The sequence below is a fragment of the Galleria mellonella genome, unplaced genomic scaffold (assembly GCF_026898425.1).
Source record: "Galleria mellonella isolate WM207_F2 unplaced genomic scaffold, CSIRO_AGI_GalMel_v1 utg266, whole genome shotgun sequence".
NCBI classification, from domain to species: Eukaryota; Metazoa; Arthropoda; class Insecta; order Lepidoptera; family Pyralidae; genus Galleria; species Galleria mellonella.
In genome coordinates, this window is record NW_026442061.1 from 3830914 (window position 1) to 3975092 (window position 144179).

Below are 144179 nucleotides of genomic sequence, written 5' to 3' on the forward strand. Positions count from 1 at the left end.
TTTTGGACTATGTTGATCACTTTGGGTTTTTTGCAAATATCCTCATTTTGAATTTTGTCACGCAAAATCATCAAAAAACCATAGCCTAACTGCGGTTGCTAACCCTTCTGCTAAACATGGCCACTATCAGTACCATCCTTCTTTTATGGGAGGCATATGTCCAGAAATGGACACTTAACGGCTGATATAATAATGGTAATAAATACATACATACATACATACATACATACATATCTGTCACGCCTGTCTCCCATTAGGGTAGGCAGAAACAATGCAACGCCAAATGCTTCGATTCAAACATACCTCTTTCGCTTCTTCCACATTCATCAATCTTTTCATGCACGCTCGCCGGTTACGGGTACTTTAATAAATAGTAAAGTTAATAATGAATTTCAACAATAAACTAAGAAAAATTACAGATATCGAATTAGTTTTCCACTTATTGTGGCATGCCTCGAAGCCTAAAGTTCATACACCTCAAACTCGAATGGCTAGAAGTAGCAAACAATAGCTGGCTCTTATTGCCAGGAATATATAGCACTCGAAAGCTCTGATTAAGGGGATAACAGAAAATTACTCTTAAGAAATAAATTCTATTTATTTATTTATTTAAGGAACACCAACAGCATATTGCATTATAACATATAGGTATAACAACATTAAATACAATACAATATTAATGCACATGCCTATTATAGGTATTCACAGCATTCACTTTAACATAATTATACAGTGTAAGAAATTTAAGTAAATAACAAAAATAAACATGTAATCTAAGTTGTGAGTAAATACAATATGTGTGTATTAACAAGGGCTCTGACTGGCCACTGTAAACTAAACGAGCATATGGCCCAACTAGGCTTAGGTATTCCCAAAAAGGATTTGCAGATTTTGTCACAATGAGGAAGAAACGCCGCAGCACTGGATGTGTGGCTGTAGCCCACTCATACATAAACGATATATCTCCTTTGGAAAACACACTCTATATCCTGAGGAGACAACGAGCACTAAAGATCATGGAAAGGTAGCAGTGTCACAGGTTTTACTACCAAAAAAAAGTCTTTCAATAATAACAGTAATAGTTTTCTACCTACGTAAACAATATAACCAGTTATCCATATTGTAGAGAATAATTCAACCCAAAAATGGCAGCGCTGCAAACCCCACCGTGCCCTATATGGCGATCGCATGACATTGTGCTATTCAGACGACATAACAAAATTTATTTCGACGCAGTTTGCTCTAATATATTTTCTGAATCAATGACATATTCATAGGTATATACTACAAATAAGTAACGTGCGTGCATTGCATTGGTAATACATAACGTGTCTGGAATTGGAATTGAAAATATTCATTTTAGAAAGACATAAAGAGATTTAGAAAGAAAGCCTTAAATATTATATACCTCAATATTTACTCTATAAATAAATAATTACTTATAATTATATTTATAATTATAAAGAAATGTTTTTTTTTTATGCAACTTAGAATGGCAAACATGCTGACGGCCCACCTGATGGAAAGTGGTAACCGTCGCCTATAGACATGAGCAGTATCATGGACATGCCAAAGTATACTGTTTCGCCCATGATACCCCCCATGCGTTGCCATTCCTGAGGACTCAGGTGTTATTCCTCTGTACCTTATAAATTCACGCCATATCCCACCCTCCACACCGAAACACAGCCATGCAAACTGCTTTACGGTTGAAACACGAATAGAATAGAGGTACCCAAGCAAACGACTTTTGCACAAAGTCTCTCTCTGATAACGTAGAAACTTTATCAAAATCGGTGCAGTAGTTTAGCTTTAAAAATTACTGGTTTTGCCGTTTTTTTTGTTTTTTGTCTTTTTGTCGTTTTTTGTTTTGTGGAACCCAATCTTATACTTAATAGTAAATCTTCTCTCGTTACAATTTATCGATTCAATTTAAGCAGACATGTTAAAATTTAAAAGTACCGAGTTAATTGTTTATGCAAATAAAAAGTGAATTATGTAGACGCAACTCGCAATTTCGCCGTCCAACCGCGGACGATGGCGAAACTGAATGCCTTATGCAAAAAATAAGTTTTAAATTAAATTATTAACATGCCGACAGTAATTGACTTAGCTTTCAACTTGGTTGCCTAAAGTTAGGGTAAAAAAAATGTCGACTTTATTACAGATACAAACACGAACACGAACGCGAACAAAAACACGAACGCGAACACGAACGCGAACACGAACACGAACACAAACACAAATGTCTTTATTGTGGATTATATGTCAAATTAAGGTATTACATCAGTTAAATAGTATGTCCTTCTATAAAAGCGTACAATTTATGGAACACTTATAAATCAAGTACATGCATTATTTAACAATACATAAAACATTATTAGGAGTGTATATTAGATTCTATTGGTAGTGTGTTAGTAAAGTAGAAAGGTTCTTGAGTGATGACACCGTACAGGCAAACGCAGTGTAGTACGACCCCTACTAGAGATAGTGACGAGCTCAAATGCAGGGAGTCGGTGGATGCAGGTGGCTCAGGACTGTTCCTTATGGCGGTCTATGGGGGAGGCTTATGTCCAGCAGTGGACGGATAACAGTTGAGATGATGACGATGATGAGTAAGTAGTGTCACCTCTTGATGCTTTAGTGGATTAATCGATCATTTTGTATGACATACATGTACCGATTAATATACATATCCTGATGACACGAACCAAGTCGCGGGTAAAAGCTAGTAAGACATAAGGCGAGCACGGCTGGGGTGAAGGGATTCTTAATAATGGGCTCTAACAACCTTATTACTAGCAATGTACACTATCGGGTCGACCTCTACACTGTTCTCTCTGGAAACCATCGTGATTAATTCCCATGTAATTCTTCACGATGGGCTAACTGGCCTATTTGAGGGGAACAGGGATTGTTAGTAATGAGGTCTAACTGACCCATTGCCAGCACTACACCCTATCAGGTCGACATCCACGTAGTTCCCCCCAGAAACTGTCGTGATTAATTCTAGTGCAATTTGTCACGACGGGCTAACTGACCGGCTTTCATCATCACCTATCATTCCTCACTGGTGCACCGCTAGTGTATACCGTTAGCGTAAGCGGAGTGACCATTTCATTATCACCCATTTAAAAAAAAAACTGGCCTGTTTTCATCCTCTCCTATCATTTCTCACTGATGCCCCGCCAGTTTATAGCGATAACGCAAGCGGGGTTACCATTCTATTATCATCCATTAAAAAAAAAGCGACCTCGGCACATCACTAAAGTGGCTATAGACAAAAGCTCTATCATCTGTGTCGGTTCCATGTAAATCAGGTCTCAGATAATTTATTGTAAAGTGAAATGCGTTCCAAAATCTTATCACGCGTTATTAATTTTATTTATGTAACGACCGCATATTAATATATGATGGATTGCCGTACAACGGGACTAAGTCCGGTCGGGCTATATTTTACCTTGTTATTTAATCACATTTATTATAAGCACTTTTTTTCTAAAAAGTAATGAGATAATGAACGCTATGTACTTATAATCTAGCCATTAGACAAATCAAACAAACCAACTCACTTTTATAAGGGGGTAGGTGTCATAAATATATAACTAAGAACAAGGAATTACATAGGAGTGATATAATTGACAATTCATAGCACGCTATAGTGTATAGAAAATGTTATACAGCCGTATAACCCTACCAAATTCAGATACAATCCGCTTGCATACTTACTACATAAACTGTGTCGAATATATAATCTAGTAATGTAAAATTTGTTATTGTCAAATAATTGACATATCAAACAATTTCTATACACTAGCCTACTATGAATTGAGAAAAATAGCAACTGATGGTGTATCTTTCGTCCTCTTTTTACTAATTAAAGGAGCCAACCATATGATTTACAGTTTTTATTTTATCATTCCTTCTATGTAATTCCTTGTTCTTAGGTATACAATATGTACACGCAACAGTAACTGCATATAATTAAAAAAAAAGGATAGATCAATGTCCAAGATGTCAGTCAGTCAGTCACCGCATACTCGTCCTAAAAATAATTCTCCCGCGTAACTCCTCTTGCTCATTTTCTATAAATAAATTAAATTGTAAGCGTAAAACCTTATGTTAAATAATAAAACACCAAGTCGTAATAATATCTTTTAGTGTGGGATTCACTACGAAATTAAGTGAATACTCTGTCCAACAGAAAGGCTTTTTGACTACCAGTTTCATTACTAGCAATATTCTCCGTCAGATCGGCCTCCACGTGGACCTTCTTAGAAACTATTGTGCTGAATTTCAGGTGTATTCATCACGATGGGCTAACTGACCTTTTCATTCTCACCTATCACCCCTTACTGGTGCCCCGCCAGCGTATACCGTTAGCGCTTTCTCTAAATGCGAATCACGCTGTGTACACATATTTTTGAGTTGTATCCTAGTATAAAAACCATAATTATCTATATATATATATAAACCTAATATGGTTATAATTTGTTGTGTGCTTCATTAAAATAAATAAATAAAATATATAATTTTTCAACCTGCCTTTTTATCCTCACCTAACATCCCTCACTGGAGTCCCGCCAGCGTATACCGTTAGCGCGGACGGGGTAACCATTCCATTATCATCCATTAAAAAAAAAAACTTACTTTTATACTACAAACTTAAGGTAAACACTAAGAACAAGGACGGATCAAATATTATGAGCAAAATATCTTTGAGCAAACAAAATATTAATAACTCATAAATGTCAAATTGATTAATTTATAATCAACAACGATTTCCGTTCGACATTTGTAATGTCGAAAATACCTATGTATGGTAAAATTGTACCCATTTATTTACATGTTATTATGGATATGTGAATCGTAAAATCCATAGTGATATTATAAATCTGTAAGCGAGTTTGTACTTCCTGGCGCTTTTATGGCTTGACTGATCGTATTTTTTTTAATGGATGATAATGGAATGGTAACCCCACCCGCGCTATCGGTATACACCGGCGGGGCACCAGTGAAGGATGATAGATGAGGATGAAGTAGGTCAGTTAGCCCATCGTGACGAATTCAACAAGAATTGTTCACGATGGTTTCCAGAGGGAACCACGTGGAGGTCGACCTAATAGGGCATATTTTAGGCGTGGTTTGTTTATACTCATTTGGCGTGAATTTATAGGGCACAGAGGAATAACACCTGAGTCCTCAGGAAAGGCAACGCATGGGGGGTATCATGAGCGAAACAGTATACTCTGTTATGTCCATAGTACTATTTATGTCTATAGGCGACGGTTATCACTTTCCATCAGGTGAGCCGTCAGCTTGTTTGCCATTCAAAGTTGTATAAAAAAATATATTGCTAGCAATAGGACTATCAGACTCCATTGCTTACAATCCCTTTCCCCCCGAATAGTACCACTATTACATTTCTAACACGGCGGTTCTAGTTATCAAACGGCCAACCGCTAACTTGCATATTACTGTACGTTTTAATTTACTAGCCGACGGCAATCTGGTTTGGTAGATTGAGACACGTAAGACACTTTTCATACTAAACGAAGCACGCATTTTTTGCATCGCAAAGTCGTCAAATAAACATACAGGGGGGAAAGGGATTGTTGGCAATGGAGTTTGACAGCCCCATTGCTAGCAATATGCCCTAATAGGTCGACCTCCACGTGGTTCCCCATTGGAAATCATCGTGAACAATTCTCGTTGAATTCGTCACGATGGGCTAACTGGCCTGCTTCATACTCACCTATCATCCTTCACTGGTGCCCCGCCGGTGTATACCGATAGCGCGGGTGGGGTTACAATTCCATTATCACCCATTAAAAAAAAATAAACATACGACCTATCTGATGGTAAATAATCATTGTAGTCTCAATTATTATTAAATATTATTACTTGCATGCAGTTATTGAAACACGTAACTTCCGCTTCGATTAATTAGTTAGTTTTTCAATTTGTTTTAATTATATACTTATTACTATCTCTTGCATTGAAACTACTCAATGATATTTTGAGCCAGTATCCGCAATTGGATGTATTTGCCTCCAACTTGCTGGAGTTTCGTCGGGTGACCACAGAGTATTTGTGTTCAGACGTTTTTGTTTAAGTCTTTTTATATTATTCTTGTTATATTAGTGTAATATTCCTTTTTTTATATATTGTTGTATTCATGCTTTCCTGGGTGGGCGTATTGGGAGACTGTAAGGCTCACCCAGTGGATGTAATAAATAAATAAATATATTTTAAATTTTATGATCTGATACCGCTTAGTAGTTTTTATTCGCACAAATTTATTAAATAAAAAATATAAGTAGTTAAACTTTTTGAAAAAAAAGCAACAGCTGAAGTTCTTGCTTTTCCTTCTTGGCTAAAATTGCATTCCGAATAGGCGGTAATGAAAAATTACTATACGAAAATGCTTAAATCTAAGTTTACTTAAACAAAAATTATTTTTTTCTTTCTTTCATTAACTAAAATTCACAAATGTAAAGATATTCATATCCCTTTCAGACCCAAGATTTTTTTTTTCTTTCATATTAAATATATTTTCGTGTTTTGGAGCCAAGCCATCTTGCCGGCACGTACGAGACTACTGCACCACCTAACCGCTAAAATAATTTCTTATTGGCTAGTTTAGAATCTCAATATCATGTTATTTCAGCTTCGTGCGTAAACATGAATTGCGCGCGGTTTTAGAATTTTTTAAAGTTACAACTCACGCCCGTGTCGTTCAGGTCTGAAAGGGGTATACGAGTACCTATCTTCTGCAGAAAATACGCTTGCAACAGATTTTAAAGATACTTAACAACAAAATACGGTAAATGGGGACTTTTAAAGAATAAATAACAAGTTTACAAATCTATCGCTGCACAATTTCAAAAGGGACGACCACTATCTGCGAGGGGAAAAGGGATTGTTAGTTATGAGGTCTAACTGCCCCGTTGCGAGCAATACACCCTATCAGGTCGACCTCCACGTGGTTCCCCCTGGAAACCATCGTGGTAAATTTTAGTGCAATTCATCATGATGGGCTAACTGACCTGCTTTCATCGTCACCTATCATCCCCCACTAGTGCCCCGCCAGCGTATACCGTTAGCGCAGGCGGGGTAACTATTTCATTATCATCCATTAAAAAAAAAAAAGACCACTATCTGCGCATACTACAACAAATATATTAATCCTTGACGATATAAATTTTCTATAAACATTTCTGAAACCAAATAATACTTATTTTATCATATAATACAATAATTTGTATATTATGTATGCGCCTATAATTTATAGAATCTCACATCAAGAATTGAGGCTTATAAAATCAAAGGCAGCTCAACGCCATAAAATCGATTTCATTTTCACTCTGTACTCAAATATTTCTCTTAATTAAAAGTTCTATTAATTAAATTAAATAAACTGGTTTAAAATATAGAATATCGTTACATATTCTTGACAAAATGTTAGTTTTTTGTAGAGTCTTGAACATTTGACAGACTTGGATTTATAGCTGTATTTGATTTTATTGAATTTATGAATGAATTGATGTAACATGATATTTCCAGTATACATAATAGTGTTATATTTATCACTACATTGTTCATATATTGTCTAATGCTAGTTACATAAAAATAATGTGTTATATGTGTATTTCTTATGTATTATTATGTATAATTATTTCAGTACGTTGCTATAATTGTGTCACATATTTTTCACCACATCTGCCCTTCATACGCTTTCTGTTTTTCCCTAATGGTTAGCCGGTAGAGAATGCCATATGGCATTAAGCTCACCACTTGTACAAAGTTTTATTGTGCAATAAAGAATAAATAAATAAATATATTCACCGTGTAGGTCCCGGCATAGAATAGACCATCCCCTCCTTTCCCGTGGGTGTCGTAAGAGGCGACTAAGGGAGCTTATGGTGGGGGAATTGGCAGCAGCGTTCCTCTTAAAATATCTGTAAAAAACTAACTGCGATTGTCAATCCGCCTGCCAACCGTGGCAACTACTGGCAAAACTCCCTTTATGAGGAAGGCTTATGTTCAGCAGTGGACAGTTAATGGCTAAAATAGTAATAATAAAAAAATATACAAATATTGATAAATAAAATACACCAAAATCATTCAAATTAATGAAGTCGGTAACCGTCCAATGTAAATGTTTCTTTAGAAAACGTTAACGAAGGCAATGTATATCTTCATCCCTTTTACAAAGTGAAGTGAGCAGTAAACATCAAATGTAAATTAACAAACGAACCGCGCGCCGTTATCGGACCGCAGTTAAATGTAAAACTGCACAGTCGGCCGGCTTACTGGATGATTACACGAATTAAAATAACTATATTATCATTAGGTTTGCACGGGACGTTCCAGATTCCTTAGTTACTTTACATTCTTTTATTTTGAAGTAATTTAGCAGTGTATTTATTGTAATATTTACACACATTATTCATATTTATATATTTATTAATATTTTTAAGTTATACAATGTATTAGAGGCGACATATTTCTTTTCTTACAATTACCAGACAGCAACCAGTTTTTTTTTTATTTATTGTGACTTTGACGAAAACCATCAGCCAATTCCAGACAAATTATCATATTGAAGACTAGGCAGCATGGTCTCCGACCTTAGCCTGTTCCACAACGGAACAGACGTACTAAAAGAAAGCCATCAGCCAAAAAGTAACAATTACAAGGTAACAGCAACCAGAGAGTATCACTATACATACATCAAACATAGACTATTAAAGTTGCCATATTAAGAAATGTGTGGATTGCTTTCTCAGCACATTCTATAGTGTTAAACTTCGAACTGGCCATCTGTAAACTATTATGTAGATGATATAAAATATAGAGGTTGTCATTGGAATGCTCAAAGAATTAGTGTTGTTTTTTTATACAACTTGAAATGGCAAACAAGCTGATGGCCCATCTGATAAAAAGTGGTAACCGTCGCCTAGACATGAGCAGTATCATGGACATAACAGAGTATACTATTTCGCCCATGATACCTCCCATGTGTTGCCATTCCTGAGGACTCAGGTGTTATTTCTCTGTACTCTGTAAATTCACTGCCGTATCCAACCCTTCAAACCGAAATACAGCCATGCAAACACAACCTTAAAAAGGCAGAAACACGAAAACGGCTTCACGGTAGAAACATGAATTGGACAAAGGTGCCCAAACAAACGACTTTTGTACAAAGTCTCAAACACTCCTAACGTTGCAAACGTTAATGCTCTTCTTTCTTTTATCTATAATTCTAAACAACTCCTAATATTTGGTAGTATTAAATAAAATAAACTTTAATATATTTGTACAATTTAATATAAAGATATAATATTAACATAAAAAATCTTACATAGAAACGAATAACGTGATATTTACATAACATAGCTACGGACTATAGTAGTGAGTTTTCTAATCAAACTATTTGTTGCAGTTAGATCAATATGTACAATATGCTTACTAGACAAAACGCTGGCATCATTATGTACTAACGCTTTTGTTAACAATTTCACACTTTCACTATTCTTCGATGACACTGCGCTTTTGTTCACTAAGACCAACATTTGCTTTTTTGTTAACATCTTAATACATCTTTTAGACAATATCGTGTATATATCTAAATATGATATAACATCGTCCAATTCTAAACAATTCGTATATTGCAACAGTGTATATAAATTAATCATTAAATCATATTCCAAGTCTTTATTGATTTTTAACTCCCCAAATGTCTTTACATTTCTAGATGCACTTATATTTTTGTAATACGCATTTAATATAATACTTTCTAACATATTTCTAATTAGAGCCATCAGTCCTTTTAATAAAGATCTATCTTCTCTGTCTATCTGGTTTACAGCAAAATGCAACCACGACATGAAACCGTAACCGCTAACTAATATTTCCATGGCCCTCGGTATAGCTGTTAAAGAACTTAATACGCCCAAAATTTTCTCTTGCGTCTTACGATCGCTCAATACAGAAGAGTAAAAGTCCATGATCATTTTCAAACACATGGTTTTGAAGACAATATTCACATCGGTCATGGTTTTTAAACCGTCTCTGATAACTTCTAGAATCCAAATTCTCCTATCTGCCGATTCGACGTCACTGTCGTGGAAAAGATTTAAGAAGTCCGGGACTACAGTTAAATCGATTAGTTGTTTTGCTATGAAGAAATTGTTGACCGGTTTGTATAGTGGGTCAAAGGGCGCAGTAGATACCATAAGCGCTTTCGCCAAATAAAGAGCATCTACTGCAGGCAGTCTAGGATTCTTTAGATCTCCGACAATATTGTCCGCAACATTTCCATTATTGATGGCAGTAGACAAACTCTGACGCAGTGTGTTGATGAAATCAGTGAGAAATAATTTGTCATTTTTATGTCGCCTGAAAAATTAAATTTACATACATTTAATTTTAGATACACTTTTAAACTGTTAATTTGTTTTATTATTTCACTAACGAAGGTCAGTAAAAAATATTGGCAATAAATTCTGTTGCACTTATTAAACAAATGTGTGAATAATGATACATAGACAAACTAATATTTTAAATTTTAATTATATTAGTTGAAATTGGCTTCATTATTTAAATTTGCGAGAAGTTGAAGACCGTGCAAAATAGAATAACATCATAAGAGAGGCAACAGACACCTTTGAAGGACACGACCTTCAGTAATGAAGTGGACGAAGAGGGAGTGATTTAAATTTGAAAGTAAAAATTGATACTTACGTTTCAGTTTCAAGTAACATGCAGAACCTGTGAAGTACGTGATACGCTGCTGCTCTCATTGACGGACAATGGGAACTCAACGCCATTACTGGTAAAGACAAGAGGCCAGTCCGCAATATCTTGAAACATGAAGCTACAGACCCTGGGGCGAGGAGGTGGCTTAGGAGTGGAAACAAGAAAACTGGATCATATATACTGTCATCATCGTCTACATGGGATACCGATGTTACGTCATCTTTAGTGTCAACCATCACCTTGTCGTGCAAACCTTTTAAAATTAAATCTTTAATTGCTCCTTCATTATCCTTAACCGTTTTAGTTTTAAAAACGCCGTCAACATACATTTCTAACAGAGCATTTTTCAAAGATATACCAAGCGATGATTCATAATTATAATTAATATTTGCAGGTAACTTATATTCGTATTCTAGTTTTTGTGTCACTGGAAAATTCTTCACAGTTGTCTCTATTATTTCTTTATCAAATAAATTCAAAACCCTGTTAGGTGTAGGGTGCCCCCATAATGTAGAAGATCTATTTTTGCGGACCGCATAATAATTTGCTGCTGAATCGCCAAAAACGTAGGGTTTATATTCATTAACAGGTTGACCATTACTTTCATAAAAATGCAATATTGCCAGTATAACTCTATCACAGGGACTTCTGGTGGCATGATATGCACTTAAATACACAGGTATTTGAGGAGCTTTCATTACGCTTTTGTTTAATTGTATCAGCGTATATAGGAATTCAGCTAATCTCGATTTTATCTCGGAACTGTGGTGACTAAGCATCACATTCAAAAACTCCGAGTGTGATGTAACCATGTCAAACAACAACACAATATCTTGATGATCTGGTGGATACAACAACTTTACTAGAGTACTTAGTAAAAACAAGAGGTGAGGTCCGCCTGTGCTTTCTTGGTCTACCGTTTTAATTTTCAAAGAATCTTTCAAAACGGCTTTACAAAAGTTTTGCCAAGTTGAACTCTCCACAATCTTCTGGAATTCTGTCTTTCCTCCTAAATTAAAAACTGTAATGGATTTAGATATCTGAATAACATTGTAAATACTAGATACAATATTGATTAAAATATTGCTTTCTTTATTTTCTTTTAATGCCACTATCATTATTTGCAGCATTGACAAGAGATAGTTAATAAAATAATCCTTGTTATGTCCTTCATTATATAGACACATTTTGAAAAACACAGTCTGAAATAAATTTATGTGACTTAATTCGACGACTTCAAATTTATGACACTTTGCATACATATTTTTACAATCTTCAATATCCATACACTCTATTACTAATTTCGTAATGAACTGCGAACAGTTAATATAGACTTGGCCTGATTTGTGAGGTTTTTCTAAAAACTTATTAATATTAGATTTGTATTCTTTAAAAATTGTTGTCAGAAAATCTTTATTATCAATTAAAAACTGTTTGTGATTCAAAACAGCGTTACCTAAAGGTAATGTCAATTCTCTTTGGCTTAATATTTCTTGTCGAGTGACACTTTCTTTAAAACTATTACAGAATTTCGGATTGTACTGAAGTAACAAAGAAGCAAGTTGCGACGTTGATTTCCTAATAGTACTTGCATGAAAGAATTTTTTAAAGACATCTTCCGGTAAACGAGTAGCTTCGTAAGGTTTGTTTTCCAAATAAGAAATTATTGAATTTTCCAATTTCGTAAGATTTATAACAACTTCTTTGTTTATCAGCAATTCAGTATATAATTTAATACATTTCCGTAAAATATGCTCTTGAAGTTCCAAAGTAACTGATTTTGAATATTTATCGATCAAGGCTTGTAACATTTCTATTACAAAACTAGGTTCTTTGTCATCTCTTATACAATTATTTACATCTGTGCAAAAGATTTTATTAAAAATAAGCACATCTTCTTCATATGACATACCAATTATTTCTAACACTTTTAAAGTATGTTCACTGTTCACGTTTTTTCTTTTGTTAATTTTAATAAATGCTTTAACTAGTTCATTATAATTCTTTTGCTGGTAGGACTTTAATATTTTATGTTTCTTTTCTAAATTCTCCACTATATCACTATGATGTATTATAATTTGAATAAGAAATTGTGTTGCTAGTAAATCCGAAATATTATTCTTCAAATCCAATGGTTTATAAATTTTTAAAACATACGGATTTTTGAATAACGACAGTATAATATTCTGACAAACATCAATCATATGCCGTTTTTTTGCAACATCAATCAAAATTTGAAAGTAATTTGTTATTTTTTTCTGTTGAGTCTCTTTCAACTGTCCCATGTTCGATAATCTCACAGTACAAAATATTAAATACTTTGCCCACATCATAATTTCAGAATTATCTATATTTTTCTCTGTATTAACCATATAACAAACGTTATCTATAATTATTCCATTTTCGCCTGGACTTATTTCTTCAATAAATGTGAATATGTCTGTTAAAGCAACATTTTCATCATCCAATATGGATTTAGATAAATTACTTAATGTATTACCTGATTCAACAATTGAGTTCGGTATAGGCACAGGTTGAGAGACCCAGCTAGTAACATAATTCCTAACATCCAATTTAGAGTCACCAAGCAAAACTTCCGTCAGCTCAGGAGAGTAATTGCAATGAAATAAATTTGCCACATATAAAGATAGAAAATGTTTCAAACATTTCTTTGCTCCTTTATTTGTTTGTATGTACTGTATACATCCTACAATAAATGGCGTTGGAGTTTTATTTTCCAAAAACACACTATCTTCCGTATTTTTATTCTCCATCAAATCATTAAACAATTTGTCTAAAGACAATTCACTGCTTTCATCCAAAATTTCAAAATGGACTACTTGTTTCCTCACATAATCAGTTAAGTCTTTTAGATTTAATAAAATATATTCTACAATATCACCAATTAATGAAATTGGATTAATTTTAGAATTACGCAGTGAGTATAATATTAAATGAATTTCATCTTCGTCTCCTTCAAAAATTGAGGTATTTCTAAAAAAATTATACAGTGTTTGCTTTGCTTCGATCCAAGTATTATCATTATGACATGTATAAACTTCTAACATAATAAGAAATAATTCCTTAAACATTGCATTTTTTATTGATACAACAGAATTGTCTATAATTAACCATAGAGAAACAACTTTAAATTTCAGAAGTGCTACATTTTCAGATTCTAGAGTCATCGTAAACTCTAAAATGTTTTTCATATCAATACTATCTTCTAGTGTTTCAAAGAAGGCAGGTTTAATTTCATTGTAAAGAATCAGTAAATCCAAGAGATATATTAATGATTCAGTTTTATTCAGTTTAGGGAGTCTGTAGTCTTTTAATTGTTCTTCAGTATCCTTTTCATTTATTATGTCATTAATTAAAGTCACTATGATAGCAGGAGCTGGTAAGTGTTTTGGGAAAAAATAATCTAATCTGTTTTTTAAATCCATCAAATGTGATTGTGAATCATCCATTCCCAAAATTTGCAAGTACCTATTCAATGTTTGTAGCATTTTTACTAGAATTTTAATACAATACAAAGATACTGTTAGGTCTTTACCAAGATTTGTTTGGATTATTCTTAACAATGGCACAGGTAATGTCACAAATCTAACAAAATTTGAAACTTGCAAGGCAGTCAATGTTTTAATTTTTGATACCATAGTTTCTGGTTTTAATCTGTCTAGTAATTTTATTACAAACTCGGTGGCTCTTAACCAAATCGGTGAATGTTGTGCCTCAAAACTTTGCTCAATAATATTAATTACAGCTCTGTGTAAATCTGGACATTTATATACAATATCTAAAATAGTTTCACATTCTTTATCATCCTCCCAAGGCCTTTTCAACGTAAGTATTGCTTTATATAAATTCTGGTTTTTATTAGCATCAGCAGTCCCTAAAGAGTTATCAATAAAATATAGACCAAGTTTATGAGAAGTGAATAGAGTCAATATAATATCTGACAAGAGGGTCACTATTTCAGATCGTAATTCATTTCGAACTTCCTGGTTTAATTCTTGAGGCCCTTTCCATGAGAACACTTTAAAAATATTATGCAATACTTGGTGACTGAATGTTTTTAGTTTTAAACTTTTGGATAAAAATGTGTTGTCTATAACATTCTTTTTTAAAATATTCAAAAATATCAACACCGCTTCTCCCTTATCATGGATTAGACCAGGTATAACAAGTGCTAGGAGACCCTGTTTTTCTAACAGAGCTTTAACCAATGGTAAATGTCCATCAACTAGGAATGATGTCATAAAATGTACAAATGCTGTTCTCACATTATCTTTCTCTTTATAGTTTGGCTTTTCAGTGATGTATTGCAGGTGTTTAGGTGTTAAAGGAGCCTGGCTCAGTACTTCGATACCAAGATCTGAATTCAATGTGACCATTGAAGTTAGTAGCTTAAGGACTATTTTTCTATGTCGGGGTCCAGAATTCTCACTAATCATTATTTCTACAGTTGACATGAAATTATTTAGAAAATACCTGCATGCTTCTTCCGTTATTGCTATCATGTGAGGCAAGGCTGATTGAACTTTAAGGATGATGAGGTGGAAAAGGTGAAACGCGGGGGTTGCAAGGGCCAGGTTTTTCTTACTTTCCTGATTCACTTGACGGAGAATCTCATGGGAATTGCCACCAGTCTTCAAATATTCCAACAGATAGTCAACTTCATTGTCGGGGTTTAGACACACTTGTAAAAACTGTGTCAACACTGGAAAATAAAAGTTTTGTTTAAAAATTGGTGTTTCACTTATATGACTTTTATATGTATTTTTTTTGTAATAGCCTTTTTAAATATACTTGAACTTACATACATATGAATACTTCTTATGTTCAGCATAATGTTTAAAACACCTTGCTTTTTTAAATAGTTTCATAATAAGTTTAGAGTTACACACAGTTACTTTATTTTTATCTTTATATACAGTCAAGGAACTTGCACATTGGTACCCAACTTCATCCGAAAAGTAAGTGATGTCTGACATTAAATTTAATATTAGAATTTTTGGAACTAATACATGATACCTACATGCGTGAAATAAAACTGTCCATATTGTAACTCTTGTAACTATCATATGAACTCTTTAACTATCAGTAAATTATATTATGGTTATTTCTATAATAGTAATAATGGTAATTCATCTAATAAAACACCAATGTGCTATTCAATAATAAACTCCGACATAGACAAATTTTAACTATTTGCAAATATTTTTAACACATAACCCTGCATTTAGGAATCCTGAATTATGGGATAGTAGAATAATAGCTGGGAAAACACTCAGCTAAAATAGCAGGAAGATGCAGTTTCAAACGGCTCTGAATAGAACTCTATTTTATATTTTATTGATAACTATCAATAGATACTTTTTAATATATGTATTTACAATTTGATTTTTATCTATTATATCTTATATACAATAAGAAGACTAGTTCATACTAGAAAAATCTATATAGAAATAAAATTTCTTAATTTATAATATGTCAAAAACTCTTAAACCCTTCTGCTCTTGGTCTAATTTTGGTTTGTAGATATTAGTAGACTAAAACAGGATTTTTAGAGGAAAGTTTCCAAATGACTAAAGTGGGGATTAATAAATTTGATTATTTTATCAATTCTTTAAATCTATTATATAAATTTAAATCCACTATATTTGCCTGAAATGGATTGCGAATCTGTATAATAGATGCAAATAGGACCTTATAGTTTAAAGAAAATTAATAGTAGTAATTAGTCATTTTAACACCAAAACTTACCCATAGTCTGTCCAGTCTTCGAAGCAAGCTCTTTCCTAAAGTGTTTTATGTCAAAACCTCCTATTTTTTTAGATTTGGGCATTTTATCATCAACATGTTGCTGTTTTTGAGGTTGGCCTATTTCTACATGGCCATTTACAAGTTCTTCGCTTTGCTCTGGTCTTTTAACCTTTTTTACCGCGCCCTCTTCTTCAGGGCTATACTTTCGTTTACCCATTTTAAGTAAATTAATTTTATAATAACATTAATTAAGAAAATAAAGAAAAAAACACCAACACCGAATTCAAAATCAAACACGTGAGTTTGTTATGACAATTTCAATTTAGGTGACATTGACACTTGATACAGCATAAGAGTAAAAACCATAAAACGGGGTGAATAGGCAGAAAATTGACCTTCACACTTAAATTTCTTCATTTTTTTTAGACCAATTGTCAATTATTTACTTATTCTAAGTATCTCTGGTTCTTTAAACAATACGATAAAATATAAAAAAATCTAAAAGTAGACAGTAGTTAATTATTTATAGCAAAATATTCGTATCCCTATTTATACTGGAACCGAGGTTACCTAAACAGAAGCGGGGTGAATAGGGAAAATGACATAGCATTGTCTAAATATGTTTTAAGTATAAACAATAATTAAATGAAATTTATTTAACAACTAGCTGATGCCCGTGACTTTATCCGCGTAGTATTTGTTATTTCTTGAATGAAATGTTTTAAGAGGGACGTTCCTTTTTTTTTAATGGGTGATAATGGAATGGTACCTAACCCCTGGCGGGGCACCAATAAAGAATGATAGGTGACAATGAAAGCAGGTCAGTTAGTCCATCATGACGAAATCCACTAGAATTAACCACGACAGTTTCCAGAGGGAACCGCGTGGAGGTCGACCTGATTGATTAAAAAAAATTTATGACATTAGTAAGGATTATGTTTTACACAATGCACTCTATAGCGGGCCTCATGGTCAGTGTAGTGATTGCCAATTTATTGCTATAACAACATACAACTATATATTATAGGCGGGAAAGAATTGTTAGTAATGCGGACTACCAGTCCCATTGCTAGCAATATGTCCTGTCTCTGTAGTTATTCCTGAATACCATTGTCCTGAATTTCAGGTGCACTATAATGAACTAACTGACCAGTCTCGGGGGAGGAGGGATTGTTAATAATGAATACTTAGGGTCCCATTGCTAGCAATTTACCCAACTAGGTCGACCTCCACGTGCTCCCCCCTGGAAATCATCGTGCTGAATTCAAAGTGTATTCATTACAATGGGCTAACAGAGCTGTCTTATCATTCTCACCCATCACCTCTCACTAGTGTCCTGTTAGCGTATACCGTTAGTGCAGGCGGGGTTACCATTCCATTATTTTAAAAAAAATATATATTAGAGTCGATTTACATTGAAATTACAGCCACAGGGTAAGTTGGTTACACTCCGAGTTTGTTGTACGCATCCGTGTAGCCTAACTTCAGGCTGCAACTGAAAATCAGTGCTTTGCTTTTAAGCAAAACTAACACTGAGCTGTAGCCTATTTGGGTCATTGCGTCACAACATGGCGAAACCATATTTTCGTATTTTATCTTTTGTATTATATTTAAAAAAGTGTAACTAATCTGATTGTATAAACTCATTTGTAAATTTACGTGCGTCATAAATGGCTCAAATAAAAAGTTTATCTATCTATGAACAGACGTTCTCGATAATAAATCATGATTATAAATCATCATTTCAGCCATTATCTGTCCACTGCTGGGCATAGGCCTCTCCCGATACCCTATGTTATACTTCAAATTATTTTTCATACTACAACACGCTGAAGCTAAACTTCACTACCATCTTGAGATCACTTGATTTTAAGCGTATAATATAAAAAATATATATATATATTTTTTTTTATACAACTTAGAATGGCAAACAAGCTGACGGCCCACCTGATGGAAAGTGGTAACCGTCGCCTATAGACATGAGCAGTACCATGGACATAACAGAGTATACTGTTTCGCCCATGTTACCCCCCATGCGTTGCCATTCCTGAGGATTCAGGTGTTATTCCTCTGTACCCAGTAAATTCACGCCATATCCCACCCTTCAAACCGACAGCCACTGGGGACAAATAAAATAAAAATTAAGAAAAATATCCATTTATTATCAAAATTCTGCTTAATAGTACAATTATTTTTCATATTACAATATTAGATTTAAAAAAAAAATTAATTAACCTTACGTTATTAGTCTTTGACACATTTTTAAAAATTAAAAATTATCATAATAGGATTTATTGCTATTAATGGCGTTGTTTGCCTCGATACTAACAATCCCTTCCCCCCAAATACATAACATTTATAATTGCTACTAAGAACGGATTGTGCTCAGAGGAATTATTCAATATGATGCCTACGGCCACTTTCTATCATCGTACGGCTCGCCATCGACAGCGAGTTCACCCTCATACCCTACAGCCTAAATGGTCGCGTACAACGCGGTTTCAGAGATGCTTTCTCCCACGAACACTCAGGTTATGGAATGAGCTCCCTGCCGAGGTTTTCCCGAGAGACTATAGCATGGGGTTCTTCAAAAGGGGAGTAAAGAGGTTTCTTCAGGGTCGGCAACGCGCGCGTAAAACCTCTGGTATTGCAGGCGTTCATAGACTACGGTAACCGCTTACCATCAGGTGGGCCGTATGCTTGTTTGCCACCTAAGTGGTATAAAAAAAAAACATTAAAAAAACACCTATAAACTAGTATAACAAACACAGGGGAAGATTGTTTGCAACGGAGACTAGCCAGCAATACACCCTGTTCGGACGACCTTCACAAGGTGACCCTTGGAAATCATTGTGGTTTCTTGCATACTTCACGATGGGCCAACTGTCCAAAAAGATCTACCATGAAATGAAATCGAATTTTCGGATTCAATTTAGTATTTTTGTTCGTACTGTAAACGATCCAGTGAATGGAGCTTCACATTTCGTTCGGTACAAATCCTACCACAAAAAACTAAAGAAACGATATTTTAACATTTTAAATACTTTTAATGTTTGTAATTATACCAGAGGGAGACTTTGTACAAAAGTCGATTGCTTAGGTACCTCTGTTCCATTCGTGTTTCAACCGTGAAGCAGTTGTTTGCATGACTGTGTTTCGGTTCGAAGGGTGGGATATGGCGTGAATTTACTGGATACAGGGGAATAACATCTGAGTCCTCAGGAATGGCAACGCGTGGGAGGTATCATGGGCGAAACAATATACTTTGTCATGTCCATGGTACTGCTCATGCCTAAAGGCGACAGTTACCACTTTCCATCAGGTGGGCCGTCAGCTTGTTTGCCATTCTAAGTTGTATAAAAAAAAAAATATAACATGAAATATGTGTTTAGTTCAGGCTCGAAATTTCGAAACAACTTTTCATGGTAGACCTTCTCCTTTTATGCTCACATTAAATCACAGATTAGAGAGACTTTGTCTCTATCATCCCTCACTGGTACCCTGTCAGCGTATACCGTTAGTGCGAGAGGATTACTACGACTCTATTTCCATGCATAAAAAAATATAATACGCACAACCTATGTCTATGACTTATATGAAAGTTTTTATCACCATACCAGCCTTTAACTGTCCACTGCTGAACATAAGCCTACCCTTAGGGGGTTTGCCAGTAGTTGCCACGTTTGGCAACCGCTTTGTAGAGGTTTTAAGAGGGACGCTGCTGTCCATCCCTCGCCATATCTTAGTCGCCTCATACGATACCCACGGGAAAGGAAGGGGTGGCCTATTCTATGCTGGGACCACACGGGTAGTTTTTATACCATGATAAAAATGGAGGAAACTGTGTCTAAACACAAGTGAATATACAGAATGTATGCTTATACTAAGTTGGTGGTATAAAAAAAATGGTAAAAATACTTTGTACAATATTTTGAACTGCAGCGGCCAGCAACTGAGACATTGATGGACAAACGTGCAAATGTGGACCGAGGCGTAGCCAAGGCACACATATGCGAGTCCATCAATGCCTAATTGTGGCCAAGGCTTGTATAGTACTTTTCTCAAACAATGCGCGGAAATCAAAAACACAATTTTACTTTTTAAGTTCAATGACGAATAACGAACAATAATAATTTTTCACGCGCCATAATGTTCCTTTGTTTTTTTTTTCAATAAACAGCTTTCCAGTTGCAAGCCAATTCGAAATTTAAATAAAACCTTTTATCAGTTACTTCCTTGGTAGCCATATTTCGAAGTAAAAGGTCATTCCATTTTTAAATTAAAGGACAGATATGAGTTTACATAGTAATTTATCTAGCACCAAAACACGACAGATATGGATTTTCATACAACTTTTGCCGGTCGCTGCCCGCATGTATCTGGCCAGTACGGCAATTTTGATTTATCTCGAAGAAGATTGTCCAAATAATGCTCACATTTCCAAGCATGTTTGAGAAAAAATATTACACGGATATGTTAGATGCTATTAAATTAAAAAAAAAAAAATATATATATATATATATATATAAAATACGAGTAGTAACCTAATGACTAGGCTAAAATGCCACTGGTCAATATTTACCCACTTCTAATAACCCCACTGGCTGATTACATATAAAACATATTTTAACGTAACAACTATCAGTTTAACTTACGTGTAATTAGGTTGAGAAAGCTCGACTTGTTTCGGAACCATTTGGGATCTTTAATCGTGAGCAGCTGAACTGTAGACGTTCGGTGGTACTTATATAAATTAACAATTCACGAAGTATGACTGTCACTTTTTTGCAACATGAAATGACAAGCTGAGGGGATGTTAAAATATTACGGTAACACATTTTTTAATTTTTGCCCCTCCCTGCCCCCCAGTAAGAATAGTATATATCTAAAAACGTTTAACATTTCTTTAGGTGGGAAAATATGCCGCGCCGCATTCGTTTTAAAATGGCATCCCCGCCCCTGTTTCAAAATGGCGTTCCCGCCCTCATCATGTCATTTTGCTCTCTCATTGTTATTAAATCACATAATCGTTCAGCACCAGAAACAATCGTTACATTATAATTGTTGCGTACGTAACCTAATAACTGTAATTACTGCAGGCGAATATTCTCGAAATTGGGCTCCAATTCCCTTATCTTGTCGAGTAAAACATCTGCCAAGTTGAGATCTGGATTCGTATCTGTAAAGAGAAATATTTGTGTAAATGCGTACAATGTAGTAACATAGTAGTTTGTCAAATAGAAAGTGATATTACTTATTTGTATGTGGGAGGGGAGTTTGATCCATAATTGGGCAGCTCGATAACGACAAAAAGTTTAGTCATCTTGTATTGAACTTGAGAGGAGCGTTTATGACGAACTTCCCATCAGGTGAGCCGTCAGCTTGTTTGCCATTCGAAGTTGCACAAAAAAGGTTTCATAATAAAATTGAATAAAACTAACTGTCAAAGTAGACCAGCTCGCACTTATCGTGGCAGTCGTGACTCTTGCTGATGATGGAGCGCAGCATCGTGCAGAAGTCGTTCACCACTTCCTCCACGTCGATGTTCTTCAGCTCTGTGAACAAAGTATGCAACTGTGTCGTGTGAAAGAGTTTGGAGAGCGCTCAGGTCGCTAAGGATGATTTCCAGCAGCAGACATTAGCGACAGCCGATAACTGCACGACGTTTACTGTCAAACTTCATTTCTTACATTTCGTTGGTGCTGCCTCTACAGAACAATTTAGGAACTAAAATTACTGAAGTTGCGCCTGCGTCACAACCGCTCATGAATAAGGATCACGATTAATCCCGAAACTAGTCGAGCCTTCTCGATCCAATTACACGTAAGTTTAAAGGATAGTTATTAGATTAAAAACTAAAATTACTGTTATGAAATAGTTCTGTCTCTTATGCGACTCGATCGCAAATGTCACTCTTTGTCGCAGATAAGTACATTTAACTCATCTATTGATTGCCAGTCGTGATATATAATACCATTTTTATAAATTTAGCAATCGTTTGCCAAATATCAGCACAGTGTTGGTAGTGTTTGCAATTATAGGGAATAAGAGAGCACACACACACACCCACAGTCGAAACATTTTGCCAAAATTAATAAAAAAATCATGCAATATTTGAAAACGCAACGAGTATGCGATGAAGCGAGTATCTAAGGAACTGCATATATCAAAAAGGGTATATTAAGGTTTCTTCAGGGTCGGCGACGCGCACGTGACACCCATAGTGTTGCAAGCGTCCAAAGGCTACAATGACCGTTTACCATCAAACGGACTGCAGGCATCCAAAGACTACATTAATTATTTACAATCAGACAGACTGAATGTTTGTTTGCCACCATGGTAGTAGCCACATTTATCAGTGATGTGAATGGTGCGATGTCTCGTACCTTCGAAGAGTGCCCGCTTCTGCAGCACGAGGTGCAGCGTGTGCAGCGGGGTGGCGCACTCGGCCGCCAGGTACACGGGGTCGCTGCCCGGCCGGTGGATCTTGTACGCAGAGTTGCGGTATGTGCGGTTCTTCACACCGGCTACGTCCTTCTCCACATCAGATAACGACTGGAATGTTAATAAACGTTCATTAACCGCGAATAGTATTGTAGACTAACAATACACCCTGTCAAGTCGACCTCCACGTGGTTCCCCCTAGAAACCAGTGATTAAATTTTGACAAATTCATCACCATGGGCCAACTGACCTACTTCATCTTCACCTAACACCAGTGGTGCCTCGCCAGCGTATACCGATAGCACAGGCGGAATTACCATTCCATTATCATCCATAAAAAAATACACTCACTTCACAGGCCTCTAGCCGAGCCAGGTCGGTCCTGTTGGGCTTGTTGAACTGCTTGAGGTCCGGCGGGCAGTACATCGACTTGGTGATGATTATGAACAGCTTCTTCACGGGGAACACGACGCCCTGGTTCGCCTCGTATATGGCGATGTTCTCCGCGAAGCCCACGAACCTCGCCCCGTCGCTGGGCAGCACGTGCGTTAGGTAGCCTTCGAAGAAGCTGCACGCCATACCGATGCCGTATCTAATGCTTGTCGGTGAATGCTCCTGGAATATGATTAATTATTGCAAAAAAAAAAAATAGTTATAATATTAATACAGTAAGTATATTAGGCAAATTTACCCGAGGGAGACTTTGTACAAAAGTCGTTTGCTTGGGTACCACTGTCCCATTCGTGTTTCAACCGTAAAGCAGTTGTGTTTGCATGGCTGTGTTTCGGTTTGACGGGTTTTTAAACGCATGGGGGATATCATGGGCGAAACAGTATATTCTGTTATGTCCATGGTACTGCTCATGTCTATAGGCGACTGTTACCACTTTCCATCAGGTGGGCCGTCAGCTTGTTTGCCATTCTAAGTTGTATAAAAAAAAAATTCGGAGATGTTTTAAGAGGGACGCTGCTGGCCATCCCTCTTCCTCCATTAGTCGTCGCTTACGACACCCACGGGAAAGGTAGGGGCGGCCTATTCTATGCCGGGACCATACAGGAATATCAGTATTTACAAGTATAATACAATAATTAAAAAAACAACACAGCACTTCCAAACATTTAAAAACACTTACCATGTTCAAATATTTCTCAATAAATTGAGCCGCGAACAAGAAGAAAAAGTCTTCTCTGAACAAGCTCTCCCTATTATATATTAACACGGCGAGCGATGCGCCAAATATGTACATGGACGTCTTATGTTTTTGTATAATCCTTTGTAAATCTATTGTTACATTCCAATAGTGAATCTTGTAGATCAACACAATAGCTGCTTGAGACCCACGTATGAAGAAAAGGTAGAAGATGTAACGTACTGTAACAAATTAGACATTCTACTAACAATAGGAGGCGAGAGGCAAAGGGATGTTAGTGAGGGGATAGGAGGCCGCTTTGTTAGAGATATAGCTTATGTGATCGACCTCGACGCGGTCTCCTGGTAACAATGGTGGTTATGAATGTATAATAATTAAGTTAACGTGGTAATTATGTGTCAATTTTCAAAAATAATTGATAATTTTCAATATTTCTGATCGATTGTTTAAAAAGTGCACCACGAGCAAATTAAAAGTTGTATAAAAATATATAAAAAAATTGTAATAATAATAGTCTGTTTTTTGTTAAAAAAAAAACTATATTCATAATCATCATCATCTTCCTACCCTTATCCCAATTATTATTTGGGGTCGGCGTAATATGGTTTTATCCATATTACGAAAGGATTTAGCTTATAGTTTTACGATGGGCGCCTGCCTGACGTCAACCCTCTTTGGGAAAAAAACTATATTATTAGACAAAAAATAATAATATAAATTTACTTCATCATTTCATCCATTATACATCCACTGCTGGGCATAGACCTCCCCATATTATATACCTCTTATACAGTACTATATACTGACATAGGAAACGGTCCTGAGCCACTTGCATCCACCCCGCAATGCATTTGAAGTCGTCACTCCTATACGTACGTCATATATATATATATATATTATGATAGATGTGTTCACTAACCGGGAGAAAAAGTAGCTTATAACAGTTTCCAGGTGTCCCTGGATTTTGGACATGTTGCTTGGAATTATAAATGTCAATCTATTCCTACACCATAATCCAAAATACAGCGGTTTACACGTGAAATAGTAACACACAAAAAAACAAACTCACATTCCCATTTATAATAACAAACGACCCATTGTATCGGCTCACAGTCAGCCAAATGGACGGATTTTTATACTCTGCCAGAGTCGCTTAGGTCACGTATGGTATGCAATATGTGTTCAACTATTTATTTGTAACCAGTTACAGACAAAGACAAAATTGATTTAGGAAAGACAGAGATAGCAAATAAGAAATATGTTAGGGGTCTTGACATAACTTTACCCATTCGTGTTTCTATCGTGAAGCAGTTGTGTTTGCATGGCTGTGTTTCGGTTTGAAGGGTGGGATATGGCGTGAATTTACAGGGTACAGAGGAATAACATCTGAGTCCTCAGGAATGGCAACGTATGGGGGTATCATGGGCGAAACAGTATACTCTGTTATGGCCATGGTACTGCTCATGTCTATAGGCGACGGTTACCACTTTCCATCAGGTGGGCCGTCAGCTTGTTTGCCATTGTAAGTTATATAAAAAAAAATACTTCAGGAGAATTTTTAAAGTCAAGTGAATTTACTATTATGTTTTATCCTCTATCTTGTTTCTTTTATTTGTTTTCCCTTTTCTTCCCCATCCAAATCCTTTTCCAGTTATAACGGTTTTTGTACCTCTGGATTTTAGATTATATAGATAGAGCGTCTCCACGCAAATGCTTCGAAAAAAGCGGGTCAACTTTTTCATACAATTTTGCGTGATTCCTTTATAACTTCTATATTTATTTTGTCTCATTAATTTCTGCATCTTTTTAATGCTACAAACAGTACATTATATAATTATATGCAATATACATTACATGTTATGCCAATTCATTAATAATATGAAATAGATGAAAAATTATTTTAAAAAATAATCCCACCATTTAATTAAAAAAAAAAAAAGCAAAGCACGTTTAAATAGAATTTAACGAAAATGTATATAACGAATTTAACAAATTTTTACCCACTATGACTTTTAGGGGATCCCCGAAGAGGTCAATTTGATATTTATATAACAATCCCTTTGCCCCTCTACTGAACACTTGATAACTGTATTGAAAAATAAACACAGTTGCGGTAGATTTTTTTATGCAATAACAATGATAGTAGCAACTCACCTTAGGGGACCAACCAAAAAACAACTCTGTTTAAAAATGATGGCGAATCGCATAAAACCTCGCTTTTCACTTAAAACCTCGCTTTTAAGTGAAAAGCGAGGTTTTATGCGATTCGCCATCTTGCGGCGACGCGTATTGTATTCTTTTTTAATAGATGAATGGAATGGCAACCCCGCCCGCGCTATCGGTATACAGCGGAGGGGCACCAGTGACGGTTGACAGGTGAGGATGAAAGACCAGGTTAGTTAAGGTTACTATTCCATTATAATACCCATTTAAAAAAACCCGTCACCTATAGATATGAGCAGTAACGTGGACGGACATAACAGACAAAACATATCTTAATATATAATAAAAATTTCAAAGAAATATACATATACATATATATATGACTTACCTACAGTTGTCAGCAACTTCTGTGTGTCATGAACGTTGACATTGCCCGAACCTGGCAAAAGATAAAAGGCTAATATCAGAACAAACAAAATATAGTGATATTTGTGAGTGAAATAGTTTTTGTAAAACGACATGGCGGTCAGGAGAGAACCGTCAACTACGGGAGTCGATGTTTGAATGCCCGAGAAAGCCGAGTACAAACTAATGTGAGTAGGGGAGTTGTGTGTACTATGTTTGTTTGATAAGCAAACACGTGAGCAAATGCGAATATGATCCGGCAGTTTTTTTTGACGATCTCAGCGGTGTGGTTGACAGGCTGGGCTTTATCTTTCTGTAGTTGCAAGTTCGATCACCGCTCAATACGTAGATTTGTGTTTTTTTCATTGGTGAAAATGAAATGGTAACCACGCCTAAGCTAACGGTACACCAGTGGCACTGGCGAGACACCAGTGAAGGGTGATCGATGAAAATGAAAACAGGCCAGTTAGCCCATCATGATGAATTCATCAGGAATTAACCATGATAGTTTCCAGGGGGAACCGCGTGGAGGTCGTCCTGGCTGGGTATATTGCTAGTAATGGGATTCTTAGTCTCCATTACTAACAATCCCTTTCCCCCCCGTAGATTTGTATTCGTAAGGCGGTTCGGGGAGCAATGGGCAGCAACGTCCCTCTTAAAACATCTCTAAAGCCTGACTGCGGTTGCCAATCCGCATGCTAAACGTGACAACTACTGGCAAAATCCCCCAAGGGAAGGCTTATGTTCAGCTGTGGAGAGTTAAAGGCTGATATGATGATGATGATGATGATGATGAAGTCGGTTCCACGTTTTCTATGGTATATTTACAAAAAAAAAAGTATTTTAAAGTATGGCTATCAGTTAAATGGTACTTCTCGTAAAAACTTTACTTAGATTGAATCTATATGAGCGTCAAGCTATTTTTTTTATTTGTCTATGATTTTTTTGAAAAATATCTTCCAGTGTTTTTTTTTTATTCAACTTAGAATGGCAAACAAGCTGACGGCCCACCTGACGGAAAGTGGTAACCGTCGCCTATAGACATTAGCAGTACCGTCGACATAACAGAGCATACTGTTTCGCCCATAATACCCCCCATGCGTTGCCATTCCTGAGGACTCATGAAAAAACTGCAATAGCTAGTCATACTATTCACTTTCTATCTATCAGCACAGTTAGTGTATAATAATAAAACAACAAAAAACCAATAGAATTCATTCATTTCTGGTCATAGTGATCAGGACAGTAAAAGATAGAAATAGTACATTACTGCAGCGGCCGGCAAGAGAGGCATTGATGGACGAACGTGTGAATGTGGGCCGAGGGGAACCCGAGGCACACATACGTGAGTCCATCAATGCCTAGTTGCGGCCAAGGCTTGCATAGTACTTTTCTCAAATAATGCGCGGAAATTATTCAAATTCACGTTATGTTTCATTAAAATTGTGCATTTTAGCATTGAATAGATGACCGAATGAGATTCGCCGAAATAAGCTAGAAAAACATTTTCGGATAAGGATTTCGATTTTCTTTCATTCTTCCATTGAAGAAAATTTTCATAGATTTTCAAATATTGTTCTTTAGATTTTGGCGGCAACAAGTTTTCTACTACGGCTCTTGCTGCCTCTTGAATTTCAGGTGGCTTTAAAATAATTTCATTACGCTCATTGTCTTCACTTGAACTCATTTTGTCAAATATAAAAGTATTTAAAACCAATGACGAAGTTGACGAACAACTAATAACAATAGTTTTTAACGCGCCAAAGTATTTTTTTCTTTTTCACTAAACAGCTTTCTAAGGGCAAGCCAGTTCGAAATTTAAATTAAACCTTTGATAAGTTACCTCTTTGATCGCCATGTTGCGGAGTAGAAGATCGTTCCATTTTTAAATTACACGACAAATATGATTTTACATAGTAATTTATTTGGCCGCTAAACACGACAGATATGGATTTTCATACAACTATTGCCGGCCGCTGCTCGACCAGTACCGCAAGTTCGATTTATTTCGAAGAAGGTTGTCAAAATAATGCTCAAATTTCCAAGCATGTTTGAGAAAAAAAATTACTTTTCTTTAAAGTAAAGATAACAAGGTATGATATATTTTGTTTCGTATTTTTTTAGAACGGCCATAAGTTGAACTATAAGACGTTTCAAGGTTATCCATTCATTACTGGACACCCTGTATGAAAAAAAAAACTAAAAGAGTTACCTATTTATTGTCAACATTCGACTCACTGGTCGATTACGACTGACGTCACACGTGCCACAACAGTACGGAGTTGTTATTCAACGAATTCTTCGAAACGTATAAACAATTTTTAAGTGGTCATAATAAATAATCTCGGTCAATAAATAAACGAATATTTATTTATACATCACTAGAATATTTATTTATTTATATATTTTTACACACTTGAGAATATGTCTACAGGGCGGAGTTTATGCTTGATGGCATTCTCAACCAGTCAACCAATGGCGGTGCATTGATTTAAAAAAAATGTAAATTAAATAAATATTTTAATTATTATATATCACCAATAGCATATTGCATTTACAATTTAGCTTTTAGCGATAAGGTCGCCCATTGTTTTCTCACTGTGATAATTTCTTGTAATTATTTATATTTATAATAAGTTTACCATTGTAATCTTTTGGAGGAAACAATGAAGAGTATCTATCTATCTATCTACAATATTAATGCAAATGCCTTTTAAATATATTAACAACATTTACTTTAACATAATTATACATATAATACGAAAAGAAATAAAACAATTTTAAGGAATTAGATAATAATAGATTACAAATATTTTAAGTTTCATTGTTTTAAAAATATACAAATAATATAACCGGAGTTATGAATAATATCAGTAAATACGATTATCAATGATTTAAATATGATGAAATTAAATATATATATATATATATATATATATATATATATATATATATATATATATATATATATATATATATATATATATATATAATTCTCCTCGATTGCATAAACTTATATAGTTAGCTGATATTTATTTAAAAATATGTAAAAATACATAAGATATATACCATATCAGCCGTTAATTGGACACTGCTGAACATATGTTCCCCCATTGAAAGGGTTTGCCAATAGTTGCCACGCTTGGCAGGCAGGTTGGCAACCGCAGTTAGACTTTGGTGATGTTTTAACAGGGACACCGCTGAACATCCCTCTACCATTAAATTCTCTTAGTCGCCTCTTAAAGGGAAAGAAAAGAGTTATCTATATATATATATATATATATATATATATATATATATATATATATATATAAATTAATGCCACTTTTCGTTGTAATTTTATAACTCAAGAACGGGCTCACCTATCCAAACCAAATGTTTAGGCTTTGTGTGGACTATTTAGTAGATGGTTTATGTGAAGTTTGCACAAAATCGGTCGAGCGTATAAAATTGTATAAAAATAAATAATAACTTACATTTGGCTTATGCACAATCACGACTTATGAAAATATGAAACCTTATTCAAAGCTATCGCCTTACTCAGAATTACGAGTTCGTGTGAAATGTAGCTTTATTCGTCACTAGCTATATTCTGCGACTTCGCCCGCATAAATCCGTATACATAAGACTTTTTATTTTGGTACAAATGTATTTTCAATAATTAATCACAATAAACGTACCTGATGTCGGCAAACATTCTATAATATAGCGCTGCCTGAACGGTTTGAAATAAAGAAATAAAATCTTCAGTAGAGATCTTCATTACTTTTAGCTTTACAAAAAAGTTCACGACACCATATCATCGTCGTCATCATCTCAGCCATTATGGCACACTCACAAACGATAGTTGCATTTGGTTTTATGTATTTTTTTGCTATTTATGTTATCTCGCTTTTTTTTTTTGTATATGTATGTTGTAATTTGTGTGCTGTAAGTAATGCAAATAAAATTATCTATCTATCTATCTATCTACCCGTCCATTGCTGGACATAAGCCTCCCCGATAGACCGCCATAAAGAACGGTCCTGAGCCACCTGCATCCACTGACTCCCTGCAACGCATTTCAGGTCGCCACTCCATCTACTGCGTTAACACGACACCATATATCTTAATTTAGTACTGTTATGTAATGACTGTTATGTTATGACTAATATGTTGTGCTATGACTGTTATGTTGTGACTAATAAGTCTTTTGCTAAAATGCTAGTTGATAAGTAATATATTGATAGTTGATAAGTAATGACTAACAAGTCTTTGTTACGATAAGTAATGTTTATCTGTAATGTTTATCTATATTTTGGAATGTCTATTTGTATTTGTAAGTACAATGTAATCGCTAACTAAGAAGCCTTTGCCAAAAGCTCCTCTCTGATAAAATACCACTGTCATGAAATCATACACCATTAGCCTTTGTTACAATACCATTAGCTGATGAGTAATATTTATCTGTATTCGCAATTGTGTACCATGAGCATCATGTTATCATTAGTCGAGAACCCCTCTCCGATAAACTCACCTTATATAAATACTGCCTCAAATCAGTTCGAGGACAGTTCCATTTCCGAATTCATATTGTAAACATCTAATTGTACTATTTCTGTGTAAAGTAATAAAGCTAGTTTTTAAAAAACAAATCTTATCATTCGCCACGTAACAAATTTGGCGCAGTCGGTAGGATCTCGCATAAGACGAAGTGCAACGTGCAGTTGATCATCGGGACAGCATCGCCCAGCAGAGCAACGCGCGGTAGCTACAGGCTTTTGAAACACTTCGCCGAACATGCAGCTCCAAATACTTGTATTGTTATGGTGAGTGGTTTGAATTTGTTCGCTCTCTAAATCCTTTAAATCGCATCTATCCTAATTCTTTTTATATATATATATTTATTTTTCTTTTCTTTCCTATATACCTTTCTAATGCCACTAGAAATAAAAAACGAAAGAATGGCTCTAGATATCTCTACATTATTAAAATTAATTCCGACGTTTGACACCAAAGAAAATAACCAACTATATAGATTTGTTCGATCTTGCAATTCTGCCTTTGCTTTAGCCTCTTTAGAACAAGAATCAATCCTCTTAGTATACGTTTTAAATAACATCACTGGCTCAGGTGCCTCCGATGTCCATTGTAAACAATACAAAACATGGATTGAACTCAGATCGTTCCTTATCGAAAAATTCTCGCATGTAAAAACGATTAGCCATCTAAGCCTAGAACTACAGTCTATGTTCCAAAAACCAAACGAAACAATGACTGAATATTTTCACCGGGTAGACCTCTGTAGGAGTAAAATCGTAGAAAAACTAACAGCGGAAATTTTAGATGAGACGCTCGCAGGTCGGTTAGCGACCACAGAAGAAACCGCCTTATCGGTATTTATCAACGGAATTAATTCAGACGTAGGAGCAATGCTGAGAACTAAAAACTTTAGTAATCTCTCCGACGCAGGTCGTTTCGCGCTACAGGAAGACAAAATTCGAGCAATGAATAATGCTAGGCAGGCACTATTTAGAGTATCAGCCGCTAGTAGGACTGTTAATAGTCCTAGACCGCACGTAAAATTTACGATTGACAATCGATCGATGACGCGACCTCCTAATATATACCAACAGAATACATCAAAAACGCCATCATATCAAAACGTTATTTGCAATTACTGTAAGAAACCAGGCCACCTCATCGCCGATTGTAGGAAACGAGCATATAATAATAATATCAGAAACTCGTTACAAGAACAGAACATATCGCCCCAACAAAATTTCCGTGCATTACCTGCCGCTAAAATAAATAATTTAAACCATTTAGCGGCCAGCGAAGCGAGCAGTTCGGTGGAAACCGCTTTAACGTCTTGCTCACCTCATCAAACACAGACATCGACCCAGGAATTAAACCTGGAGGACCTACAAATAGATTCTTAGAAAATAATCAAATTTCGAGGAAGTTTAACGCTTATACGCCGCATTCAGTCCATCGGGGACCGGCTAGTACTAGCTCCATAGTTAAAAATAATCAGGTACAGAACATGTCCTGTTATCAAAAACGATTTTGTGACGCTAGTACGCAAACGAGTAAACTTCCTAACTTTCATCATATTCATCAAAATTCGAATTCTAAATCTTCCATATCTACTCAAACTCACGAAATCATTATAGCCGAAACTAACGGACAGGGTAACCAGCCCCAAACCCTAGGCTTTACACAAAATCCTAAATCCACTAGTATCGATAATTCTAACTCTACAATATTCACTAAATCCAGTCGCAAATCAAAATCTAGGTCAAAAGACAAATCTAAATCCTTGAAAAGAAAAACTCATATCAAATCGTTCGCTATATCTGCATTAAATGACGTGCCACCTGAAAATCTACTACACTGTACTTTTTTCATTAAAGAAACACCCGTCACTCTCTTAATAGACACGGGAGCAGGAATCTCAGTTATCAGAGACGATAAAATAGGTTCAATTGCTTTGGATAAATCCAACATCGTGTCAATTGTAGGTATCTCTAGCACCCAAACTTCGACAATCACATCAGGAACTGCCAACATATCCCTAGATGATTTACCTGAATTCAAATTCCACGTCGCCAACCTTAATATAAAAGCAGACGGTATTCTGGGAAACGACTTCATGACTAAATTTAATTGTAACATTTTTATTCAATCCAAAACGATGAGAATAGGCAGTAAATCGTATAAACTTCATTATATGGGCGAATATCCTGAAAATAATACTATCACTGATAAACGAATAATTAGTAGTCGAACAGAAACCGTAATTACGTGTAACACAAATAGTATCAACTCTGGGACAGCAATAGTCGAAAAACAAACTATAAGCAACGGCGTTATTATTCCTCACGCTATAGTCAACGTTCGAAACAATACATTTTCAATTACTTGTATAAACACTAATAATTCCGATAAAGTCATTAAAACACCAAATATCGAAGTCCAGCATTAACATTGACGAATTAACAAAAAATAACAATAGTCAACCACTTCATAATTTTAACTCGATATCGCAGACCGACAGACAAAAGAAAGTATTGTCCCTTATCAGACGAGACCATTTAAATAAAGAAGAGTCAACATCATTAGATAAAATTATTTCTGAATACAGTGACATATTTTTCCTAGAAGGTGACTCATTGTCATTCAGTAACCATACAAAGCATCAAATCCCTACTACCACTAACGTACCCATTCATGCCAAAACATATCGCTTACCTCAAGTTCACGAAAATGAAATAAAAACCCAAGTAAAGAACATGCTAGACCAGGATATCATTAGACCTAGCAATTCCCCTTGGAGTAGCCCTATTTGGGTAGTACCTAAGAAACTAGATGCTTCCGGGAAACAAAAATGGCGTTTAGTCATAGATTATCGTAAATTAAACGAAGTCACAGTGGGTGATAGTTATCCCCTTCCTAACATTACGGACATACTAGATAAATTAGGACACTCCCAATACTTCACTACGTTAGACCTCGCATCAGGATTCCACCAACTGGAAGTCGACCCCAATGACATCTCTAAAACAGCTTTCAGTACCCCTTACGGCCATTACGAATACAAACGAATGCCTTTCGGGTTAAAAAACGCCCCAGCTACGTTTCAACGAGTAATGGACTCTGTATTATGTGGATTACAAGGAGAAAGATGTTTTGTCTATCTCGACGATATCGTTATCTTTGCCTCTAGCCTCCAAGAACACGAACAAAAACTTCAAGAAGTATTCTCTCGTCTCCGCAAATATCATCTTAAAGTACAACCTGACAAATGCGAATTTCTTAGACGCGAAGTAGCCTATCTAGGTCACATAATATCCAATGAAGGCGTCAAACCGAATCCAGATAAAGTACGTGTTGTTCGAGATTTTCCTATTCCTAAGTCTTGTAAAGATATTAAAGCGTTCCTAGGCCTCACAGGATACTACCGTCGATTCATATCTAACTTCAGTAAACTAACAAAGCCTCTTACGAGCCTGTTAAAAAAGGACGTGCCTTTCGTATGGGGTACGACCCAACAAAATTCATTTGACGAATGTAAACGTCTCCTTACCAATCCTCCTATATTACAATATCCCGATTTCGCTAAGGAATTTATTCTAACCACAGATGCTTCGATTAACGCAATAGGTGCCGTCTTATCTCAAGGCGAAATAGGTAAAGACTTACCTATCGCATACGCCTCGCGCACTCTTAATAAGGCCGAAAGTAACTATTCGACAATTGAACGCGAGTTACTGGCAATTGTTTGGGCTGTTAAACATTTTAGACCTTATCTATTTGGTCGAAAGTTTAAAATCGTGACTGACCATAAGCCCCTAACATGGTTTTTTTCTATTAAAGACCCGGGCAGTCGTTTAGTTCGCTGGCGCCTTAAACTTGAAGAATACGAGTACGAAGTTATCTATAAAGCGGGTAAAAACAATACTAACGCGGACGCACTCTCACGACCTCCTATTCATAACACCAATGTTATCGATAATACTGAAAACGAACCTCCTAACACATGCGAAAACATTCCTGAAGATTATTTACAAATGAATTACGAATACTTCATGCAAAATTCCTCATATAGTTTCGACACTCCAAACCTTCATATTTCCTCAGATCGCCTCTTAGACGACCGTCACAAAAACATATTTATACCCTCTTCATGCGAACTATCCGATAAAAACGACCTTTTTAACGAAGCTATCTCTATGTGTTCTCAAGTAGATCCATATTTAAATAAAATCAAAGAACTCTATGACGTCGATCTCCTAGTCTCAGACAAGAACCAGAACATCATATTTGGTTGTTTAAGACCTACACACTTTGACTCATGGGACTCCGAAAGTTATTTCAAAATTCTCCTTAACTGCTTACAAAATTACAGTTTAAAATCACTTCACATTCCTGACTTAAAAAATGACCCTACTTGTAAACTCAAGGGCAACGAACAACTCCACATCACAGCTTATCTTGCTGATGTATACGAGTGTAAGATTACTATATGTGAAAATAAGGTTAAAAATCCCACATCAGAGGAAATTCCCGAGATCCTGAAAACTTTCCATGATGACCCCTTAGCAGGTCACAGAGGCATAGTAGAAACTACGCGTAAAATTAGAACCGAATATTTCTGGAAAGGAATGTCCGATACTATTAAGAATTATATAGAAAATTGTCAAGTTTGCCAACGAAGTAAAATCCAAAGAAAAACCTACAAAGCCCCTATGGTTATCACTTCTTCTTTCAACGAACCATTTGAACGCGTAACAATCGATTTAGTGTCATACTCAGAAGTAACCAATGATTCAAATAAATACATACTCACGCTACAAGATGATCTGACTAGATTCGTTCAAGCCTATCCTATAATAGACAAACAAGCAACAACGATAGCTAAAGCCTTATTGACCTTCTGTCAACACTACGGCATACCCAAAAGATTCCATTCAGACCAAGGCACCGAGTTTGTTAACAGCGTCGTTAAACAACTTATGAAATTACTCGGATCCAATCATACTGTCAGTACTGCTTACCATCCGCAGACGAACGGTGCTCTCGAACGTTTCCACGCTACTCTGCGTGACCATATAAGAATGTACCATAAGCGAAATCAATCAAATTGGGATCAAATAATACCCTTTGCTGTTATGTGCCATAATACATCAATTAATCAATCAACCGGTCTCACACCTCACGAACTACTATTCGGTTACAAACCTCGATCATTATATTCGTTTAAAGAAAACAACGATTACACAACGCATGATTATTTGCGCGATCTTAACGAACGACTTAAGGTGTCACGAGATATTGCCCGTCGCAACGTACAAAATATGAAAGAAAAAGCTAAAGAACGTTATGATGGTAATATAAGGAATATAGCCAAGTTCAGTATAGGCGACAAGGTTATGTTGAAAGTACCGAATCCAAACAATTTGGAAAATAAATGGGATGGTCCTTACGTCGTAACCCGACTCGGATTCAATGAGAATTACGTCATACAAAAGTCAGGCAAAAATCAAACGGTGCATGCTAATCGCCTAAGGCCATTGTGTGAACCAACTACCGAAAAACTATAACTTTTAATTTTAGATTAAGGTACTAAAGTAAGTCAGAGTATACATATATATATATAAGTTATTCATTTTATTTCAGGGTGCAAACCATGGCACACCCTACAACCTCTCCCGTAGTATATGACGAGGATAGTCTAAAGAAAAAATTAGAACGTTTAATGAATAATCCATATATTAGTTTCGTAATATGTTCTATCATTAAATTAATCTTTTACGTTATCTTATATAAAATATATAAATTTATTAAAGGAAAACTATACAAATAATAACCTTAAAATATATATATATCTTTACAGGTACTCCTCAACTTTTGTTGAAGGGGATACCCGAATACTACCCATACCTTCAAAATCAGGTCTCTATTTTGAAGAAAACGGAGAAATTCTAATCTCTGAAAATTCGTGGAAATTATTAGTGTATAGAGACTTAGAACCACTATTTTTAACTCATGATTCTATAAAAAGACTCACACAAAATTATCAAAATCTCGTCGCTAGACACACGACACTACCGAGCGTAATTACGACAAGTTCTTTCATCAAAGCCAGTTTAAACAAAATAGACTCCAGATTAAGCGAATTAAACTACTATACCGCAGGTAGCTTAAATAACAAACGTAGTAAACGTGAACTTATAGACGGTGTAAGCTCAATATTAAAATGGCTTATCGGAACACCTGACGCCAAAGATGCGAAACACTACAATGAATGTATCGAACAGTTAGAAAGACAACAGATTTCGACTGACGCAATCCTAAGACAACAACTACAGATAATCTCTTCGACAATTAAAAATTTTAACGAAACCTTACTGAAAATCTCTTACGACGAACATTTAATCAACGAAAACATTGCTAAAGTTAATTCTTATTTTAATACCACGAACAAATTAATTTTCAACCTTACCATTTCTGAAGAAATATCCACGCTAGCGATACAAATACTAGAGTCAGTAACATCATTAGAAAAAGACATTGACGACATAATAATAAGCATTTTGTTCATTAAATCAGGAGCCATTCACCCTTCGATTATATCAATTAACCGTCTATATAAAGAATTATTATCCTCAAGTCCCGCTAGAGTGAATAAAAATCTAGTAGCTCCTATAAAGCTATCAAACATACATCAAATCCTCGAATCTGCTTCGATTACATCTTATATCTATATGAATAAAATTATATATATTTTAGAATTCCCTTTAGTTAGAAACGATAGGTTTACCTTATATCACATATACTCTATTCCTATTCTGCATCCCTCATCAACCTTATATTCCACGATCCTCCCAGAGCAAACATTTCTTGCCATGAACAGTAACAGACAGCAATACGTCACAATGAACGACTTGGGAAAATGTAAGAACTTTGTTACGGAAACAAAAGTCTGCAACGATCTCCCAGTATATAACGTGAACACCAGGCCTACCTGTGAAACTGCCATACTTACGACAACAAGACAAGACGTGCCAGAAATTTGTCAAGTTACTACGTTTTCGGCGAATATTAACACACTGCAACCCATCAGAAACAATAAATGGATCTACATCTTACAACATACAACGCCGTATACCCTAGAATGTAAAGATGAAACAAACCACGGTGAAATCTCCGGAGCCGGCATCATATCATTGGAAAATGGCTGTAAAATGTACACTGCCTTCGTTACACTACTAGCTGAAGAAAATCTATCGACAAATATTAGTCACCCTATTGTCACCGTAGATCTGGAACAAATCTGCATTCCTGAAAACTTAAATATTAGAGAACCAGAACTTCTTCCAATAAAATTGAATAACATAGCGTTGGACTCTCTCAACACCATAAAGGAACAAATAAATCAACACTCTAAACTATTAAAAGATAATCAAGCTACTTTTGTTGAAAAATATTCCACAAAACTCTCAATTTCCAGCATAGCTATTGGGTTAGCCATGCTAACGTGTTTGTGTTATAAGTGTCACAAGAGACGTTTTCAATTCACCACAACACAACGTAGAGATGGCTGCATCCAGATTTTTAATAACTGCTTCGATCGCTCTCAACGCCGTCAACACATCGAAATTCCCATGGCATCATTGGAACCGAGAACGACGTCGTGTATATCCGAAGATGAAAGCGATGACGTCGCCACTCCACACCTTCATCAAAGATCGAGTAACAAAACTCAATCTTTATTCTAAGGGGAGGTGTTATGTAATGACTGTTATGTTATGACTAATATGTTGTGCTATGACTGTTATGTTGTGACTAATAAGTCTTTTGCTAAAATGCTAGTTGATAAGTAATATATTGATAGTTGATAAGTAATGACTAACAAGTCTTTGTTACGATAAGTAATGTTTATCTGTAATGTTTATCTATATTTTGGAATGTCTATTTGTATTTGTAAGTACAATGTAATCGCTAACTAAGAAGCCTTTGCCAAAAGCTCCTCTCTGATAAAATACCACTGTCATGAAATCATACACCATTAGCCTTTGTTACAATACCATTAGCTGATGAGTAATATTTATCTGTATTCGCAATTGTGTACCATGAGCATCATGTTATCATTAGTCGAGAACCCCTCTCCGATAAACTCACCTTATATAAATACTGCCTCAAATCAGTTCGAGGACAGTTCCATTTCCGAATTCATATTGTAAACATCTAATTGTACTATTTCTGTGTAAAGTAATAAAGCTAGTTTTTAAAAAACAAATCTTATCATTCGCCACGTAACAGTACCTCGACCAAAAAGACTGTTTTTATGTTAAAAGTAAAATAAATGTAATAAGCCGTTCATTTTAAAATCTTAAACAATATTAATGCAGTACTTTTTCACACCCCAAAATACCAGTTTTGCTAAAATGTATTGAACAGTTTAAGTTACACAAATAAATATTGCACCCGTGCGAAGCCGGGGCGGGTGGATAGTACTACTATATTATAATGTAGACGTGGGTAATATGGATATTAGGGGGGAAAGGGATTGTTAGTAATGGAGACTGAGAATCCCATTGCTAGCAATATACCCAACCAGGTCGACCTCCTCGCGGTTCCCCCTGGAAACTATCATGGTTAATTCCTGATGAATTCATCATGCTGGGCTAACTGGCCTGTATTCATTCTCACGTAAACATACATATATACATAAAAAAATATGGTAAAGATATAATAACTATTAAGAAACCTGTAACTAGAGCTGGTTTTGTTGACTCAACAAATAATTAAAGTCTTCTTTTAAAAATATTTACCAGAGGGAGACTTTGTACAAAAGTCGATTGCTTGGATACCTCTGTCCCATTCGTGTTTCAACTGTGAAGCAGTTGTGTTTGCATGGCTGTGTTTCGGTTTGAAGGGTGGGATATGGCGTGAATTTACTGGGTACAGAGGAATAACACCCGAGCCCTCAGGAATGGCAACGCATGGGGGGTATCATGGGCGAAACAGTATAATCTGTCATGTCCATGGTACTGCTCATGTCATATAGGCGACGGTTACCACTTTCCATCAGGTGGGCCGTCAGCTTGTTTGCCATTCTACGTTGTATAAAAAAAATGGAAATTGTCTTTTTGTGTTTACTGTACTCTTACATAAAAAAAAACTTACGAACTTTCATACTATTTTTTTTTCAATTCCCCGCATGTTATATTTAACGGCGCTGCGTGAATTTGTTTAGGCCACACCTCGAACAGTGAGTGATAAGAATTCGTAGAATACTATTTAGTATTATTATGCATATTTTACTGATGGGCACGGCCAACAAGCGGACGGCCCATCTGATAGTATACGCCTTCTCTAACCCTCCGCCAACCGTATAGGACATTATCGTCCGCGCCAAGTTTGGACCTGATGCATATCTTTGTAAGAAAAAAAAGGACGGGGCCTCGAACCCCTCTGTAAATTTTGAGGGAAGAAGGGATTGTTAATAATGGGGATCAGTAGCCCCATTGCTAGATCCTATCAGGTCGACTTCCTCGCGGTTCCCCCTGGAAACTATTGTATTCTATTCCAAGTGAATTCATCACGATAGGCTAACTGACCTGCCTTTTCATTCTCACCTATCATCTCTCACTGGTGCCCCGCCAGTGTATACCGTTAACGCAGGCGGGGTTACTATTTCATTATCATTTATTAAAAAAAAACCCTATGTAAAAAAACTTACACATGCGTGCATGGCAAGGTTTTGAAAGGCGCTTATATGAAGAATAAATCTCCAAAATATTTCTTCTTAAAACTAATTTATATCCAAGATATCGATTTTTTTTAGGGAAATTTTAGAAATTACGATTTTTGTAGAGATTATAAAATTTTATTTCAATGGGGATAAAGTATTCAAGTTAAAAACAATGGAAACAGAAAAAAGAAATCTAGGACATATTCCCCGATTTTTTTGGAATTTTTCCCTACCTTTAAGTAGGTAAAATTATCGTCTGGGACGATATCGTCCGTGACGGTTGACGGTGTGCAAAAAACACACGGTTGGCGGAGGGTTAATAAACAACAAGATAAAAAAATACATAATATACTGTGACGCCCATAGAACTCTAATGTGTTACAACTGAGAAGACTAAGGAGATATGCCTCCATTATCAGAAATCGATATTTGGCTATCTGACACTTTAGATTGTAATAAAACAAAACTGCGTCAAGGGTTTTATTTTTATTATTGTAGTACATACTTAATAAACTCCAAAAAAATTTAGGTTATCGTCATCACTACATAGTATAAAACAAAGTTGCTGTCGCTGTCTGTCTGTCCCTATGTATGCTTAAAACTTTAAAATTAATCAACGGATTTTGAAGCGAGTTTTTTAAATATTATTATATATATAGGTTCACCAGAGGGAGACTGTACAAAAGTCGATTGCTTGGGTACCTCTGTCCCATTCGTGTTTCGACCGTGAAGCAGTTGTGTTTGCATGGCTGTGTTTCGGTTTGAAGGATGGGATATGCTTATAGATAAAAGGGTGATATATACCACGTTCCATCAGGTGGACCGTCAGCTTGTTTGCCATTCTAAGTTGTATAAAAAAAAATCTAAGAGGGAGACTTATGTTAAGCAGTGGACAGTTAAACGCTGATATCACCATGATGACGCTTTTATTTCACTACGTATATAAATGATCTAATAAAACCAAATGATGTCAGATCTATTTATAATTAGGCATCTAAACTGATTCTGGGAATACCTGTGTTTGTCCCTCGCAAACACTGTTTCATTCGGAACATCACAATCTCTGTTCTCAGAATTGGCAAACGCTGCAAATGCCAGTAGGTAATGCCATACAAGTACTTACATAGATTTTTTTTTATAATACTGAGAAAACAAAAGGAAGCTGACAGAACAGTGTTTCCCGACCTTTTTTGTGCCATGCCCCACTTGAACATTTGTAAATTTTTTATGCCCCCATACATAATTTTTCCCCATAAAGTTTACTTGACTACTCTAATCGCCCAGTTGATATTTTGGTAACGTCAAACGAAATTATATCTAATTTTAAAATTTACAGCATTGTTTTTAATTTACTTTTTTTTTTGTTAAATTTGACACCAATATATACTGGTAGCATTGCATTTAATTTTTTTTATACAACTTAGAATGGCAAACAAGCTGACGGCCTAACTGATTGAAAGTAGTAACCGTCGCCTATAGACATGAGCAATACCATGGGCATAATAGAATATACTGTTTCGCCCATGATACCCCCCATGCGTTGCTATGTATGTACCCCCCATACAACCAGGTCGACCTCCTCGCGGTTCCCCTTGGAAACTATCATAGTTAATTCCTGATGAATTCGTCATGATGGGCTAACTGGCCTATTTTCATTCTCATCTATCACCCTTCACTGGTGCTCCGCCAGCGTATCCTGTTAGCGCAGGCGGAGTTACCATACCATTTTCACCCATCAAAAAAAAATACGAATTAACAATGATAGTTCCAGGGAAATCATGTGGAGGTGTGATAGGGAATATTGCTAGCAATGAGACTTTTAGACCTAATCACTAACACATTCAATGATAGAGGGTTTTTATGGGATGAAAATGAAATAACCACGCCTGCGCGATCGGTAATACCTTGGCGGAATACCAATGCGGGATGCTAATGCATCAGTTAGGCCATCGTGACGAATTCAACATTTTTTTTATACAACTTAAAATGGCAAACAAGCTGACAGCCCACCTGATGGAAAGTGATAACTGTGATAACATGAAATGACCATGACGAGTTCCAAGAAGACTGCGTAGACTAAGTGGACTCGATCTGATGAAGTATGCTGCTAACAATGGGACTATTAGACCCCATTATTGAGTATCTATTCCCGCCCAATGAGATAAAGGTGCCCATTCTTTTTTTTTTTTATTTTATTGAAGTTAACAAACAGTAATACGATATATAATTATAATAAGATTACATTTAAATGTGATTAATAGTACTACCAACAACGTTAACTACAGATTGCTATATAAAGAAAGAAAGTATATAAACATGCAAATATTGGCGAGAAGTGGAGCCGACCATTATATCTATTAATTAAGTTAAATTTATAAATAACATTGACACAACCACGTCACCGGTACCAATTATACAAAACAAACAAACAAAAAAGATATTTAAATATACACATGTATTTTATAATTTACTAATTATGTGCACGCATTACTAAATTCGTGAGAGAGGGAGGAGGTTACTAATTCCATTTTCATTTAATCCAATTTCAAATTGTAGCTTTTCCTTTAAATAAAGTCTGTATTAAAAATACGAAAGTTTGAAACAAGAGATAGATGGATGTTAGTTTGTTATTTTTTACGCAAAAACTACTAAACGGATTTGATAGAAAGATTCGGTACTCGGATAGTTTATATCCTAACTTATGACATAGAGTAAGTAGGATTTTATATAAGGATTCGAGCAGGCGAAGCTGCGGGACACGACTAGTACAAACCAAAGCTTTGAGGGCAAAGCAATAAACTGAGTTGTAATCATTTTTTTTTATACCACTGAGGTGGCAAACAAGCATACGGCCCACCTGATGGTAAGCGGTTACCGTAGCCTAGAAAATATATCTGTGTTACTATAGCACACGCATGAAAGAAGGAAATCGTTATATATATATATATATATATATATATATATATATATATATATATATATATATATTTTTTTTTTTTGTTGCTTTTCATTCCTTTATCTCTTTTACCGTATATATCTGTATTATGTCTATATCTGTATTATGTGTATGTTTGTATTGTTTTATTATGTGCTGTAAATAATGCAAATAAATTATTTATCTATCTACATAAAAATCTTCACTTACCTATAGCAATGATGCTCACGAGTAGTGCGTGGAGGCCGTAAACGTGCAGTTCATTAATTTTTCCGTCTACCATCCTGTAATAAAAAAAAAAAAGTTAAGTGTGCACTCTGTTTGCACAATCGATGGTGAAATCTTACTTATTTATTGTATTTACTTATTTATTTACACATACACTGAACAAACTTTTCATTCAAATAATATTGTTCATTAGATTTAGACACACTCTCTTTTAAAAAAAAAAATATACGTGTTACATAAGACAAAATAACATAAAAATTAAGAATACACAATTATATAATAACATCATTATTTTATTTTAAAATTACAGTAAAACAAGAAAAATACTTTAATAAAATACAAACTAATATAATAAAACTGTAAACTAGACATGGGAGGTATTTAAAAAAAAAGATCGGTCAAATGCGAGTTCAACTCAAACGCAGTGTTCCCTAAACAGGTGGATAAGTTAAATATTACCTTTATTGCTTGTCTTACAGGAAATAGATACCTAATAGTTATTATTATTGATATTTCAATTTGTAATTTATTATTTGGGATCTAAATTTTAGTTAAAAACTGGCAACATAACTAAATAATGTTTTCTTTTTTAGAGGTTTTTTGGCAATTACTTAAAAACAGTGCTAATTACATCTTTTTTTTTTATCTGTAATATTAAGCTATAATTATTTCATTTAAAAAATAAATATATTCAAATATTACTTTTTTTTAAGACTGTCCCTGTTAAAACAACTTAATTACGGTCTAATGTAGTAGGCGGCGATTTTTAACTTTTACCACATTTTTATGTTTAAATTTCTATATTCTAGATTTAGTAGCTCAGGGTGTAAAAAACACAACTCTGTTATCACTATGTTTTACGTTATATTATGAATTTAAAAACAATCAAAGGCCAATAATTTTGCATTAATATTAATTCCATTTATTATTCAAGAGCTCCACCGACAAGAGCGCAGCTCTTAAATGGATAGATAGATAGATTAATTATAGATTAAATCCGATTTTTCAGAATTACAATATTTTTTTTTGTTTAACAATCATTAATTTTAACTCTTAAACAATTCTGTTACATCTTGAAAATTACCACACCCTAAATATATTGAAATACTTTAAATACCTATATATTTATAGATAACTATAACATTACCACATAAATATGTTTCTAACACTTTAATATACTATGTACAATATTGCTTTACTACATCAAATAGTTTTTTCCTAAATATCTTTAATAGGATTTTTTATGCAACTTAGAATGGCAAATAAGCTGACGGCCCATCTGATCGAAAGTGGTAACCGTCGCCTATAGACATGAGCAGTACCATGGACATAACAGAGTATAGTCTTTCGCCCATGATACCCCTCATATGTCGCCATTTGTGAGGACTCAGGTATTATTCCTCTGTACCCTGTAAATTCACTGCCATATCTCTTTCAAATCGAAACACAGCCATGCAAACAACTGCTTCACGGTACAAACACGAATGGAACAGAGGTGCCCAAGCAAACGAATTTTACACAGTCACCCTATAGTAAATAAAAACCTAAAACACTTAGGTAAGTATTTATCTTTAGGTCTATCGGGAAGGCCTTGAATGATTAGATAGTACCTACACTCAAATAAATTCTTTGCACTGAATATCTAGTACCATGTATGAAATAAAACAATATAGATATATTTATTTATATTTAAATTAACTGTTCAAAGTAGCAGATACAGATGACTTAATTTTTTAAACACTTATATGATAACCTTAACTTTAAACACTTATATATAATAAAATAAATAAAATAAAAAAAAAAACAAAAAGTTTTAGTCTGTTATAGGTAATCACAATAATTATGATTGTTTTACAAATTAATAACATCTATAAAAATTAACATTTTACCTTTTTTGTTTATACAACTTAGAATGGCAAACAAGCTGACGGTCCACCTGATGGAAAGTGGTAACCGTCGCCTATAGACATGAGCAGTACCATGGACATAACAGAGTAGACTATACTGTTTCGCCCATGATACCCCCCATGCGTTGCCATTCCTGAGGACTCAGGTGTTATTCCTCTGTACCCAGTAAATTCATGCCATATTCCACCCTTCAAACCGAAACACAGCCATGCAAACACAATTGCTTTACGGTTGAAACACAAATGGGACAGAGGTACCCAAGCAAACGACTTTTGTACAAAGTCTATTAATTTATTGACATTATTATATTATTCTCTGACTGTAAATGTCAATTAAATTCTTTTAATGTATGTGTAATGCAGTGTATGACTCCCCCCCTACTAGATAGAGTGACGACCTGAAATGCATTACAGGGAGTCAGTAATGTAAATATGTAAATGTAAATATTTATTTCTCTCACAAATGACAACATAATACAATTTACAGCTACATAGGTAACAATTTAAAATAATCTTTGTGAGAGACTGGTGTCGGTACTAGGATAACCCGTGTTACAGATCACCAGGTTCCCAAACTCAAGGACAAGGACCAGAGGGACATTTAATAATGCATACGAATAGAAGTTAATTCTAACTACAGTCACAATATCCATGTAAATGTAAAATTATCAGTTGTTTCTTGCAAATTCTCCTCAGCTGATAACAACATCAAGAAACCCGCAGTACAATCATAAAAAATAGACGATTTAAAAGAGGTTTAATAACCTCTTTTATACAGTAATTTAATTTGAATAAAAGTTATTTCTATTCTAACTGGCAATCACTGAATCACTACAAAATAAAAAAAATATATAATACAATAGTACTTACGTGATTTAATTAAATAATATAACGGTTTAATTCGATTTCAGAACACTTTTTAAGAAGTTTAGATTTTCAAAAATTTTAATATCCACATAAAAATGGAATTGGAATTGTTTATTTTGAAATTCAAAAAAGCAAATAATAACAACGTTATAAGAGTAGGCACTGGCTTTATATCAACGGAATGCAGACAAAAAAAAATGTATGTTACCTTTTCAGAGTAACAATGCAATAAAACTTACTATACCTTAATCCAATATATCGATATTGACAATTAGCATACAAAATCTAGCTATTTCATAATGTAACATTTTCAAACAAGTACTTAGATTCAATTTCATATTTTTTTACTTTTCATTATTTTAATTTTTAACCTATTTTTTTAACAAGTGAGCAATGCTTATTTTCTTTGGTACATAAAACAATAATTAGAAGCATTGTGTCGAGCCAAATCACAAATGACAAACACAAATATTCATTTCTAAAGAATATATGTGTACATATAAAAGAATAATTATGCATATAAGACAAGTAGTTCTATTTGTAGTTATAACATTATTTCAATTAGATATATTAAAATCATTTTTATTAAAAGGTAAAATGTTAACGGGAAACAGCATAGTACTAATATAATTAATTAAATGTTCATATATACTTTTAAGTACTGTTTATATTCGTAATATACCATTACTTTTAATTAAATTTCAGTTCATATGGATAAATAGTAGGAACCATGATAAAAACAACATTCAAGAATTTTAGTTAGATTTTACAAATTCAACAAAATTTTTAATATTATATAGAAATTAGCTCCGGTACTATATGAACGAACATAATAATTACTTAGACATTACATGCAAACTTTAATTATACTTAACAATATTAATTATAATTGCTTTACTGTTTACTCAACGAAAAAAAAAATTGAAAATTGAGCTAAAAACGTTTATTCATTGTATTATATAACATTGAACACAGTTTTTTCATATTTTTATTAATTTCTACGTAATTTATTAAAACTAAAACATCAATTATTTTAGTATTAAAAAAAAATATATAAGTGAAGCGCTATTTTTCAAATCGTGCCAAACTTTAACTGTCATGACGCCTATTCAAAAGAGGCATGATTTGTCATGATGATGTTTTTTAATTTGTGTGGTAATATAAAATGATAGAAAAACGTAATTCCAACAAGAATGTTGGAATGTCACAGGTTGGTTTGACTTTACAGCCTTTTTAAAAAAATATGTCTCACGGCTCTGGATGCACGTCCTTAGAAGCCTCTTCTATTTTTTTATTTTTCTTTAAAAGCCTCTTTTTTAAAGTTCGTGTCCTATGAATGTGAATCTTAACCCTGTATTTACAGATTTATTGACATATTTGACAATTGTTTCTAAGCTGATCCCTAAGAACAAGGCATTACATAGAAGGAATGATACAATAAAAACTGTAAATCATATGATTGCCTCCTTTCTTCTTATATAAATATAATTAGTGAAAAGAGGACGTAAGATACACCATTAATTGCTACTTTTCTCTATTAATAGCAAGTTAGTGTATAGAAAATGTTTGATATGTCAATTATTTGTCAATGACAAATTTTATAGTACTAGATTATATATTCGACACTGTTTATATAGAAAGTATGCAAGCAGGTTGTATCTAAATTTGGTAGATTATAAGGCCGTATAACATTTTCTGTATATACCACCAAATTTTATAGTCATTAGTTAAATCGTTAAGGCATTAAAAGGAAACAAACAAATTAACTTTTACATTTATAATATTAGTAAGGACTTTAATAGCATTTTTTAATAAAGCAAGTTATTATTTTAATCTACCCACCAAAATAATGTATTATAAAATATAATTAAGTAAATACTAATATATACTCACAATTGCACATGTTTACTGTATTTTAGTTTTACACTATTCAAAATAAAATAGCACGGCACTTGCGTGTCTAAAAACGATGAAAAATAGGTCGTCAAATTGAATAAATGTTATAGAATAAATTCAAATTTCTTATTGTAGTCGCATTGTAAGGAACGGTCAAAATACGAAACTACGCAGTTATATTTTTACATTTGGTTCTAAGTAAACATTGCATATAAATGTGGCGCATGGGTATTTCCCCTTGAATAAATTTTCTTTTAGATTAGAAGAGGGATTTACGTATTTATGTATCTTCATATTTTCATTCCGTTGACTTTTGACATTGACATGTGAGCAAATGTCACTTTCTCATGCCTCTGTATCAAAGATTTCAGACGATTATTTCAAATATTAATATATATTAATAATAGTTTGTGATTAATATATACTTATTGAAATAAATTTAAGATTGGAAAAATAAATTAAAAATTTAGAATTGTTTAATATTTATATATTAAATAATGAATTGAGAACATTTAAATGTATTGAGTATTAATTTTACAAAGTACATTATATAAGAACAATATAAATAAACATAATGGTTGTATGTAAATATTTTCAACAAGGTTATTGCCGTTACGGTCAGAATTGTAGATTTGAACATGTTTACGGGTCGAAATATTCATATCACGGTAAGTTTACAATATTAATTATATTTCAGTTAATTATCAATTATTTATACAATGGTAAGCATGCCCAGTAATTATTTTAAAAACATCATAGACTCACATTCTCATTCAAATGTTACATCTAAAAGCGTCCTTTTTATGGTAAATATCGTTCTTAGACTTGAATAATACTGCAGCCAGAGATTGCATCGTCTAAAAAAGCTGTTTTCAAAATATTGGTCTAAAATCAATATTGTTTATTACATATTCAACAAAATTCAAGTCGACAGCATTCTTTACTACATTCCATTATAAAAATGCAGCTGAATGGATTTTTATTCACAACTTGGCCACACATGGAGGTTTTTTTTTGATGGGTGAAAATGGTATGATAACCCCGCTTGCACTAACGGGATACGCTGGCGTAACACCAGTGAAGGGTGATAGATGAGAATGAAAACAGGCCAGTTAGCCCATCATGATGAATGGAGGTACATGGAGGTATTATGTGCATAACAGTACACTCTGTTTTGTCCATGGTACTGCCATTTCTATAAGTTGCATAAAAAAAAAAAAAAACTCGGCCTGTTATGATTTGTATTATATGATGAAATAATTAATTTTGTAATTACCTCATGAAATAGTAAAGATTATGTAACCACTTGATTGTATTACTTTCAGCCAATACTCCCGCTTCACAGTCCACTAGTGGTGTAACTGACGAGCAGCTTGTAAACCAAGTGCAATCAGATGTACAGGCTGCACTCAAAGGATCACAGTGGTTGTTATCCAGTTATGCACCGTTTAAGGAGAAACCTGTGTTCCCCGGCATATTGGATCTTTCACCAGAAGAGGCCCGGCTATTAATTTATGAGGCTAAAGCTAACAACACATTAGGCCAAGCTGTAAGTGTATAAATTTTGCTATAGGGTGTAGTGTAAAAAGACCAGCAATTAGAGTGCCTACCTAAAATATTCTTTATTGAGCTAAAACATACATTTATAATAACATATTATTAATAAAGTAAGCAAAGATGCACTTAACTTTAAAAGATATTTTTGCTTGTCAACTTAGCACAGTGGTATAGGAAACAGCGAGTGGACAGTAATTTTTATGCAATTAATAATGATAAATAAGCTGATGGCCCATCTCATGGAAAGTGGTAACCATCGCCATGACATGAGCAATACAATGGACATAACAGAGTATACTGTTCTGTCCGTGATACCTCCCATGTGCTGCCATTCCTGAGGACTCAGGTGTCATTCCTCTGTATCCTGTAAATTCACTGCCATATCCCACCTTTCAAACCGAAACACAACCATGTAAACACAGCTGCTTCATGATAGAAACGAATGGGACAGAAGTAACATTTGTATTTCATAGAGCTTAGTGTGTATTTATTGTATGCTCGTTTCTTTCGTCGATTTTAGTGCGTGCGCCAGTGCGCCAGTTGACCTCACAGAAAAACCTTCCCATTAAGTGGTTAACCTACTTTTTTTTACCTGTATGTCTTATATAATGTCTGTGCTAATGCAGCAATTGTGATGATTTTTAGAATCTAAAAAACAAAATATTGGGCATTGCAACTTATATATATCCACTACATCTAATGCTTTATTGTGCACTGTATGCTCTTCTGCTTAAAAACCCATTAGTGACTTCATAGGTATACACTGTAGTGGCTAATGTGTTTTATGTATTTGATATTTTTGTGCAATATAGGTTTTTGTATTTTATGCACATGAATATTATTAATTCACTTTTGCACCACCCAACCTCTTCTATCGGGGGGAAGGGATTGTTAGTAATAGGGAAGTTAGTCCCCATTGCTATCAATATACTTTATCAGGTCGACTTCCACGCGCTTCCCCCTGGAAACCATCTTGACTAATTTATCATTGAATTTGTCACGATTGGCTAACTGACCTGCCTTTTCATTTTCACCAATTATCCCTCACTGGTGCCCTGCCAGTGTATAACGATAGAGCAAGCGGGGTTACCATTCTATTAATCATTTATTAAAAAAAAACCCTTTTATCTGTTCTCCCTTTACCAAAGGTTGTCTGTAAGAAATTGCCCTAGTTATAAGATCACTCTTTATGCCTTTATGTATATATATTAAACTGTAATTTATGTTACTGTATTTCACTTCAATTGTTTAACTGTTATTGTATATTTTTATGTTTCTATGTCCTCAGGAATGGCAAAGCATGGGGGTTATCATGGGCGAAACAGTATACTCTGTTATGTCCATGGTACTGCTCATGTCTATAGGCGACGGTTACCACTTTCCATAAGGTGGGCCGTTAGCTTGTTTGCCATTCTAAGTAGTATAAAAAAAATAAAGATGTAAATAAATAAATAATCTATAACTATTTCTTTTTCAGATCTCCTATATGAACAATCTTTACAAAGAAACACGACAAAAATATGAGCAACTTCTCCAGCCAACTTCAGCCATCACCAAAGTATTAAGGAGCATATACAAAGGTGAAGCTGTTACTTCTCCCTTTGCAAACACAACTTCAGGATTGAATGCGAACAATCCAAACGCCGCATCCGTTTTCCGAAGTGCCGTACAAAACAACTCGGCATTTGGTACAAATAGTACTGTAACTAATAACACACCATCTATTTTCGGTCAACAATCAAACAGTATTTTTTCACAGAGCCCCGACAACTCGGCTGCAAAGTCAATATTTGCACAGGCAAATCAAAATGTTTTTGGTTCGAGCCAAACAATTTTTGGCCAAAATCCACCGACCAATAATTTTGGTCAAAGTCCGTCAAACACTTTTGGACAAAATCAAATAGCTAATAATCAAGCGACCAGCAATATTTTTGGATCACCACCTTCAGATAATGCAGCTGCAAAATCGATTTTTGCACAAGCTAACCAAAATATTTTTAGCAGTAACCAAACCGCGCAAACTCCGCACAACGTTTTCGGGAGTGCTTCCCAATCAGTGTTTGGGTCGCAACCGTCTTCGCTTCAACAAAATCAGAATGTGTTTGCGACACAAGCGAATGTTTTCCAAGAAGTAAAACCGAGTGTTGGCAACGTGTTTGAGCAGCCAGCACACGATACTGGCGTGTATAGTATGATGGACGACATTTCACCGGAGGATATGGAGGATTTTAAAAGTGATGAGTTTAAACTGGGCCTTATTCCAGAAGTCCCACCACCGAAAGGTCTTTGCTTCTAGTTTTATATTAATACAGTTTTAGCAGTTATTTATGTGTATTTTAGTTTTAAGTATTAAGTTATTTTTTGTTATGTGTCATAAATGTTTTTATTTAGTCATTTTTAAATATTAGTAAATGTAAATCAATAGGCGCTACATGAAGCTTTTAAAACCTAATTACTTTCTTCTAATTAATAGCATTCATAACTTTATCTTACCAAAATGTGGCCAATATCATGATTGATTACAAATTAGTTAATTTTAAACTTTTGCGTTGTTTACACACAATTTTAAATACACAATCGGAACTTAACGCGATGTAAAAGCTTTTACAGGTAAATAATACCTACATACCGAGCCCTCTAGACAAGTGGCAAGCAAATTCGTCGATGGAATCGGCATCGTTACCGAGTCTGTGAGATAGAATGAGATAGCAACGTCGGATGTCTCATTTCAACTCACGGTCTCGCTAGCGATGTCGATTCCATCGACGATCGCTTGCTATTTGTCTAAAGGGCCTGCTTCTTTATTGGCGACGTTTCGACGTGGATTGCACGTCGTGGTCACGACAGGACTGAAGTGGGCGGCGTCTTCGTCTGGCAGCTCGTGCAGTCTCTTCGGATAGCCCTCACAGTCTCACTATTATTTTTCTGCGATCACAGATACTATTTACTTGTATTATCTTTTTCATCCCGAATGTGTATTTAAAAATAATTATATTATAAATTTTCAAAAACAATTGAACATTTTGAAAAATGTTTTTGTTCGATTATTTAAAAAGTGTTCTTGCTAGCAAATTAAAATGTATACATACCCTTAAAATTGATGAATTGTTTTTAAAAACTGACATATAATTACAATGTTGTCACATTTTCGATAAGCTAAATTTAAGAGGGAGACTTTGTACAAAAGTCGATTGCATGGGTACCTCTGTCCCATTCGTGTTTCAACCGTGAAGCAGTTGTGTTTGCATGGCTGTGTTTCGGTTTGAAGGGTGGGATATGCCGTGAATTTACTGGGTACAGAGGAATAACACCTGAGTCCTCAGGAATGGCAACGCATGGGGGGTATCATGGGTGAAACAGTATACTCTGTTATGTCCATGGTACTGCTCATGTCTATAGGCGACGGTTACCACTTTCCATCAGGTGGGCCGTCAGCTTGTTTGCCATTCTAAGTTGTATAAAAAAAAAGGTAAGGATAAAGATATATTTATTTAACAAAGTATGTTTGAATAAGCACAGAATTTATCATCGATTCCTACACTGGGCTGAGCGTGTCCTGTAGGAAACAGGATTCGTGTTATCATATACATGCACACAGATATAAACATAGGCTTTTTAGCAGTACTGATAATTGTTTATCTACTAATTTATGTAATGTAGTTATTTTTATTTAGATCTCACCACTAATACACATGTATGGATAAGTATTATGTATATGCGTGCGTGCGTGCGTGCGTGCGTGCGCGTGCATGCGTGCGTGTGCGTGTGTTTGTATGTATGTGAACAGTATTTTCATTTATATGATTAACAGATATATCTATATATATGCATAATAGAAATTTATATGAACTTTCTATGTTTGTCGTATTCGACAATTGTTTCAACTTCATCCAGAAGTGTTTGCGCTCAAACATGTTATGATTTTTTATTTTGTATATAATGTAAAAGAAAAATCAGTTATGATACTGTTGCGTTATTTTAATATATAAAATACTATTTGTACTAGTATTATAAAGAGGAAAGATTTGATTGTTCGTATGTAATGGAAAAACTCAGAAACTACTCGACCGATTTCAAAAATTGTTTCACCTATAGAAAGCTACATTATCAGTAATTAACATCAGCTATATAATGTTTTCGAAAAATCTACAGGTTTTGACAGATTTACTGTTGCTAGCACTATTTAAAAAACTTATCAACAATGTCAAAAGTGTCTTATCTTTTTCTTTTGCGCTAATTTTTCGATTTGAATTAAAATCAAACACTATATAATGGTTTGTTGATTTAAGTTTTTATAAATAACTCTGTCATTGTATGTCCTTTGATCTCGATCAAGTTAGAAATGTTACCGTGAACATCGCTAAAAATAACATGTTTTTATGTTTATTATTTTGTTTTATTTATAACCATTTTATTTACGCCATTTGGTAATTATTTGTAACGTAGAAAGAAAATGTCCATGAACACTAATACCACCTTTCCATCAGTTGAGTCTATGGCTTCGTATTTCTATTAGTTGCAAAGACGTCTGCATGGGTACTGTTGTCCCAGTTGCACCAGTGATAGATGATAGATAAAGATGAAGGCAGGTCAGTTGGCTCATCGTGAAGAATTCCACAAAAAATAGGTTTCTAGGGGGAACTGCGTGGAGGTTGTAAAAAAAAAAAAAAAAGGTTGATCTGTTAGGGTATATTGCTAGCAATAGGGCTGTTAGACACCATTGCCACATAATAACGGGATACGCTGGCGGAACACCAGTGAAGGGTGATAGATGAGAATGAAAACAGGCCAGTTAGCCCATCATGATGAATTCATCAGGAATTAACCATGATAGTTTCCAGGGGAAACCGCGGGGAGGTCGACCTGGTTGGGTATATTGCTAGCAATGGGATTCTCAGTCTCCATCACTAACAATCCCTTTCCCCCCGAGTATAACTTAGTTGTATACTTCATAATATAAGGTTCCAATCTTTTTTCTGTCGTGAAAAGCTGTTTCAAGTTAAAGAGTGGGATATGGGAATGAAACTACGGGGTATAATAAATACCATAGTCTCTAGGAATGACATTCTAGTACAGAATATTCTGACATAGTGCTGTTCAGTCTATCATTATTATATCAGCCTTTAAATGTCCACTGCTGAATATAAGCTACCCCCTAGGGGGGTTTGCCAGTAGTTGCCATGCTTGGCAGGTGGATTGGCAACCGCAACAGTTACGCCTTGGAGATGTTTTAAAATGGACGCTGCTACACATCCTCCCTTAATCGCCTCTTACGACACTCATAGGAAAGGAACTGGTGGTTAATTCTATGCTGGAACTACACGGGATTTTAGTTCAGTCTACAGACGCCGGTTACCATTTCCATCAGGTGGGTCAACAGTTTTGTTTGTCAATGTAAGCATCCCAAAAAGGTTATATAGGATTAACTCTTGAGGGATTCTGTTACGGTAAAGAAGAATAATTTTAGTATAAAACCTTATTTATTTACTTATATACTACTAATTTATTTATACGTACATTTTAATAAATATTCTATTTGCAAGATTTAATAACAGTAGTACGGGCTCTTGTCTTTTTTTTTTTATACAACTTAGAATGGCAATTAAGCTGACGGCCCACCTGATGGAAAGTGGTAACCGTCGCGTATAGACATGAGCAGTATCATGGACATAACAGAGTATACTGTTTCGCCCATGATACCCCCCATGCGTTGCCATTCCTGTGGACTCAGGTGTTATTCCTCTGTACCCAGTAAATTCACGCCATATCCCACCCTTCAAACCGAAACACAGCCATGCAAACACAAGTGCTTCACGGTTGAAACACGAATGGGACAGAGGTACCCAAGCAATCGACTTTTGTATAAAATAATATGATGTGAAACACGTGCTTTGTGACTCTGTTCTGGGAGGTTAAAGAGCCATTTATGTGAAGGGTGGGATATGACCGTGAATTTACAGGGTACAGAGACAACACCTGAGTTCTCAGGAATGGCAACGCATGGGGGGGTATCATGGGTAAAACAGTATACTCTGTTATGTCCATGGCACTGCTCACGTCTATAGGTGACGGTTACCGCTTTACATCAGGTGGGCCGTCAGCTTGTTTGCCATTCTAAGTTGCATAAAAAAAGTTTAATATAATTAAACGCGCTGAGTTTAATGGGCTCGTACCGAGGGTCTGAAGTTAATGAATTAGCACAGATTCAAAGACGTTTTATAACTAGAGTAATGCGGGTTTTTGACCATAGACAAAACAGGACAGTTTGTAGTCACGTGACCTATTTTTTTTTATACCACTGAAGTGGCAAACAAGCATTACGTCCCTCGTGATGGTAAGCGGTTACCATAGCCTGTGAACGCCTGCAATGCCAGGGGTACACGCGCGCGTTACCGACCCTGAAGAAACCTTTACCCCCCTTTTGAAGAACCCCATGCTGTAAATCTGACAAGTATTTAAAAAAAATGTAATAAGACCTCGAGGTTGTCACGTGCATGCTGCTTATCTTATTCATGTTTACTTGATACATCAATGTTCTATCTCGCCGAGGTATATCTGCTTGTCGCTGGACGCTGACAGCACGATCGGCTCTGTGGGGTGGAAGTGCACGTCGTTGAGTGATCCGTTATGCCCTGGCAGTCGATACAACACTCGTCGCGTCGTAGTGTCCCAAACGTACAGGAACCGGTCTGCAGATCCTGCTGATACCTGTAATGGGGAGGGAAGGGATTGTTAGTATTGGGGATCTAATAGCCTTATTGCTAGGAATATACTCTATAAGGTCGACCTCCACGCGGTTCCCCTTGGAAATCATCTTGATTAATTCTTTATCAATTTGTCACTATGGGTCAACTGACATGTTTTATCCTCACCTATCATCCCTCATTGGCGCCCCGCCAGTGTATACAGATAACGCAGGCGGGGTCACGTTACATTGTCATCCATTAAAAAAAGAAACTAAAAAAATAATACTCGTATAAATAAGTTATATATATATATATATATATATATATATATATATATATATATATATATATGTATGTATATATATATATATGTATATGTTTGGTTGTATGTGTTAATTTATGTATGTATATGTATATGACTATGCTGTCACAGATATTATTTTTTACAAATCTATCTTTCTTAACGCGCCACCTACCCTTTCTACCCAAATGTTGTCTGGAAGAGATTGCTTAGCAATAAGACCGCCTTTTGTACTACACTATGTTGGTGCAATAAAGTGTCAAATAAATAAATAAAAAAAATATATATATATATATATATATATATATATATATATATATATATATATATATATATATATATATATATATATATATATATATATATATATATATATATATATATATATATATATATATATATATATATATATATATATATATATATATATATATATATATATATATATATATATATATTGAATTGTTTTATGAAGGATCAAATTTTGAATCATGGGCGAAACAGGATACTTTGTTATGTCCATGGTACTGCTCATGTCTATAGGCGACGGTTACCACTTTCCATCAGGTGGGCCGTCAGCTTGTTTGTCCATTCTAAGTTGTATAAAACAAATCCTGATATGATATAAACATACTATGTTTATGTGATGTACAATGCTAATTATATATAGTATGCAAAATCTTTTCTGAACTGTTTTTACCAAAGAAATATAAGTTGTAAAACAATATTTTGCATCTCTTAACACAACACACACATCACAATATATTTAGCTGTGAATTTAGTATTTAGTATGAGAGTGGACATTTCTTTTTGACGTTTTGAATTTTTAGTTTAATGGGATTTCTGTTATAGTATTTTTTTTATTATGGGCAATAGTATAATCAAAAGATTGAAATGGAGATGGGCATGCCATATGGTAAGAGGTAGCACTAAATGGGCCAACACTGTAACAGAATGGAGTCATCATTACAGAACTAAAAGGAAAAAAGGCCAATATAAAAGATGATCGGATGAAATCAAGCGGGTTGGCTCAGGACAGTAAGAGAGAGAAAAAGATAGAAGACGCTGGAGGTGGCCTTTGTGTTGTATCTTTTTCCTCTTCATGTGGCATAGCACAAAGTGCATCCGCCAAAAACAAAGTTTGGGAAAAAGCATTTTAGTAAAGGGAGTTTTGGATGACAGAATTTAGGATAGGGATCAGAAAAGTTGAATTTTGGATAAATATAAGAAAAAAGACAGATACCTAATAGAAATTACAATATAAAGGGTACATTGACCCAGTGACTAGTGTGCAGGGTGACCAGTAATAGTGTAATTATAATTTATGGTAAACTAATAAAGGCTTTAAAAGTGAAATGGAAGGATTTCGATTATAAACTGCAGTAAATTAATATAAGGCCATATGTAACTTTCTCACTTTTGGCCAATATGGCAACACTATAGCTAGAGCCGAGAATCTATAATCCGAACCCAGAAGTAGAATCGTAAAAATGATTATTTAAATAGCTTGAATTAATTCCATTCTATAATGGTGAATTACCTTGGAGCCGTCTGGTGACCAGGCGCAGCGAAGTAGGTTCTTCTCGAAGTTGTGCTGGTGCCCCGACATGAGCTTCACGCAGCGGTCAGACGGCGCGAACGGCCGCACGTCCCAGATGCGAAGCGTGTTATCCATCGAGTTTGATAACAGGTACGAGCCGTCCGACGACAGGGACAACCCTGCATACATAGTAACAAGTTTTTTTTTATGCAACTTAGAAAGGCAAACAAGCTGACGGCCCACCTGATGGAAAGTGGTAACCGTTGCCTATAGACATGAGCAGTACTAAGGACATAACAGAGTATACTGTTTCACCCATGATACCCCCCATGCGTTGCCATTCCTGGGGACTCAGGTGTTATTCCTTTGTACCCTGTAAATTCACTGCCATATCCCACCCTTTATACCAAAACACAGCCATGCAAACACAACTGCTTCACGGTAGAAACACGAATGGGACAGAGGTATTCAAGCAAACGACTTTTGTACAAAGTCTCCCTCTGGTAAAGATGCGATAAAGATATGTCTATGATGCGACTTTTCTCTATTTTTTATAAATACAGGGGACAAACGAGCATTTTTTTTTTTTATACAACTTATAATGGCAAACAAGCTGACGGCCCACCTGATGGAAAGTGGTAACCGTCGCCTATAGACATGAGCAGTACCATGGACATAACAGAGTATACTGTTTCGCCCATGATACCCCCCATGCGTTGCCATTCCTGAAGACTCAGATGTTATTCCTCTGTACCCTGTAAATTCACGCCATATCCCACCCTTCAAACCGAAACACAGCTATGCAAACACAACTGCTTCACGGTTGAAACATGAATGGGACAGAGGTACCCATGCAATGAGCATGAGGCTCACCTGATGGTAAGTAACTAACGCGGTCCATGAGTACATGCAATACCGAAGGAATTGCAGGTGTGTTGCCAGCATTTTAAAAAAGGAAGACTAATATTTCATATTGGTTCTGGATTACTGCTACTGGAAGTCGATTCCGGAGTGTGGTGCATGGAAGAAAATAACTTGAAAAACACATGGTGGAGGACCACCACTCATCCAGATGGTTGGGATGGAATTTTAGTTTGTAGCAGGCAGTTTAGTTTGTATGATCTTATCTTATTTTTCGCATATGATGAAATTAAGCAACAGGTATCAACTGCATCCAATGATCAACACTAGTCTTTGAGTATGGATTGATTAATTGACTGTAGATGCCTGGCTTAGAGGTGTAGATTGAATAATGGTCAGAGATTAGTAGAATCTCAGTTTTTACTAACAGGTAGTCGTAATTAAACTATATGTATAATAATTCTAAGCAAATAACCATTTTAAAAATTTATGTTCACTTTTTAACCATGTCTATATGTATGTATAATGAGAATTTAATTAATAAATTTAATCCTTATGGAAGTGAGTTGTCTAAACAAGACATACATTTTAAAAAAGCCTAACCTGTAACTGTATCTGTGTGTCCTTTGATTTTGTATGCTATCTGATTATTTCTAATGTCCCACACTTTGATCACATTGTCAATGCCCCCTGATATTATTTTCTCGGCAGTGTCGTTGAAGAGTACAGATGTGACAGGGTATGTGCTGTCAAAGGAAGCGATTGGGTTCCTTTTCCTGGCATCCCACAGTTTTATTGTGTTGTCATCTGAAGCTGAAACTAGTAGTTCTGGGCCTCTTCTTGCACCTGGAAATGTAGAAAAACAATTTTTATATAATTTATATTCATTTTATATAGGCTATAGGCTAAACAGAGAGTTCAAAGTGCAGACAGATTTTATGCATTGTTACAATGAAATATTAACTTGGAATTTAAAATAAAACTGAATTAAATTTTCAGTTTTGGTTAGAAATTTTATTATTTTTTAGAAATTAACAATATTTTTTTGCTTAAACTGTTGTGAGATATTATCGTCTATAGCAGGGGTTCCCAAACTTATTTTTTCTAATGCCCACTTTGAGAATAAATTATTTTTTAGCTCTCCTACTTAAAAACCACTATTACTTCAAGATCAACAAATCACCCCCGAGCCTCTACACAAAGCCCCCATTTTTTTTCTGGGTCTCTTACTGCCCTCCTTTAGGCCTGCAGCGCCCACAAGGGGGCGTTATCGCCCACTTTGGGAAAGGCTAGTCTATAGCAGGGGTTCCTAAACTTTTAAGATAACAGAACAACCAGCAAATACCATTTATCTTATGGAATCCCATAACAAATGATTACAAATCAAAAACACTGTAATTGAAATAAGAACAAAAGCTTTTATTAGAAATATTTTAAAAGTATAGAACTTTATTGTTTCCTTTAATTTTTTATGTGAACAATGAAATGAAATGTTATATACACAGATCATAAATTATTATGCTTTTTTTTTTTTATATTAAAAAAAAAGAAACATTTCATTGTTAGTTTAGAGCATGTAATTAATTTGAAATTTAACTTGTGATGTTATATTTATGATGCTTACTTGATCATTTTTATAAATATATCCCAAGATTTTCAACGGTAACTACTAACCTGATACAGAATTTACAAAATTGGAATGCCCTTTAAGTTTCTTAATCCTAGTACCGGTGGGTACGTCCCACACGGCAACTGTGTTGTCCGTGGCGCACGTGTACAGGTGTGAGCCATCTGGGGAGAAGCACAGCTCCATGATGGCGCCCGTGTGACCACTCATCACCATCACATTTTCACATTGGCCGTACACATTCCATAAAACTGTAAATCGAACAAAAAAAAACAATCATTCCCATGTTATAAACATTTCCATGCAGTCATAACATTTAATACAATGTGCATCTCTCTTTTTTCATCCTCAGGATGTACAAGAGAATAGAAATAAGAAATCTTTTTAAATTAATTTATTGGCATGTTTAGACTAAAAGGCCTGGACCCTTAAAAGACATATTGTGACTCTTCCACATGTACTCTGCATAGTTAAGGGCTTTACTCACATTAACAGCAGTGGGACACATTGGGTTTTTTTTAATGGATGATAATATAATGGCAACTCCTCCTGTGCGATCGGTATACACTGGCGGGGCGACAGTAAGGGTTGATTGGTGAGGATGAAAAGGCAGGTTAGTTAGCCCATTATGATGGATTCAATGATAAATTAGTCAAGACAGTTTTTAGGAGGAACCGCATGGAGGTCAACCTGATAGGGTATATTGAGAGCAATTGGGAATAACCTCTCCATTACTAACAATCCTTTCCCCCATTGATACCAAGGGATAATAATAGAATAGTATAAAAATGTAGCTGTGTATTTTATGTTATAAACATTTTTTAATATGACTTTTGTGACTTTACAGGTTTAATGTTGATACTGCACCTCTAATGCTAAAAATATTGTTATAACATGAAAATACAATAAATTATTGAATTGAATTGAATAATAAAATAGTACACTTACATATTTGTCTATCAAAGCCTGCAGATGCCAAATGTTTACCCTCAGGATGGAATTTAGCTGAAAATATTTCTCCCTGGTGGCCCTCCAGTAACATGATGGGAGCATATAGATTTGAAGTACGAGGCACCTGAATTTAAAATAATATAATAATGATTAGCAGATCAGACAATTGCAAATAACATATAGCGTTGTACAAATCTCAATTGAAAATTATTTATTATTTACATGTTTAATTTACTTATCAAGCATATGCATATGTATAATTTACTTATCAAGCATATTAAGGAGTATTCTTTGACTAAATACAAGTTAATTTTTTATATAATGTAACTGATATAAATAATGCAAAATAAACTCACTGCAGAAGTGACCACTGCTTTTTCTCTAGTACCGACAACAGATATTTCATGACGTGTCCGCTTGGCTGGGACGACGGAATAGTCGTCCGCTTTTCTTTTTATTTCCATTTCAGGCATGTTTACTTTCAATGTTCTTTAGAAAACAAAATAATAGGTATAAAATAATATTTATAACCTAAAACTATTCGCTAAGTAATTTGTAGATTGTCAACAAACATGACAATATTTTTTTAGTGTTACCAATTTATTGCAAATTTTCGGGCTAAAATGGAATAAAACCTTAAGTGAAAAAATAATATAAAAAGTATTTTCTTTAAGATTAAAGCCACAAATATGATATTTTTAAATTAAATTAAAATTAATTAAGTGTATTTTGGAATTAAATGAAATAAATAAATAAACCTAGATTGAAGACAAAAATATTATCTAATAATACATTATTAAAATTAAATCATTAAAATATATTTTTCAAGTGGGGTAAAAATTTCCTTTGGGGTCCCCGCTGATTGATAAAATACTTTCTAGGAAAGAGTATTTAACCAGAGGAAAGCGTTGCTTTCTATTATAGTTACAACAGGATTGTATTTACGTAGATTTTCTTTTGTTTAGACTTCTTAAAATATAATAGTTTTTGTTTATGGTAAAAAAAAAACAAAAATGTCAAAAATCATTGTTCTTGCTTCGTTCAAATTTCTTACCATTTCTTGATATAGTATGATAAAAACAACAAAAAATTTAAATATTTTTTACTGAATGGAGTCAAATTTAAAAAAGTATGCAAAAGTTGCAACTTACTTTGGCTATAATAAAACCGCATGCTGTTAAAAATCCAGTAGCATTGTCGTACATTAGACATGTTATGAAAAATAAATTCATCGTTATTAAAACGAAGAGAGTTTCTTTAGATACCGAGAGCGCCAGTAGATTTTACAAAGAGCATGTTGGAAAGTTTTTTTACAAACGCCTTATTACATTTATGGCAAGGTAAGGATTACTTATATAACCTTAATGATTACTTAGAACTTGGCCAGTGGATACCCTGAGAACTTAATAGAGTTACTTAAAATTAAATAAGAATAGAAGATGGCAATGCATCAATCTTAATTCTCTATTTACTTCATAACGAACTTGGATAAAAATCCTACATGATTTGTTTGGAAGACTACCCTAGGAGTCGAAATAACAAAAACCTTAAACTGGAAGAAAGGGATTGTTATTAATATAATGGCTCCATCGAGAGGAAAGGAATTTTTAGTTAGGGGATTATCCGTCAGATTGCTCTCCACAGTCATCCCTGGAAATCATTGTAGATATTTCTTGATGAATTTGTCATGAAGGCCTAATGACCAGATTTTATCTTCATATATTTTCATATATTAGTACTATACTTAGGTGGTTCAGGACCGTTCTTTATGGCAGTCTATGGGGGAGGCTTATGTCCAGCAGGGGACGGATAATGACTGAAATGATGATGATACTAATAAATTAATACTTTTTTTTTTCATCTGCAATTTTAAACATTTCAGTGGTTACATAGACTTGCATGTTATGGGGCATTCAAATGCAATACAGTTATGGAGACAGATGCTGGGTCCTACCAGCGTGTACAAGGCGCAGTTCCAGGATCCAAACAGTTTGAGGAGTTTGTTTGGAATATCTGACACTAGGAATGTTGCACATGGTTCAGGTAACTATATATCATTGTTATGTAACTGGCAAACAAGTTGACAACCCACCTGATGGGAAGTAGTAACCATTGCCTATACACCGGAATAGCACTATGGACATGATAGAATAAATTGTAAAGCCTGTGCTATCTTATATGCATTACCATTCCTGAGGACTGTCTCCTTATTTTCTTACTTCACTGCCATATCTTTATTGCTTAATAGTATAAATAAAGGTGAATATAAAGGGAACAAAAAATGTGTTTATATGTATTCCTGTGTCCTGACCTTTATCTTAAATTAAAAATAATATAACAAGATGGGATAATCTTTAAAGATTATCCCATCTTGTTATATTATTTTAATTAAATTAAATCCTTAAGGATTTATAATTCCTCACAATTAAATAAATAAATAAAGGAGTGAATAAAGAAGAATGAAGTAAATAAAGAAAACTTTTGGGAGTTTACATTAGAAGCAACACATGAGAGGGCATTATTTGTCATTGTTGTCAAACAATACTGTGATATTTATTTAGTAGTAATAAAAGACTATAGAGGAAATTATCTATGTTTCAGATTCACCATCATCAGCTGAGAGAGAAATCAAGTTTTTCTTCCCAGAGTTTTCATTCTATGAGTGGCACAATAATGAGGAACCTCTATACAGAAAGGGCCCTATTGTATTTAATGAACATTTATTCAAACATGTTAGGAAACTATAGCATAATTTTTCAATGAGCACAACCAGCATACTTAACATGTTTGTTACGTTGGCAGTTTATTGTTTTTTGTAAACTTGGTGCAAGCAGCAATCCACACATATACAAATATTTCTGCAATCAAGTTGCTTTTATTGTAGCTTAATAAAATATAATTTTGATACTATTATTAAACAAAATGTAAACAGGTTAGATATGAAAATAAACAATACTGTTAAACACAGGGCAATATTGCTGATACTGAAAATATTCCATTACAACACAGTACAGCAGATGTAATGTTTCTGATACAAATAATATTGTATGTGCTATGGCTCCAGGTATGTGCATAAATTAAAAAAAAAACATAGTGATACTCTATGGATAGGCTTGTTTACTAATATTATAGTTTTTAATTAGTTACTTTACTAACTTTATAAGGGACCTTGCAATATATAAATAAATCTTATCTGTGGGAACAATCATGTCTCCATGTATGTATGTACAACTTAAAAGGAATGAAGCGAGATAAGATAGAGGTGGTCTTGATATTTTTCTCTACTCCACAAGAGGTATTTGGAGTGAAGATAGGTAAATAGCATTGGACTCATAATCTTGTCCTCAAGTAAGCGGAGCTATTATGTGTATTAGATAATTAATAGAAATACTTTAATACATTAATGTAATTATTAGTGTTGTGATTTCGCGTGCAAAAGGTAGTACCTACCTTAATTTTAATGAAACGAATTTATGGGCGTGACTTGGGGAAGTAATACGATCATTAAAGCAAACTAGCTTTTAAACATAAATTGCGTTCCTATTTTTTTTTAAAAAAGGTCGATTTATGAACTCCATACCCTTTTTTTTCTCATTTTCCTTTTAATTTGTTTGGTGACTTTGATTAAGTCATAGAATGTTTCATTTGCTCTTCTAAGAGTCGTTTGTTATAGTAATATTTATGTATGATAATATATTTATTGTTTTAATATATTATATGTTTATATTAGTCTAATTATATGTATATATAAAATTTTATATTCCTTCAATTCAATAATGCCCCACCTACTTATTTCTCGATTTGCCCAATGGTTGATTGGTAGAGAACACCGTCTGGCGTTAAGTCCGTCAAATGTACATACAATTTTAGTTTGTTTTACTGTGCATTTACAAATCAAGTACAAATGTGAAACTGCATATTATGTAGTAATTTTAATGTATTAAATCCTTAAAAATACCGCTTGCAATAAATTAGTTTCGTTATGTACATATAAACTGTAGATTCCATTAGATGTTTATGTAAGTCTGTTTACATACAAATGTTCATTAACTGTTGTATTGTAAATTATGATTTTATTAAAAAATGTGATGTTTTTATGTTATTTATGCATGACAAAATTAGTAAGAATTTATTGTTTTTACCTAATTATTATGTTGTTCATTAAAAACCAAACATTAACAATAACGTAGTCAAGTTATAGAAATATAATTTCTATTTGATAAAAACTGTTTTATTTAACTAAATAATTAAATATCTATAAATCAATATATGTATTTGAATATCCAAAAAAACGTTATAGAAACACTGTAAACCGTACAAACGATATTATTATATTAATTACAACAAAGTTATTTAACATACAACATTAATTAATTATATTCTAAAATACAAGAAAAAGAAACTTACATACAGAGATCACAAGAATTTTTACATATTTAATTTTGTTTACATTTAAATATAATACTGGACGGTAAAGTGGTATACATCACAAATCTGGAACAGCAATCAACTCCAGTCAGGGTTTACAACTCATTCTCCTATCTTGACAAAAACCTTTGGTCTAGAGAACACTTTGATGCCTTCTTCCAGTTTGGCGAGCTGTTTCTCTAACTCCATTTTTCTATTTCTCATTCTCAATGTGTCCGTCTTCACTGGCATTTTGTTAAGTTCGTTTACCAACTCGGCGAAGCCTGTAATATTAAATATTTTTGTTTTTTTTTTACTTTTTATGTGACTTAGAATAGCAAACAAGCTGACAGCCCACCTGATGGAAAGTGGTAACCATCACCTATAGAAATGAACAGTACCATAGATATAACAGTATACTGTGTCGCCCATGATACCTTTTATGCATTGCTATTCTTGAGGATTAAGGGGTTATGTCTCTGTACATTGTAATTTCTATATTACGATGTTGTATGCAGTTTTTTTTTTAATGGGTGATAATGGAATGGTAGCTCCACCCACGCTATCGATATACATCAGCGGGGCACCAGTGTGAGATGATAGGTGAGGATGAAGCAGGTCAGTTGGCCCATCGTGACAAATTCTCTATAGTACTATATCTCTATATATTACACTCCTCTATATTATGTATATTTAAATACATTTTCAATTTTTTTATATGATGCATGACCTTTTTTAATATGCATGTAATGAAAGTAAAATTATGGATGTTGCAATTCTATGGGCATGTTTACAGAATATCATTATGTGAATAAATTTACAGGGGAGAGTGGATTGCATGTATAAAGTCGGCAGGGCAGGAACAGAAGATATCTATGATACTGTTCATGCATTGCCAATATTGTGGATTAATATGTACCTCCAAATCTTGTAATTTTAGTCATGTTAAAGGGTAGTATATATATATTTACATAACTGGAATTAATGTGCATACTAACTATTTCTGAGCATACGTAAAGTTTCCTTCCTCTCAGTATCTGGAAGGGTCACATGGCCAGGGGGGCACATAATGTGATTATCTTCAACTTTCGAGTTCTCCAACTCCTTAGTGATTTGGTCCTTGCGTTCTCGTATGTATTTTGGTACAACACCTTTTTGATAACCTATAAATAAAAGAATAGTAATAATTAATAAAAAATCAATAATTTTAGATAGCCAGACGTGGATCAAAACAACTAATTTACAAAAGTTACCATACCAGAGGGCAAATAAGGATCTTTATTATCTTTTCTCTCTAATATAGAATTGAGCCTGCTACGATTATGTTCTAATTCCAATATGTCATCATTTGTATGTCTCTGTGGTGACATCACTGGGCTTCTATAGTGTCCTCTGTCCCCACTTGCTTTAAGTTTCGCCTCATCTTCACTTTCTTTAGGATATAACATAGTTAACTTTGCACTTTCCAATTTCTGAGCTAGATTTGTTTCCACAGTCTGACAAGCGACATCACGTAAACGATCAGATGAGTCTGAAGACTTCACATCTTCATCCAATAAGTGATCTGCAGGTTTGGTCTGCCTCAACTCTTTCCGTTTCAAAAATTCTGCCATGTCACCTTTTTTTATTCTTAAATCAGGACTCTTCTTTCGAGAATTCATTGAGTTGGTTTTAGAAACATTTAGAGTAGTAATCTTCCCGCTTTTATTTGATGGTGATGACTTAACTTGGCTTAAAGAGCTACCAGCTGGTGATGGGTTGCTCAGTCGAGTACCGTGAGCATTTTTTAATTGAAATCTAGGCTCTTTTGGCGACTTGCCTTGTATAAACTTTAATTGCTTCATATTTTCTCGGATAAAATTCTTTTTTTGCTCCTTTTCTGAAATAATACAAAAGTTTATGATTGTACGTTGGTAACTATAAAAAGGACATCAAAAGTAATATTAAATTTATTATTAATAACAAACGAATAGAATAAAAGATGGTCATGTCAACGGTCGCTGTATGTAATCCGAATAATCCCTATTCAATTCGAATGTAACGTATCGACACTTACTTGGCTCTGGAAATATGCCTTTTAAACTGTACATGATACAAATTAAATCACAAAAGTCAAGTACACAAAATATACACTCATTATTTAGTGTCCAATAGTAAACAATAAACTTTATTGGTTGATGTAAACGTTCAACATTTTGCACTTTTGATATTTTAGATAAAAATTTGAATCAATGTTTTTTTTTATATTTTGCGCTCGGTTTTTGTCACCTGTATTTTTTTTAACATCTGTCACCTGTTACTCTATGGTCAAGCATAGTTTCTGGCCACTATTTGTTTTCAATTACGTTTATTATACGTAAGCTAAATATAATAAATTACAAATTACCCACTGCACCTCTAATTTTACCTATATGAAGATTTATCTTTTATTCGTTAGATAACCTAGGTGAATAATCCCTGCTGATAAATAATGGAACAACATTATTTTGAGATAAGCGTATGTAGATATGTCGGGAACGGATTACCCCATATTATCTGCTTTATTAAATTGAGTAAAAGTGAGAGAAATATAAAATTAATACTTTGTATGTTTGTCATGTTTTCACGTCCAAATTCTATAAAATTATTAAAGCATGAGGTTGGACGTATATTAGAGGAAAATATACATGACGTTATAAAAACATCCCTCATTCTAAATAATGAACACGATTTTAGGGTGTTAATTAGTAAACTATGTGTAGATAGTTACATCTTGTAAGAAAGAGTAGAAATATTAAAAACTTTTTGGTCTGTAGTAAGTTTATGACATAAGTATTTACTAATTTATCATAATAATATAAAAATAGTTTCTTTTTTAACATATCTCGATATATAAATGCATCTAGTTTGTTAAGTTGTTATTTATAAAACAACTAAAATATGGCAACTAATTCTGTGTATTCCTCAATTAACAAGTTTAGGATATCAAGAAGAGGAAGAAAGTTACAAACTTCGGATGATCAAAGGACGCTAGCCGCACTGCCAAAGGATGTTCCTGAAAGAACATGGTAAAAATTTTACTTTTTTCATTGTCGTTATGATTACCAGAGGGAATTGCTTGAGCACCTCCGTCCCATTCGTGTTTCAACCGTGAAACAGTTGTATGGCCACCGTTCAAACCGAAACACAGCCATGCAATGGCTGTGTTTCGGTTTGAACGGTGGGATATAATATTGAATTTACTGGATACAGAGGAATAACACCTGATTCTACAGGAATCGCAATGCATGGGAGGTATCATAGGCAAAACAGTATACTGTTATGTCCTCGGTACTGTTTCATGTCTATAGGCGACGGTTATCACTTTTCATCAAGTGGGCCGTCAGTTTGTTCGCCATTCTGAGTTGTATAAAAAAAATTGGGTAACTGATAAGTTTTTTTTTTTTTTTAAATAATTTCACCTATCGTTATATGGTATCACAAAATAAATATTATTCTGATAATTATACAAAAATAACAACTTTATTATTGTAAATTTTGTCGTAGCATTTTTTAAGAGTACGAAACCTAAGTTTTTTTTAAATAGTGAATGATAAATGAGAATAAAGCCCATTGCATTGAAGAGTAGTGAGGTATTCATCAGAATCTTTTATGTACTTTCAAATAACAAGGAAAGACAAAAAAAAAAAAACTTAAGTATCCAAACTCACCTGTTTCCATACTTTATAATAATTAAACTTATATGCTTTGTGTGTATTTTAGTTAACATTTTACTTGTTTATCACTCCACGAAATAATCATAAAAAAAAAATTAAAAGAACATAATGAAAATCTTCATTTAAACTAATCACGAGGAAATCAGAGAAAGTTATGGTATTCGGTATCCTAGCAATAGGTGCACTCACCCCAATAATACAACTGTACTAAACACGAATAATACTTCTGAGACGTGTATACCCAATATTGTTTTTAAGCGGAGTGTGCATAGTTAGTAAGGGGAATTGGTAGTCCCATTGCTTATTCCGATGGCGGGGGACGGGGTTTTTTTAAATGGATGGTAATGGAATGGTAACCCCGTCTGCGCTAACGGTATATGCTCGGGGGTAAGGGATTGTTAGTAATGCGAACTACCAGTTCCATTGCTAGGAATACATCCTGTCAGGTCAATCTCCAAGTGGTCCTCCCTGGAAACCATTCTGTTGAATTCCTAGTGTATTCATCAGGATGGGTTCACTGACCTGCCTTTTTATTTTCACCTAAAATCTTTCACCGGTGCTCCGCCAACGTATGCCGTTAGCGCAACGCACTTGGAACTGAACACGATGTTGTTCAAGGACCTTCCTGTGATCTCTCTGAAAACCATCGTGCTGAATTCAAGGTGTATCCATTACGACGAATTAACTGTCCTGCTATTTCATTCTCACATACTTTGGTAAGTTCTCACAGCAGGCGATGTTACCATTCCATTATAAACTGACCTGACTCATCTTCACTTCTCATTCTTTATTGATACCCAGTTATTGTAAACCAAGAGCGCAGGACGGGTGAGCATTTCATTTTGAAAAATTATAATGATATTTGTAAAGATCATACCCACCTGATTTTAATTTTAGATGTTAAATTGAACTTGCTAGTAATAATTCCAACTTCTAGGGCGGAAATACTCCAAAAGGAAGAAAACGACTTGGTAATCTTTGACATCCGTGAAGAAATTATTGAAGAGGCACTGAGAATTGGTTATGATCACTACATGGAGAGGCAAACTGTGTTTTTCACCGCGCACTGTGCAGCTCAAGCGTGGCTCAAGTTGATTGATTGGTAAATATATTTGCATTTATTACAACATGCAAAAGTATATATAGGCGTATTTCAAGAGAGGCCAAAAATGTTTGGGATTCACCCCAAGATGCGAATAAAGCGTACACTTACACGCAAAGACGTATCTGAAAGTACATAGGCACCTTTTATAGGGCCAGGTCCTTTTTGGAAAATAATTTTCTTTGTTTTTTTTCTCTATCCTATATATTTTGAATAGGATGTCGTCTAATTAATCTTAATTATGGAAGTATACAGGCCCCACGACAAACTATAAAATACAACCGCTATGAATTGTTAAAATTTAAAATATTTCACTTTTTTTACTAAATTGTAAACTATTTCCTGGTTCATTGCCATCTTGACGGATTGCCTCTTGCTTTCTTTACTAACATAATTATAATAATAGATAAATTCGCCCTGTGTGTCCCGGCATAGATAGAATGGGTCACCCCTTCCTTTCCTGTGGGTGTCGTAAGAGACGACTAAGGGAGGGCGAGGAATGGGCAGCAGCGTTCCTTTTAAAACATTTTCAAAGCTTAACTGCTGTTCCCAAACTGCCAGCCAACAATGGCAAATACTGGCAAAACTCCCCTTATGGGGAAGGCTTATGTCCAGCGGTGGACAGTAAATGGCTGAAATAATAAATTGTTCGGACCGTGGAAGTTCTTAATATATTATTTTTATATAAAAATGTAGGTACTAGGTAACAATTATGTGAATGAACATAATTTATTGGAAGGAATTTCTATCGACACGACCCTGGCGAAGACCCAAGTGCATATCCACCCTGTAATATCCCAAAACGAGTGGAGTCGTGGATACCTGATGAGCTACCAGACCCGTCACCAAAAGACACCTGGTGTCGCAACGATCTGAATATAGTGGAGGACACCTCAGAAGAAGTGCTGGAGAAATGGCCAAGTAATCATTCACTAGATGTCCCAGTTGTCGAAGAGATTCCATCAGAATACTGGTGAATATTTATTGTCTACTAAAGAGATCTTACAGAAATGTATAATGTGCATATATCTGGGTTAATAGCGACTAAATAAGGAGACAGTTGGCAGTTTTCTGTTACCATACAGCTATTTAAAGTCGTTTGCATGTGTACTTCTATGGCACTTGTCTTTCTGCCATTAAGCAGCTATGCTTGCGTGGTTGGGTTTCAGTTTGAAGGGATATGACAGCGAAATTACAGGGTATGGCAACATAGTCTTTAGGAATGGCAACACATGAGGGGTTCCATGGTTTTCACAGTGAGATATCACTTATTCCGTCATGTCCATAGTGTTGTTCATGTCTGTAGGCGACGGTTACCGCATTCCATCAGGTGAGCCGTCAGCTTGTTTGCCATTCTAAGTATGATAAGTTTTATACACTTAATACAAGCTAGCGTATGACTTCAACGAGTGGCAAAAATGATCTTAACTATCGATTCCTGCAAATTTCTCAAAGCATTCTTTCTCGTGCTAAGGGATTTGTTCTAGGTACCTCGAATTACTATTGTAGACATATACATATACAGTGTGAATAAATTAATTTCAAGGTTTCCAGGGAAAATTAACGTGCCCGAAGAATTTAGAAGAACTCGTGAGAAGAATGCTAATATTTTTGATGTCGTAAGTTCTTTGTTATCTAGGATTGTTTATTAATTTTTAAATATTTTTTTGTTCTTTACGTATTGTAATGTATTTCCAGAGATCTCAAAATAAAAATGCAAGATTACTGTTACTTGTTTACTGGTCGGTTACAGACTAAATGACATTTTGTTTCTTAGTTACCTTCAATAGTGTAACTTGATACCCTCAAATACTACAATCCCTCCCCCACTTATTCTTAAATAAAAAAAAATACTAAATTAAAAACTATAAACAAAACATTTTAAAGTTACCTAACCTAGAGTTTATAATTAACCTTTTTGTCTCTTGTGGATCGTATTGGATTTCGGCCTCTTTTAATAACCGTAGGTTCAGCTTCTGTAACCATCGTATGATCATTCTGATGGCCCCTCAACTCTGCCACCGGCGTTGGCACTGTAGCTGAGGTCGATGGGACAGATATTTGTTTCTCCTGAGGATCATTTTCTATGGGAAGTGATGACAGGTGAGTTGACGTCGTTTGTTCAGCGGTTGTTCCTACTGAGTTATGGTCTGGTATGGAGACGAAAGAGTCATCATGTGAAAATTCTGCCTGAGATGAGCTTGATGTTTCTGGTAACTCTGGAGTGCAGACATCTGGATTGGTGATTGCTCCTTCCGGAACTATAGCTTGACACACAACCTCTGATGAAACTGTCTCTTCCCTCATGTTTCTGTCCGTCCCCTCCCCAACAATGGAGTAATAATCACTTAGGTTAATATCATCTAAATCCTGAGATATGTCAGCTCCTTTATAGGCCAATAACTGATCCACATGTTTTTTTACATGACAATTTAATTCTGGTACAAAAATAACATACATCCTAGAACCAATTTTTCGTTGTATAGTTCCCAATTTCCATATATGTTTCATGCCATTTTTAAAAATATGTTTTACTAAAACTTTACTTCCTGTTGAAAAGTCCGTCCTGCGATGTCCTCCAAATTGCTTACGCTGTAAGGTCTGTTTAACAAAAACATTGTTTTGAACTGTGGATGCTAACGACTCAGATGTATTATTATTGCTATTAGGTTCAATAACGCGTAACAAATCGAGCCGGCAGCGCAGTGATCGCCCTAGTAATAGTTGCGCTGGTGAAAAACCGGTTGTACAATGTGTCGAATTGCGATAATTGAATAAAAAATTGTTTATTTTTTTCATAATATCTTTTTGATGTGTGTTTTCTCTTAAAATATTCCGTACACCCTTTTTTAACGTCTTCACGCTATTTTCAGCTTGACCATTGGACGCCGGGTGGTATGGTGCTATAGTGACGTGTTTAATACCATTTAATACACAAAAATCCTCAAATTGCGTGGAACAAAAATTTGTCGCATTGTCTGTCACTAACGTGTGAACCAATCCAAACCTACTAAATATCTCATTTAGTTTATTAATTACCGACTGGCTATCGGTATTAGACATTAAGAAACACTCAATCCATTTTGAATAGGCATCGACAGCTACTAAAAACTGATGCTTGTCAATTGAAAACATGTCCAAATGAATGCGTTCCCAAGGTCGTGCTGGGAATGCCCACGGCGCGAGGGGAGAACGAGGGGGTAAACTACGCTGAGAATTGCATAAACTACAAGAACCTATTTTTTCTTTAATATGTTTATCAATATTTGGCCACCAAAAACGCGTTCTTGCTTCCGTTTTTGTGCGTACTACCCCAAAATGGGAACTATGCAATTCATTCAATATGCGCTCTCTGAACTTGTGAGGAATTACTACTTTATGACCTCGTAAAATACATTCATTCTCTAAGGATAATTCAAAACGACATAAAAAATAAGGCTTTATATTAATATCTGTCATCTTGGGGGGCCATCCCGTTTTAATATAATAAGCTACCTTCTTCAAAATTTCATCTAAACCTGTTTCTTTTTTAATGTCCTCTACTGTGATAGGTTTTAACATTGAGTCTTCAATAAAATTTATATAAGTTATGGGGTCAATATTTAATTTATTTTTATCGTCGAACATTTCCATTGCATTTACACTACGCGACAAAAAATCGATATAAGTGGCTTGTGGTCTGTACGCAAAATAAAAGGGGTCGAACGCCCATATAAATAATGGTGGAATTTTTTTATCGCAAATACAATCGAAGTGGCTTCTTTTTGAATTTGTGCGTAATTACGTTCAGAGTTAGATAAGGAGCGTGACGCGTAGGCGACCACGCGTTCCGTGCCGTCTGGTTGCCGCTGCGCCAACACAGCGCCCAGCCCCTGCGGTCCGGCGTCCGCCGTCACTATGGTCTGGTACTCTGGACTGTAATGAGCCAATACCCGATCTGACGCCAATTCTGACTTAATTTTATTAAAAGCCCCATTTTGTTCTTTCCCCCACGTCCACTTAGTGCCTTTTTTTTAATAAAGCGTGCAATGGACTTAATACACTAGATGTGTTAGGAACGAAACATCTATAATAGTTTATCATTCCTAAAAATGATTTAAGCTCTGTAACGTTTTTTGGACAATTACTATTAATTATAGCGTTTACTTTACTTTCTGATTTATGCAAACCATTTTTATCTATACGAAAACCTAAGTATTCTACACAATCTTTAAAAAGATCGCACTTTTCCCGTTTCAAACGTAAACCAGCTTCTTGTAGTCTCCACAAAACCTGTTCTAACCTATTCAAATGTTCTTCTTTTGTGGACCCTGTGATCAAAATATCGTCTAAAAATATACATGTACCCTCTATATCACCTAATAACTGTTCCATTGTGCGCTGAAAAATAGATGGCGCATTAGATAAACCGAAAACTAAACGATTATAAATAAACAAGCCCTTATGTGTGTTAATACATGTTAAATATTTAGAATCGTCCAATTCTAGCTGGTTGTAGGCCCTGGATAAATCTAATTTAGAAAATTGTAATCCGCCATGTAATTTCGCAAATAAATCTTCGATGCGCGGCAATGGATAATTGTCCATAAATAATGCTTTATTTAGCGTCACTGAAAAATCGCCACAGATCCTGATACCACCATCAGAACGCAATACCGGAACGATCGGTGTAGCAAATTCCGAATGTTCTACTCTTTCCAAAATACCTAAGTCCGATAATCGCTGTAACTCACCTTCTACTTTATGTTTCAACGCTAAAGGTACCGGGCGAGCTTTGAAAAATTTCAATTGAATATCCGGTTTAATTTTTAAATGTACCCTGTATTTATTAAATGTACCCAGTTCATTTCTAAACAGCTTTTCATACTTTTTAATAAGAAAATTATCGATATTATCATTTTTTAAATGATTTAAATCATGTAGCGTACTACATAATTTCAATTTAAAATTACTTATAAAATCCCTGCCCAATAATGCCGGTTGATTATCGTGAGTAACAATAACAAACAATTTAATGAACTTAGTACATCTCTCAAACGTTATCGGTAATGATACATACCCCAACGGTGATATTTTACTTCCATTATAACAATTCAACACAACATTACACGATTTAAGGTTATGTTTATTTTTAAAATATGACTGGTATATATCGTCCGGTAAAACTGATACCGCGCTGCCGCTGTCTATTTCACACAATATGTCGCTATTGTCTATAGTAACTACCTGACGCATCGGTTGCCCGTCTATACACTCGATACTAAATAAATCAAAATTACCCTCTACCACGTCGTCGTTATCATCCACAGTGACCAAGTATTTACAACTGTTCACTTTTGATTTACACATTCGTTGCAAATGTCCCTTCTTATTACACCTTCGACATATATATTCTGAATAACGACACTTTTCTTTCGAATGGTTTTTGTAACCACACACATCACACGGTACGTTCTGACTTGCTGTTCGAGCTGGACGAGATCTCGCCGCCGGCGCCACCGGCGCCGCTGGTGTCCCGGTGCGGCCGATACCGGTATGCAACGCATATACCGGTTGTTGCTGGTGCGCTGTCCCTGTGTCTGCCCGTGACGATTGCAATGCCAAGCGCGAACACCGCACTCTCTGTGCTATTTCCAGCGCATTGTTAAAAGTCAATGTATCAATGGATTCGGCGAATAATTTTTCCTTCTCTTTTACGTTTTCCAATCCAAGAATAAAACGATCTCTCAAGGCGGTATCTAACTCCGTTTTAAAACCACAATATGTACTGTGCTAAATGTCGCACTCGCGCTGCCCATTCTGCTAATTCTTCTCCCACCCGCTGTTCTGCTTTATAAAATTGGTATCGCTCCGCAAATGTACTCTTTTTTTCACAAAAATGCGTGTCCAATTTTTCTAGAATCAATTTAAATTCCTCGTTCTCCAAAGGCGTAGGGAAAACAATATCCCGGGCTACGCGGTATGTATCTTCCACCAAAGCAGTTAATAATAATGCGCGTCGTTTCACTCCACTTTTATCACTTCCGTCATTTATATCGTTTGCAGTGCAGTATTGGATAAAACGACTCTTGAATATACCCCATTCTTGTGAGCGGTGGTCAAACGTGAGACTGCCCCCGAACAACATATTTCCGTAACTTGCCATCACTTCTACGATATCTATTTATAAATACAGCTTTAATTACACGTGTGAATTATTTCTCGTCGCCAATATGTAATGTATTTCCAGAGATCTCAGAATAAAAATGCAAGATTACTGTTACTTGTTTACTGGTCGGTTACAGACTAAATGACATTTTGTTTCTTAGTTACCTTCAATAGTGTAACTTGATACCCTCAAATACTACACGTATATACATACATGTAGGTTATTCCTGTCTTATATCAGTCAGTTAAAACTGGTCTCTTTCGTCTTTTTTTCATCAATTTACACATACTGGGTGTGATAGTTTTTTTGGCCTAGTTTTTCTAATAAAGTATCTTCAATCAATTACACAAGAAGATATCAAGTACTCAGCGATAATTCTTGTCGTTCCCGGTATAGAATGGGTCACTTCTTTTCCCGTGGGTGTAGTAGGAGGCGACTGAGGGAGCTTATGGTGGAGGGATGGGCAGCAGCGTTCTTCTTAAAACATCACCAAAAGCCAAACTGTGGTTGACAACCCATCTACCAAGCGTGGCAATTGCTGGCAAAATCCCACATATGGGGAAGGCTACGTACAGCAGTGGACAGTTAATGGTTGATACAAAAACTAAGTGATGACCTACGGAACCAAAACATAGTCCTACACAGTTGTTCGTATGCAAAAACTTCGCGAGCTATAGAGAGGAGTATGCCCGTAGTTTCTTTGTGTGATAGAATTTGTAATGAGGATATCCGCAGAAGAACCATAGCCTGACTGAATAAGCAAGCTGAAGTGACAATGAGCTGGTCACATAGCTTGAAGAACCGACAATTGATGGGAAAGAAAGGTTCTTGAGTGGTGACTACGGGCAAACACAGTGTAGGACGACCTTCCACTAGAGTCAGTGGATACAGGTGGCTCGGAACTGTTCCTTATGGCAGTCTATGGGGGAGGCCTATGTTCATCAGTGGACAGATAACGTACTATATGATGATGACGATGATGATACCAAGTTCCAGCTCTATTATGGCACCCTTGGTGGTGTAGTAGTCTAATATATCGCCTTATCTTCCGATTTTCACGGATTCGATGGCCTAATAATATTTGTATTAAGGAGTATGTGTGTTTGTGTTGGTCTGCGTGCTTTTTATGTATATGTATGTATGTATTAAGAAAAGGTTTTAAATACATATATCAGTCTACGTATCCGCCTGCTGCTATCGGTATACAATGGCGGGGCAGCAGTGAGGGATGATTAGTGAGGATGAAAAGGCAGGTCAGCTAGCTCATCGAGACGAATCCACAATAATCACGATGGTTTCCAGGGGGAACCGCGTGAAGGTCTACCTGATAGGGTATATTACTAGTAATGGGGCTGTTAGAACCTATTACTAACAATCCCTTCCCCCCGAGCAACCACGGTTAGGTTTGTCAGGACGATCGCAAGAAACCATTGGTGGTGATAACAGAAATGAGCCCCGCTCAATGTGAATTATGTACAGGACTCGAGCGTGATTCCGTCAACGTCGACCGGTGAGAATCTAGCAGCTGAAAGCGAGGTGTTGCAGAAAGTCACTGACTACAGCATGGAGGAATTAACGCAGAAGGTACATATTTTATATTTCTCTTAATGTTCAACCCAGATTTTTGAGGTTCAGTTTTTGTTAATGGATAAAGATGGAATGATTTACCCACCAATGCTAATGGCATATAATGACGGGGCATTAGTGGAGAAAGTAGATGAGAATAAATCATGATTTTAGACCAGTATTTTTATGCAACTTTGAATGGCAAACAAGCTGACGGCCCACCTACGTAAAGTGGTAACCGTCGCCTATAGACATGATCAGTACCATGGACATAACAGAGTATACTGTTTTGTCCTTGATACCCCCTATGCGTTGCCATTCCTGAGGACTCAGGTGTTATTCCTCTGTACCCTGTAAATTCACTGCCATATCCCACCCATCAAATCGAAACATAGCCATGCAAACACAGCTGCTTCACGGTTGGTATATTGTAGTGAATTTGCTAAAAATTAACTACAATGGTTAACAAGATATACCGTTAGGAGATCGAGCTCACATGGTAGATTTTTAATAATGGGGACACTATACTTCGCCCCTCGGTTGAGAGGGTTTTCCTAATGGGTGATAATAGAATGCTAATCCCAATTGCGCTATCGATATATATTGGTGTGCATCAGTGAGGGATGATAGGTGAGAATGAAAGCAGGTCAGTTAACCCCTCGTGGTGAATTCCTCAAAAATGTTTCCAGATAGTGCTGCGTGGAAGTCGATCTGATAGGGTATATTGTTAGTAGTTTTTTTGATGGGTGAAAATGGAATGGTAACCCCGCCTGCGCTAACGGGATACGCTGGCGGAGCACCAGTGAAGGGTGATAGATGAGAATGAAAACAGGCCAGTTAGCCCATCATGATGAATTCATCAGGAATTAACCATGATAGTTTCCAGGGAGAACCGAGAGGAGGTCGACCTGGTTGGGTATATTGCTAGCAATGGGATTCTTAATCTCCGTTACTAACAATCCCTTTCCCCCTATTGTTAGTAGTTGGCTTTTAGAACACCATTATTTACGATGTTTTTTCTCCCGGTTCAGAAATTTTGAAAAGTTATACGAATCATAAGAGGATTTGCCCATTGTTTTCTCAGTGTAAACATTTCTTGTAATTGTTTGTGTCTATATGTTTACTATTGTAATCTTTTGGAGGAAATAATAAAGAGTATCTATTTGCTTCGTATAATCCGCTTAGTAGATCTCTCGCGCTGAGGGTGTAGTGTTTTTGTATTGGCGGCTTATATGTATAAAGTTAATCCAATTTTTTAATGGCTGATGATGGTATGGTAACCCCGTCTGCGCTATCGGTATACACTGGCGGGGCACCAGTGATAGAGGATGAGCAGAAGAAAAGAATTTATCAATAGTCATGATGGTTTCCATGGAAAAACGCGTGGAGGTCGACTTAATAGGGTGTATTGCTAGGAATGAGGCGGTTTTTTTTAATGGGTGAAAATGGTATGGTAACCCCGCCTGCGCTAACGGGATACGCTGGCGGAGCACCAGTGAACGGTGATAGATAAGAATGAAAACAGGTCAGTTAGCCCATCATGATGAATTCATCAGGAATTAACCATGATAGTTTCCAGGGGGAACCGCCTGGAGGTCGTAGAGGTTGGTTCGTGTTTCAACCGTGAAGCAGTTGTGTTTGCAAGGCTGTGTTTCGGTTTGAAGGGTGGGATATAGCGTGAATTTACTGGGTACAGAGAAATAACACCTGAGTCCTCAGAAATGGTAACGCATGGGAGGTATCATGGGCGAAACAGTATACTCTGTTATGTCCATGGTATTGCTCATGTCTATAGGCGACGCTTACCACTTTCCATCAGGCGGGCCGTCAGCTTATTTGCCATTCTAAGTTGTATAAAAAAAAGAGCAATAATTTGGTCCAGGAATCTGCCTTTAGCGCCTTGAAGACTATAACGCCCGTAGATGGTTCGTTGCACGGCGCTGGCGATTCTGCGGTGGACCGGCTGAAGCCCAAGAGAAGGCAGTCGGAGAAGAGCAAAGTGTTTAATAGAGGCAGGTATGTTTGCAGGCAACAACGAGGAGCCCATTTTGAAGTATACGTTCCTATCTCATTCCTAAAATGACAATTTTAATTTAATTAGTAAAACAATTATGTTATGGAACTTGTAAATTTTAGAGATATAGAAAATGGAGTTCTATAATGGATCCAAGTAGTTTTAACATACATTTCTTGCATCCTGCACTTCCGTAACGCATCTCAACATGACCAAATACGATCTCTGTTTGTCCGACAGTTTGCTTGGAAGATCAAAAAATGCGCTGCCTCCGCTGGACATCGGTGATTCGAGGTCACGCATCAGTGTCATCTCGGATTGTCGTTTGAGAAATCTAAGGTATGTTTTTTAAACTCGCTGTTCCTTCCGTGTGATTGAGATTTATAACTGGTTATTTGATTAGAAATATTTTGTTTAATTCCGCTACCATTAGTACGTGTGTGACTGTCGACACTCGAAGATTGACCACCACTATTACTATCAGAAGTTCCATAACCTTCCATATTAGACTTTGTACAAAAGTTGATTGCTGTCCCATTCGTGTTTCAACCGTGAAGCAGTTTTGTTTGCATGGCTGTGTTTCGGTTTGAAGGCTGGGTTATGGCGTGAATTTACTGGGTACAGAGGAATAACACCTGAGTCCTCAGGAATGGCAACACATAGGGGGTATCATGTGCAAAACAGTATACTCTGTTATGTCCATGGTACTGCTCATGTCTATAGGCGATTTATAAGACAAAGCAAATATAGAAGTTATAAAAGAATCACTCGTAACTATATATCGTGCAAAATTGTTTGAAACAGTTGACTCTTTTTCATGAAGCATTTCTATGGAGACTATCTATATAATATTTATATTTTCATTAAATCCTATTAATAAACTATACCTATTAATATATTTAATTATGTACGTCTACTTCCGCGTGGGCTCTCACTCGAATTTTTGTCTTCAATTGTCGATTCGTCGTCAAATATTCAACGAGCAATGAACTATTATACTTCATTCAATAGTATTATGTACAACAAATTTAATAGGAAACGATGTTTAAGTAAAGAAATAATTGTCTGTCATTCAGCCCATACAATCCTTTATATAATCCTAGTGTTTAATATTGAAAACATTAAGTATGGGAAAGTTTATATGACGCACGTGCAAAATAACAATGCATGTGGTACGACATGTTCTTGTATAAAGTACTTGTCTCACTGCCGAAATGTGGTGACATAAAATATTTTAGGCTAGACCGTATTCTAAATAAATTTAATTTAATTTATTGTATTTTTTTTGCTGTCACTTTGTATTTGTAGGTTTCAGAAGCAGGGAAATTAATGAAACAAATAAGTTTTAGATAGTGTATCAAGATAAGATACTTCCCTATGGTTGACTGGGAGAGAATGCTTTTAGCATTAAGTTCGCCATGTACACATATTTGTACTAATGAATAAATAAATAAATAAGACATACACCAAATTTTAAATTACATCTACAGGGATATAAGTGTGAAAAGAGTATCCAATTTTGTATAGTAATTTTTGGAATGCCGGAATTGCCAGAAGAAACATACTATTCTAATATACTCGTATATTGGTTCTACTGTTTTTAATAAGATTTGTCGTATATAATTTTTTTTTAAATATCTCCATCAATGTAGATATTGTCTGTGTACAATTTTATTGTTAATATTTTCATATATATATATATATATATATATATATATATATATATATATATATATATATATATATATATATATATATATATATATATATATATGAAAATAAGAATACAAACAAAAACCAATCTAAAATAATTCATAAAGTTATGTTTGAAAAGTGTCACAAAAGTGTGTGTGTTAAAGATTACTTCTTGTTGAGATGTTTCATTATACATGAAATGAAACATCTTTCTCACACAATTTGTATACAGAAACTTAGATTAATGATTTGTTTTGAATATCAATCATTAATCTAAGTGCGAAATACATCAATATTATAATTTTTTGTTATACAGCTTAAAATGGCAAACAAACTGACGGCCCACCTGATAGAAAGTGGTAACCATTGCCTATAGACATGGACAGTACCGTAAGGTGTTATGATTCAGTACTTTGTAACTTTATTGTCATATATCAATCACCCTTAAAACCGCCATGCAATCAACTGCTTCATGGCAGAAACATAAATATAATATAATAATCAGAGAAAACTCTACAGTCGTACTGTCCTAGTCGATGTGACAAATGCCTAAGGGATTGAGTACGATGTAGGTTCATCGACCCCGTTTCTTTGTCTTGATGTAGTTCTATTCAAATATAATCTGTTCATTATAATGTAGGGGAAAACGAAGATCTTTGTTCGTGAGATGTTATTCATACTCGTATGGTTTCAAATGAATGGACACTTGCGAACTGTTTAGGGTTTAGGTATCTTTTTTAATAGTATATAAATTATTATTATTATAATAACATTTAATAATTTAATTCTATTTTAATGTTTATCAAACACAAAGCATGCTGCGGTTGCCTATAAATGTAACAACAGTTAGACCTAATCCACTAGTGTATTGTATTGTATTGAATGCTTCGCCTAATCTTATATTGGTGATCCTGTAAATTAATAAATAAATAAATGAGTGGTGATATCAGTATATACTAGGGATGGGTAATAGGTATATATATTAATGTAACTAAAATATATAGCAATATCTATATATTTTAATTATATATGTATATAAAATATGTATATGTTAAAAGTGTGTTATCCAAAAAATAATATTGGATAACGGACTTTTAACGTATTCGAAAATAGATGTCCGACCGATATGGGCGATATTGAAATGGATGATGAGTTTTTTTTTTGCCATCACTTTTCACAGGAACCCAATATAGAGGAGTCCTATTTTATGCCGGGACCACACGGCCTATATTTAATATGAATTAAATACGATTAAGAACTGACCTATCATCATTCACTGGTACTCCGCCAGTGTATACCGATAGCGCAATCTGGGTTACCATTCCATCATCACCCATTAAAAAACGAACAGTCGATTATATTTGTGAGCAAATTGTTTTGTTTTTAATTTAATAAAGATTTGTTACATTAGCAAAAGCTGCTTTAGCTTATAAAGAACGAGTGCTTATTCTACATGGAAACATTTATCAAGCGATTCATTCAATAAAATATCTTAATAAACCGTTTGAATAGAGAACTTTATAAAGAGAACATAATCGCAAATCGTACAAAAGGACTTCTCACATAAAGTTGAAGTAAATGGTTGCACACGTGCGAACAAAAGTCGTCGACACAACTGCGGGCGGCCGCCATAGTGTTGTGTAATTATTGCCGAGTATCGATTACCGACTGGGGATACAATTAATCTAACAATAGGTTATTCGATAATTATATCGTTTCGATTATTTACTTATACTAGGTAAAAGTATAATAGGAAGGAGATATTTTTTTATATAGTCATTTGTTTCTAATAGATAAACTCAAAACCTAATCAAGCGATTTAAAAAATTCTTTCATCTATACAAAGCTACATTATCAGCTAGTAATATATGTTATTTTTCATAAAAAAAAATAGAGATCCATACGAAAATTACAATAATATAACCCAATGTATCAAAAAATTGCCTAAAAATACTAATTTATCTTTCTACATAGCTACCTGTGCGAAGCCGGGACGGATCGCTAGAAAACAATATAAAAATGTCTCAATAGTTCGATCCGATGGAATTCGAATCTATATCTATCAAGTATTCAAGCTAACTCTATGAGTATTTCCAGTAACATCACGGAAGGTATACTACGTGTCTCCTAGTACTAGCGCCAAATTTCTCATTAAATCTTTTATATTGTTAGTTTACTTTTAAATTTCTAAAGATAGTAATAAATACATCTCTATGCATTATTATTTGCATTCTTAATAAAATAAATAACAAACCTTCATATATCGATATGTACATAGTATCGATACTCAAGTCATTTCACAATTAGATTACTATTGGTGAAAAATATAAATAAATTAATTAAAATTGATTAAACAGCGCAAACCTTCATAGCGATACTGTCGATGGGCTAACCGAGACATAAATGATTCTGAGTGATCGATTAAATTGTGTAAACTTTTATATCGATACAATCGAGAAGCCAATCGATTTTTAGACTATTGATTACGTTATAATCGATTGTAAGGCAACACTAGCGGGCGGGCGGGCGATCTCGCCGCAAGCGAGCGAGGGACAACTCAGTCGCTTTGTACGGCTGAAAGCTTTTGTCGCGACACGCATGATGGATGACCCGGGATGGATTAGGCCTTTTTCATTTGCCGAGCGTGTACTGCAAATTATTCTCGTAACTTGTTTCTCTTAGTTACCGTTTTTTGACGGTCAACCCCGATTTGTGTGGGGTTTGTTGCATGACTTTTGACGACTTTTGAGTTCTCGCGAATGTTTCTTTGTTTCTTCTCAATCTTGGGAGTGTTGACTTTTTCGTGTCTTCAGCCACTTCCCGTTGAAGGTTTATGATTTAATTGTGAATAGATAAAAACTTTAGTATAAGTTATTTGGATTAGTTTTTTTTTTAATGGATGATAATGGGGTGGAAAGGGATTGTTAGTAATGGAGACTAAGAATCCCATTGCTAGCAATATACCCAACCAGGTCGACCTCCTCGCGGTTCCCCCTGAAAACTATCATGGTTAATTCCAGATGAATTCATCATGATAGGCCAACTGGCCTGTTTTCATTCTCATCAATCACCCTTCACTGGTGCTCTGCCAGCGTATCCCGTTAGCGTAGGCGGGGTTACCATACCATTTTCACCCATAAAAAAAATAAAAAATAAATAAATGGATGATAATGGAATGGGGACCCCGCCTGGGTTATCGGTATATACTAGCGGGGTGCCCCAGTGAGGGATGATAGGTGAGGATGAAGCGGATCAGTTGGCCTCTCGTCACAAATTTAACAATAAATCAACTGATGGTTTCCAGGGGGAACCGCGTGGAGGTTGAACAGAGTATATTGCTAGCAATGGGATTGCTAATACCCATTACTAACAATCCCTTCTCCCCTCAGTTTTTCCTTTATCGATATCTATCTAGATAGATTTAAAATTAAAAAAACAAAAATTGTGTAGCTACATTTTAAATTATAATAGAAAAATTCAACTCACGAAATACAGATTTGTCGCAAAAGATCACAGAATAATAAAAACAAAAATAAACTGTGTAAAACCATAATAAATGAATATTGTAATACATATATATTTATTTGTAAATATATATATATATATATATATATCTCAATTTCAATGGTATTGTCAAAGCGAAACCTTTACCAACCCGGAATAAATGAAAAAAGTAAATAAATACACTTGAAAGGGATAAAAGCCATTCACATCCCATATTTACAGTTATAAAACGGAGGGAGGGTTTGCACAGATAACAAAAGATTATTTCGTAACATACGACTGGCCGCTCCATTAAATTACAAACAATTCTATAGCGTATACTAAGCTTTATCCTTATTTATGTCATATACTAGCTATCTGCTCCGGCTTCGCACGAGTCTACTAATGGAGAAAGTGAGACTTTAGTCTCATTATTTGACAGTACAATTATGTTAGGATATGTTAGTCCTAAGGAATATTTTTTTATGCATCTTAGAATAGCAAACAAGCTGATGGCTCACCTGATGGAAAGTGGTAACCGTCGCCTATAGACATGAGTAGTACCATGGAAATAACAGAGTATACTGTTTCTCCCATGATACCCCACATGTGTTGCCATTCCTGAGGACTCAGGTGTTATTCCTCTGTACCCTGTAAATTCACGCCATATCCCACCCTTCATACCGAAACACGGCCATGCAAACACAACTGTTCTACGGTAGAAACATGAATAGGACAGAGGTGCACAAGCAAACTGGTAAATACGACAAAAAAATAATTTACCAAATAGGTGCAGTCGTTTGGAAGTTTTAATGAGTGAAAATGGAATGGTAACCCCACCCGCGCTATCCGTATACACAGGCGGGGCACCAGTGAAGGATGATAGGTGAGGATGAAGCAGGTCAGTTGGCCCATCGTGAAGAATTTGACAAGAATTTACCACGAAGTTGATCTGATAGGGTATATTGCTAGCTATGGGGCTGTTTTTTTTATGGGTGAAAATGGTGTGATAACCCCGCATACGCTGACGGGATACGCTGGCGGAGCACCAGTGAAGGGTGATACATGAGAATGAAAACAGGCCAGTTAGTCTATCATGATTAATTCATCAGGAATTAACCATGATAGTTTCCAGGGAGAATCGCGAGGAGGTCGACCTGGTTGGGTATTATATTGTTAGCAATGGAATTCTCAGTCTCCATTACTAATAATCCCTTTCTCCCCGCTATGGGGCTGTTAGAACTCATTACTAACAATTCTTTTCCCTCCAGCCGTACGTCAGTGATGTATTTACATACATTTGGCAATTTACTCGTATTAAAAAGAAAAAGATTTTAAAAAGTCCTCAAATTCTTATGACCTAACCTAAGAAAGATTATGTATTTAAACAACGACATGTCATATGTCCTAATAAAAAAGTCGATGGCTTTTGAAAATGGAAAAGATTCCAGATTATTCCAGAATTAAATGCCAGGTGATCGACCTCTCACCTCGCCGTCTCGAGTTCGATTCCCGCTGTGACCTGTATAATTTCACGCCCATTATACAACAGGGTGGGAGCTGGCAGCATAATGTATAAAATTAATTCGAAACATCTGCTCAGTATGTATGCGGTGATAATTCCAGCATTTCAAGTGTCCATTTTGATGTGATTGATGTAAGGTGAATGTAAAACGCATACAATGTGTTGCCCTTTCGGGGTTGTTGTATCGAGCGTGGAGTACTGAACTTGGACGGGTCACTGGTTTCACTGAATATTTATCATTAGCCATTATCATTTATCATTGTAGAGGGTAACATCAGAGTCGTGAGGGAAGGGATTATTAGTAATGGGGCTGCCAGAGGAAGACGCCGCTCACTTCAGTCCTGTCGTGAGCATGACGTGGTGCAATTTACGTCAAAACGTCGGCAATAAAGAAACAGGTATGTAGGTACTATTTACCGACCTCCACGCGATTCCCCCTGGAAACTATCGTGACTAATTTATCGTTGAATTCGTCACGATGGGCCAACTGACCTGCTTTTTCATCTTCATCTATAACCTCTCGATGGTGCCCCGCCAGTGTATACCGATAGCGCAGGCGGGGTTACTATGCCATTTTTACCCATTAACAAAAAAAAAAAACAAATAGCAGATAAATATCAATGTACTTTATATTATTCTCAATTTCGTACATAATATAGTATATGTCATATATGTGTAAGTATATTTGTTATTCATATATATTTATTCGTTTATATATGTAATTTTAGTATGTATGTATATCAATAATTACTAGTACCGCATTCGAGTATTCTGACACTTCCCTATGGTTGATTGGGAGAGAATGTTTTTAGCATTAAGTCCGCCATGTACACATATTTGTACTAATGAGTAAATAAATAAATAAATGTACGAAACAGTACAAAAACACTGGCCAGTAGATACTTTTTAATGGATGATAATGGAATGGTAACCCCACCCGCGCTATCGGTATACACCGGCGGGACACCAGTGAAGGATGATAGGTGAGGATGAAGTAGGTCAGTTAGGCCATCGTGACGAATTCAACAAGAATTGTTCACGATGGTTTCCAGGGGAACCACGTGGAGGTTGACCTAATAAGGCATATTGCTAGCAATGGGACTGTCAAACTCCATCACTAACAATCCCTTTCCCCCTAGCCAGTAGATACTGTCAACGATACAATTACGGTCTCGATGCACAAACGTACAAAATTCATATTGTACAATCGAATTCCAAACATAACAAACCTTATTGCCTTAAGTTAGAAGCTATTGTTGCGCTAATAGTTATAAATTGGATTTGTAAAGGGTAAATTAAGACAAATGTCGTGTTTTTTTTTGTAGGGAACGGCCTAGAATGGTCTTTTTATTGGATTAACTAGCCATTAGCCCGTTTTATCTTGTCTTGTATACGCGACTAGGTGGGACAAGGAAATGGCTGTGTTTGTTAAAACTACAAGCGAACCTAATGGCTTTGCTGCGTGTTTTGGGTTAAATACGAACACATTAATTCAAACATATAAAATAGGATGTTGGTCGCGGATAAAAATTATATTATTTGTCAATTGTTATAGAAAGGAGAAATTTTTGGTTTAAAAATTTTTTAAATATAATTTTTTTTAAATGACATTAATTTCTCAACAAGACACTCTGTCTTGTTGAGAAATTAATGTATGAAAATAAAAAAAAAATATTAACTATTTGACAATGTTCACCGTCGAAACAGGTTCTCTCATTTTTTTATGCAACTTTAAATGGCTAACAGGCTGACCGCCCACCTGATGGAAAGTGGTAACCGTCGCCTATATACATGAGCAGTACCATGGACATAACAGAGTATACTGTTTCGCCCGTGATACTCCCCATGCGTTGCCATTCCCGAGGACTACATGGAAAGTGGTAACCGTCGCCTATAGTCGTAAGCAGTACTAGGGTACAGTACAGCGTATACTGTTTTGCCCATGATAATGCGATGCCATTCTTGAGTACTAAGTACTACTTGAGTACTGTTATTCCTCTATACCTATTCTTCTTTGACTCCGAGACTTGAAACCGAGAAATACGTAGGCGGTGCATTATTGAATAGAGGAAAAATAAAGCAATACTTGATATATTCATATAATATAAACATATAATTTGACTAATATATACACATACACACATAATATATTAATTAAAAAATATATACATATAATAAATATATAAAATATTACTGTATCAAATAATTTACAGTTGAAATAGAAGCGGTGGGTGCTAATGATTTGTTACCTAAGTATTTTTTTTTAATGGGTGATAATGGAATGGTAACCCCACCCGCGCTATTGGTATACACCGACAGGGCACCAGTGAAGGATGATAGATGAGGATGAAGTAGGTCAGTTAGCCCATCGTGACGAATTCAATAAGAATTGTTCACGATGAATTCCAGGGGGAACCACGTGGAGGTCGACCTAATATGGCATATTGCTAACGATGGGGCTGTCAAACTCCATTGCTAGCAACCCTTTTCCCCCTACCTAAGTATTTATAGTCGTTAACATCATTGTTTGACAATTAATTAATTGATTTTACAATTATATAGTAAATAGATAAAAAAACACACAGTATTAAAACACCATTAAAAGACATTACATAAAAATAAATATTTTTTTTAATGAATAACAAAGGCAAAAAATTGACCTCCCCGACGGGGAATTGAACCCCGGTCTCCCGCGTGACAGGCGGGGATACTGACCACTATACTATCGAGGATTTTTTATAATATAACGAAATTGTGAAACAAATACGTAAATCGCTTAACGTTCTCACTCGTTTTTCTTCTGCCGTGTAACTGTAATATCAAATCGTGGTCTAAAAATAGAATTGTCACATCCACTGTGTAACACGGATCATTTGACAGCACAAAGTTTGAGATGTTTAAATTAATTATGTAGTTAATATTTTGTTCGATTTCGACCGCGAAATATTGGTTAAAAAAAATAATTTTACAAGTAAAAATGTTTGCTGTCATTATGTAGGTACGTGTTAATTTTTTTTTTGGTTCTGTTTATCGCAAAGGGAGAGGCAAAGGGCTCTACTCATACAGCTTATGGTTATCGTTTTTTTTAATGTGTGATAATAGAATGGTAACCCCGCCTGCGCTATTGGTATACACTGGTGGAATTTAACAAGCCACCAATTAGCCACGATAGTTACATACACTCCTCGCAAAAATTAAGGGAACATAAAAATTTTTGAAATTTTTGGGTGATTTTCAACAGGCTGTATTTCAGTGAAAAATAATCGTACAGGAAATTTAAAAAAAGGGTTTTGAAGCTTGAAAACTCTAGTTTTCAGATTTTTTGGTGAAAAAATTTTTTGAGCTCCGGTTTCCATGCAATTCTTAAACAAAGCTGAAAATAATTTTTTTCTAAATTTTCTAGGTTTCGTTTTTCACTCTATGGGCATGGAAAAATTTTTTCGAGCTACTCCATTGTATAGGTCTCTTAGCGTGTTTATTCAGCTTCAAAAATCGCTTTGGATGGCTCAATTACGACCATTTGTCTCCGAGATATCGAACTTTGAATGCAAAAGCATCCTTTTCCATTCAACTGCTAATATCTCTGGAACTACTGGTCGCACAGCAAGCGGGCGCCGAGTTTCTTTATCTGCATAAAATTTTCTTGATTTTTTTCGATTTTTTTTTTGATAATGAATTTTTAAAAAAACAAAAAAATGAGTTAAAAGTGAAAAACAAATGAAATTATTGATTTTTGAATGGATTAGGGTGAGTTTAAGGGACAAAAACCTTGTTCCCTTATTTTTTCCAAAATTTCAATCAATTGGTCCGGGAAAAATCGTTGAACCGATCGCTCCAGGGATTTAGGGGGTTCTTTAAGGAACAATAGACTGTAAAATTTTCCTCAAACCTTAGCTTTCCCGCCCATATTAGCGAAGATACAGCCAAATAACCAAAAAAGGAGAAAAAGTCACTTTTTTCCACTTTTTTCAATTCAATGTTAGAGGTGGAAAAAATTTTTTTCTTCACTAACTCTTGACTGTGCTTAACTGGAAATTTTATGCAGATAAAGAAACTCGGCGCCCGCTTGCTGTGCGACCAGTAGTTCCAGAGATATTAGCAGTTGAATGGAAAAGAATGCTTTTGCATTCAAAGTTCGATATCTCGGAGACAAATGGTCGTAATTGAGCCATCCAAAGAAAGAAAGAAAGAAAGAAAGAAAGAAAGAAAAAACTTTATTTTACAAGAAATATGCGACGGCACCCACACAGGGGTTAAAAAAAAAATCCATATATTAAGAATTATAATAAAGAAACAACACAAAAAAATATTTATAAAAAAAAAAAAAAAAAAATATATATAAAATTAAAAAAAAAAAATAAAACGATTCGTATTATAACAATTTCATCAAAAATGAGTGTGTGTGTGCGTGCGTCGCAATACCTGCAAAATGAGGTGCGTGCTCAGCATTATGCTGTAGTGTCAGGGACACTACAGCGCTGATTTTCAGCACGAGCCTCGCCAACCCGCGGGGTCCTAATAATAACAATAATGTTTGAAAACTTGACCAACACAGTGGTGTGCTTAAAGTGTATTGTGTAAAAAATAAAAATGAAATAAATATAATAAATTTGTAGTGGGTATATATTGAATGATAAATTGTGACGTTGTCAATGTTGAATAATAATAATCACACGAAAAACATAAAATACGTATAGAATAAGTATTTTCCTTTTACGTAGTAATACTACAGACGCTAAAGAAACTAAATATCGAATATAGTTGAATCATCCCCACATTCAATCGAGGACCACAAAAACTAGGTAAGTACTTACCTCCTTGAGTTGCAATATGCTCCTCTTGCAATATGCAATATGTCAATAATGTAATCAATAGCAACCAGTAATTAGATAATAATAAAAAATATATTATTGATTGTGTATTATATTAAAGTGAAATAACTGTTCATATATGTATCATAGAACTCCTAGCTGCACCTAATAGGATACTCATTAGAAAGTCTCTGGTAAGGAAGATCCCGGACAGAGACCAGCAATTTAATTGGCTTTTTGTTGGTGTAGATAATATTTTTTTAGATTACTCTTAAACGTATGTACATTTTTCAGGTTTCGAATTGGTGGAGGAAGATCATTCCAACAGCGAGTGGCAGCGTATTTGAAACTGCCCCTGAAAGCAGCCGTCCTATATCTTGGAATGCAGAGTACATTCACAATTGGACGAACAGCATACTTGTGATAGTTTTGCCTCCACGACAGTTTTTCGTGCAAGTAGCGTGGTTGGCCAGTAGCAATTACTCCGAAGAGTAAAGTAGCAAAATGAAGCTTTCTCCTGGCGGACATTTTGATCATATTATTTTCGTTCAAGAAAGGTGTGATGTGACTCCTACATGGTATATCAAAACAAAATCTCGCACAAGCATTTTGGACGCGTTGAATTAAGCGTTCCGTTCTTTTTAAGAGACAAGGACCGTATACAACGCGATTTTTGAAGCTGAATAAACACGCTAAGAGACCTATACAATGGAGTAGCTCGAAAAAATTTTTCCATGCCCATAGAGTGAAAAACGAAACCTAGAAAATTTAGAAAAAAATTATTTTCAGCTTTGTTTAAGAATTGCATGGAAACCGGAGCTCAAAAAATTTTTTCACCAAAAAATCTGAAAACTAGAGTTTTCAAGCTTCAAAACCCTTTTTTTAAATTTCCTGTACGATTATTTTTCACTGAAATACAGCCTGTTGAAAATCACCCAAAAATTTCAAAAATTTTTATGTTCCCTTAATTTTTGCGAGGAGTGTATATATATAAATAAACCCCTGGAAACCATCGTGGTAAATCCTAGTGGAATTCATCACGATGGGCTAACTGACCTGGTGGATTTTTACGTGATTGCAAAATGAAATTGATTAATTGGCTAATGACTCTTGTATATGATGATGTCGAGTCATTGATCAAGGGTTAATGGTTTAATTTGTCATTCTCTTTGTGACTAATGCAGTTATTATCGATCCCAAAAAGAAAACTGAAATTAAGCTAAAGTTCCCAAATAAACATTTTTACTTTATTTTATATTGATGAAGGATGTCATTCTAACTTGTTGTTTCCGTAAAATTTGCTCACTAATTATATATTTGTAAATCACCGTGTTTTGGTAATCTTTTATGGACTCCCACGGTACAGGTTCGCCTAGTGCGGGCTCCAATGTACCAGAGGGAGAGTTTGTATAAAAGTCGATTGCTTAGGTACTTCTGTCCCATTCGTGTTTCAACCGTGAAGCAGCTGTGTTTGCATGGCTGTGTTTCGGCTTGAAGGGTGGGATATGGCGTGAATTTACAGGGTACAGAGGAATAACACTTGAGTCCTCAGGAATGTCAACGCATGGGGGGTATCATGGACGAAACAGTATACTCTGTTATGTCCACGGTACTGATCAAGTCTATAGGCGACGGTGACCACTTTCCATCAGGTGGGCCGTCAGCTTGTTTGCCATTCTAAGTTGTATAAAAGAAAAGACTTATGTTTACGTAGTATGGACATCAGTACAAATAATAAAATTATATATTCACTGTGTTAGCTATACGATTGTTGGAGCCTGAAATAGGCCGTGAAGTCACCACAAGTGCGAATACGAGCGAGCCGCTGAATATTCTATTACAGCGTTTGATTTATTACAATCACGCCACATAGTCGTACGTATGCGCATAGAATTTGGTCGGATTCCTGCGAACGGCAAATCTCCAAGTCACCTTCAGATTTGTGGTTCATCCACCGCGTGATTATGCGGCGAGCTGTAGGCCAGCGGCTAACATCACCGTTTGCAATATAATAATAATAATATACTTTATTACTCAGACTACAATTTGGTCCATTTTGTTAGTAACAGTTTTCTTACAAACTATGTTAGTAAGAAAGACAAGCAAATTAATTAAAGCAGTTCACTCAGATGTGAGCCAGCCGACTAGAACAGCATCTGAATGAAATGCCCAATTATAGGCGAGTTATATTTCCCGCCTATTACTTTTAGAATGCTGTTTGTGCTTGTACTAACCCTGTGTAGCAATGATGCAGTTCTCTCTCTCCTTATAGCGTAGTAGTCATCTACGCGAGATTAAGCAAACATACTGGAGGCGATTATATCTTATTTATTTATCTATTTATTTAAAGGTAGGCCAGTTTATTAATTTCCTGTTCTAACGTACCGAATGCTAAATTGTTCCCAGTGGGGGGAAAAGGGATTGTTAGTAATGGAGACAAAGAATCCTATTGCTAGCAATATGCCCAACCAGGTCGATCTCCTCGCGGTTCCCCCTGGAAACTATCATGGTTAATTCCTGATGAATTCATCATGATGGGCCAACTGGCCTGTTTTCATTCTCATCTATCACCCTTCACTGGTGCTCCGCCAGCGTATCCTGTTAGCGCAGGCGGGGTTATCATACCATTGAAGGTGAATTGGTAAGGTGAAGTACCAGTGAAGGGTGATAGATGAGAATGAAAACAGGCCAGTTAGCCCATCATGATGAATTCATCAGGAATTAACCATGATAGTTTTCAGGGAGAACCGCGAGGAGGTCGACCTGGTTGGGTATATTGCTAGCAATGGGATTCTCAGTCTCCATTACTAACAATCCCTTCCCCCCCCCAATTTAGCCATTTGTATGGACACTACCTGCAGGATAATCAAGCTGAAGTAGCAATGGGCTAGTCACATAGCTCGAAGAACCAACAACCGTTAGGGAATAAAGGTTCTTGAGTGGCGACCGCGTACGGGTAAACGCAGTGCGGGACTCCCCACTAGATGGAGTGACGACCTGAAATGCATTGCAGGAAATCAGTGGAAGCAGGTGGCTCAGGACCGTTCTTTATGGCAATCTATGGGGGAAGCTTATCCAGCAGTGGACGGATAATGGCTGAAATGATGGACACTACCTCTAGAACTATTTGATAGTTTGGCGTCAATATGAACATATATACATACATATATATATACGAAAAAACTCATGTAAATGTAAAAGATAGTGATCTAAACAAATCTCAAGGTTTTACATCGGAGTCAATGCCTGATTTTGCATACACCTTATACTCGTATCTAGTTTGTATTCTTTTGCTTTTTATAGCAAAAAATTCATATATTTTTTACATACATACATACATATCTGTCACGCCTGTCTCCCATTAGGGTAGGCAGAAACAATGGAACGCCAAATGCTTCGATTCAAACAAACCTCTTTCGCTTCTTTCACATTCACCAATCTTTTCATACACGCTCGCCGGTTACGGGTACTTTTAATTTGACCCTTCTTCAGCACATCTATATATATATCTATATATATATATATCTACATATATATATATATATATATATATATATATATATATATATATATATATATATATATATATATATATATATATATTATGGTACTGAAATGACAAACAAGCCGACAAAAGAACTTATTTTAAACGTTTATGTAAAGATAATAGTATGAACTAGATTGAGACCCAGACGTGTACACACAGCACGGTTAAAGCAGTTAGCAAACAATGTTAAATTATAAATTATATAAAGAAATTATATGAATGTGGTAAATAACAATGAAGTACATGCAAATTATAAAAATATGGACATTTCAAAAAGACTTGAATATCACAGAGTATATTGTTTTTTTTTCTTTTTTTTTTTAATGGGTGGAAATGGGATGGTAATTTCATCTGCGCTATTGATATATGCTAGTGGGACACCAGTGAGAGATGATAGGTGACGATGAAAGGCCAGGCCAGTTAGCTCATCGTGGCGAATTCTATAAGAATTAACTAAGATGTTTTCTAGGGGGAACCGCGTGGAGGTCGACCTGATAGATATTAAGAGGGCTGTTTTTTTATGGAGGATAATGGAATGGTAACCCCGAAATCACTATTGATATATGTTGGCGGGTCAGCAGTGAGAAATGATAGGTGAGAATATAAGGGCAGGTCTTTTTTTTTATAATGGGCGATGATGGAATGGTAACCCCGCCTGCGCTATCGGTATACGCTGGCGGGGCACCAGTGAAGGATGACAAATGAAGATAAGGGTAAGAAAAATACTGGGTACAGAGGAATAACACCTGAGTCCTCAGGAATGGCAACGCATGGGAGGTATCATGGGCGAACAGTATACTCTGTTATGTCCATGGTACTGCTCATGTGTATAGGCGACGGTTACCACTTTCCATCAGGTGGGCCGTCAGCTTGTTTGCCATTCTAAGTTGTATAAAACAAAAACAAAACATAAAGGCAGGTCATTTGGCCCATAGTGACCAATTGAATAGGAGTTAATCACTATGGTTTCCAGTAGGAACCACGTGGAGTTGGACCTGATAGGGTATATTGCTAGCATTGGGGCTGTTAAATCTCATTAAAAAAAAGTCCTTGGTAAAAAGGTTTAATAATGAATTAATACTTTGATAAATGTATATTTGCTTTCAGATTAGACATGCAATACGAGGTGTCGTCGGAGAAAATTGATACACCACCCGGTGAACATGGGAAACGAAATTAATTTGTAAAATTATAGAAATAACACAAATTCTTGTATTAAAATTTCAGTCACTTATAAATTAGTTTGTATGAACTTATTTCGTACTCCTAACTCCTAAAAAAGCAATTAGTAGGTACGAAATTAGTTGGTGATTCGATTAGAAATATGTTGTTTAATTCCACTATTATTAGTATGTGTGTGACTGTCGTCATTCGATGATTGACCACCACTATTACTACCAGAAGTTTTCCAACCTTCTATATTATTTACCAAAGGGAGACTTTGTACAAAAGTCGATTGCTTGGACACCTCTGTCCCATTCGTGTTTCAACCGTAAAACAGTTGTTTGCATGGCTGTGTTTCGGTTTGAAGGGTGGGATATGGCGTGAATTTACTGGGTACAGAGGAATAACACCTGAGTCTTTAAGAATGGCAACGCATGGAGGGTATCATGGGTGACACAGTATACTCTGTTATGTCCATGGTACTGCTCATGTCTATAGGCGACGGTTACCACTTTCCATCAGGTGGGCCGCCCGCTTGTTTGCCATTCTAAGTTGTATAAAAAAAAATTATAAAAAAAAATCCCATTGTCATTTTGTTCACGCATGTTTTGTGACACATGACAAGCCTCTTGGCAGGCTGATTGGCAACCGCAGCTAAGCTTTGGAGATGTTTTAAGAGGGACGCTGCTGCCCATCCCTTGCTCTCCCTTAGTCGCCTCTTACGACCCCCACGGGAAAGGAAGGGATGGCCTATTCTATGCCGGGACCATACGGCCAAGTACCTGACTGAGTAACAATAATTGTGGCTAATCCTTGTGGAATTAGTCACGATGGGCAGACCTAGATTTTTTTTTACAACTTAGAATGGCAAACAAGCTGACGGCCCACCTGATGGAAAGTGGTAACCGTCGCCTATAGACATGAGCAGTACCATGGACATAACAGAGTATACTGTTTCGCCCATGATACCCCTCATGCGTTGCCATTACTGAGGACTCAGATGTTATTCCTCTGTACCATAGATGTACTGTACTCTAGATGCTCTATCCTCGCCTATCATATTTTACTGGTGCCCCGGCAGCGTATACCGATAGCACAGGCGAGGTTACCATTCCGTTCTCACCCATTAAAACTCCAAAATTACTTGTACCAGAAAACATATAATCAAAATTCACGTCGGTAATAAATGGGGAAAGTCACTCGCAGGATTTGAGTCAAACATATAAACATTTGAAGTTAACAAAAGGTTGATTAATTTTAAACACTTCCTATTAAATGGGTTTAAAATACTCCTGTTTATATTTCATTACGCTCCCAGCTGTGCGAAGTACGCGGATGGCAAAGTAACTGCGGTGAACGGGTGACAGAATCGATTTTTATGGCTGGCTGTAACACGCTGATTTGCTTGTGTGAATAGTAGGTGGGACCAGCTCTAGTTACAGGTTACTCAATAGTTACTATATTTCATAATGTTTACCATAGTTTTTATGTATGTATGTATGTATATACATACATACATATATGTGTGTATGTGTATATATTTGTATATATATATATATGTATGTATGTGTATGTATATATTTCATATATATATTAGTATAACTACCTAATTTATTATCAATATAAGTAGTATTTATGTGTTGTATGTGTATTTCTTATGTATTATTACGTACAATTATTTCAGTACGTTGCTATAATTGTGTCACATATTTTTCATCACATCTGCCCTTCATACGCTTTCTGTTTTCACCTAATGGTTAGCCGGTAGAGAATGCCATATGGCATTAAGCTCACCACTTGTACAAAGTTTTATTGTGCAATGAAGAATGAATAAATAGAAATTAGGAAATCTTATATTAATCTATGATATTGTCTGCTTTTTTATATCACTGAGGTGGCAAACAAGCATACGGCCCACCTGATGATAAGAGGTTACCACAGTAATTTTTTTTTTATTATATTTTATTTAAATTCATTTAGCCGTTCAAGTTGCGATTAGGTTAACAATCATGGTTAATTCTTGTGGAATTCATTACGATGGTCTAACTGACCTGTCTTCATGTTCATCTCTCATCCCTCACTGGTGCCTCGCCAGTGTATACCGATAGCACAGGCGGGGTTACCATTCCATTATCAGTCATTAAAAAATACACCTAATCTTTCATTGGTCAGTAGTTCGATTCTTGCCCAATACAAATTGATTCCAAAGAATAGTTGTGCGTGGAAGAAAGTGCCTTGAAAAACGCACGGTAGAAGACCGCCACTCGTCCAGATGGTTGGGATGAAACTTTAGTTTGTGGCGGGTTGTACGGTAGTGAAAATCAGCAGCAGGTATCAATCTGAACAATTCCTCAGAACACTCCCCATGATTAATTAGGTAGAAGATGCACAGAGATGCAACATCTCTGCGCAGTTTCAGTGGGTCGAATCGGACAGAGTTGGTCTAACGGAAGGAGTTGGTACTATTTCTTAAATATGTTTGTTTGTATTGGTATAGTTATTTTCTATGTATATTATTATTGTTGTATAAGCTATTAACTGTCCACTGCTGAACATAAACCTTCGTCTAGAAGGGTTTTGTCAGTAGTTGCCATTTTTGGCAGGCAGATTGCCAAATGCAGTTTAGGTTTGTAGATGTTTTAAGAGGAACGCTGCTACCCATTCCTAACCCTCTCTTAGTGGGAGGAAAGGGATTGTTAGTAATGGAGACTAAGAATTCCATTGCTAGCAATATACCCAACCAGGTCGACCTCCTCGCGCTTCCCCCTGGAAACTATCATGGTTAATTCCTGATGAATTCATCGTGATGGGCTAACTGGCCTGTTTTCATTCTCATCTATCACCCTTCACTGGTGCTCCGCAAGCGTATACCGTTAGCGTAGGCGGGGTTACCATACTACTTTCACCCATAAAAAAATCCTTTTCTTAGTCGCCTCTTACGGAAAGGAAGACCCACGGGAAAGGAAGGGGTGGCCTATTCTATGCCGGGACCGTACGGGAATATATAATTCTGTAAAGAATTACAAATGTGTTTACAAGAATGTCGTATATGTTTTTATGCAGCTTAGTATGGCAAACAAGGTGACGGCCCGCCTGATGGAATATTTATTTATTTATTCATTAGTACAAATATGTGTACATGGCGAACTTAATGCTAAAAGCATTCTCTCCCAGTCAACCATAGGGAAGTGTCAGAAAACTCGAATGTGGTACTAGTAATTATTGATATACATATATAGTAAAACTACATATACAAACGAATAAATATATATAAATATGGTATCTGTACAAAGCCCTCGCATCAGCAGAAGAGTGGCTCAAAATGGAAAATCTTTGTGTGTATAAGTAAATTAAATATTTATTATGCAACAAAAACAAAGTAATTCTGAAGAGATTGTTTACAAAGTTAGCTACGGTTGTTTGTATAATTTATAACGTAGCCTGGTAAAAATTTAACTAATGAATAATACCGACTGGTATTAATATATCCATACCTGATATTAAAAATGTCTTCGCCAGAGGGAGACTTTGTACAAAAGTCGATTGCTTGAGCACCTCTGTCCCATTCGTGTTTCTACCGTGAAGCAGTTGTGTTCGCATGGCTGTGTTTTAGTTTGAAGGATGGGATATGGCAGTGAATTTACAGGGTACAGAGGAATAACACTTGAGTCCTCAGGAATGGCAACGCATGGGAGGTATCATGGGCGAAACAGTATACTCTGTTATGTCCATGGTACTGCTCATGTCTATAGTCGACTGTTACCGCTTTCCATCATTTGGGATGTCAGCTTGTTTGCCATTCTAAGTTGTATAAAAAAAAGACAATGTCTGTACATTGAAGATATTTATTTTTATATAAGTGATTTATTTTTATATGAGTGTATTTCAATACGAGCAATAGATGCCAAAACAATATTTTTTAGATTTTTTTTGTTTGTCTTTATGTTTGTTTTGTTAACACGCAAAAATTACTGCACCAAATTGTATGCAGTTTTAACAGTTGTGTTCCTAAAGGTGTAAATTGAAATTGAAAATTTGGTATATGTTTTATTTTGATATGTCGTCTAGAATGAATGCTATATTTAATATATATATATATACATATATATATATATATATACATACATATATGTATATACATATATATATATGTTTGTCATAAGACGAATTGTTTACGTTGTAACTCAGTGGCGCCATCTTAGCTAAAGTTTGTGTAAGGTTCCCTATATTTTTACGTAACAAAGGGTTACTGTTAGAGGGTCACTAGCCATATCGATCACGTAGCCGTAACACGGCGGACAAACAGACCGTCAGACAATCCATCTTAGTGGACGAGAAAGTGCTCTTGTGATAGTCGAGTTTAGACATGGGGTGATGTAGGGATGCGTGACCGTCGCCGAGGGACATTGTTCAACCTTTCAAGTTTTATTTAGTTTTTAAATGATTTCATAGATTTATTTTACACTTTATTGCACTAAAAATGTGTAAAAGAAGCGAATATAATATTGACAGGTTGGCAATACAATCACAAAAATGAGACAAGAAAAATGTTACACTAGTGTGCATATAATGTAAATGTGTGCACGTGACAGTTCTAAATTTAAATGGATTTTTTTTTATTTGTGAAGATGAAATGGTAACCCTGTCTGCACTATCGGTATACTGGCATGTCCATGGTACTGCTCATGTCTATAGGCGACGGTTACCACTTTCTATCAGGTGGGCCGTCAGCTTGTTTGCCATTCTAAGTTGTATAAAAAAAAAAGAAAAAAAACAAAATACCACGTTACTGAAATACGTTTTGACCAGATATAAAACTTTTAATCGAATGATGATCGATAGTTATTTTTTTCTGTATAATCTAAGGAACCTTCTAATGGAAGTATTGCTCTAACAATGCCTTTCTAGAAGGATCGATGTCAGGAATCCTATCGGTTAAATAAACTACAGGATTAGTTTCGGGTGAGCGACGAGTAGACATTGCTATCATCGCCACTGATTGTCTCCGATGACTTAAAATTATAGATCAACTAGTTCTTACCGGGGGGAAAGGGGTTGTTATTTTATGTGATGGAGACGGAATCCCATTGCTAGCAATATACCCAACCAGGTCGACCTCCTCGCGGTTCCCCCTAGAAACTATCATGGTTAATTCATGATGAATTTGTAATGTAATATAATTTAAAGTGTAAAGAATAGTCACATAGAAATGTTATCAGAATCGGTTTTACTAAACCGATAAAGTACTCTTTAGTTTCGAATCGAAATAAAAAAAATAAATAAATAAAAAAACTGGTTTTCACACAATTGTAGTCTCTTTTTTTATTGGAACGCAATATTAAATTAGTAAAACTAAATGACTTGAATATATAATATGAATGGTAATTTTTTTTGCAACTAAGAATGGCAAACAAGCTGATGACCAACCTGATGGAAAGTGGTAACCGTCGCCTATAGATATGAGCAGTAAGTACCATGGACATAACAGAGTATACTGTTTCGCCCATGATACCCCCCACGCGTTGCCATTCCTGAGGACTCAGATGTTATTCCTCAGTACCCTGTAAATTCACTGCCATATCCCACCCTTCAAATCGAAACACAGCCATGCAAACAACTGCTTCACGGTAGAAACACGAATGGGACAGAGGTGTCCAAGCAAACGACTTGTACAAAGTCTCCCTCTGGTAATAAAATGATTTGTTTGAAAATGTCGTCGTATAAAAAATTCCGACCGATATATATATATATATAAATGTATAAAACGTATAAATAAAAATTTCATTAGTCATACAGTAAATCATTTCGAGTCCATTATTGTAATGTGTACGAAGGGTCAAACTTTGTAACGGTGCGCAGGTCAGTTGCTGCTGGTCAGTGAACCTTAAAGGTCCTTACCCTCCATTATAATTTATGACTTCTGATATCTGAATACATACATATTGAATGGTGTATAATATGGACAAGAGGATATAGGCAGCGGTGATATTTTAAAGTCAAAAGAAAGACTTTTAAAAACCCCTTTCTTCACGATAGTTCTGTATATATTAACCGACCTTCAAGAAAAGAGTATATTCCTTTTTAAAAGGCTGGCAGCACACCTGCAATGCCGCTGGTGTTGTGGGTGACCATGGGCGGCGGTAGTCACTTACCATCAGGTGAGCTGCATGCTCGTTTGCCCCCTGTGTTGTAAAAAAAAACCGAGTTCTAAAAGAAGGTGGAACTGTTAGACTGTGCTTATTTTTATTTCTGTGTAACTTATGCGATGCTTTTGCCTAGATTTAATAGTGGATAACAAATAAACGACTAAGTTGATAATGGTAGTGGGATTGATCTGATATTTCTACCTCTAATACCAAAATGTTAGGAAGAAAGGGATTGTTAGTAATGGAGATTGAGAATCCCATTGCTAACAATATACTCAACCAGGTCGACCTCCTTGCAGTTCTTCTAGGAAACTATCATGGTTAATTCCTGATGAATTCATCATGATGGGCCAACTGGCCTGTTTTCATTCTCATCTATCATCCTTCACTGGTGCTCCGCCAGCGTATTCCGTTAGCGCAGGCGGGGTTACCGTACCATTTTCACCCATCAAAAATAAAATATCAAAATGTTAGGTTAAAGTATGACATAGGCTAGCCTCTTGTTTTGTTGGAATAATGGACAATAATTCGTAATAATGCTCATCCATACTGAACGATTACGATTTATACCAGAGTATAGACAAAATGTTTTAAAATATATTTAAATTATTTTGTTCTAAGCTCAGAGCAGCGATTTTATAATTTGCCTGATCGCCTTTAGAGGTGAACGTGTGTGGGCGTAATAACGGTCGGGCATTAAGGGCTAATATTCGACAATAGTGGTCAATGTACAAATGTTGGCAGTCACACACATACTAATGGCAATGGAATTAAACAAAATAGTTCTAATCAAATTTTAAAAATAGAAAACTGAGACTCTGCCTCATTATCATCTTCATCACCGTCGGTCATCATCATTATTTCATTTATAATCAGTTAAAAACATAAGCCTCACAACTACATAGACACGCGCTATATTCGTATATTCCAAATTGCTCCCAAATCCAACGCGAGCCGGGATGGGCGGTGCAGAAAAAAATGGCTCGTAAAATATAAAACGTAAAAGCTGGAACAGATCGCTCGCGATTGTATTTGCATGATTATGCGCATATGCTATTATACATCGCATTATAATATAATAACGCCAGCGTAACGACCTGTCGTTATTGGACGTGACGCTATTGATATTTTAATGGACATTTACGAAAATTTACGGTTATACCAAAATTTGTGAAACTATTTGCTTTTAAATTTGCAATACAATTTATATAGAATAGAACAGGCTGTCTTGTTCTATGTCCTGTGACAGAACAGAACAGAACAGAACGGAACGGAATAGAACGGAACGGAATAGAACGGAACGGAATAGAACGGAACGGAACGGAACGGAACGGAACAGAACGGAACGGAACAGAACAGTTCTCAGCCAGTCCTTCTCTTAACAAAATATAACAAAAATGCAAAAGGTTACAACTGTATTCGTTTTGTTTATTTATTTATCCAAAGTACAAAACACATTGTATAGGATAGGATTTTTTTGATGTGTGAAAATAGTATGGTAACTCCGCGTGCGCTAATGGGATACGCTGACGGAGCATCAGTGAAGGGTGATAGATGAGAATGAAAATAGGCCAGTTAGCCCATCATGATGAATTCTTTAGAAATTAACTATGATAGTTTCCAGGGGGAACCGCGAGGAGGTCGACCTGGTTGGGTATATTGCTAGCAATGGGATTCTCATCCTCCGTTACTAACTACCCCTTTCCCCCTATAGGATAGGATTACGATTATATAGGACGTTAGAATGCTCTTAAATTATCGGTGGTTTATTGAAAAATAATGTTTAACGACTATGGCAGAATAGCAGAGGCGATGGGACTGCCATCACTGAACTATCGGATTGGTAACCGCAGTTAGACATCGATGTTACTGCCCATCCCCTTAATCATAAAGTTCACTTAGACGCCTCTTACGACACCCACGGGAAAGGAAAAGGTCGTCTACTCCATGCCGGGATCACACTGCATTAATTCCATCAACCAACCATATAATAATCCATTATTCCATAACCTTCCATGTTGTAATGGTAACAAACAGAAATATTAATGTACATATCGAGAGAGCATCAATATTTATATGACAAATAAACGAGATAATATATATGATGGCTCGATACAATATTTGCACGTCGCAGTGATATGTGGCGCTATATTATTTGAAGACGCTTCCTGTGACCCGCGATTTTTCTCTAACACACAACTAGGGTGGGTACGTTTCATGTAATTTTAAAGAATATGGCGTAACAGTTTAGTATAGTGGTATATATTAGTATAGAAATTCACGTTCAATTGTTTTAGTAAATTTTTTTTATAGTTTTAATATTCAATATGATGCCTGCGGCCACTTTCTACCATCGTACGGCTCGGCATCGGCTGGGAGTTCACCCTCATACCTTACAGCCTAAATGGTCGCGTACAACGCGGTTTCAGAGATGTTTTCTCCCACGAACACTCAGGTTATGGAATGAGCTCCCTGCCGAGGTTTTCTCAAGAGACTACAGTATGGGGTTCTTCAAAAGAGGGGTAAAGAGGTTTCTTCAGGGTCGGCAACGCGCGCGTAATACCTCTGGTATTTCAGGCGTTCATAGGCTACGGTAACCGCTTACTATCAGGTGGACCGTATGCTTGTTTGCCACCTCAGTGGGGTAAAAAAAAGTTTATCATTGTTAACTTTAACTGCATCTCAAACCAGAGGGAGACTTTGTACAAAAGTCGATTGCTTGGGTACTTCTGTCTTATTCGTGTTTCTACCGTGAAGCAGTTGTGTTTGCATGGCTGTGTTTCGGTTTGAAGGGTGGGATATGGTGTGAATTTACAGGGTAAAGAGGAATAACACTTGAGTCCTCAGGAATGGCAACGCATGAGGGGTATCATGGGTGAAACAGTATACTCTGTTATGTTCATGTTACAGCTCATGTCTATAGGCGACGGTTACCACTTTCCATCAGCTGGGCCGTCAACTTGTTTGCCACTCTAAGTTGTATAAAAAAAAATGCATGTTGTGTTAATACGTTTTAGGCTATCAATCTTGTCCAATGTGTTGTCTGTCTATAATTAACTATGTACATTTTTTATTGTTATATGTTGTGTTTTCTAAATAAAATAAAAATAAAAAAGAAATAAAAAACAGTTTAGTAATTTCTAAATAATAATATCACCTACCTTATAAGAATATTTAAAAATGAAAACAATATTAAATTAATAATAGGGAAAATTGTTCAGACACCTTTCAGAATTTAAATCATTTTTATTCAAATACATTTGTTTACGAGCGCTTTTGAATCGTCATTTTCTAACTTTACTGCAGGGTTTGGAAAGCTGTTATTTGTTGAGAAGAGCCCGCAAGAAACTCAACTGTTATTTTTTTAAACCTTTGTTAACATATACATATATTATAAGTACACACACACACACACACACACACACACTTTTTATGATTAGTTAAACCTTTAAAGCGTATACATATGCTGTATAATAATGTAACAAAGAAACTCACGTTTAATTTCATAAATAGATATACATTGCATCGCTATTTCTTGATATCCTCATGGTATCTATTCTAAGAGCCAACTACGGCTAAGGAAAGGAAGGTGATCGCATCATATCTATTTTTATTTCTTTCTTACCTATATTATTACACTTAGATATTGAAAATTTGCAAATTTGGAAATTGAACAATTTGCAGTTAAAACGCATAAAATACTATGTAAATTTAGTGGAATTGTAAAATTTAAAATCCACATACGAAAGGTATAAGAAGGTCACCCTACGAGGTGATGACGTCACGTAGAGTGTAACATCAAGATGGTACGTGCTCAATACATCCCTATGATTTGCAGAAACAAATGCACTGCGCTGTCCGGTGCTGCCATATGCAATTTTTGTTTCTCCCCAAATTTCAAATGTTTTTTCTTCAAAATGATACTATTTCCTTTACTTTTACGTATCCATTAGCAATATTTTGTTCGTTTTCGCTACATTTCTAGGTTTTACCAAAAAACTATAAATTCCGGGTTAAAAACAGCCGCCCTTTCTCTCGCTGACCATAATGTTACCATACTGCCTTTATTGTTTTTATGATATTATATTATTATATACACGTTTACAAATACGTATTAGAAGTCTGAAATCTCTGATCTGAATCGACTTCAGAAACAAAAACGGTTTTCAATTCGTTTGTATTTTTTTATGTTTGTTACTTCGTAACTCCGACCGTTCTAAATCGATTTGGAAAATTATTTTTTATCTGAAGGGATATACTTACAGATAAGTCTCATTGACTTTTTTTTCAAAATCAGTTTAACAGTTCAGTTTTTAGATGAAAATAACTGGGTTTGCCACAATTGAAGTCAGTTCTTATTGTGGTAAACAACACATATTAAAATGCGAGTAAAGTCTATATCGGCTTTACTCACATTTAAATATTTGTATTACCCAAACATATTTTCGCGATTTCATTTGTATCTAAAAATTTCTCTATTTTTTTTTATTGGTGAGAATGCAACAGTAACTCTGTCTGTGCCATCGATATACGCCAGCGGGGCACCAGTGAGAGATGATAGGTGAAGCAAAACAAAGTCAGTTGGTCGTGACGAATTCTACAAGATTTAACCACGATGATTTCCAGGGGGAGCTGCGTGGAAATCGACCTGATAGTGTATATTGCTAGCAATATACACAGCCCTATGGCTGATGAATGAAGTCTTCATTACTAACAATCCCTCTCGTCCCTCTCCATCTATTCAATTTCTCAAAAAGATTTTTTTACCTAAAAATGCGTAGAAAATGTGTAATCTAGCAACACTGGCGTGTCGTATCTCGGCTAGTTTCTTATAACAATGTCTTGATTCCCACTTAGGTATATTTTCTGCTTTACTTCCTTCTTTTGCAGATAAAAGCTCGTATTTCAATGTGCTCATGATAAAGTGACATGTTCAGGCCCTTTTTTACCCGATTTCTAAAGATAAAGAGGTTATCTATCTAACATTTTATGGGCCTTATTTACGTTGTGCGATGTACTCGTATTTGGATATTTGGTGCAATATTTAGCGTAGGGAGGGGAGAGATTGTTGGTATCAGAGTCGTTACTTCCCATTGCTAGTAATGCAGACAGGACGACCTCTACATGTCCTCCCTCTCCTTAGAATTATCCTGTTTAATTAGATACCAGTGTATTTGCCACGAAGGGGCAAATAATCTGACTTTATCCTCGCCGATCCATCCTCCACAGGGCTCGCCTAATTTTTTTTTCTTTTTTAATGGATGATAATGGAATGGTAACCCCGCCCGCGCTATTGATATACACCGGCGGGGCACCAGTGAAGGATGATAGGTGAGGATGAAGTAGGTCAGTTAGCCTATCGTGACGGATTCAACAAGAATTGTTCACGATGGTTTCCAGGGGAACCACGTGGAGGTCGACCTAATAAGGCATATTGCTAGCAAACTCCATTGCCAACAATCCCTTTCTCCCCGGCTCGCCTCATTGTATGCCGTTATCATAGGTAGGTAGGATACGTTAGCACAATTCCATCTTGATCTATTAAAAAAAAAAAACAAAAAAGTAAAAGCTAATATGGATAACATAAATAGCTTTTTGGCTGTTTCTTGAAAGCCTGTATTTCAGAAGCAGGAGAACCAATGAAATGGACTACTCTGGATAGCATGTCAAGATGAAACATTCACCAGTTTTTAAGTTCCTCCTCCTTAAGATCCTCAGGAATAGAACTGTGAAAACCGTATCCAATTTCGTGTAGTAGTTTCTGCGTGATGCTGGAACAAACATACAGACAGTCAGACAAGTTTTTAAAAATTGTTGTTGACATCTATTGATTTTATTAAGACCCTTCATATATATATTTTTTAAATAACTTCCATGTACATATAATCTTGCTTATCCTGAATGGCAATGGGCTGGTCATAGAGCTCGAAGAACCGATAACCGATGGGGAGAAAGGTTCTTGAGTGGCGACCCCGTACGGGCAAACGCAGTGTAGGACGACCCCCCACTAGATGGAGTGACGACTTGGAATGCACTGCAAGGAGTCAGTGGATGCAGGTGGCTAAGGATCGTTCTTTATGGCAGTCTATTGGGGAGGCTTATGTCCAGCAGTGGACGGGCAATGGCTGAAATGATGATGATGATGTTGACAGATAATCTATTTTTTTTATATTATCTATGAGATGTTATTACATTCTCACAATACTGTTACTGCTACTCGTGTGAATGTGTCTCCCTCTGGTGTCAAGAGTTTCCAGACCGCCTCCGTTATACACGAAGGCCTCTAATGTGGCTTCCTGTTATAAAGTCGACGTCTGGTCCGTATAAAGCCAGCGACAATTTTATAAATGATCCAAACATGATTTTAAATTTAAAAGCTTATAAATTTGCTGTAAATTATAAGTTGGGATTCGATCTTGAGACACTTGAACCTCAGTTAAGTGTTGTTTGATTGTGTTAACTATAAGAGATTAGGGGGAAGGGATTGTTAGTAACGGAGACTGAGAATCCCATTGCTAGCAACATACCCAACCAGGTCGACCTCCTCGCAGTTCCCCTAGAAACTATCATGGTTAATTCCTGATGAATTCATCATGATGGGCTAACTGGCCTGTTTTCATTCTCATCTATCACCCTTAACTGGTGCTCCGCCAGCGTGTCCCGTTAGCGCAGGCGGGGTTACCATACCATTTTCACCCATCAAAAAAAAACTATATAAGATTTAGTTATAAACTCATTTTTTGCACAGTGGAACGAAAATGGAGGCAACGAAAAATCTTTTGTTGGTGGAACGTCGAAAATAACATATAAAACGTGATTGTTGTGGGCAAATTGTATGTATTCAGAGTCGTGTGCATACACACACACCTAGCACTGTAGCAATGGTCCGACGGGCGGATGTGACGTCATAAACAACCATAACTCTCGCGGAAGGCTGCCACGCCGAGAGCAACTGATAAACTTGCAACGAGCGAAGCTTTTTACGTAGTTACGCTGTAAAAGAATAATGAAAAATTCGAGTAAATATTTTCTCTTCGATTCAATTACCTACTTTGTGTATTCTTAAATTTTGCCCTGAATTTTGGTATAAAGTTTTCAGTTTCAGCGAGGTGCAAGGGGTGCGTCGGTGATTATGTTTGTACAGAGATCTAGCTGTTTACCGCGGCTTCGCCTGCGCGCACCTTATAGTGTTTTAAACTTGTGTTTGTATTTCTGATTTCAAGTTTATAATATTATATATATATATACATAACAGAGTATACTGTTTCGCCCAAGATACCCCCCATGCGTTGCCATTCCTGAGGACTCAGGTGTTATTCCTCTGTACCCTGTAAATTCACGCCATATCCCACCCTTCAAATCGAAACACAGCCATGCAAACACAACTGCTTCACGGTTGAAACACGAATGGGACAGAGGTACCCAAGCAATCGACTTTTGTACAAAGTCTCCCTCTGGTATATTATTATTTTTATTGTGTATATTATTTTTGAATTACTCTATTAATTTAATATTATTTGTTACGTAGCACCGTCGATTATATTTTCTGTTATTCCTGCCCACGGTCGACTGGTAGATAACGCCATATTTTATGGTGTTAAGTCCGCCATTTACACTATCTAGGTGTATTAAAGATTAATAAATATATAAATATCAGCTTTTTCCGAACAAGACTTCTAATATATGAAAATTCACCTCTATTATTTCAGTGACATAAGGATCATTTTCAGTAAATCTGAAATGTGTAGATAGATAGATAGATACTCTTCATTGTTTCCTCCAAAAGATTACAATAGTAAACTTATTATAAATATAAACAATTACAAAAAATAATCACAGTGAGAAAACAATGGGCGACCTTATCGCTAAGAGCGATCTCTTCCAGGCAACCTTTGGATGGAGAGGAGTAATTATAAACAATTTGGTGGGAGGCACGATGAAAAATTCTGTTAGTTTTAAATATGGGAGATGTGATACATGTAATAATATAAATATTTATGTATATTTCATCTTGTATTAAGGAATTTCCCGTGGGTGTCTTAAAAGGAAACTAAGAGAAGTTATTGTTTGAGGTATGTTGAGGGCAACAGTATCCTTGTTAAAACATCACTAATACCTAACAACGGTTGTCAACCTGTCTGCCAAGCCTGGCAACTATTGGCAAAACCCCGCAATAGGGGGAGACCTCTATGTTCAGCTGTGGACAGTTATCACCATCATCACCTTAACCACCACCACCATCACCTTCTTCTTCTTCATCATCATCTTCACCACCGTCATCATCACATTAACCACAACCATCACCTTCACCACCACCACCATCACCTCCACCACCATCATCACTTTCACCACCACCATCATCACCTCCACCACCATCATCACCTTCACAATCACCATCATCATCATGATTAATTTTAACTTTTTTTTCTGTAGAGCAAAAACTTGTTTCTTAAATAGCAAACGTGCTTGTTTAAGCAAAAAGGAATAATGTAATGTTATATTCATATGTTTACGTTCAGAAATAGGCTTATACTCTTGATGTAAGATTAAAATATTCGCCTTGTTTTCTGCTACGTATTTATACGTACAAAGCGGCGACCCTAAAAGATAAAGAAGGGAACCCTTTATTCTATTCGGACGTTGCGCATTACGTCAGAACCATCAATATACCATGGACCTTTGATGGGATCTCATAATAAATGCTCCCATTCACCCTTTGAGTCTTAAATTTATTCGTAACACGCTTGATCCATTTTAAGTTCGTTCGCCAAGGTAATAAAAGGGTTATACCACTATTATGGTGTTATTTTATACTCGCTAAATATTTGCGGTATTAAAAGAACGACGTTTTTTTGTAAATGTGGTTAAAAAAATCTTTACTAATATTATAAATGTGAATGTGAGTTTGTTTGTTATTTCTTAGTGCCTTAACGGGTTCAACAATCGCTATGTTTGGTCCTATATGTACTACTAGCGGCCCGACATTTTTAACATTTCCCTAAATTGCTCTGCTCCTATTGATCGTAGCGTGATGAATAGTATGCTATAACCTGCCCAGGAGTATGAGGAATAATTGTACCAAGTTTCGTTAAAATCCGTCGAGTAGTTTTTGTTTTTATAACGAACATACAGATAGAGAGACAAAAATTTTACTGATTGCATTTTTGGCATCAGTATCGATCACTAATCACCCCCTGATAGTTATTTTGGAAATATATTTCATGTACAGAATTGACCTCACTACAGATTTATTATAAGTATAGATAAAACTAGACGAGTGGCGGTCTTCCACCGTGCGTTTTTCAAGGCATTTTCTACCACGCACAACCACTCTTTGGACTCAACTTCTAGCAACAGTATTTGGAAATATATTTCATGTACAGAATTGACCTCTCTACAGATTTATTATAAGTATAGATTATTATATTATCCCGGTCATTATAGTTTTTTTTTATACAACTTAGAATGGCAAACAAGCTGACGGTCCACCTGATGGAAAGTGGTAACAGTCGCCTATAGACATGAGCAGTACCATGAACATAACAGAGTATACTGTTTCGCCCATGATACCCCCTATGCGTTGCCATTCCTGAGGGCCCAGGTGTTATTCCTCTGTACATAATACATGTGTGCTAACATACAAGATTATAATAAAAGTATTTAACCCGACTCTAGATATTTGTGTACAATATAGATATATAATATAGCTATCTATTTATCCCTTTTTGGGCTAATAATGGAACGGTACCAATGAGTGACGACAGGTAAGAACAAAATCAAGTCAGTTCGGTACCATCCTGATGAAATTCACCAGGTTTTTTTCATGAATAATAACAGAATGGTAACCTCGCCTGCGCTATCAGTATATGCTGGCGTGGCACCAGTGAGAGATGATAGGTGAGAATGAAAGCATGTCAGTTAATCCGGCCCATCGTGATGAATTCAACAAGAATTAACCACAGCGGTTTCCAAGAGGAATCACGTGGAGCTCGACCTAATAGAATATATTGCTGGGCTTTTTATATCCCCATTACTAACAATCTCTTTCCCCTAGAATTCACCAGGAATCCACCTGGAAAATTTGTCACGGTGGTTTCCTGAGAGAGCCTCGTGAAGAATAATTTAACAGGGGATATTGCTAGCAATTGGGACACTGGTCCTCCTTCCCCTCGCCCTAATTTTGAAGGCTAAAGATTTTCAAATATTAAATTTATATATATTATATTTATATATATAATTTTATATATATTACTTATTTATATATATATATATATATATATATATATATATATATATATATATATATATATATATATATATATATATATATATATATATATATATATATGTAAAGGAAAATACATAAAAGAAATAATATAATAAAAAATGTATATTGTACAAAAAACAATATACTTTTTCACTCACGCAGGTTAGAAATATAGCTATATACCTATTATGCAGGCGAATTGTGAAACAGAAAAAAAACGGCATAAAATATAATTCATACTTATGAGGTCTCCTTGTTTTATACCGAAAACGACTCGGTTTTTAGGTAATGATGCGATATAATTAAATTTTATCTGTAATTTCCTTCGTTCATTCGTTATTAAGGAGGATCTCCATTTGTTTTTATGGGCCATCATTATTTTGTTTGATTATTATAAAAAAAAAATATGAAACGAAATATTTGTAATATTTTTAAATAAAAATAAAAAAAAAAAAAACAATGGAATATTCGAGAATAACACGAGAGCTCGGCAGAACGCCGAGCGTGGCTCGTTTAAGAGAAAGGGGAAAACGTTTTAAGATTGATAAAGGGCGCTAAAAAGGTCCGGAAAGAGGGCAGTTCAGAAATATTCCCGTTGCTCTGTCGGATAAGTACAATTTCCTAAGGGATAAAAATCTATTTTGAATAAAGAATTCTCTTTTGATATCACCGGGTTAGGCGGATTTAGCTTGGGCTATATGGTTATGTATGGATATATAGAAAACACTGAATCAGGGACGGAATTAATTTTGGGCTTACAAACGTCAAAAAATCTCTAAACAGTATAAAAAAAAAAGTTGTCGGCCGATTCTTACTGTTCTTCTTTTAAAATAAGGAAAAAAGTACGGGATTCATTTAAATGTTTTTGACATTCTAATTAAACTTTTGTATATGTTTTTTTTTTTGTTTATACCATGAAGTTAGTAATTTATACCTGTCCGATGTTCGCTAAAGGTAATGGACGTCTACAAAACCAGGGGCAAACATCTGCACTGCATCCGGTATGGGGAAAGGGATTGTTAGTAACGGAGATTAAGAATCTCATTGCTATCAATATACCCAACCAAGTTGACCTCCTCGCGGTTCCCCCTGGAAACTATCATGGTTAATTCCTGATGAATTCATCATGATGGGCTAACTGGCCTGTTTTCATTCTCATCTGTCACCTTTCACTGGTGATCCGCCAGCGTATCCCGTTAGCGCAGGCAGGGTTACCATTTTCACCCATAAAAAAAAACACTTTTTTTTTAAGAGCCTCATATTGTATTTCTCTTTGTGTAAACTTTGTCAGAGAGCTCACTCCACAGCTTGAGTGTTCGCGGGAAGACACTCTTTTGAAATCGCATCCTATGTGACCATTTAGGTTCAACCGTGAGAGGATAAATTTACTGTAGGTGACGAGTAGTACGATGATAAAAGGTGATTGTGGACATAATTTTAAACAATTTCTGAGAACACACACACACCAGAGGGAGACTTTGTACAAAAGTCGATTGCGTAGGTACCTCTGTCTCATTCGTGTTTCAATCGTAAAGCAGTTATGTTTGCATGGCTGTATTTCGGTTTGAAGGGTGGGATATGGCGTGAATTTACTGGGTACAGAGGAATAACACCTGAGTTCTCAGTAATGGTAACGTATGGGGGGGGGGGTACATGGGCGAAACAGTATACTCTGTTGTGTCCATGGTACTGCTCATGTCTATAGGCGACGGTTACCACTTTCCAGCAGGTGGGCCGTCAGCCTGTTTGCCATTCTAAGTTGTATAAAAAAAAAACAGTCTGTTGATATACAATGTTTTCAATCGACATCTAAATGAAGTTGGTTTTCAATTCCTTTGTATTTTTTTTTTTGTGTGTTTGTTACCTCATAACTCAATCAGTTCTATACTGATTTGAAAAATTCTTTTATTATCTGAAAGGACATACTTATAGATTGGTTCCATAGAAATTTTATTAAAATCAGTTGAGTAGTTTAGTTTTTAGACCAAAATAACAACGTAAATGGGGTTTTTGGGGGCAAAATTTTTAATCATATATATTTAATAAATAGGTAACCTGAGATATTTCATTTCAGAAATTTTTTTTTAACGGTTGATAATGGAATGGTAACCCCACCTGCGCTGTCGGTATACGCTGGTGGGCCACCAGTGAGGGATGATAGGTGACAATGAAAGCAGGTCAGTTAGCCCACCGTAACGAATATCACTAGATTTAACCACGATGGTTTCCAGGCGACCTGATAGAGCGTATTGCTGGCAATGGATCAGTTAAACCCTATTAACAACAATCCCTTTCCCCCCTTTCAGACACAATTATAACTTTTTATTTATATTTTTATTTAGAATAAAAAAAAAAGTAGAACACAGGCTCCATGACACTTGAAATTATGATTTGGCTTCCACAAAAGGATGTCGACTTATGAATTAAGGTTGGAAAGTCATTATTGAGAGGCCCTTTGCCAAAGTTGTTCAAGATTACATGAAAAAGTTGGCCGCAGAATATAATTAGGGTGTGTTCACGGAACTCGAGTTGGGGTCATGAATAGAAATAGCAGGACGAGAGCCCGGAGGCCGGGGTGGCCTGTTATCCGGAATAATTACGCCTTGTCAGCCATTTTGTAAATAACTTACGTATCAACATGGACGCGCCGAGGGCCCCGCGATATCAACTTTCACATAAAGCAGCCAGAATTTTTCATTATTTGTTTGATATTCTTTTATGTTCGTAACATCTCCTTTACAGACGGGTAATACAGTTATAATAACGTTGAAAGTACGTGGGATGTTTTTTAAAATTCTTTTAGATTAAGTATTGGATGTTTTTGTTTTTAAACTAAAAATGAAAAGCTAATTCTGCCTGCGATTATACGTTTTTTTTTTTAATGGATCATAATGGAATGGTAACCCCACCCGCGCTATCGGTATACACCGGCGGGGCACCAGTGAAGGATGATAGGTGAGGATGAAGCAGGTCAGTTAGCCCATCGTGACGAATTCAACGAGAATTGTTCACGATGGTTTCCAGGGGGAACCACGTGGAGGAGGACCTAATAAGGCATATTGCTAGCAATGGGGCTGTCATACTCCATAAATAACAATCCCTTTCCCCCCTCCTGATTAGGTTTTTTTTTAATTTAAATTAAATTAAAAATATTTAAAAAAGAAAACATATTTTATGTTTATGTGACTAATTCGAAGTAATCAGAGGGCCTACCATGAAATATTTTCCGAAATTTCGGGGACGAATGAAACAGAAATTTGCTGTTAAAATTACATTATACATGCCGTTTAAAATGATTAAAAATGTTAAAATATCATTCCTCTGGACTATTAGAATAGGATTTATGACGAACGAAATGTTAAGTTCCATTTACTGAGTCGATTTCGGTACAAACAAAAACACGAAATTGAGCCCGAAAATTCGGAATTTCATTTCATGGTAGACCACCAGTAAAGATAAGCATCATTACGAATCACTATACACTGTTTATCTTGTTTCAAATATATTTATTTTTTATGTTAGTTTAACCTTACAACATAATTATAATAATATTTATTTATTCTTTATTGTACACAAAAAGTTACAACATATAATATATATAAAATAAAGATGTACAACAGGCGAGCTTAACTCTGTAAGAGTTCTCTTCCAGCAAACCCTGAGTGGAAAGGAGCATTAATTACTTATAATATTATTATTAAATACTTAGAATGGTAAACAAGCTGACGGCCCAACTGATGGATAGTGGTAACAGTCGCCTATAGACATGAGCAGTACCATGGACATAACAGAGTATACTGTTTCGCCCATGATACCCCCCATGCGTTGCCATTCCTGAGGACTCAGGTGGGCCGTCACATTTTATGCAATTCTAAGTATCATGAAAAACGTACCGATGTGGAACAGAGAAAGACATGGGCTATATCTTATCGCAGCAGCTTAATCATTACAAATTGTTCTCGTCACGCGGACGCAGTCACGGGTGAACACTAGTTCCACGTAAGAACGTTTAAGTAATGTTTGAAAGGAAATACCACATGACTTGTTATTAACTTAAATTTAGATTTAATTATAGGTTATTACCGGAATGAGGGTAAATTACATTAATTTGAATGCGCTATTTATTTGAGAACCTTAAATTATCGTGAAGGGAGCGTAGTCATTTTCCAAATTAAGCTCTTGTACTAATACGTAATGATTTCAACATTTATATGTTGATATAGTAAATGTCCGTGTCAATGACCTCACGATTGATGATTTGTAGAAATTCGTTTTGGAATTTAAGTGTCGGTTTGTTTTTGCGATTAAGTTAATATGGATACTGATTTTTTTTTATGGATGATAATGAAATGATATGGCCTGCGCTATCGGTATTGGCCGAAACACAGCCATGCAAACACAACTGCTTCACGGTTGAAACACGAATGGGATAGAGGTACAGGGACAGACCCAAGCAAGCGACTTTTGTACAAAGTCTCCCTCTGGTGTATATCTAAATTTACCACATTCATCGCTGTAAATATCATTTTATTTCAAAAACAAAAATAAATAGAATCGAATTGAGTACCCCTTTGTTTTTGAAGTCGTTTGAGAAGTTGACCTATTTTTGATGAAGCATTTGTATGGAGTTACTCTATCTATATAATCAGTGGGGAGAGATAAAGTTAAGTTATTGTAAAATCAACTCTAATCAGCTGCCATGTTTCACTCAGCTTGGAATCCATATTTTCACTTCTCCACCAGTGTTGCCCTAACGATAATAACACAGCTCAATTACGCCCAAGTCTCGTAAATATTAAAATGATTCCTTTTGGGCTTTGATTTCGTCAATTTAATGAATTGATAGCCACTCGAGGCCGCCTGTTTGGATTGCGCCGTAATTTGCGAGTCGCTCAGAACAGAGGGCCTACCATGAAATGGATTTCCGAATTTTCGGACTTAATTTTGTGTTTTTGTTCATAAAGAAATTAAAATAATAAACCCCTCCTACACTTGGCTAAGGCCCGTGTCCGTGAGTAAACTTTCGTCCATGTGAAGAAGGGAAAGAAAAACAAAAAAAAAAAATAACAATAATATCATAATAATAATATTTATTGAATCCAAAAAACATGTTACAATTTTACATTGGTTCTCAAGACTTTACACTAGGATTCCTTGTGTTGTGAAGTCTTGGGCCCTTTTCTACTTACAAAACTTATTAACTAATATATAAACTATAGATACATAAACAATTTAGATTCTTTACATACATATTTTGTTTTATATACATATACATCTCATACAAATGAAGTTTAACATTAACATTTCGTTCGTCATAAATCTTATTATAAAAGTTTAAAATACGATATTTTTAGCATTTTTAATATTTTAAACGGTATGTACGAGTATTATATAATTTTAGAGTTAAATTTGTGTTTCGTTCGGATTTGAAATTTCGGAATATATTCCACGGTAGGCCCTCAGACGTAGTAATTTCGAATCCAGTCGTTCGTTTGTTTTCGTCTATTAAATTCAATATGGAAATGTTTGCCGTCAGTAATTTAAGGAAATGAGGTTATGTTTATAATTTGTTCTTGATGTGTTTTTGTGTTTGTTACAATTTATAATTTATATATTTGAAGAACAAAAAATATTAGGATGTACCCGAAGAACAAGGAATTGCATAGAAGGAATGATAAAATAAAAACTGTAAATCATATGGTTGCTTACATTCTTCTTATGTAAATATAATTAGTAGGGGGGAAAGAGATTGTTAGTAATGGAGACTGAGAATCCCATTGCTAGCAATATACCCAACCAGGTCGACTTCCTCACGGTTTCCCCTGGAAACTATCATGGTTACTTCCTGATGAATTCATCATGATGGGCTAACTGGCCTGTTTTCATTCTCATCTATCACCCTTCACTGGTGTTCCGTCAGTGTATTCCGTTAGCGCAGGCGGGGTTACGGTACCATTTTCACACATCAAAAAAAAATTAGTAAAAAGAAGACGAAAGATACACCATCATTTGCTATTTCTCTCAATTCATAGCAGGCTAGTGTATGGAAAATGTTATACGGTCGTATAATCCTACCAAATTCAGATACAACCTGCTTGCATACTTTCTACATAAACTGTGTCGAATATATAATCTAGTGAGGTAAAATTTGTCATTGATAGATAATTGACATATCAAACATTTTCTATACACTAGCCTGCTATGAATTGAGAAAAATAGCAACTGATGGTGTATCTTTCGTCCTCTTTTTACTAATTATATTTGCATAAGAAGAAAGGAGGCAATCATATGATTTTAAATTTTTATTTTATAATTAATTTATATCAGCGCAGTGTAATGTGTTTACCATAGACAAAACGATAAATTTTGTTTTTTTTTCTTTGTGGTCTTCTTTCGAGTCAATAGGCGGGTTATAGGCTATTTTTTATTACGGCCAGTAAACATCTCGGCCACGTGAACGTTGAAAGAGGAAAAATTTGTTTGTTTGTTTATAACAGATAAACTCAGAACCTACTCGAGCGATTTTGAAAATTCCTTCACCTATAGGATTAAAAATATGGATTTCTCAGCATAAATAACATAAAGTAAGATAGGCCGAATGCCTATTTTTATATAAAGTTTTTTTTATGCAATTTAGAATGGCAAGCAAGCTACCGGCCCACCTGATGGAAAGTGGTAACCGTCGCCTATAGACATGAGGAGTACCATGGACATAACAGAGTATACTGTATACTGCACTGTGTAGATTAAATGTCCTGTCAGTTTTCAATAAATATAGATAATATAATAATTATTTTTTAAATTTTTGCCGTTCTTTTAATAGACAAATACTGTTTTAGGTGTCTTTTAGTGGATGATAATGGAATGGTAACCCCGCCTACGCTATCGCTATACACTGGCGGGATACCAGTGAGCGATGATAGGTGAGAATGGAAAGACATGTCAGTTAGCACATCGTGAAGAATTCCTTGAGAATTAACTACTATCCAGGGGGAAACACGTGGAGGATGACCTGATAGGGTGTATTGCTGGCAATGGGTCAGTTAGACCCTATTACTAACAATCCCTTTCCCCCCTTTAGCCCAGCGTGATGAGTTCAGCATGATGGTTTCAAGAGGGAGTGCTAGGAGGTCGACTTAACAGTGTTGCTATCAATAGGGCTGTTAGTCCCCATTACTAATTACCCATTACTGACAATCGCTTTCCTCTACATTTTTAGGTTAGATTTAGGTTAGGATTCGAACTTGGGACCAATTGTGGTAAAATCAGTTATTTATTTATTTAACTCTTTATTGCACCAAAAAACATAAAAATAAACAATGACATATAAACAATTCAATTGAAATACAATAGCATGGAGTACAGATCAAAATATACACATAAAGGTATAAAAGGCGGTCTTATCGCTAGGACAATCTCTTGCAGACAACCTTTGGTTAAAGGGGAACATACGATATGTTCTCCTAAAATAGTCGTAGAATACTGACGGATCTTTATATGTAACATTTGTCAGATCCGTCGGTATTCTACGACTATGACGATATAGAAGTGGGTAGGTGGCGCAAGGGTGAATTAATAAATTATTAATTTATTAATTCACTCTTATTGTCTAGTTATTTTTATTTAAAAGCTATATTACTGAACCCATTATGATAATATTTTTATGGGACCAATAGGTAGGTAGGACCTGTAGGTATTTATTTTCAGAAAAAAATATTTCCAAATCGTTTCATAAGTGATGGGGTTATGAGGTGTCACCTCATAAAGTCCCAATAATACTTATAAGTATAATGTGCATCAAAATTCTTTATAATACGCTTTCGGCCAATAAAATTGCGTTTTACGTGTGACCATAGACAATGACGTTTTTATTTCTATTTGTTGGCCATTTCCTCGGTACCACGGTCTCGTCAGATATTCCGCGCACGAAAACTCAATGCGAGTGTGGCAGTTAAACGCAGTCTCATAAAAAGGGCCCATATATCCTCAGGAATATTCTCACTGGACTGCAGGTACGGTCAGCGTCAAAAGGACAAATTATGCAAAGCTTGTATCATGGCTAATGGATACTTAGAGATGTATTTTTTTTAAACTATTATACTTAACAGTATACTCTGTTATGTGCATGGTACTGCTCATGTCTATAGGCGATGGTTACCACTTACCATCAAGGCGGGCCGTCAGCTTGTTTGCCATTCTAAGTTGCATAAAAAAATACTGTACAATGGTATGAGTATGGTACTGAGTCTAAAAATTTATTTACTCTTTATTGCAACACTTAAAAAACAATATATATATATATATATATATATATATATATATATATATATATATATATATATATATATATATATATATATATATATATATATATATATATATTATATATATATATATAGTACAAAAGGCGGTCTTATCAATAAAGCAATCCCTTCCAGATAAACTTTGAGTTCATATGATAATAATTAGAGTTAATATGAGTCGATATAAACACAATTTATTGCATGAATGTCGATACCATACATTTGTTCCAAAAATTCTAATATTAAACTTTCAAATTGAGGTTTTGAACAATTTCATAATGTTCATCGATTTTTGATGCTGACTGTACATATTAAATATATTATCGTATTTTTTCGAAATTCACATTTCATTCGTTTTTACAGACCGTGTTCTATCTAAGGTTGAAGTCAAGAGTCTCCAGAACCAGCATGCATGCATGCGGCGAGTCATTAGCGTGCATGGAGTAAGAAATGTAGTAAGTATAAAAGTTCTGGCTTCTTTTTTCTTCATTTATAGCTTTCTTCTTTGCGTGATAGAATCCGAAACGAGGATATCCGCAAAAGAACTAAAGTAACCGTCAGGTCCAGAAGGATAAGCAAGCTGAAGTGGCAATAGGCTGGTCACATAGCTCGAAGAACTGTTAACTATTGGGGAAGAAACTCATTTTTTTTTATACAACTTAAAATGGCAAACAAGCTGACGGCCCACCTGATGGAAAGTGGTAATCGTCGCCTATAGACATGAGCAGTACCATGGACATAACAGAGTATACTATTTCACCCATGATACCCCCCATGCGTTGCCATTCCTGAGGACTCAGATGTTATTCCTCTGTACCCAGTAAATTTTGCAATCATGTTGCAATCTACGGTTTACTTTCGTGTCGGTTACGATTGAATATTCTATTTTTTGTGGAGCATATATATTGTTTATCCAATGCCAGGCACAAGTAAAGGATTCGTGTAATATTTCACATTTAAAACGCACTTACTTCCGTGTCAACTACACACTAACCCCAAGTTGTCGTGACCGAATAACAGCTCCGTGTAACAGCTCCTTGTCACGCGAACGCCGCCATCTCGCTGGGACTAGTGGCACAGTATTTTTTAATAGATGTGTAGTATTTTTTTTTAAATGGGTGATAATGGAATGGTAACCCCACCCGCGCTATCGGTATACACCGGCGGGGCACCAGTGAAGGATGATAGGTGAGGATGAGGCAGGTCAGTTAGCCCATCGTGACGAATTCTACAAGAATTGTTCACGATGGTTTCCAGGGGGAACCACGTGGAGGTCGACCTAATAGGGCATATTGCTAGCAATGGGGCTGTCAAACTCCATTGCCAACAATCCCTTTCCCACCGATGTGTAGTATTTGAGGGTATCAATTTACACAATTGAAGGTAACTAAATAAAAAATGTCATCTAATCTGTAACCGACCAGTAAACTAGTAACTGTAACCTTGCATTTTTATTTCGATTTCTCTGTACATATAGTACAAGACGATAATGGTATGGTAACCGAAGAGGGTTGACGTCAGGCTAACGGCCGGTCATAAAACTATAAGCTAAATCTTTTTGTAACATGGACAAAAAACATATTACGCCGACCCTATATAATAATTGGGTTAATGGTAGGAAGATGGTGATGATAATGGAATGGTAACCCCACCTGTGCTGACGGTATACGCTGGCGGGCCACCAGCGAGGGATACCGCTTTCCATCAGGTGGACCGTCAGCTTGTTTGCCATTCTAAGTTGTATAAAAAAATGCGTTGCCATTCCTGAGGAATAGTGGTACGTTTCAAATTTCTTTTCGTCTTTTTTATATTATTATCGTTAATTTTATATATTTTTACCTAATTTTGTTAAAAATCTTATGTACTAATCTAGGATGTGCTCCATCAATGCACAAAATTTTATTCAAATCCGTTCATTAACAAATGTGACTGAAGAATATTAACAAGCGTTCATCTTATTTTCTGTAACAGTTATAAATATTCAGAGGGAGACTTTGTACAAAAGTCGATTGCATGGGTACCTCTGTCCCATTCGTGTTTCAACCGTGAAGCAGTTGTGTTTGCATGGCTGTGTTTCGGTTTGAACGGTGGGATATTGCCTGAATTTACTGGGTACAGAGGAATAACATCTGAGTCCTGAATATTTATTACTAAATTTTTAATTATCAATAAATATTTGTATTATTACATTAGTACATTAAAGGATAGAGTAAGAAACAGTGTGATTAGAGAGAAGTGTGGACTGAAAGACGATGTAGTGACAAAAATCGAAAAAGGAATGTTGCGTTGCTTTGGTCATTTGGAGAGGATGGATGAAAGAAGAATTACGAAAGAGATTTATCGAGCAAGAATGAATGGAGATGTCGGTAGGGGCCGCCCTAGACGGACGTATGTTGACCAAATAGGCGACGTGCTGAAGAAGGGCGAAATTAAAAGTACCCGTAACCGGCGAGCGTGTATGAAAAGATTGATGAATGTGGAAGAAGCGAAAGAGGTTTGTTTGAATCGAAGCATTTGGCGTTCCATTGTTTCTGCCTACCATAATGGGAGACAGGCGTGACAGATATGTATGTATGTATTTGTTTTATACTATACAGCTATAATCTGCGGTTTTATGTTAATTTTTTAACGATACATTTACATATTTATTAAGTGATATTTTCATATATAGTTTTACGTTGCAAGAATTAACGATTTTATATGTTGATTTCATTACATTAGAATCAAAAGATTTCATTGCAACAGAGTTGACATTGTAAAAAGAGCAAGAGAGAGAAAGAGAGAGAGGGAAAGAGATCGAAATAACTTATTTTCCTTTCATAAAATTGTTGATGGACGAGCAAAGTAATTCATACTTTGTAAATTCGTCGTATACAGTCATTAGCGATCTGGCGGTTGGTATCACCATAAAAGTTTACGACCCATTAACTTTGCCGTTTCCTTTGGCACAGTACGCCAACTTTTTAATTACAATCACACCCTCGCATCGCACGTGCGTCGTTAAAACTGAAAATTGTGCGTTGGTTTAGTTTGCGCGTAAACTAGGCGCTGCTGAGCCGGCTCTCCAGTATTGGGAGCGAGCGAATATTATTAGCTAGAAGGGAATATACATACAGACAGTGTTTTATGGTTTTATGATAAGGAATATGGTGACAATATAAGGAACTACCCATGGACTAATTCAACACTGGATTTTGTGATATGTATCCGGTAATTACATACCGTATGGTCCCGGTATATAGGTCACTTCTTCTTTTCCCGTGGGTGTCTTAAGAGGCGGCTTATGGAACTAATAGTCAAAGAATGGACAACAGCGTCTCGGTCAAAACATCACCAAATCTATCTGCAGTTGTCAACCCGCCTGCCAGGGGGGAAAGGGATTGTTAGTAATGGGAGATTGACAGCCCCATTGCTAGCAAATTGCCCTATTAGGTCGACCACCACGTGGTTCCCCCTGGAAAGCATCGTGAACAATTCTAGTTGAATTCGTCGCGATGGGCTAACTGACCTGCTTCATCCTCACCTATCATCCTTCACTGGTGCCCCGCCGGTGTATACCGATAGCGCGGGTGGGGTTACCATTCCATTATCATCCATTAAAAAAATACCCGCCTGCCAAGCACGCCAACTACTGGCAATATCTCCCAATGGTAAACTACCATAAGCAACAACCCTGTTCCTTATGACAGTCTATGGAGGAGATACTGTTGAATATAGATACATACAAATCCTCCATACATACATACAAATATATTACGTAATATTGCGGATGCTTATGGGTGTTAGAAATCATTTACTATCAAATAATTTTGTTTTTTGTGTCATAAAAAATATCTTTGGCAATCCTGATTTATATTTGATAAAATATTTTGCAATAGACAGGGTTATATTTTCATGTTGGTCACATATTTACCAGAGGTATACTTTGTACAAAAGTCTTGTTTGGGCACTTCTGTTCCATTCATGTTTCCACCATGAAGTAGTTGTGTTTACATGGCTGTATTACGGTTTGACGGGTGGGATATGACAGTGAATTTACAGGGTACAGAGGAATAACACCTGAATCCTCAGGAATGGCAACGCATGGGGGGTATCATTGGTGAAATAGTATAATCTGTTATGTCCATGGTACAGCTCATGTCTATAGGCGACGGTTACCACTTTCCATCAGGTGGGCCGTCAGCTTGTTTGCCATTCTAAGTTGTATAAAAAAAAGACTATTAAGGTAATTTCAGGGGTTTTGAGTAAAGTAAATATTGGTTACGCTATAAAATTAAAAATTATAGTCGATAGTGGTGCACAAACTTGATTACATAGGATGTTCGTTATGCATTTTAACCATGAAAATGCTTAGTGGTTTTATGATTAGGGTGGTACTACTCTCTCAAGTTTACAGCTGTATTCGCGACTCTAATTGCATTACAAATGTGTATATAGGTACCTTTATTATTTATTTAAGGTTCATTATTATTATATAATCCGTTAACCGTCCACTGCTGGACATAGGCCTCTCCCATTAGGGGTATCCCATAGTTGTCATGCTTGGTAGGCAGGTGATGTTTTAAGAAGTACGCTGCTGCCCATCTCTGGACTATTAAATTCTCTAAGTCGCCTCTTACGACACCCTCGGGAAGAAATAGGTGGCCATTCTATTTTTTTTTATACAACTTAGAATGGCAAATAAACTGTATAAAAATATGTATGTATGTTGCACCATATATCGTTAATCACCTTCCATCAGGTGGGCCGTCAGCTTCTTTACCATTTCCTGTTAGCGAAGGTCTATAATGTTTCGGGCACAGTTCTAGTGGCCTCACCCAAGAGCATTTTCCACAAAATACCTGCCAACATTCGAGTAAAACCAGCACGGCTCGGCATCTCGTCGGATACGACACGTAAACCAATTTTATACGTGATGCTTTACTGATATACGGCGCTGCAGAAGAGAAATGTAATAAACGCCACACAGTGTGTAGGAGAGCCAGCGAAAGAAGAAAATGGGGGTAATTTATATCTTATTTGTTTCAACAGAATTTAATGAAAATTTCTAGAACAGAATAGAATAGAAGAGCATACTTAATTTGCTTTGAATAGGTAATAACAAAGTTCTTATTTTAATGTAGTAGCTATCGGTTTTGGCCTTGTGGTCCGGCATAGAATAGGCCACCCCTTCCTTTCCCGTGGGTGTCGTAAGAGGCGACTGAGGGAACATAATGGTAGAGGCATAGGCAGCAGCGTCCTTCTTAAAACAACTCCAAAGTCTAACTTCGGTTGCTAGACCGCCTGCCAAGCGTGGCAACTATTGACAAAACCTTCCAAGGGGGAGGCTTATGTTCAGCAGTGGACAGTTAAAGGATGGTATGATGATGATGAACTATCGGTTTAACTTGTGTACATGCAATTTGGTCGAGAACGCTCGACCAGTTTCGGGACCATTCGGGATCCTTAGTCTTGAGTATCTGTGAGTTATCTAACTTATTACATTAAAATATGTGTGCTTACGAAACTTAACAATAATAACTCATTGAATAAGTGAATAGTTCCATATTCAGGTAATATATTAAGCAGCAAGAGAAAGGGATTGTTAGTAATGGGGTCTTATTTCGCCATTGCTAGCATTACACTCTATCAGGTCGACTTCCACGCGGTTCCCCCTGGAAACCATCGTGTTTTTTTTTTGATGGGTGAAAATGGAATGGTAGCTCCGCCTGCGTTAACGGAGCACCAGTGAAGGGTGATAGATGAGAATAAAAACAGGCCAGTTAGCCCATCATGATGAATTCATCAGGAATTAACCATGATAGTTTCCAGGGAGAACCGCGGGGAGGTCGATGGGGTTGGGTATATTGCTAGCAATGGGGTTCTTAGTCTCAATTATTAACAAACATCGGGGTTAATTCTTGTCGAATTTTTTACGATGGACCTATATATATATATATGGAAATGGTGGACTTAATGTTAAAAGCATTCTCTCTTAGTTCACTTTCATATATCACATTTATAATATTAGCTGATTCCCGCGGCTTCGTTCACGTGAATCATTATTTAAAATATCATACATGTTAAGTTAGCGTATAACCTATTTATGCACAAAGTTTATACAAATCCATAGATTTTGTGTGAAAGATTAACATATATCCATCCGTTCTCATAAACTTTCTCATATAATTAATAAGAAAACCATTTGACGGAGAACAAAAACGGAGTTTTACGATATAATTAAATGCTCCTTTCCACTCAGGGTTTGTTGGAAGAGAACTCTTACAGAGTTAAGCTCGCCTGTTGTACATCTTCATTTAATATAAATAATAACAATGTAGTTTTTGTATACAACAACGTATAAATAAATAAACATATTTATTATTTATCATATTATTTTTGCACCATATATGTTATACTTTATATAAATATATTTTTTTTTATACAACTTAGAATGGCAAACAAGCTGACGGCCCACCTGATGGAAAGTGGTAACCGTCGCCTATAGACATAAGCAGTACCATGGCCATAACAGAGTATACTGTTTCGCCCATGATACCCCCATGCGTTGCCTACAGACACTTTCTCCTTTCGGGTTGACTGGAAGAAATCCCTTTAAGGGATAAATCCGTCTGTGTACATTTTTACTATAACCTAATATCTATACTATAAGTAAATGCACAAAACCATATATATATATATATATATATATATATATATATATATATATATATATATATATATATATATATATATATATATATATATATATATATATATATATATATATATATATATATATATATATATATATATATATATATATATATATATATATATATAACGGCAATATCGGTCAAAGTGGCGTTTAATACGTTTTGATTTTCTAACGTCGATATTCTCAGACAAATATATTTGTTCCATCCGAAATTTACTCGCACAACGATTATGAACCTTGTTGCTTTGAAAATAAGATCATTGCAAATGATCTATTGATTTGAAGTATTATTGTACAGGTATTTTACCATATGAATATACGCAAATATGCCAGGAATATGCTATACCAAAAATATATTTATAATAAATGTGTTTTTTTTTGTTGAATGAAAATTGATTGGTAACTCCGCCCGCGCTAACGGGATACGCTGGCAGAGTACCAGTGAAGGGTGATAGATGAGAATGAAAACAGGCCAGTTAGCCCATCATGATGAATTCATCAGGAATTAACCATGATAGTTTCCAGGGGGAACCGCGTGGAGGTCGACCTGGTAGGTAAATTGCTAGCAATGGGATTTTTGGTCACCATTGCTAACAATCCCTTTCCCCCCATAATAAATGTGTTAGATTCTAAAGACCTGTCGATATATATTACTATTAAAGCGTTTTCTTTAGTGAAATACTGCTTTTTGCGAAATGAAACCCACTTATGGACATATTCTAAATACCCCAAGTATTATAGAAATGTTATTGATGGCCTGATCTGTTCAGAGTCATTAAAAAAGATGATTACGTATTGACAGACATGTTTTTGTGTGTAGTTGAAGAGCTCTTTTTGTATCATGGGGTGGGCAGTAGACAGTTTTGCAGTGGGCATTAGCCACCCCGTCTCCTTCTATTATATAAGTCTCTTCTTTGAGTTTTAAATTGAAGTGTTTTCAGTCTAACGTATTTAAGAAACATCTCGATATTCATGAATGTGTTTTGTGTTATAATTGAAGTGGGTATTTTTTTGCGAAGAAATGTATTTATATATATATGTATATATATGCATCCAAATAAATTTGTTAGAAGCTATTAAAACAGCATTTATTAAATAAGCAAAAACTTGGGTTGGTCGCCTGGTAGCGACTGCTTTCAACGTAATAATTATTGTGGTGAATTATTTATATTGTATGTTTAATTAATTAATGAAATTTATTATTTATGCATCATTTATATAAGTATGTATCTATGTAATACAATTTTATCTTTGTCTGTTAAATTGGCTATACAGGTTACACTCTGGATTTGTTGTACGCGTCTGTGTAGTCTAACTTCAGGCTGCAGCTGAAAATCAGTGCTTTGCTTTTAAGCAAAACCATCACTGAACTGTAGCCTATTTGGGTCATTGCGACACGCTTGGTGAAAACATATTTTTGTAATTTATCTCTTGTTTTGTATAATATTAAAAAAAAAAAAGTGTTAATAATTTGATTGTATGAACTCATTTGTTAATTTACGTGTGTCATAAACGACTCAAATAAATTGTTTATCTATCTATATATCTATATATATGGAAATGTATAACAGGATTTGTATGAACTTCCTACGTTTGTCGTTTAAGATAATTGCTCGGCGACCATCCAGTGCTTACTATTTTCGTCGAAAACAACTTAGTAAGTCCATAAAATTCTCTTTATACATTGTTCAAAAATGTACATACGTTACAAAGATAAAATGCATTTGTATTCTTTTCAGGCTAGGTGAATCTGTTCTTTAAGTTTTTTTTTTTCTAGTTTAAACAGTTTCGTTTGGTTTTCGTATGCATAATATAACATACATTATTCATGTTCTAGCGATTCGTTGCCTGTCTTAAAACAGCAGGCGCATTTTTACTTTCTGAAAATAAAAAATATATTTTCTTCTTTTGGGTTCTCAAGGTTGACTGTAAGAAACCCCTTTAAAGGGTTAGTTCGCCTGTGTAAATGTTTACTATATATAATCTCACATCGAGCATTCTTTGGAATCAACTTCCAGCAGCAGTATTTCCGAACCGATACGACAACATAACCTTCAAGAAAAGAGCATATTCCTTTTTAAAAGGCCGGAGCACACCTGCAATGCCGTAGGTGTTGCGGGTGATTATGGGCGGCGGTAGTCACTTACCATCAGGTGAGCCGCATGCTCGTTTGCCCCCTGTGTTATAAAAAATACAATAAAGACGACGACAACATTATAAGGTCGTAAGTAAATATAAGGTGAATGTAACACCATCGTTTAAGCGCACATACGTTTATTTGGTAGTATTTCTCAATAAACCATATTTATATCTTACGATCATATTTTTAATTTTTTTTTAAATTTAGAGAGATACATTTAATTGAAAAAAATATATTTCACTAAATACCTATTATTGTAAGTACATAATACATAATAAATAATTGCTTAAAATATATATTGCTGTATTCTGTTTTATTTTTTTTTCAGGACAGTGTAAAATTTTTAGTAAATAGTTTTATGCAATGAGATCAGTTATTTTCAATCGATTTTAAAGTTATAAAAGATAAAAAAGATAAGATAAATAAGATTCTCAATTCGATTGTATTTTTTTTTTACTTTTTTTTATACTTATTACCTCATAATTTTGACATTTATAGACCGATTTGGAAAATTCTTATATTATCTAAAAGGACATAGCTACTTATAGATTGGTCTCATGTAAATTTTATCAAAATCGGTTCAGTATTTAATTTTTAGGTCACAATAACTGGTGTCGTAACAATTGGAATTAGTTTCAACCGTGAAGCAGTTGTGTTTACATGGCTGTGTTTTGGTTTAAAGGGTGGGATATGGCGTGAATTTACTGGGTACAGAGGAATAACACCTAAGTCCTCAGGAATGGCAACGCATGGGGGGTATCATGGGCGAAACAGTATACTCTGTTATGTCCATAGTACTGCTCACGTCTATAGGTGACGGTTACTTCCCATCAGGTGGGCCGTCAGCTTGTTTGCCACTAAGTTGTATAAAAAAAAAAAATTTAAAAAATATGCAAAATTTTGTAAAATGTTCCTTGCGTTGTATTTTCATTTTTATGTAAAGATATAAAGTCGAAAGACAGGACGGCAGTACCTAAGTCTTCAGGCAGCAGCTGTTCTCATTCAGCGACGAGGTACTTACTTTAAAATGGTCACAATCCAGTTATGTCGTTGTTTACACCTGTCACCGTGTTTAATAATTAACAAGGGCTTTCCGTTACTGTATAAAATGTATTAAAACTTTTTTTTTATACTGCGTTGGTTTGGCCATTTGGAGAAGATGGATGAAAGAAGAATTACGAAAGAGATTTATCGAGTAAGAATGAATGGAGATGTCGGTAGGGGCCGCCTTAGACGGACGTATGTCGACCAAATAGGCGACGTGCTGAAGAAGGGCCAAATTAAAAGTACCCGTAACCGGCGAGCGTGTATGAAAAGATTGATGAATGTGGAAGAAGCGAAAGAGGTTTGTTTGAATCGAAACATTTGGCGTTCCATTGTTTCTGCCTACTCTAATGGGAGACAGGCGTGACAGATATGTATGTATATGTATGTACGTGTCACGGTGTATCGTTGTATCACAGTGTATTTTGTATCCGGCAGTGATGTTCTAGTCTTGACGGTTATTATTTTTCATCAGGTAAACTGTCTGCTTGTTTGTCATACCGAGTTGGATAAAACAAAATATTTTTTTTTTTAGTGATGAACTCCCTGCCGAGGTTTTCCTATGAGACTACAGCATGGGGTTCTTCAAAAGGGGGGGGGGGGGGGTAAAGGGGTTTTTTTATACAACTTAGAATGGCAAACAAGCTGACGGCCCACCTGATGGAGAATGGTAACCGTCACCTATAGACACGAGCAATACCATGGACATAACAGAGTATACTGTTTCGACCATGATACCCCCCATGCGTTGCCACTCCTGAGGACTCAGGTGTTATTCCTCTGTACCCTGTAAATTCACGCCATATCCCACCCTTCAAACCGAAACGCAGCCATGCAAACACAACTGCTTTACGGTTGAAACACGAATAGGACAGAGGTATCCAAGCAAACGACTTTTGTACAAAGTCTCCCTCTGGTAAGGTTTCTTCAGGGTCGGCAACGTCGGCAACGCCGGCAATGCCTCTGGTATTGCAGGCGTTCATAGGCTACGGTAACCGCTTACCATCAGGTGGGACATATACTTGTTTGCCACCTCAGTGGTATAAAAAAAAGGGTGAAATAATTTTCCCATCGTGTCGTTCACGTCCCGTATGGTGTAAACCCCATAACATTTATGTCGGATATTGAGTGTTGTGTCGCGAGCACGGCCGGATCAAACACAATTTGGTAAGTACGTCTGTCTGTCCGCGGCCTGGCGCCGACGTCTATTTGTCCGGCGTGTGTTTATTTTGTAACTGCGGGGGGCTCACTGTGTTTATTGAACGTCTCTTTTGTTGGAAGCCGATTAGATGGAGGTTTTTTTTTTATATATTATATGTTACTATATGAACTATAGATTAAAAAGAGATCCGGACAGACTTGTACTTACCGAAATACCAAGATCAGACAAATATAAAAGAAACTGCCTTACTATGTGCGTTCATATATATAATAAAATTCCAAATAAATTTAAAGATTTGAATGTCACTTTATTTGGAAATAGATTATATAACTGGTTAAGGGAACAGAATTTTTATGACGTAAAAGATTTTCTTGGTAGACGTTTTTGACATTTAGTATTAACAAAAATTTTGTATATCTAACAATGATTGATAATAGGAAACTTAATTTGCATGCTATATGACTTTAGCAAGACATGTGCACTCTTAAATATAATTATAACATGACTGTATACCATGTTTAAAGCAAATAAATAATTATTATTATTACTATGAACGCCTGTACATTGGTAAATGTATGGATTAAAAAAAAAACATTTTTGGGTGTTACACCAAACGTCACTAGGGGAACCACGTGGAAACTGACCTGATAGGGTATAGTAATAGGATTTAGCAATCCCATTGTTAGAATGGGATTACTAGACATCTCATTACTAACAAGCCTTTCCCCCTAAAACTGCAGACAAGCCTTTCCCTCTATAATGGTAGGTGTTTTTAAAGGGTGATGATGTAACCCCGCCTGTGCTAACGGTATACAATGGCGAGGCACCAGTAACGGACGATAGGTGAGAATGAAAAGACAAGTCGGTTCGCTCATCGTGATGAATACACTTGGAATTCAGGCACGATCAGGGGGACCACGTGGAGGTCGACGTGGTTGGGTATATTGTTAGCAATGGAGCCCTTAGACTCCAATTTTAACAATCTCTCCCCCCCCAGAAAGGTAGAACGGTAGGTTAGGTTTTTTTAGGTGATATTGAAATAGTAACCCCGCCTGCGCTAACGGGATACGCTGGCGGAGCACCAGTGAAGGGTGATAGATGAGGATGAAAACAGGCCAGTTAGCCCATCATGATGAATTCATTAAGAATTAACCATGATAGTTTCCAGGGGGAACCGCGAGGAGGTCGAGTTGGGTATATTGCTAGCAATGGGATTCTCAGTCTTTATTACTAACAGTCCCTTTCCCCTACACAAATATGTTTAAAGAAATAGTTAAAAAAAAAAAACAAGTAAGCGATATTTATTCGGTTATACCGAGAAAGCCTAATTGGAATTTCTTATTATCGTGCCTATTAAATTAATTATTTTATACAACTTTCATAATTACATCTCCATTAGAGAGAGAGACAGACAGAGAGAGAGAGGCCATGCGTTTCACAGAAATCTTACAATTGATTAATATCATAATTCTAAGAAATTAAATGTCACATCTAGGTTGTATCTGTTTGCAGAGTAATTCAATTAATGTTGATATAAAAAACATACGGTTGTTGCCCTATTTGTCTACGGTTTGGTTCAGAGGTCGTTTTTTTTTAATGGATGATAATGGAATGGTAACCCCACCCGCCCTATCGGTATACACCGGCGGGGCACCAGTGAAGGATGATAGGTGAGGGTGAAGTAGGTCAGTTAGCCTATCGTGACAAATTCAACAAGAATTGTTCACGATGGTTTCCAGGGGGAACCACGCAGAGGTCGATCTAATAAGACATATTGCTAGCAATGGGGCTGTCAAACTCCATTGCTAACAATCTCATTTCCCCCTAATCGCCTTAATTGACCGCCATTAACCGTCGTAAGTACAGGTCACATGTAACATCCACATGTTTACACATGACAGGGCATTTTTTTTATCACTTATACATCGAAATGTTTTTTTTTTTCATAACAAATATTTGGGTCAAAGTGTAACAGGCCACATGGAACTTCTTACCATCCGTGGCACTAGTGAGTACTATTTATTCCGTACTCTGTGAGTATGGTGCGGTATTAAAATATCCACGTTATCGAGATGTGGGCAAATAAACATGTCGACTGGGGGGGCGGAGGGGGAGGGGAGGGGTGCGCTATCGAAATCGAGTTTACCCAATATTAATGTACTTACATTTAGGATGCTGTGTGTTACACCGTTGCGTTCGTTTGAATGTAATAATACCGTTAACTATCCACTGTTGAACGTAGACATCTCCCATAAGGGGGTTTTACCAGTACTGGTCACGTGTGGTAGGTGGCAACCTCAATTTATTTATTTATACATACACTGAACAAACATTTCACCTAATATTATTCATTAGATAATAAATTATTCAATCACGTTTCAACGACTGAATTAGTGTTAAATTTGGTTCACGGGTAGGTTATATTCTAATTTAAAATGTATAATCCACTGTGTACAGCCAAGGGAAATAACTAGTTACATAATATTCGCTTTTTAGCGATTTAAAAGAAGGAAGAAGGGCCGAAAGGAGAGACTTACAATTAATTAGTATTTTTTGTAGTTATGTTACGCGATTAGGTCATCAGTTCTGAGTTAATTTTGAATGAGTGAATGAATGAAAACTCTTTATTGGTCCTTTCAAAGAATGATACAATTTAATTGTAAAGATTAACAATGTGTACACAAACAAAATAAATAATTAATCACATTAAAGCAAGATAAAGAGGTAACAATGGGCGGCATTGTTGCTAAATAGCGATCTCTTCCACGAAATTTTTTCGTGTTTGCTTAAGGCAATAAATTTTTTATTGTTCTTTTTGTAACCAAACTGTACAAGTTATTATGTCACCATATAAATTTTTCAGCTATTAATTTTTGAATTTTTTCTGCACATAAAACTGTTTCTTTTCGAAGCAAAACCTTGGATCTTGTGTCTACATATAGAGATATTCTGTACACTAAACTCAAATCAATTTTCAATTTAATATATCTGGAAAACATCTTCTCCTTCATTGATATTCTTTTACTTTATTTATCTACAATTTGTTACAAATGAAGTTTCAGTTTCTTTTTTACTTTTACGTATATGAAATGACCAAATGTTTCCCGGAGTTTCATTCGCGAAAATCAAATATAATTTATTCTAAGCTGGCATATAACTTATCAAATGTTAATGGGTGATAATGAAATGGTAACCCCACCCGCGCTCTCGGTATACACCGGCGAGGTACCAGTGAGTATGATAAGTGAGGATGAAGCAGATCAGTTAGCCCATCGTGACGAATTCAACAAGAATTGTTCACAATGGTTTCCAGGGGGAACCACGTGGAGGTCGATCTAATAGAGCATATTGCTAATAATGGGGCTGTCAAACTCCATTAGTAACAATCCCTTTCCCCTGTCATTAAAATTTTTTCAGTTGTTTTTGTATAAAAGGATAGCAAATATCAATCTATAAATACTTACAATGTTTTGTATTTAATAGTAGAAGGATTAGCAGGATAATGTTGTTACGGTACGGTGTGAGAGTCAGCCAGCAAGGTAAACTTGAGGCGGTGGTTCATGTTATTCACGACTTCCCTTCCTCATTTAGGGCGTTCGGTGTTCCGAATCTTCTTATAATAAATTTGGATTTGTATCGGGCCTCTACACACATATATTAACAATATTAGTGTATGAGGTTTACATGTTAACATGCCCTTATGTGTACACGACCTTATGTATACAGGGTGTATAAATAACGATGATCAATAGTAATATTTAAATTGGTTGGAATAGATACTTACGTGTTACTAGAGTTGACTTACTAAATTTCATGACGTTCGGACGAGCCGTTAAATACTAAGATGTAATAAACAAACAAACTCACTTTCACATTTGATAATATGTAGGTATGATAATATTTTTTTGACGATTATATATTCATTAAAAAAAATATTATTAGGAAAATACGTACGTGAAATTTATCCAATTTTAACAATATTTAGTTAGTAGTTATACATCAATTTATTTAAACCTAAACAAAATATTAAATCATAATAACCCATTAAAATCTATATGAGAATGATACTTCCCCTCTCGTAGTAAGATTACCGTTAGATAATTGTTACAAAACTAGACTATAGTTGAACGGCTGAAATATTTTTTTACGAAACTAGACTACGCTTAAACTATTTTTACAAAACTAATTATACAATTTTTACAAAATTAGACAAAGTTTAAACTATTTTTACACAGATATATTATAATTGAATTATTTTTACAAAAGTACATTATAATTTAATTATTTTTTACAAAACTGCATTATAATTGAATTATTTTTACAAAACTAGACTACGCTTGAACTATTTTTACAAAACTAAATTATAGTTGAATTATTTTTACAAAATTAAATTAAGCTTGAACTATTTTTACAAAATTACTCTACGGCTGAATTATTTTTACAAAACTGGATTACGGTTAAACTATTGCAATCTGCCAATAACATATCAACAAGCTACCCTTTTTTAATTGTTATATATTAAAGTAACTCTGTATCAATAAAATATAAAGAAAAGACATAAGAATCTGTAGCCCAGTAATACCCATTGTTAATAAATGGCAAGTTAGATTTCCTTATATTTTACTAGCAGTTATATTTACGGTTGAACTATTGTTACCAGTACAGGAGTAATTAAACTGTACTGTACCAGTATTAGTGAAGTAACAGTGTGATAACTTTTACGTGGCAACTTGCAACGTTTGATTACATGGTAGGCAATAGGAACTGAGGCGCTTCGCTCTCGGTGGCTATCAGGAAAAGTTTTAATGGTCTTCGGTGAAATTGGAAATAGGGGAATACCTATTAACAGCACGATGTTATGTTTTATTTGAGTGGTGTGGGATCGTGAAGAGCTGAACTTTTATTTATTTATTTTGTATGTTTTATTGTACCCACACTTACCAGTGAGGGAAAAGGGATTGTTAGTAATGAGGTGTAACTACCTGATTGCAAGTAATGTACTTTGTTCATGGCCATAGTCAGGAGGGGGGATTGAGGGGTATTTTTTTTAATAGATGATAATGGAATGGAAGCCCCACCTGCGTTATTGGTATATACCGGCGGGGCACCAGTGAAGGATGATAGGTGAGGATGAAATAGGTCAGTTAGCCCATCGTGACGAATTCAACAAGAATTGTTCATGATGGTTTCCAGGGGGAAGCACGTGGATCTCCCTGGAAACTATCGTGCTGAATTCCATGTGTATTCATCACGATGGGCTAATTGACCTGTCTTTTCATCTCCACTTATCACCACTCACTGGTGCCCCGCCAGTGTATACCAATAGCGTAGGCGGGGATTCATAAAATCTTAAATCAGTTTTCTTTTAATAAATCAATAAACTACAAAATATAGTATAAGGTCTAAGTAAAATATTCTGTAATGTTCATGATGGCCGTCGGTTTGTTTGTCATTCTAAGTTGCATAAAAAATCTCTTTATTATAAATTAACTATATTAACGAAGTTTTTAGTTGGTTATTTACAACGTTCAACAATATAATATGTATGTATGTGTATATATAATGAGTAGGGATATATATTTACATTATTACATGTATCACATCTCCATATTTAAAAATAATAGGATCTTCATCGTGCCTCCAATCAAACTGTTTATAATTACTCCTCTCCATCCAAAGGTTGCCTGGAAGAGATCGCTCTTAGCGATAAGGTCGCCCATTGTTTTCACACTGTGATTATTTCTTGTAATTGTATATATCTAGAATAAGTTCACTATTGTAGATACATTTTAGAGGAAACAATAAAGAGTATCTATCTCTCTATATGTATATATAACATAAAGTATGTCTCGCTAAAAGCGTGTCGCTGTCGCGTCACGAAGGGCCGGCCGATAGGTGTCGCCTTAGGATGAAGGTTCGGCCAATATATCAGCTGGCGGCTAGTTGGCAACCTTTCTAATGATTGCTGGCGCCAGCGCAGCGCCAGAAGAAAGCTCTGCGACTGCGGGCGGTCTAGCACGTAAATTGTTGATGTTGCATTGCTTTCTCACCCGGCTTTGGTCGATTTATTTTATTTATTTATTTAGTTTCACCGACAATTGTTTACATAAGATAGTGTTATACAATAATGGATGAATACTGTAAAAATTACATTCTAACGAGATCTTAATGTTTTTTTTTCGCATGTGGAATTTATTGCCTCTGGCGCCACCTATTGGTGTCATCCAAAGTATAGTTGTTGTTTTTACTTGTGATTTTCATTTCATCATGAAATTGAATGGTATTAAGGGTTAACCCTCTGAACATTCGTAATACTTTTTTTTTTACTTTATCCGATTATCCGAGCAGTAAGTGCTTTATATTATTCTCAATTTCGTATATAATATAGTATATGTCATATATGTGTAAGTATATTTGTTATTTATATATATTTATTCGTTTATATATGTAATTTTACTATGTATGTATATCAATAATTATTAGTACCGCATTCGAGTATTCTGACACTTCCCTATGGTTGACTGTGAGAGAATGCTTTTAGCATTAAGTCCGCCATGTACACATATTTGTACTAATGAATAAATAAATAAAAAAAAATATATATTTAATTATTTTTTGTTTGTTTGTAGATATATAAAAGTGTATTGTATGATAATGATAATGTAAATATTGTTTAAACAAATTAAGTATATTTGTTTAAACAATAATTAAATAAATTTAGTAATAACTTTTTATAGGCAAACACAGTATATATTGATTGTAGCAATTAGTACGGAGAAAAACAAATATATACAACTTACAACTGTTATTAAATGCTTAACAATAACAATTTTATATTTTAAAACATAATGTTATTTTTTTTATGTAATCCTCATCATGGTCATCTTGTCAGCCGTCAGCTGTCCATTGCTGAATAGAAGTTATAGCATCAGGGGAGTTTGACCAGTAGTTGCCACGCTTGGCAGGCGGATTGGATAGCGCAGGTAGATTTTTGTTGATGGATGAAAATGGTGTGGTAACCCCGCCTGCGCTAACGGGATACACTGGCGGAGCACCAGTGAAGGGTGATAGATGAGACGGTTTGAAGGGTGGGATATGGCGTGAATTTACTGGGTACAGAGGAATAACACCTGAGTCCTCAGGAATGGCAACGCATCGGAGTATCATGGTCGAAACAGTATACTCTGTTATGACTATGGTACTGCTCATGTCTATAGGCGACGGTTGCCACTTTTCATCAGGTGGGCCGTCAGCTTGTTTGCCATTCAAAGTTGTATAAAAAAAAATCTATCTATCTATATTAAGAAATTAATAACTTTAACGAACTGCCAAGAAAAGAAGGCTAATGATTTTCGAATGTAGGTATGTTTATGTTAGTTTGTTTGTTTGTATTTTCATATTTTTACAAGTACTTTATTAGATGTCATTCTATATAAAATGACATAGATTACGGTGACAGCATGAAATAAAGATGGTCGTCAAAAATTGTTAAAAAATTATTTGACATCAGAAATTAGATATGAGTCTTCCTGAGAACTTAGTTACGCAGATATATTTTTTTTTCATATGTACAAACGGACAGACCAATTTTTTTTTTAAATTTCATCGAAACGTGCACGGTTACGTTCTCCTACTGTGACCTTTAAACAACCGGTTGTGAGACGCCGTCCGCTACAGTTAGCGCCCGCGGCGTGCCCTGTGCTTCTATTGCTATATTGGTATATGAACAAGCGATTTCAACTATTGATTACCATTGCTATTGTACACTTACATTATGTATGAATGCGTCGTGTTTTATTTCATCATTTGTTAAAAAAAAGTGTATTGTTATTATTGTAGACCTCAGTGGTCGATTTTTTTTGTGATGGGTGAAAATGGAATGGTAACCTCGCCCGCGCTATCGGTGTACACCGGCGGGGCACCAGTGAAGGATGATAGGTTTTTTTTTTATACAACTTAGAATGGCAAATAAGCTGACGGCCCACCTGATGGAAAGTGGTAACCGTCGCCTACAGACATGAGCAGTACCATGGACATAACAGAGTATACTGTTTCGTACTCATGATACCCCCATGCGTTTAAATGCGTGCATTTAAATGACATAATAAGATGTAATTATCGTATAATATAACATGAAGAAGGCAGAACCTTTGTCAAATTTAAATGCGTAAACGTCAACGTGATATTAATTGAACGAGAAGTGGGGTAAGTTTTAATTATCAAGGGGTATAGTTTACTTTGATATTTGACCACACCTGTGACCGTCGGGGGTCGTTTTGTAAACCTATCCCTAAAATATTTCTTAAGTATGTCCCGGCGACGTCCGAGGGATATTGTGCGTTCAGTAACGACCCCACTAATTAATTGTCACTTTAAATCTCCTTAACGGATTAAATACGAACTTGTATTGGAAGTTCAGGGTTTCAAGTTAACATTGTGACGAGAGACGAGCCTTTGTCTATTAATATTACCAGAGGGAGACTTCGTACAAAAGTCGTTTGCTTGGATACCTCTGTTCTATTCGTGTTTCAACCGTGAAGCAGTTGTGTTTGCATGGCTGTGTTTCGGTTTGAACGGTGGGATATGGCGTGAATTTATAGGGTAGAGAGGAATAACATCTGAGTCCTCAGGAATGGCAATGCATGGTGGGTATCATGGGCGAAACATTATACTCTGTTGTCCATGATACTGCTCATGTCTATAGGCGACGATTACCACTTTCCATCAGGTGGGCCGTCAGCTTGTTTGCCATTCTAAATTGTATAAAAAAACCTGGGCTACACTAGATCAAATTAGGATCACAAAATAAGCCACTAATAGGTTTTTACAAGTAGCAACAATATAGATAAAAGGCTCTGTACACAAAGACAGAGTACAGAAAGTCATACAAAAATATCATCGAAAAATATTAGGTTCTGAAAGTTTTATTTCTGTTTACTTGTTAGTAGATTATGTAATAAATTACATAAAAGTATAATTACGTGAAAGTCACAAATCATACAAAAAAGTCACTAAATAGGTGTATATACATAAATACGCAACGGCACACAGTTCCTTTTTTATGTCTCTATAATTGTATGCATATACATACATATCTTATTTACATGCATGTGTTGAAGTCAAATTGTAAAATACGCTATAATACATAATGGCTAGAAAAATAAATGGAATCATTTAGGCGGGTCATAATTGCGACGATATGGAAGTTAATGTTTAACTATCAAGTAAATAATATCTAGTCTAAATACTTGATAGTATTCATAATCACATATAGAAATAGATCGAAATCTATAATGTTATAATGTGTGGTCCCGGCATAGAATAGGCTATCCTTCCCCGTGGGTGTCGTAAGAGGCGACTAAGGGAGGGCGAGAGATGGGCAGTAGCGTCCCTCTTAAAACATCTCCAAAGCCTAACTGCGGTTGTCAATCTGCTTGCCAAACGTGGCAATTACTGGTAAAACCCCCCAAAGGGGAGGCTTATGTATAGCAAAGCTGATATGATGATGAATTTATAGTAGTTATATTAGTTTCGAAATTGCTCGACAGAGGCAGCACCATCGAATTGTTAAAAATAAAGTTTAACAGCAAATATCGTGCAATGTAAAAAGAGAACGCAATAAAAATGCTATGAGAGTTAGTATTATGAAATATTAATAAAATGACGTCTTTGAGTAAATGAACAAAAAAAAGTACCTTCTTATTCGTTACGAATAACAGACGTACAGTTATTTAATTTTAACGGGTATTGTAAATATGATTTTTTTTATGTGGCGAATAAGATGAGTCATCCAAAAAAAAGCGTATGCAGAGCAAGACAAAAAATCCACATCTTATTCACACTTCCGTATTTTGCTTATAATGGTGTTTCGTTCTATTACTGTCATTGCGTGGCATATCTAGTTTTTTTAATGGGTGAAAATGGAATAGTAACCCCGCTTGCGCTATCGGTATACACTGGCAGGGGACTAGTACTTTTTATGGGGGATAATGATATGGTAACCCCGCCTACGCTATCGATATAAGCTGGCGGGGCATCAGTGAGGGATGATAGGTGAGGATGAAAGCAGGTCAGTAAGCCCATCTTGACGAATTCCACTAGTAGCCACAAAGGTTTCCAGGGGGAACCGCGTCGGTCGTACTGATAGGATGTATTGATAGCAATGGGGTAGTTGGACCCCATTACTAACAATCCCTTTCCCCCTAACGGGAAACTAGTGAGTGATAATAGGTGACGAATAAAGCAGATCAGTTAGTTTATCGTGACGAATTCAAGATTTATCCACGACGGTTTCCAGGGGGAACTGCGTGGAGTCAATCTGACAGATGGTCCACAATCTATTCTAGGTTGCTAGAAATGGGTCTGTTAGTCACCATTACTAACAGTCCCCTTCCCCTCTGTAATATCTATTAGGACTACAGATACTATCCTAAATCTATGTCGTGCAATTTTTGGCAATTACAACTGTATGTTTTTATACGGAGTTTAAGAGAATCACAACTCTCTGTTTACACGGCTAGTCGTTTTATACTGTGGCGAAATTTATAAGTTGCCAGCAACATTTACGATATATATTGTTGTTATATAATAAAATGGCACGAGGCACTGACTCACACTGCCATGCCGATGGATGATATCACCGTTGTTTACGTCTAGAAACGTCCCAACTATGGTTTTTATTTTAAACCACTTAATGTTATGGTCACAAATAAGATGATCCATTTTTGTTCGCCGCTATCTAGTTTGTGGTTTGTTAATTGGAATAATTCATTTAATTGTGATTGGCAAATACTTATGTATGTGTTTAGGATAGTTTATGTTTATGATCATTATACCAGTCATTATCCATCTTCTGCTGAACATCCTACTGAACTTTTTTTTTTATACCACTGAGGTGGCAAACAAGCATACGGCCTATCTGATGGTAAGTAGTTACCGTAGCCTATGAACACCTGCAATACCAGACGTAT

At 35.6% G+C, this 144179-nt stretch overlaps 9 protein-coding genes and 1 non-coding gene across 14 annotated transcripts; 5 read left to right on the forward strand and 5 right to left on the reverse strand.

Moving 5' to 3' along the window:
- Positions 1-9207: 9207 nt before the first annotated feature.
- LOC113518736 (uncharacterized) lies at positions 9208-18397 on the reverse strand. Its single transcript, XM_026903703.3, has 3 exons — positions 16534-18397; positions 10750-15487; positions 9208-10404 (listed from the first exon to the last, which is right to left on the reverse strand). Exons 1-3 carry the CDS (start codon positions 16748-16750, stop codon positions 9390-9392), a joined length of 5970 nt encoding a protein of 1989 aa, XP_026759504.2. The 5' UTR covers positions 16751-18397; the 3' UTR covers positions 9208-9389.
- A 3204-nt stretch (positions 18398-21601) lies between these two features.
- LOC113518735 (stimulator of interferon genes protein-like) lies at positions 21602-48963 on the reverse strand. Of its 3 annotated transcripts, none has more exons than XM_052895243.1 (8): positions 48768-48963; positions 44083-44156; positions 26679-26729; positions 24110-24348; positions 23329-23592; positions 22920-23088; positions 21975-22088; positions 21602-21712 (listed from the first exon to the last, which is right to left on the reverse strand). In XM_052895243.1, the coding sequence occupies exons 2-8, from the start codon at positions 44153-44155 to the stop codon at positions 21624-21626; spliced, it is 999 nt and encodes a 332-aa protein (XP_052751203.1). In that variant the 5' UTR covers position 44156; positions 48768-48963; the 3' UTR covers positions 21602-21623. The 3 variants fall into 3 exon arrangements, with proteins under 3 accessions (XP_052751203.1, XP_052751202.1, XP_052751201.1); XM_052895242.1 differs by lacking the exon at positions 48768-48963 and adding an exon at positions 46878-47028; XM_052895241.1 differs by lacking the exons at positions 44083-44156; positions 48768-48963 and having other exon boundaries at positions 26679-26865.
- Positions 30826-39510, forward strand: LOC113512658 (uncharacterized). Its single transcript, XM_052895226.1, has 2 exons — positions 30826-31503; positions 37074-39510. The coding sequence occupies exons 1-2, from the start codon at positions 31475-31477 to the stop codon at positions 38956-38958; spliced, it is 1914 nt and encodes a 637-aa protein (XP_052751186.1). The 5' UTR covers positions 30826-31474; the 3' UTR covers positions 38959-39510.
- On the forward strand, positions 31497-33651 carry LOC128200769 (uncharacterized). The gene has a single exon (XM_052895244.1). The coding sequence runs from the start codon at positions 31612-31614 to the stop codon at positions 32614-32616; it is 1005 nt and encodes a 334-aa protein (XP_052751204.1). The 5' UTR covers positions 31497-31611; the 3' UTR covers positions 32617-33651.
- Positions 48964-49099: 136 nt separating the features above from the next.
- Positions 49100-54713, forward strand: LOC113514746 (uncharacterized). The gene is made up of 3 exons (XM_026898849.3): positions 49100-49438; positions 50096-50319; positions 51805-54713. Exons 1-3 carry the CDS (start codon positions 49345-49347, stop codon positions 52621-52623), a joined length of 1137 nt encoding a protein of 378 aa, XP_026754650.2. The 5' UTR covers positions 49100-49344; the 3' UTR covers positions 52624-54713.
- A 2093-nt stretch (positions 54714-56806) lies between these two features.
- LOC113514737 (U5 small nuclear ribonucleoprotein 40 kDa protein) lies at positions 56807-62878 on the reverse strand. The gene is made up of 6 exons (XM_026898837.3): positions 62650-62878; positions 62291-62417; positions 61390-61593; positions 60319-60561; positions 58855-59033; positions 56807-57035 (listed from the first exon to the last, which is right to left on the reverse strand). Exons 1-6 carry the CDS (start codon positions 62764-62766, stop codon positions 56856-56858), a joined length of 1050 nt encoding a protein of 349 aa, XP_026754638.1. The 5' UTR covers positions 62767-62878; the 3' UTR covers positions 56807-56855.
- A 419-nt stretch (positions 62879-63297) lies between these two features.
- LOC113514757 (nucleoside diphosphate kinase 6-like) lies at positions 63298-66519 on the forward strand. The gene is made up of 3 exons (XM_026898858.3): positions 63298-63633; positions 64176-64336; positions 64895-66519. Exons 1-3 carry the CDS (start codon positions 63425-63427, stop codon positions 65038-65040), a joined length of 516 nt encoding a protein of 171 aa, XP_026754659.2. The 5' UTR covers positions 63298-63424; the 3' UTR covers positions 65041-66519.
- Positions 66520-66603: 84 nt separating this feature from the next.
- Positions 66604-70475, reverse strand: LOC113514768 (uncharacterized). 2 transcript variants are annotated; one of them, XM_052895246.1, is made up of 5 exons: positions 70390-70475; positions 69691-69734; positions 67959-68579; positions 67699-67863; positions 66604-66984 (listed from the first exon to the last, which is right to left on the reverse strand). In XM_052895246.1, exons 3-5 carry the CDS (start codon positions 68542-68544, stop codon positions 66824-66826), a joined length of 912 nt encoding a protein of 303 aa, XP_052751206.1. In that variant the 5' UTR covers positions 68545-68579; positions 69691-69734; positions 70390-70475; the 3' UTR covers positions 66604-66823. The 2 variants fall into 2 exon arrangements, with proteins under 2 accessions (XP_052751206.1, XP_026754668.2); XM_026898867.3 differs by lacking the exons at positions 69691-69734; positions 70390-70475 and adding an exon at positions 68757-69050.
- Positions 69501-97518, forward strand: LOC113514727 (uncharacterized). 2 transcript variants are annotated; one of them, XR_008252868.1, is made up of 9 exons: positions 69501-69747; positions 71333-71497; positions 72237-72470; positions 73044-73116; positions 79125-79229; positions 81094-81227; positions 81466-81564; positions 88194-88326; positions 97394-97518. XR_008252868.1 is itself a non-coding variant. In XM_052895240.1 (8 exons), exons 1-8 carry the CDS (start codon positions 69620-69622, stop codon positions 97464-97466), a joined length of 1011 nt encoding a protein of 336 aa, XP_052751200.1. In that variant the 5' UTR covers positions 69501-69619; the 3' UTR covers positions 97467-97507. The 2 variants fall into 2 exon arrangements, 1 of the variants encoding a protein (XP_052751200.1); XM_052895240.1 differs by lacking the exon at positions 88194-88326 and having other exon boundaries at positions 97394-97507.
- Trnad-guc (transfer RNA aspartic acid (anticodon GUC)) lies at positions 90589-90660 on the reverse strand. The gene has a single exon. It is a non-coding gene; the product is annotated as a tRNA-Asp (tRNA).
- Positions 97519-144179: the final 46661 nt, after the last annotated feature.

Coding starts and splice junctions, on each gene's coding strand:
- LOC113518736 (XM_026903703.3), bottom strand. CDS start 16,750: ATGGGTAAACGAAAGTATAGCCCTGAAGAAGAGGGCGCGGTAAAAAAG. Junction 15,488..16,533: donor GAAGACTGGACAGACTATGG/GTAAGTTTTGGT, acceptor TTTATTTTCCAG/TGTTGACACAGTTTTTACAA. Junction 10,405..10,749: donor ATGTTACTTGAAACTGAAAC/GTAAGTATCAAT, acceptor TTAATTTTTCAG/GCGACATAAAAATGACAAAT.
- LOC113518735 (XM_052895241.1), bottom strand. CDS start 26,811: ATGTCGTTTTACAAAAACTATTTCACTCACAAATATCACTATATTTTG. Junction 24,349..26,678: donor GAAGTTGCTGACAACTGTAG/GTAAGTCATATA, acceptor AATTTGTTACAG/TACGTTACATCTTCTACCTT. Junction 21,713..21,974: donor CGAGCTGGTCTACTTTGACA/GTTAGTTTTATT, acceptor TTCTCTTTACAG/ATACGAATCCAGATCTCAAC.
- LOC113512658 (XM_052895226.1), top strand. CDS start 31,475: ATGCAGCTCCAAATACTTGTATTGTTATG. Junction 31,504..37,073: donor CAAATACTTGTATTGTTATG/GTGAGTGGTTTG, acceptor ATATCTTTACAG/GTACTCCTCAACTTTTGTTG.
- LOC128200769 (XM_052895244.1), top strand. CDS start 31,612: ATGCCACTAGAAATAAAAAACGAAAGAATGGCTCTAGATATCTCTACA.
- LOC113514746 (XM_026898849.3), top strand. CDS start 49,345: ATGGTTGTATGTAAATATTTTCAACAAGGTTATTGCCGTTACGGTCAG. Junction 49,439..50,095: donor GTCGAAATATTCATATCACG/GTAAGTTTACAA, acceptor TATTACTTTCAG/CCAATACTCCCGCTTCACAG. Junction 50,320..51,804: donor ACAACACATTAGGCCAAGCT/GTAAGTGTATAA, acceptor TTTCTTTTTCAG/ATCTCCTATATGAACAATCT.
- LOC113514737 (XM_026898837.3), bottom strand. CDS start 62,766: ATGCCTGAAATGGAAATAAAAAGAAAAGCGGACGACTATTCCGTCGTC. Junction 62,418..62,649: donor AAGCAGTGGTCACTTCTGCA/GTGAGTTTATTT, acceptor TTTTAAATTCAG/GTGCCTCGTACTTCAAATCT. Junction 59,034..60,318: donor ACACACAGATACAGTTACAG/GTTAGGCTTTTT, acceptor CTATGTATGCAG/GGTTGTCCCTGTCGTCGGAC.
- LOC113514757 (XM_026898858.3), top strand. CDS start 63,425: ATGCAAAAGTTGCAACTTACTTTGGCTATAATAAAACCGCATGCTGTT. Junction 63,634..64,175: donor CTTATTACATTTATGGCAAG/GTAAGGATTACT, acceptor TAAACATTTCAG/TGGTTACATAGACTTGCATG. Junction 64,337..64,894: donor GAATGTTGCACATGGTTCAG/GTAACTATATAT, acceptor TCTATGTTTCAG/ATTCACCATCATCAGCTGAG.
- LOC113514768 (XM_026898867.3), bottom strand. CDS start 68,790: ATGTACAGTTTAAAAGGCATATTTCCAGAGCCAA. Junction 67,864..67,958: donor AGATCCTTATTTGCCCTCTG/GTATGGTAACTT, acceptor TTTTATTTATAG/GTTATCAAAAAGGTGTTGTA. Junction 66,985..67,698: donor TTTACGTATGCTCAGAAATA/GTTAGTATGCAC, acceptor TTAATATTACAG/GCTTCGCCGAGTTGGTAAAC.
- LOC113514727 (XM_052895240.1), top strand. CDS start 69,620: ATGGCAACTAATTCTGTGTATTCCTCAATTAACAAGTTTAGGATATCA. Junction 71,498..72,236: donor TGGCTCAAGTTGATTGATTG/GTAAATATATTT, acceptor ATTTATTGGAAG/GAATTTCTATCGACACGACC. Junction 72,471..73,043: donor GAGATTCCATCAGAATACTG/GTGAATATTTAT, acceptor ATTAATTTCAAG/GTTTCCAGGGAAAATTAACG.